Source organism: Periplaneta americana, chromosome 10 (genome assembly GCF_040183065.1).
Source record: "Periplaneta americana isolate PAMFEO1 chromosome 10, P.americana_PAMFEO1_priV1, whole genome shotgun sequence".
Taxonomy (NCBI): domain Eukaryota; kingdom Metazoa; phylum Arthropoda; class Insecta; order Blattodea; family Blattidae; genus Periplaneta; species Periplaneta americana.
The window spans coordinates 181,493,165-181,637,343 of record NC_091126.1 but is presented as its reverse complement, the minus strand read 5'-3'; the positions used below and the strand labels follow the sequence as shown (position 1 = coordinate 181,637,343).

The window sequence follows — 144,179 nt, the reverse complement described above, 5'->3', positions numbered from 1 at the left end:
TTTCGAAGCTAAACAGTATTGTTCATTTAAAAACTGTAATGATATGAAGAGTACAGGGGAGAAAACAAAGTCACAGTTCAGTATATTACTAGTACTGCTAAAGTTATTGCTGTTCCTGGTGAAAAAGTAAGGAAAGATGGCTATATCTGTGGTGATAATTCTTCACCATTTTTTATTTAAAAAAAAAACACTAAAGTTTGCAGTAATATACTGAATTAGATGGTATCACCCTTTGAATGTTTTTCCCCTGTACTCTTCATATGTAACGTTAGTTACTTTGAAACGGACCATATGTGTAAACATAAGGGTGATACACTATCAGAATTCATATTACGAGAGTTCAAGTTCTCACCAGTTAATCTGTAGCTGTAGAGACCTTGATCTATTCTTCTTCTTCTTCTTCTTCTTCTTCTTCGTCCTCCTTCTGTTTTCAATATAGATTGTTCATTAGTTTGTATTTTATGATTGTGTGTAAATTTCAGGCTATCAATGATGTAGGTCCTGGACCTGAATCAGAAGTTGTAAAAATATTTAGTGCTGAAGATATGCCTCAAGTTACTCCAGTACAAGTGGCTGCACGCTCTTATAACTCCACTGCATTGAATGTAACCTGGCTGCCAATACAACAGACTCGAGAGAATATCCGAGGAAAATTGATTGGATATAGGGTAAGTGCGTATTTCTTAACTTCAAACTTATAAATTCTATTGCAAAATAAACCATGAGTTAGATTTAAATATGCACTTAGTTATATTTTTATGTAGTTTCAAATTTAATTCGTTCATTATTGTTTCTGATCTTGGAAGTAATAAATTAATAACTCAGCAGAAAATTGCTGAATTATTCAATAAAGCATCGCAGAAAACTCAGGACATAAAATATTAACCCTCGCAACTTAGCTGCTCTAGATTTACATGTTACTTATCTGGGGTCGTTTTCGACCCCAAAAAATTTCTTGTTAATAATTAGGATAGTTTACGGTTTAATGCATTTTTATATACAGTACAAGCAAACTGAGTGTTTTTATTGCACCTAGATTTACTCACTATGTTTAAATAATTGATGAATTAATTAGTTTAATGGCAGACTATTTATTTCGTAAATGTGTTTTTATTTTTTTTCAATTATCAGACAACACATTCACTTTTCTTGAAATAAAACACAAAAAGGAAATTTTTATTGTATCGAGTGTTAATTATTATGTTTGGGCAATGAATTAATTAATTTATTTATTTATTTATTTAGTGTTGATCTGAATGAAGGGGGAGAGCAAAAGTCCAAACAGCTCAACCATTGAGTATTTATTTAGTCTCATCATATGCCGGAGTAGAGAGAAAAATAAGCTAATTTTACAAATATAAATAATTACTCTTGAACCTACAACATTTTACCCATTGTCTACATGGCAGTTTATACTGTATTTGTTTCATTTGTTCACGTTTCAAAGTGCATGTCGAGGGTTTAGTGTGAAACTAACGTAATAATAAAAATGTATATTTTTTTAGGTTTTTACAGCAATTGATAATTCCTACCTCTACTTGGTCACGAAAAATCGTAACTCAGTTCTGAACAATCTTGTATGTAATACAATTCGTAATTACGAAACATGATGGTATAGTTAATTTGAAATAAGCGTATTGCCTGTTAAGAATTTTGTTGTGAATAAAACATTGATTGTAGTTATGTTAGTTTCACATTAAGCCCTCGATGTTCACTTTATTTACAACAAAATACTATCACTGCAAAATAATTCTAACTAGAAAATAAAAACGTGTTATATAGCTGAGGCCGTCCTTGAACCCAAGCAATAAACAAAAAAAATAATCAATATACAGAGTGGAAGTGAAATAACCCTTCAACTTTGCAGAGCGAATTGTTCATATTGAGTATAACGAGAAAATCTAATACCATATCCGTGGGAAGTTTATAGTTTTCGAAATAAAAAATGTTTTTTCCTAAACTTTGTCATCGTTTTGGATAATTACTGTGCATAGGATCTTTGATTTCTCTCAATGCTAATATAGAATGTAATGAAAAATGTTTTTCTCCTTTATTGTATTTTGATAGAACAGACGGTTTTCCTGTAAATTAAATAAAAATTATTGCAAATTTTGTTTCCTGACTAGCAAAACTAGATGCGGCAACCCTGATCAGCTGTTCTCGCTCCATGTGAGTTGGTAGTCAAGGTCGTCTTGTCCCAGTGCCATTCTGCACTTGGTTTCTGGCAGGATATTAAATATTGTAAATAGTAAATTCAGTGATTTTGAAAGTGTTAGTTGAAAATAGCAAATATTTGAGTCAAAATATTGTAACTTTTATACAACAATGTGACTTTTATTTCCAACTTTAATCACACACCCGTCAACAATGGATATTCCACTCAACACAGCAACACAGTAGTCGTTACTGCACTCCACCAAACGACAATGACAATTCACGTGTATTACTGAGAAGAACAGCAATGTACTCCTAATCTCAACTAATGTTCACAAAGCACTGTGTACAGAACAAAACTGTCAGTTCACAGTTCACAGTTCGTTCGCCTTGGCTAGTCCTTCTGGCTCACTCAAGTTCATTGTATGTCGAACCCCAAGCCTTCCAGATACAGTTCACTACACTTCACAGACTTGCAGATACGCCGCACTTGCCTGGATGCTGCCACAGTGTATTGATCTTGAGACTCAGATCATTTTGAATCCCTGTTTTCATGGAATTTTCAATATGGTAATCATGGCTGTCTGCCAGCTGATCCATGACACAGGCAGCATAATTCCAACATTTCATAAACAGGGTCAATAACAACTGAAAAAATTGTTGACAGGAAAGAGAAGATTTTAAATTTGGTTGAGAAAAACCTGGGCCAAAGCAGTCGCTTGATTTTGCTATACATAGCCTTTTGTTTATATCTCACATCAGATGAGTTCAATGTCTTTGTGCAGAATCTTGGGCATTGCAATGTTGGCAGCGTGCTTAAATGTTCGATGCAATTATTTAATTAACCCTACACTTAATCTCAAAAGTTATAATAGATTTTTTGTTTATTTCATGTAATCTATCCCTCCTTTCAATGAGAGCGTTATATCGCTTCCACCCTGTATAACTATGAAATAATAATTTTAATTGTAAAGAAAACTAAAATAACCAAGGATAGCATATCTAGGTTACTGGAATGTTTCCAAGTATACGGATGTAGATATTAATAATAATATATGATGTGGGGTCAGAAAAGACCCCAGGCAAGTGTCGAAGATTAAGTAAAGAAGAATAGTATTTAACATGCAACTTTATACATCTTTGTAATCTTCTTTATTCTTTCAAAGATAACAAGACAATGGTATTACTTCAATCAACAGAGCTAGAGATGGCTATTAATAACCTGAGAGAATCAACCCAGATGAAGACCAACTCCATATGGACATGTTAAAAATACACCACAAGAATTCACTAAAATTATTTTATCACTTTTCAGTACTGCAATTCCGAGAAATTACCATATCATTATAAAATATGCAGACTAATCCTAATTCTCAAAGCATGAGAAGAAATGAACCTTATATTCAATCAGCTAAAGATATCTTGAATATCTGTGCATATTGCCTCTATTTCACCATCAAAACTTTTACTATTTTCTCCAACATTTTTATAGAAAGAAAATTGCAAGTTCCTCCTGCTCCATCACCTCCCTCACTGTTTGTATAAATATAAGTCCAGTTCTGCTATTTCTGGGCTTGTATCTTAGGTTCAATTAAGTCTAACAGTAGTCTTTGTTGGGTTGTAATTCATTGTAGAACCTCGATTTTAGATGACCTCCATTTAACGTTTTTCCGCATTTAACATTAAATTGGTCCACACCTGTGGAGTAACGGCTGGTGCGTCTGGCCATGAAACCAGGTGGCCCAGGTTCGATTCCCAGTCGGGGCAAGTTACCAGGTTGAGGTTTTTTCCGGGGTTTTCCCTCAATCCAATATGAGCAAATGCTGGGTAACTTTTGGTGCTGGACCCCGGACTCATTTCACCGGCATTATCACCTTCATCTCATTCAGACGCTAATAACCTAGATGTTGATAAAGCGTCATAAAATAACCTACAAAAAAAAACATTGAATTGTCATGATCCCAATAAATTATTACATATGGGCTATTCCATATGAAATCAATCAGTAAAAAACCTCGCATTTTTTATACTCAAATTTTTTTCCCTATTTATACAAGGTGCTGAGGAGAGTGCATTTTCAAAAATACTATCGAAAGTCAAACGGTTTCCGTATTATTGAGTGACAAATTTAGCGTATTTTATAAAAACAAGCCTCTTTCAGCGCTCAGAACTCTGGAACCATTTACTGCAGAACATTGAACAAGAGCTCATTTTGAAGCTGACATTTGGTAGGTTATGTTAAGAAGTAATCCTTATTTTTTATTGTATACAGAGAGACAGATAATCTGATTTTACTTACTTTTAGGCTTTTTGCCAATTTGTAAAAATGTAAAAAAATTTGAGAAAAAACTTTGCATTATTAAGAGGGATTCGGCATTGTTTGGTTAGTGCTACAGCAATAAGTTTCTGGGGTATTAAATAGATTATTTTCACACGCCTAGACTTGAATGGCGCAGTACCACACGCACTGACCAAGAGCTGAAGATAAGCGAGCATTGGGCGTCATTTTACTTCTGTGTTTATGAAAACCTGTGATAAAGCTAGCACAGCCATGACTCTTAGATGACACATCACGTGTTTATGTCTCCTGTCCTTGCTTGCCTCGGCTAGCTCCCGCCTCACAGTCAGCTGGTTAGTTCACGCGCGTACTATTTATTTTCTTTATTTGATATTTTCAATACTTTATCAACGTGCCATCAGTAAAAAATATGTGTTTATTTGTACTTTCAATGCGGAATCTAACTATATATTTTTAAAATATTTTTTTCTTGGCAAAGGCATCTTAATGAGGAAAAATCAAATTTCTCCATTTCCATAAAAAGTAAGAAAATCTGTTTATATATGTCAATATAAACTCTAATTTCTCAGCATAAAAATAAACCATGATTTTGATCATTGGGTGAAAGGGTTTCGGAGCTACAACAGTTTAAAGTTGCAAATTTTATGAAAATACGATAAATTTTAATATTAATTTAAACACTACGAAGTTCTGATGCCTCAAACTTTGCACAAAGCACTGTATTACAGTTCTCTACGTACAAAAAAAGTTTTATTGTATTTAGAAATTGTAAGGCCAATTTTCTCTATATTTCAGTCGATTTGAGATGGAATAGCTCATATGATTAATGTATTTCTGTATTCGATTTAACGTTCTTCTCTTTGCTGTGAAACCCGCATTTTACGTTGAAAATTACTCTTAAATGATTTTTTTTAATCTCAATTAATGCAAAAATAAATGCATATCAATTCAACATGTAAAATACAATAAATTTTTTTTTAATAATGAATGACTTGGCAATGTTGCTGCCATGTGATTCCCATTACCTTCCTGCACCTTCACGAACATGTGTGCCTCGTAAAAAGAAAAAAAGCTTTTTCTCACAGAAAAAGTTCATTTAATTCAAGAAATGGGGAAAAAAAATCCGAACGCAAATATATCCGAGATGGTGAGAAGACGATTTGATTGACACCCAGCTTTCCCATAATGTTTTGTACAATTTTTTTGTACAGTATTACCCATAATTTAATTATTGTAGCTTTTTGCAAAGAAATTTAATTTTGCGAAAGTATTCAAAAATTTTTAAACAAAAACATCAAACACCTATTTAGTTTCAACACCCATTTAAGTTCAATTATTTTGTGTCCTCAGAAACACATTAAACAGGGTTTCTACTCTATTTTCTTTTTCACTGAGTGCATATAGCATTTCCTCGAATTTCTGAGTTTTTTTTAGAAGTCCTGTTTGTGTTTTCAGAGACTGTTTGTTGTTTAAATACTTAGTCAATTAATTAGAATTAGGTAATCTTGTTGGTTTTTCATATATTAATAGAGCCTCTGTTTGTAGTTCTAAATTTAATGCTCTAGTTGTTGGCCTAAGTACTTCGATTTGTGTGTGTTGGAAATAGATGCTGCTGTTAGTATTGTGAATTTATTTAACTCACAACAATGGAATTTTATTCTTCCAACAATAATTCCTTTCTACAATTCGCCTTAAACGCTCTCGTCAACAATTGGATTTTCACTCCACCGACGACAATGACAATTTACTTGGACTATTACGAACAACAATGAACTGTTAATCTTAACTAATATTTACAAAGCACTATCTACAAATCAGAACTATCAGTTCTCACTTCACAGTTCTTCTAGCTCAGTCACTCAAGTTCACAGTATCTCGAACCACAGACCTTCAGAGACAGTTCACTGTACTCGAACTCAGGTCCCTCCAACTGCGGTCCACTGCACTCGAACTCAGGTCCCTCCAACTGCGGTCCACTGCACTCGAACTCAGGCCTTCGGATGCTGATACAGTTGCGGACGCACACTCGAGTCGAACTCCGGTACACAAGACTGGCTAGCTTGCTCTGTTCACTGGCTTACTCACTGAACTAATCATGAATCAACTGAAAACTCTGCTCTAGTTCGCTAGCGTTTCTTCTTTTATAGCAAAATCATAGTTGCGAGAAAATTCTACAGGTGTGTAGAGAATTATCTGGATATCTCCACTTCGACGCACTTCTGGAATAGTCGGGAAGGTCTGTTCCCCATTCACTGCGTTAAGTAGCAGCTGCGCGTGCAGCCTCCCCTCGCGTGTAGGCCCCTTTCCCCACTACTCTCCGCCGCGCGCCATCCCTCCGTGCTCCGCGCGATCTGCTTTCTTGCGGGACGCTGGTCGTGAGTTCGAATCTCACGTCGCTGTCACATTGCCCCCTCCTTAGGGCTGCTCGTCCCGGGCAGTCCCTTGGTAGGATGCTAATCGGTCCAGATGCACCACCATCATCTTCCCTCGAGGTTGTCGCTGGATGCGGTACACCACGTCGTTGATCCGGGTCACCACGCGGTATGGTCCAGCCCAGGCACGCTGCAGCTTTGGTGATTTCCCTTTGGTCCTGGTAGGTGGATACAGCCACACCAGGTCAGCCTCCTGGAATCCTGCAGAGTTGGCTAATCTGTCGTAGTGCACTTTCATCCTGTCGCTGGCCATCTTGAGGTGCTCTCTGGCCAGTTGGTGAACTCCATTCAACTTCTCGGTGAGTTCTGCCACATAGTCAGTCGCTGGCCGGTCGGCGCTGGGTGGCGTGCCAAACGGCAGATCACAGGGCAGGCGCAGCACTCTCCCGAAGACCATGTTTGCCGGTGTCATCCCTGTTGTATCGTGGACCGAAGCTCTGTAGGCCAAGAGGAACAGTGGGACTCTGGCATCCCAGTCTCGCTGATGGTTGGACTCCACCTTCCGCAGGTGCTCCTCCACGGTTTTGATGTATCGTTCCACCATGCCGTCGGACTGTGGGTGGAGGGGAGTGGTCCTGGTTTTATGCACCCCCAGACGCTCGAGCAATTCTCCCATCAGGTTGGATTCGAAGTTGCGCCCCTGATCGCTATGCAATTCCCGGGGCACCCCGAATCGGCAGATGAAGTTGTCAAGCAGCGCGTCGGCCACCGTCGAAGCCTCTTGGTTGGGAATCGCGTACATCTCTGGCCATTTTGTGAAGTAATCCATGGCGACTAGCAGGTAGCGGTTCCCGCGATCCGTGACCGGGAACGGTCCAGCAACGTCGATGGCGATCCTCTCAAAAGGAGCTCCCATGTTGTACTGCTGCATGGCTCCCCTGCTGCGTGTCCTTGGTCCGCGACTGGCTGCACAGGTGTCGCATCTTCGGCACCATTGTTCCGTGTCGGTTCTCTGATGCAACCAATAGAACCTCTGCCTTAACTTGTCCAGCGTCTTGTTGGCTCCCAGGTGGCCTCCAGTCACTCCAGCATGAGTCTCCTCCAGCACTTCCTTCACCTTGCTCCTGGGCAGGACAAGTTGTTCTATGCGGGTCTTTCCATCGGCCGACTCCCAAATCCTCTTCAGGATACCGTCCTTGACAGTGAAGGATTCCCACTGGGCCCAGTAGCTCTTGTAAGTGGTGCTACGGTTGGCGATATCGGCCCATACTGGTCTCTGGCCGGACTCCACATCACGTAGTAGCTGTCCAATGTTTGGGTCCACCAGCTGCTCCCTCCTTATGGCAGCGTTATCCCATCCTGGGCTCGGCTGGGCGGCAATTGCTCGGACTGCGTGGGCGCCATCCTGCTCTTCTACTTTCAGGCAGTGTTTGCAGCCATCTGGGCACGGACGTCGTGATAGGGCATCAGTGTTGGAATGTTTCTTCCCTTGTCGGTGTTCAGAGGTGAAGTTGTACTCCTGCAGACGTTGAACCCAACGGGCGGTCTGCCCTTTCAGATTCTTGAAGCCCAATAGCCAGGTGAGTGCAGAATGGTCTGTCCTCAGATGGAATTCCTGGCCATACAAATATTTGTGGAAGTGCTTCAGGGCTTCCACAATGGCAAGAAGTTCTCTACGCGTCACACAGTAGTTTCTCTCAGCCTTGGATAGTGTTCGGCTGAAGTAGGCAATCACCCTCTCTTGCCCGTCCTGTTCCTGAGAGAGTACTCCACCGATGCCTACGTTGCTAGCGTCTGTGTCGAGCGTGAACTTCCTTCCAGGGATGGGATATCCCAGTACAGGAGCAGTGCAGAGCGCCTCTTTCAGTGACTGGAAGGATGACTCCGCTTCGTCCGTCCATTGGAATTGTCGTTTCTCCTCGGTCAGCTGGGTTAGAGGCTTAGCGATGTTGGCGTACCCAGCTACGAACCTTCTGTAATAAGTGCAGAGGCCGAGAAAGCGGCGCAGCTCCTGCTTGTCCCTCGGTCTCGGCCATCCTCTGACGGCTTGTAGCTTCTCCGGGTCTGTGGCCACTCCGTTGGTCCCTACTACATGTCCCAGGTAGCTGACCTTCTTCTGGAACAGATGACATTTCTTCGGGTTCAACTTCAGTCTGGCTTGTCTCAGTCTCTCGAACACTTTCCTCAGGTTCCACAGCTGTTCGCCGAAAGTCTTGCCGACCACGATGACGTCATCAAGGTACAGCAAACAGGTGTTGTATGTCAGGCCTCTCATTACTGACTCCATTAGTCTCTGGAATGTAGCCGGAGCGTTGCAGAGGCCGAACGGCATAACGGTGAACTGCCATAGCCCCTGGCCTGTAGAGAATGCCTTTTTCTCCTTGTCCTCAGGATGTAGCGCCACCTGCCAGTATCCTGACTTGAGATCCAACGTCGAGAACCACTCTGCTCCGGCCAGAGTGTCCAAGGTGTCGTCAATTCGTGGAAGGGGAAAGCAGTCTTTCCTGGTGACGTCATTCAGTCTTCTATAGTCCACGCAGAAACGCAGGTCCCCATTCTTCTTCTTCACCAGCACCACAGGTGATGACCAAGGGCTGTCGGATTCCTCGATGACCCCTCTTGCTTTCATGCCCTCCAATTGGCTGTCAATCTCCCTCTGTTTAGCTAGAGGGACGCGTCGAGGAGGTTGTCTGATTGGGCGAGCATTTCTGGTGTCGATGCGGTGCTGAACTTTCTCCATTCTCCCGTAGTCGTTTTCAGACAGACTGAACACATCTTGAAATTCTGTCAGTAGATCGTGGACTTGTCTTCTTTCTCCTTTGCTTAAATTCTCCGCCAATTCTCGAGCCAGCTCTTTCAGTGATGGGTCTAGATCTGGACGTGGTCGGTGACACTCCTCGTTATCTGCCAGAGACGTCACAGACACCACCGGCTCGACGCTACCTAGTACAGTTCCACTAGGCACCTCCTTGTCCCGATTGGTGACATTCAGGACCCTCACCGGTACCACCTTCTGATTCGGAAGTAGGGATCTGGCCACATAAACCCCATCTATCGGAGTTGTTTGCGAATCGAGGAGCAGGTTTCTCTTAGGTTGTCCGTCCAGTCTTGCCGTCACCACCATCTCGCAGCCTGCCGGGATTGTCACATGATCCTCCAAGGTGAGTCTGCTGGCCATGGGTTGGTCTTCGACGTCCCTCAGGAACACTTCATCCTGACCAAAACGGAGGATATGGCGCCGGACGTCCACCGTTGCATCGAAGATCCGCATGGCGTCGAGTCCCAGGATGACGTCTTCAGTGATGTTAGCGACGAACACCCACATCTCCAGTCTCCTCTTTCCCAAGGTCAAATCCAGGAAAACCTCTTTCTGGATGGGCAGGCTCTCGCCTGAGGCAGTACGTAGCTCATATCGGCGCAGCGGCGTCCTCCCAGGTAGGCCACGCACGACTTCCGGTCTGGCGATGGTGAGCGACGCCCCGGTGTCTACCAGTACTCTGCATGGGCGGCCTCTTATCCATCCGTCAGCAATCAGCCCATCGTCGCATCTTCTGTTAACCGTCTTCAAGATCAGCCGAGGGGATGGTGACGACGGCGCCGACGTGCCCCTCGTCGCATCGGCCCCTTTTAGTTTTCCTGTTTGTGACCAGATCGGTCACAGTCCCTCCTCAAGTGCCCAGGTTCGCCGCAGGACCAGCAGGTAGGCACTCCTCGTCTTCGTCGCTCTGGTGATTTCGATTGACGCTCCTCGACGTCGGCCGCCGCAACGCTCCTAATCCGGTGCGATGCCGAGACGTTCGCCGTCAATTTGGCTGCCTCCATCCTGAGGGCCGCCGCCAGAGCTGCGTTGATGGTGCGATGCTCTGCCAAGAGTAGCTGTTGTCTTATTTCCGGGTCTCGAACTCCGCTGCCGAAGGTGTAGGCCGCCTCTCCAGCGATGAAGTCAGTAGGCAGGCCCCTGAGGGCCTAATGGGCCAATTGTTCCACCGCCATCGCAAATTCTTGCAGGGACTCGCCTGACTGTTGGACCCTCGTTTTCAGTTGGGTCCTGAATGCTGCCGCAAGTTGATGGTCACCTAACGTCCCTCCAGGGCCGCCATTATCTCAGCAGCTGTCCCATCTTCTGGAACGCTGTGAAGAATCTCCGACGCCTGTCCCTGAAGTGCGGCCAGCAGCTGAGTGGTTTTCTCTGCTGGTGTCCACCCATTGTGCTCTGCGATGGCGTCGAACTGGCGACGGAATATCGCCCAAGACGTCGTACCGTCGAACTTCGGCGTCTTGACGTTGCAATGTCTGGCTGAGGGTGATGGTTCCACATGGCCACTACATGAGGTCCTCAATTCTGTCGTCGATCTTTCCACGGCCCATTGAACTTCCTCGGCAATTATCTGTTTCTGTTCTCTAGCCTGGCGATCCACCAACGCGAGGATGTGCTTGTTTTCTACAGCATGTTGGTCCATCAGCACACTCGTTTCCTCTTGACGTTCGAGAGCGCGAATTTTGCCGTCAAAATGTTCTACATCCTGTCTCAACTCGGCTACTGTCTCGTTTATAGTTGTAAAATTCTGGTTTAGTTTATCCAAATCGGCCTTAAGTTCGTCTTTCACAATGGCGACCATTCCATCTACGTGGGCCGAAACGCTTTCAATTTGCGTAGTGACGTCATCTTTCACTCCGCTTATGTCGCCTTTCACTCCGCTTATGTCACTTTTCATCTCTGTTTTCACTTCACTTATGTCACTTTTCATCTCCGTTTTCACTTCACTTATGTCGTTTTTCAGTTCTGCGATGGCTTGCAGGATCAGCTGTAGGTTCTCCATTGTCGATAATGTCCCGATTCTGACACCAGTGTGAATTTATTTAACTCACAACAATGGAATTTTATTCTTCCAACAATAATTCCTTTCTACAATTCGCCTTAAACGCTCTCGTCAACAATTGGATTTTCACTCCACCGACGACAATGACAATTTACTTGGACTATTACGAACAACAATGAACTGTTAATCTTAACTAATATTTACAAAGCACTATTTACAAATCAGAACTATCAGTTCTCACTTCACAGTTCTTCTAGCTCAGTCACTCGAGTTCACAGTATCTCGAACCACAGACCTTCAGAGACAGTTCACTGTACTCGAACTCAGGTCCCTCCAACTGCGGTCCACTGCACTCGAACTCAGGTCCCTCCAACTGCGGTCCACTGCACTCGAACTCAGGCCTTCGGATGCTGATACAGTTGCGGACGCACACTCGAGTCGAACTCCGGTACACAAGACTGGCTAGCTTGCTCTGTTCACTGGCTTACTCACTGAACTAATCATGAATCAACGGAAAACTCTGCTCTAGTTCGCTGGCGTTTCTTCTTTTATAGCAAAATCATAGTTGCGAGAAATTTCTACAGGTGTGTAGAGAATTATCTGGATATCTCCACTTCGACGCACTTCTGGAATAGTCGGGAAGGTCCGTTCCCCATTCACTGCGTTAAGTAGCAGCTGCGCGCGTAGCCTCCCCTCGCGTGTAGGCCCCTTTCCCCACTACTCTCCGCCGCGTGCCGTCCCTCCGTGCTCCGCGCGATCTGCTTTCTTGCGGGACGCTGGTCGTGAGTTCGAATCTCACGTCGCTGTCACAGTATTTTACCACAGCATTTGATGTACAGTGTACATATTGTATGTTGTGTTTAATGTCTTCCTGGAACTACCCTATTTTGTTACTGGCAATCTTTTTTAATAATTTGAGCTTTTCACTTACATATGTTATATTAGTTTTCCATGCGAGTTTCCTGTCTAAAATGATTTCTAGATATTTTGCATTGTCAGTAGGCCTACTCTGTAGCTTTTCATCCTTATTTTGCTGTAGTAGATACATGTTAGTTTCTTATGTAGTGATAATACCTGATATTTAATTTTTTCTCTGTATTTAATTCCATCAATTTCTGAAGTTGTTCTAGTGGTCTTTGAATATTTCTAAATGATCAATTTTGTTGCTTTTTTTTTTGTGGGGGGAGGGGAATTTCAGATAACTAAATCATCAGCAAAAAGAGCTGTCTTGGCGTTACTTTTCTTTAATGTTTTTGGTAGGTCGTTTTTATAGACATTAAGAATTGTTATACTTAAAAACAGCCCTGTGGTAAACCAAAGTGATATTTGTTTGAATTTGGAGCTAGCAGATCCATATGTGGTAGCACAAAATGTTGAATTATAAACTTAGATATCTATCATAATATGTTACTTGTAACTCATGCCAGCATGTTGAATTTTTTTGATTAGATTGTATTGCCAAACATTGTAATATTCTTACTTAAATCTACCAACACTGCTACTGTATCTACTGTCTTTATGTCTTCACTCAAGATCACTTGTTCATTTGATGAATGATTTTTTCAAAAGCCTGCCTGAAATGGTGACAGAAGACAGTTGGTTTCATCTGGCCGATATCATGCTAGATGACTTGTTAAAGATATCGGTCTGTAACTGTAAAGATTTTCTGCTGGTTTTTCCGGTTTATTACTCGTATTATGATAACTTTCTTTCAATCAGTTGGAACAGAAGTTTTCCATACTCAATTATAAAATCGTAGTAAGGATTTTCCGGCTTTAGTCCTTAGGTGTCATGTCGAGAGAGACTTTCTTGTTTTTTTTTTTTTTTTTTCTTTTTTATTGTTATTTTTTGTGTTGCTACTTCGAGTTCCTTGTAACTAAAGTCTTGGCAAGAGTATCTTCTTTCGAGGATAGCTGAGATTTTCAGTTTGTTTGCATTGCTTATTGTTCGGTTTTTTTTTTTTTTTTTTTTTTTTTTTTCCCGGAATTTTGTTTGAAGTAAAAGTTTTGTTAATGAGGGATGCAATCTTCGATTCCTCTGTGATTCTTTTATCTTTATAATATGTTACTAGTTGTTTGACATCAGTTTCTCTTTTAATTCCATATGCTTCCCCCCCCCCCCCATCCTTTCTCTAATCTAGTTTTTCTTTAAAATTATCATATGCTTTTCTTTTGACATCTATTAGGTTTATTTTGAAGTTTACAGTCTTGTTTTTTCAATTTAATATGAATAATTATGTGACATCAAATGAAGTTATTTTACAATTTTCAGTAATTTGTTGATTCTCCAAAATTTCAATAATTTCTATAGTGCTCCTTATATTGTGATTGTTGCGAAATTTGAAATTTGTCTTCAAATAATTTTAATAATATGTTGAGAACCTCGAGAATCTGTGTTTGGTTGGATACTGACATATTGTTAAGCAATGCACAAAAATTTGGATCCAAAATGAGATTAAAACTTTTCACATTCAGAAAGACGAATTTAACTTGAAACTATACAACTGTCATTTAAATATAATTAACGTTGTACATCCTGTAAAATGGGAACTTATTCAAAAAGAGATTTTTCAATGTACAAGTAAGAAAGTAAGATTTCAATTTCTCAAATTAAAAAAGAAAATCCACAAGTTACCTTCAACTCAAAAAAAAAAAAAAAAAGCTAATAAAAGTTCCCTGACACAACACACTTTCCACGAAAGAATTATTAATTTGTCAAATATTGTCTTTGACCATAATGAAACAAATTTGTTAAATAATGGACAGAAGTACAATTTGGATGACGACAACAAAGTCAAATCAGCTCAACAACTTATCATAGATTCTGAAATTGCATTACAAAAGATTAATGATCCCCAAAGGAATATAATTAGACACAATATAGCAAATAGAATCAAATTACAATCCAATATCAAACAAAGTAAAAGTCCATTCTCTTATAAAACAAATAAACAAACAATGAAGAATCTTTGCAATAAAATTTCAGAAAATAATTTGATTGTAACGAAAGCAGATAAGGTAAACGCAAATGTAATTATAGAAAAATCTGATTATATTAAAAAAACTGAACTTTTTATTTCGGAAAATAAATTTGAAACCTTTAAAAGAGACTCCACAAATCACTATCAAAGGGATTTAAAAGACACTCTAAAATCAATAGAATTTACTATCACGAACAAACAAAAACGTTCTTTAATTTCAATGAATTCACAGGCTCCTAAAATGAAATCTTTACCAAAAATACATAAACCAAACATCCCCATTAGACCAGTTGTAAATTTCCGCACAGCTCCCACCTACAATAATGCAAAATTCTTACAAAATTATTTGAAGACTAATTTCAAATTTCGCAACAATCACAGTATAAGGAACACTATAGAAATGATTGAAATTTTGGAGAATCAACAAATTACTGAAAATTGTAAAATAACTTCATTTGATGTCACAAATATGTATACCAATATTCCTACTAATGATACCATTCGGATAATTGAACAAAATTTAACTGAGCAAAATATCAGTAAAATAGAAATTGAAGAAATAATAAGGTTATTACGTATCTGCACAGATCAAAACTATTTCACTTTCAATAATAAATGTTATAAACAAATTGATGGTCTCCCTATGGGTTCCCCATTATCAGACATTCTATCAGAAATTTTTCTCAATGATTTAGAAAATAAATTCATAGAATCCAATACACAGAACATTGTCAAATGGATACCTTATGTTGATGACACCTTTTTAATTTACCAAAACATTGATTCTCAAAATTTGTTAGATAACATAAATTCTATGCATCCTAGAATTCAGTTTACTAAGGAAAATGAAATTAACAATACTTTACATTTCTTGGATATAACTATAGAAAGAAAGGTTAATAATTTTTTTTACAAAATATGTAGAAAACCCACTCAGACTACACATTTAATTCCCATTCACTCGAATCATCCTGAACAGCAAAAAAGAGCAGGATTGCATAGTTTAATTAATAGATTGCTTAGTATTCCATTTTCTAAGTCTGATTATAATAAAGAATTAGACACTATATATATACAATAGCTATAGATAATGGTTACAACACGACGATGGTAGCCAAGATCATTTCACATGCAAATCGAAAAAAACAATTGAGAACATTCACACATTTGTCCAACAATAAAGAATGAAACGATTTTATCAGCTTTGTTTATTCCAATCAATACGTCTACAATATTACCTCTCTCTTTAAAAAACTCAACTTCAGTAGCCTATTGCTTATAAGACTAATAACTCCATCGGTAAAATTCTGTTTAATACATTTCATAATAGTAATTTTGATAAATTCAGTTCATCAGGTGTATACAAATTAAATTGTCAATTCCCAGAATGTAACACTACTTATGTAGGTCAAACAGGCAGAAATTTTAATATCAGATATAAAGAACATAGAAATATCTCCCATGAATAACTCTTCTCGGGTTCTCAGCCAGGTGAGTTGGAGATTAGCTTCCAAGCTTTCGACGGCTAGCTCTGCCATCTTCTTCAGGGACGAAGATGGCAGAGCTAGCCGTCGAAAGCTTGGAAGCTAATCTCCAACTCACCTGGCTGAGAACCCGAGAAGAGTTATTCTATATCAAACGCCAGGAAAGCCTCAAGTCATACATCTCCCATGAAATTTCTCATTCTGCTTTCAACGAACACATATACAATAATCAACATTATTTTACAGACATTAACTCTGAAATGGAAATTTTGCATATTAATAGGAAAGGTAAATTATTAAATATTTTGGAGTCTATCGAAATATACAAAGACAAATTCATAAATTCTCACAATTTGAATGAAACAGCAATTTACGAAAAAAAACATTCTCTTTGACCTTTATATTACTTCCGATTTGAATATTAAAAGTCTAACGTAGTATTAGTCAACCTAATTCCTGTCCTTTCTTTCATCTCAGTTAGTCTCATTTAAGTCAAGCAAGAACACGGTTCGAACAACTGAACCACATTGGTGAGTCATTCATCCAAGTTGCAGTTTTGTCCATTCTTCTTTTATCTTTATTTTTAAATATGATCTGTGTTAATTTTTATCAGAAAAATTTATATACAGTACATCATAAGATTTTAACTTTTCAATTTTTAAATGTCAATTCAATTTTTATACTTATATCATTTTTAGTTATCACTTGCATATATAGAAGATATAACATATATTGCTTATTCAGAAATCAATCATATTTTATATTCTTAACTTTTGCAGTCAATGAAAGACGCTTACAAAGTATCACAAATTAAGATAATCTTCCTAATTTCCCATTTGTCATTTTTTAATTGTTTTTAGTTTTTGAAATATAACTAATCAAGTTATTAATTACAATTGTTTTCGTTTTGCAGTCGTCGTAATTAGTCACTGAAGATGGAGAAGCATCTCCGAAACATGTCCGACTAACATCTTCAGTAAACTTATTGTACTTATTAGTGTTCATACAACTGTGACATATCACCTTTAATGTATTTCATAAAATCAATTAGCACTGTATTATTGACCTAACATGTGTGTTTTATCATGAAATGTTTATTTAATTATGTTTGGGCCGTCAGTGTTGTCACATTAGGAAGTTAGCACGAACTTTCGTTTTAAGTGAATATTCAAACCTAAAATTAGTGTATTATTTGTGTTGTGTGATCTGTTTTAATAAGGAAAATCCACACAGATTTTACGTTTATTTAGTTATGTTCGGGCAGTCAGTGTTCCCACATCAGGAAGTTCGTACGAACTTTAATTTTCAGTGTCTGTACGAACCTAAAATTAGTGTATTATTTGTATTGTGCGATGTGTTTTAATGAAGAAAATCCACACAGTTTTTATGTTTATTCATTTATGAGCAGGGAAAAAAACTCACATGGCTGCAGTTTCAACTTTTGGCGTCATGAAATACGGACTTCTTTTTGTATATACTGGTATTTATTCAGAAACTAGCCTGGTTCCTTTGGTGCCGGATAAGAGGAACTCTGCTGTACTATATTACTTTCGCTTCAGTGCAGTCTTGTTTGGCAAAAGCTTTCAGATTAGTTTGCAATTCAATGAACTTCATTATCCATCACTGTAGAGCAACGGTTATCACCATCTGACCCTGAAACAAATGGGCCCAGGTTCAAATCCTGGTTAGTGCAAGTTACCTGGTTGAGATTTTTTCCGAAGTTTTCCCTCAACCCATTAAGAGGCAATTGATGGGTAACTTTCGGTGCTGAACCCTAGACTCATCTCACTTACATTATGACCTTCATCTCACTCAGATGCTAGATGACCACAACAGTTGGTAAAGCAGCGTAAACTAACCAATTAAAAAACTCCCATTAGGCAAAATGTCCATAAATTATTTTTCTCTTATCGCACCACCGTTGAATAGGAAGAAAATGAATAAGAGCTTGTTCCTTCATTCTTTACCTCCCCTTGTCAATATATTGGCTGAACCTCACATTTTCGCCAAAGAGGATGAAACTTAAGCTTATTCAAGGAATTTTGTATCGTTATATGTAATGTAATTGGTTTTGGTATTGTTTGTAATGAATATTTACATTTGAAATTTGCACCTTTTTAACTAAATTAAGGCACCTTTTTGCACCTTTTGACTAAAATTTTGCGCCTAAAATTTCTAGCTCTAGTTACGTGTTGGATCCTTGGATAATATCACTGTTCGGTCTTCAAGCGATAAATAACATGTGAGCCATTTTCCATAAGAATTCTGTTCTTGTAGAGTCTGCTTCAAATTTTTCAACTCTATTAAATTACAGAATTTAAAATCCATTGTTGGCAAGAAATACCTGAGCGAGATCACTTCACTATCTAGCCCTGCTTTAATCCTAACCATTATTAACAATATACGCAGGAAGTTGGGGAATATAATATTAAACTATGTTAGCTAAAACAGTCCTTTTAAGTACAATATAATACTTCACATTTCCTACATTAACATTCTGAATTCCTCTGTAGATTAGAGTCAAATAAAAAATGTTTTAATGTAATCAATTTTTCGAGTTTTGATTATATGGACATGTGTCACAAGTACTTCTTTTGATTATTATTGTGACATGGAACATTTCAACGTGTGAAATCTGTGTAGTTTGATCTCTTGGGAATGGGGTAGGGTGCAGTAGTTTCCTATTTCTTTATGGTCCAATTGTAGGTTTGATATTGATGAAAGTACTCAAGGAAACCTACCCAAAACATTTTTTGTTCCACTTAAATTATACGTAGTTTTGCAAGTTTTCGAATCCTGGTCTCTGACATGGAAATTCAGTGTATTATTTACTCAGCCAAGCAAACGATACAAACATCTTACATTAGTACACCTGTAGTAGTAGGACATTATACAGAGAAAGTGAGATAAATAGGTACCATAATCCAGGAAATGTGATGTCAGGATCGATTGTTTGTCATTCGACACATAGTACATTAGCAGTGGGAATTACTCCACAAACACTAGCAGGACATGAAAATCGTGAGATAATTACACCAATACAAAAGTATATCTTCAGAATGACAAGAAAGACAAAGACTATCAAAGTATTTGAGTTTGTACAGTATTACTGTAGTCTGTCTGGGACAAATCTACATAAACTTCAGAATTATGGCGTGTAAATTTTATTTAAATCCTTCTCTTCTTTTACGTGCTGTAAAGTCATGACATAAGCCTTTCATCTTTACTTTCCTTCTGAGAAAAATAATATTGTCCTCAACCAGAAATGAATTTGTGGATCTTGGATCCAGTGCACTAGGATACATGATCTATCTGTCTGTCTGTCTATTTATTTATTTATTTATTTATTTATTTATTTATTTCAGCTGAAATACTGGAAATCATCTGCTGATGAAAGAGATGCTGTATATTATTTGAGTCGATATCAACGTCCATGGGCCATTGTAGTTGGTCTTCAGCCAGATACACAATATTATGTGAAAGTAATGGCCTACAATTCTGCAGGAGAAGGTCCAGAGAGTGAACGTTTTCTGGGTAAGTAACTTCATTATTTAGTTATTAATGTAATACTTGGGTACAAAATGAATACATTTTCATTGTACCAGTTCCTCAATGAATTCGTCCTTTGGCCCATTTCACTCCCACATTAAGAAGAACATGCACAGCACAGAGAGCTTTCTGTTCATGTCATGAGGATAGTGCAAACAGTTCTGAAGAAACATAGCAAAGAAATAAATACTCTATTCCAGCTGAACAGATAGGCTAGATTTATCTCGTATTGATAAGTAGGCACGTGCATTGGTGGCTATGTTGCACATAGTGTACCTAACTCAGTGTAGTGTATAGTGTCATTTTGAATGAACATCAGAGGACATTGTAACAAACTGTAGTGTATAGCAGTGATGTCAAAGCAAGCGCATTTTTTTTACCTTGACATCGTGCGTGGGCATCAAGCGCTAGGTATGCTAGGAGGAATAAACAGCTTGTTGCATTAAGAAAACAGTGGTGCACAAACTTCAAACGGAACGTGAAATTTTATGTCGTTATTATATGGCTTCTTTCTGTTTGTTATTTTCTATATTGTCTGTAAAACAAAAGTACTAACACCTATTTCTTAGCCTAATATTGCAGTTGTGTTTTAAACGTTAATAACCTAATAACGAGTAAACAAGGAATATTCACACAAATTCCATAATAATGACAACTATACTGTACTAAGTGAATTAAACACATCATTCATAAAGAAAGTGTTATCCCAAAGAAAGACACTGAATATGACATGATAAGTTGAAATTGATATTGATGGTATCTATAGCCTTATAAAAGTAATCACAACGATATTATAGTACAAAGCAAAGTTGCCTAGGTATATGTTTTAACTGTAACTAATATTACATAATAAAACTCTTATCGCATTATGCTTTTAGGTGATATTGGTGTGCAACTTTCTGTTATCAGAATATTAAATTATCTCGAAATCTGCTGAAGCTATAGAACTGACATTTTGCAAACATATAGGTACATATCTTTTGTTTGTGATGTAACAGTAATTGCTTTGTTAAATCATTTCCTTACAAACATTTTCCATGTGAATATTTTCAAACATTTTAATACACTATCTTCAGTAATACGTATTTACGATATATTAGATTTACGAAAACATTGTTTTAGTACCTGTAAGGCTACTAAACAAACATATAAGAAAATTTCACGTTTCTGTAAAAAAGTTGAGAAAATATTCCTTTTGATTAAAAAAAGCAAACTTGTGAAAAATGAGCATTAAAATTAAAACTTACATTCTTATAATGCACTTATACTTCTCAGACAAATCTAAAAATAAACATGGATACAGTTTTAATAAGTTCTCTTCCCTTTATCCATTGAATCAGTGCTGGCCATCCCTGTATATAGCTCGACCAAGCGGCATATACTAACTCTTTCGTCTGTCTCTTTCCTTTCTGCTGTAAAGCGCTCAGGGTCTCCTGGGCTCTAAAGTGCGCTCTTGCTCCTATGGGCATCAGTTGACATCACCGGTGTATAGTATTATTTTAAATCAACATCAGTGGACACTATAACAATCTGTAGTGAATAGTCTCATTTTAAATCAACATCAGTTGACACTGTAAAAAACTGTAGTGAATAGTGTCATTTTAAATCAATATCAGTGGACACTGTAACAAACTGTAGTGAATAGTGTCATTTTAAATCAACATCAGTGGACTCTGTAACAAACTGTAGTGAATAGTGCCATTTTAAATCAATAACAGTGGACATTGTAACAAACTGTAGTGAATAGAGTCATTTTAAATTAACATCACTGGACTCTGTAACAAACTGTAGTGAATAGTGGCATTTGAAATCAATATCAGTGGACACTGTAACAAACTGTAGTGAATAGTGTCATTTTAAATCAACATCACTGGACACTGTAACAAACTGGAGAATAGTATCATTTTAAATCAAGATCAGTGGACACTGTAACAAACTGTAGTGAATAGTGTCATTTTAAATCAACATCAGTGGACTCTGTAACAAACTGTAGCGTATAGTGTCATTTCAAATCAATATCAGTGGACACTGTAACAAACTGTAGTGAATAGTGTCACTTTAAATCAACATCAGTGGACTCTGTAACAAACTGTAGTGAATAGTGTCATTTGAAGTCAACATCAGTGGACACTGTAACAAACTAGAGAATAGTATCATTTTAAATCAACATCAGTGGACACCTTAACAAACTGTAAAGTAGATTTGAATAATTTCAAGGGAAAAATTTGAAATTATTCAAATCTGCTTTACAGGAAGCTTTACCTGATAGACTAGATTTGCATAATATATACGTCACTGTGTAGGTTAACAGAAAACCACAATTCCAAGTCACACAGAGTTTGTGTGCACTCGATGTGGGTCTCTGGCGTTTTGTCAGCCCACGCGAGTTGTGTGGATATAAAGGGAGAAGTTGGGACGGTGTCGGGTGGAGTTCCCGGGTAGCTCAGTTGGCAGAGCGCTGGTACGTTCAACCAGAGGTCCCAGGATCGATACCCGGTCCCGGAACAATTTTTCCCTTGAAATTATTCAAATCTGCTTTAGAGGAAGCTTTACCTGACAGACTAGATTTGCATAATATATACGTCACTGTGTACGTTAACAGAAAACCACAATTCCAAATCACACAGAGTTTGTGTGCACTCGATGTGGGTCTCTGGCATAGCCTCAGCCCACGCGAGTTGTGTGGATATAAAGGGAAAAGTTGAGACGGTGTCGGGTGGAGTTTCCGGATAGCTCAGTTGGCAGAGCGCTGGTATGTTCAACCAGAGGTCCCGGGATCGATACCCGGCCCTGGAACAATTTTTCCCTTGAAATTATTCAAATCTCCTTTACAGGAAGCTTTACCTGATAGACTAGATTTGCATAATATTTACGTCACTGTTTACGTTAACAGAAAACCACAATTCCAAGTCACACAGAGTTTGTGTGCACTCGATGTGGGTCTCTGGCATAGCCTCAGCCCACGCGAGTTGTGTGGATATAAAGGGAAAAGTTGAGACGGTGTCGGGTGGAGTTCCCAGGTAGCTCAGTTGGCAGAGCGCTGGTATGTTCAACCAGAGGTCCCGGGATCGATACCCGGCCCTGGAACAATTTTTCCCTTGAAATTATTCAAATCTCCTTTACAGGAAGCTTTACCTGATAGACTAGATTTGCATAATATATACGTCACTGTTTACGTTAACAGAAAACCACAATTCCAAGTCACACAGAGTTTGTGTGCACTCGATGTGGGTCTCTGGCATAGCCTCAGCCCACGCGAGTTGTGTGGATATAAAGGGAAAAGTTGAGACGGTGTCGGGTGGAGTTTCCTGATAGCTCAGTTGGCAGAGCGCTGGTACGTTCAACCAGAGGTCCCGGGATCGATACCTGGCCCTGGAACAATTTTTCCCTTGAAATTATTCAAATCTCCTTTACAGGAAGCTTTACCTGATAGACTAGATTTGCACAACATCAGTGAACACTGCAACAAACTGTAGTGAATAGTGTCATTTGAAATCAACATCAGTGGACACCTTAACAAACTGTAGTGAATAGTGTCATTTTAAATCAACATCAGTGGACACTGTAACAAATTTAGAAAATAATATCATTTTAAATCAACATCAGTGGACACTAATAAACCAGAAAATAGTATCATTTTAAATCAACATCAGTGGACACCTTAACAAACTGTAGTGAATAGTGTCATTTTAAATCAACATCAGTGGACACTGTAACAAATTTAGAAAATAATATCATTTTAAATCAACATCAGTGGACACACTAATACACCAGAGAATAGAATCATTTTAAATCAACACAGTGGACACTGTGACAAACTGTAGTGAATAGTGTCATTTAAATCAACATCAGTGAACACTGCAACAAACTGTAGTGAATAGTGTCATTTAAATCAACATCAGTGGACACTGTAACAAACTGTAGTGAATAGTGTTATTTAAATTAACATCAGTGGACACTATAACAAACTGTAGTGAATAGTGTCATTTAAATTAACATCAGTGGACACTGTAACAAACTGTAATGAATAGTGTCATTTTAAATGAACATCAGTGGACACTGTGACAAACTGTAGTGAATAGTGTCATTTGAAATCAACATCAGTGGACACTGTAACAAACTGTAGTGAATAGTGTCATTTAAATTAACATCAGTGGACACTGTAACAAACTGTAGTGCATAGTGTCATTTAAATTAACATCAGTGGACACTGTAACAAACTGTAGTGAATAGTGTCATTTAAATTAACATCAGTGGACACTGTAACAAACTGTAGCGAATAGTGTCATTTAAATTAACATCAGTGGACACTGTAACAAACTGTAGTGAATAGTGTCATTTAAATTAACATCAGTGGACACTGTGACAAACTGTAGTGAATAGTGTCATTTAAATCAACATCAGTGGACACTGTAACAAACTGTAGTGAATAGTGTCATTTAAATCAACATCAGTGGACACTGTAACAAACTGTAGTGAATAGTGTCATTTGAAATCAACATTAGTGGACACTGTAACAAACTGTAGTGAATAGTGTCATTTGAAATCAACATCAGTGGACACTGTAACAAACTGTAGTGAATAGTTTCAATTTAAATGAACATCAGTGGACACTGTGACAAACTGTAGTAAATAGTGCCATTTGAAATCAACATCAGTGGACACTGTAACAAACTGTAGTGAACAGTGTCATTTTAAATGAACATCAGTGGACACTGTGACAAACTGTAGTGAATAGTGTCATTTGAAATCAACATCAGCGGACACTGTAACAAACTGTAGTGAATAGTGTCATTTGAAATCAACATTAGTGGACACTGTAACAAACTGTAGTGAATAGTGTCATTTGATATCAACATCAGTGAACACTGTAACAAACTGTAGTGAATAGTTTCATTTTAAATGAACATCAGTGGACACTGTGACAAACTATAGTGAATAGTGTCATTTAAATCAACATCAGTGGACACTGTAACAAACTGTAGTGAATAGTGTCATTTTAAATCAACATCAGTGGACACTGTAACAAACTGTAGTGAATAGTGTCATTTAAATCAACATCAGTGGACACTGTAACAAACTGTAGTGAATAGTGTCATTTTAAATGAAAATCAGTGGACACTGTGACAAACTGTAGTGAATAGTGTCATTTGAAATCAACATCAGTGGACACTGTAACAGACTAGTGAATAGTGTCATTTGAAATCAATATCAATGGACACTGTAACAAACTGTAGTGAATACTGTCATTTGAAATCAACATCAGTGGACACTGTAACAAACTAGTGAATAGTGTCATTTGAAATCAACATCAGTGGACACTGTAACGAACTGTAATGAATACTGTCATTTGAAATCAACATCAATGGACACTGTGGTAAACTGTACTTAATGAATAGCTAGTTTTATTTTCAGTCAATCTCAGTGAGCACACTGATAATGATTAGTGACTAGGAAGACAAAACTCCATACATAGATATTTTTTAGTTGCTGATGGAATCTATTTTTATAATTCAGGTATGATTTGCTAAATCTTGAATGTAGCAGTTATTCAATATTGTAGTACTTCTATTTCCTCACAAACTTGGATTTTTACAGGTGATTGAAATGGTCAACTGCCAGTATTCACACACACATACACATATACACATAGGCCTAATATAATATTAACTAGGTCTGGGATTTTTTTGTGCTAAAAACTTAAAATACTTATTTTTATGTGCTAAAAATTGGAAAATATGTGTTAAAACAAAAAAAAAAAAATAATAATAATAATAATAATAATAATAATAATATTTTCTGAAAATGAAAACAAAAACATCAGCATGTTCGTAACTTACTAGAACAAATTATATTGAAACTCACCAATTGCAGCTAAACATCAGATGTGAAATGCTGACTGGAGTTGCAGTGCACAACAAATGTCATCTGCGGATTGTGGATCACAAAGCCTTGCCTTTTATCCGAGAAAAGAAGCATTCTACATCACATGATGTTAACCTTGCATATTTGAAAAGGGGTATATTACTAACACACATATGATGAAGTTCACTTATGTTTTGGCCTTCCAAATCTTGAGCGACTTTGCACAGGGTTTGGTAGCCACTATTTTCCTCAAATATTATTTTTTCTTAGAACTTCTATTTTCGAACCTGAGATAGTGTTAAGTTGCCTTTTAACATACTATATTTGAGGAGCATCGTTTCAAAACGTATTAAGTTCTATTTATTTATCTTTCATGCTGTGAAGTCTGATGGTTCCAAGTCGTCATATTTGTAAACTGTGAAACCAGTACTTAAAAATGGTTTTGTGTAGTGTTTTGAAAACCTCTCCGGTTTACAAGTAATCAAGTTTTTCGTCATTCGTGTAAAAAAATTGTAAGTTGCACATAATACGTTTTGAAATGATGCTCCTTATTTTTGTAACTGAATTACTCAATAAATCTACAGAAATTTCTAGTTTCTTTATTGAGTGGTTCAAGAAACCGAAATTAGCAGATATGAAGACCAGGTCACATTTTAAAGTAGTATCACATATTAAATTCTGAATAATCTCAATTGCAGAGGCATCGTCTTTGTCCAGTTCACTTACTACAGCTGTAAATGCTTCAAAATGATCTTCATAATACAACATGGCACTAAGCCAGATGCCCCAATGCATGACTATAGGTGTAGGAGGCAATGGAAGATCAAGATTTATCTTTTTGAAAAGATAAATCCGTGATGGTGATTTTACAAAGACTTTTTTGCCATTGGACACTAACTTGTCCACATTAGGATAAATGGATCGGATTGTTTCACGCAATCTACGCAGGGCGTGAATGATGCACGTTACATGAATCATGTTAGGGTAACTTACACAAAGATCTCCAGCAGCTTTTTTCATATATGTTGCTTAATCGGTAAGCAGAAGCAACACATTGTCATATTTCACACCATTTGGCCACAAGATCTCCAAAGATTGATTAAATAGTCTAGCTATTGTTACATGATTTGCAGCTGGCATTTCTTTACAGGCTAGCAAGAAAAATTGCTTGGAAATGATTTCGTCATTTTTAAGTACACTTACTCTTAAATTTCCCACTTTTCGACCAGTGGCATCAGTAGTTTCGTCAATACTCAACCAAATTTTTTTATTGTCACATTATCGACCTAATGTTTTGTAATGTTTCATCATAGCACTTTGCGTCAACTCATCAAGAGGACTTATGTTCGTATATTTAGTAAGAAACTTTCTGAGCTCGGGATTGTCCAACTTATAAAGGGGAATGTCAGCTGAAGGAAAGGCTTTACATAAATTTGAATAATAATCTGAATGTTTTGGAATGTTGGAAGATGAGATGGCGTTGATTCTCCTATAAGAAATTGTCTCGACGAAACACGCGATCAGCTGTGATGTGCTTACTTCCTGACATATGTTGTATTGCATGGGATCGTTGGTCTGCACTTACTGATTTCGCACAGGACTGGCAAAATAATATTTTTCCATCGGCAGCAAAAGTGTTTTCAAACATTAGTACAAACTGTTGCAGACGCTCGCGTACACACAATTTCACTTTAGGCATTTTTAATTCACACTGCTACGCTTCGCAAAATAAACCAACTGCTCTAGTGATCTTGATTCTAACTAACAAACAGATAAGAATATCCGACTCAATGCATTGAGTCACTGTTTACAGAAGCAGAAAGAACACGCACATTAACATAGAAGTCAATGTATGACATAATCTCAAGATTGGAGACTGTTCTTCCCCAATTAAGCACGTGCAACCGAATCATTCTCACCTTAAGCGGAAGTGATGCATTTGTATTGCATTCTGACTAGATACAAATTTTTGTTGTAAAATGTTAAAATAGGATGAGGAAAAGTACTAAAATTGTATTTATGAGGATAATATCGAAAATATTTATTCACATTACTTTTTTTTGTAAAATATATGTTGTTCTGTAAAATAAAATTTGGAATTAGCATTTGTCAGACTTCGATATGGCTATTAAACTTTGTTTTAGGAATGTACGCATTAGGAAAAAAAACACATTTTTTTTTTTACATACAAATCTGGGCCTTAATAATAACATATTCAAGCTTTTAATCAGCTTTTTCTTTTATTATTGGTATAGATGTAGACATATTTCTATGTTACTGAATGTAGACTACTATATCCATTTATGTAGATAAAGAATTTATTATTTCATTGAGAATTTTGTTAAAATAATCTCATTGGTACCGTATTTATTTTAGCCCAATGCAGTCTGTGAAAGCAATCTTGGATGCCAGTGTCAGGTTCGGTAGTAACTTGTTTAGAATTTCCTGTATAGAGCCATGTCAAACAAAAGAGAATCGAAATATTGGTAATAAAATTTGTGACTATATTCTCTTTTGAGAAATCAGTTTGGCCCTCAAAGAGCCTTCTCTGACAAACTACCCGCTGAGGAACAAGAGGAGATGAAGGGCATGGCATGCATCCCATTTTATGTCCGCACCTCAGCAAGATTGGGAGGCTGCTAAGGAAACACGGGATTAAGACTGTCCATGAGCCACCCACAAAGATTCAGAACTTGCTGAGAACAATTAAGGACGACCTTGGTCTTAGGATATTTGGTGTTTATAAAACACCTTGTGAGTGTAGAAAATGCTACATTGGCGAGACACTCCATTATGGAATGCTGCAAGGAACATTAATGCAACTTAAGACTATATTACCTCGATAAGTCGGCAGTAGCGCAACACAGCCTGGAAATGGGCCACAAGATAGATCTTGATGCCACCACCAACTTGGACAAGGCATCGGGTTATTGAGACGTGGTCATCAAGGAAGCCATCGAAATCCAGCTAGATGGCAATAATTTCAACAGAGACTGAGGCCTACAGCTGAGTACAGCATGGAAACCTGCCATCAACATGCTTCAACCAACCAGAACATGGCATATGGTCGGGACTAGGAACTAGCTCCTGATTGGCCTGCAGCAGGAAGTCCTACTGATCGCTTATATACCGGCTAGACATGGTCCCACGACACTTCAATCCCTGAAGAAGATGACGTAGTTAGTCATCAAAAGCTTGAAAGTAACTATCCAACTCACCTGGCTGAGAACCCGAGACGAATTATTCCATATCCAATGCCGGAAAAGCCTCAAGTTATACATTATGTTTTTAAATTATGGTTTATTTTATGATGCTTGCAATTGCCAGGTTATATCAGCATCGCCAGTGTGCCGAAATTTTGTCCCACAGGAGTTATTTTACATGCCAGTAAGTCTACTGACATGAGCCTGTCGCATTTAAGCACACTTAAATGCCATCGATCTGAGCCGGGATCGAATCCGCAACCTCGAGCACAGAAGACCAGTGCTATACCGATTGCGTTACCCAGGCCGATTACATTATGTTGGGTGGTTGTCAAGATAAATGGGACATCCTATATACGCACATCACAAAAAGTTTGGAAACACTTATATTTTCTGTGTTATGGTGGTAAACATGTATAATAACATTCCTCTTTGCTTTTATATTCATTGTTATCATCTTTTCGATGTTATTGATTCAACAATAACAATGAAAACAAATGACAGACACTAAAGTGTAATAAGCTTCAAATATTGCAAATAAGTGAAGTTATCCATAAGTGTGAATAGTGTTGTAAAAGTTGAAAATTTTAAATCTATTTTAATTATCACTAAAACGATTAGTAATGGCACATCAACTACCACCACTTACGTGAATGCGCATCATTGCAATGTGCGTAGAAGGCCTACCATATCGGGAAACAGCTCGAGGTCTAAGAGTTTCTTCTAGTGGTATATTGAAGACCTGGAGATGTTACCGAGACATTCAGTCAGTCTCTGACAGACCTCTCAAAGGTCCGCCATGAGTAACTACAGCAGGACAAGATCGCTACTCGAAAGAGGCCTACAATTAATGTCACAGAGTTCAGAGGGTCCTACAACCAATTATTGGAAGAAATATAGCCACACAAACTATCAGAAACCGTCTTCATGAATTCAATCTGCATGCTAGACATCCTTGACGAGCACCTTCGTTGACCAGACAACATAGAATTTCAAGATTGAGATGGGCAAGAGAATATGAAAACCGGTGGAACTGTGTACTGTTCTCAGATGAAACCAGGATTTGCTTCAAACCAGATTCAGGACGAATTCTCATCTGAAGAGAGTTGGGTAATGTTGCAAGACATTACCAACAAAGTGGAGGTCCCATCATGTTTTGGGTCAGCATCGTACACATCTCATGCCAGTCCAGGGTAATACGATGGCAGAATTGTATTGTAACGAGGTTCTGGAAACCATCATTGAACCATTCCAAAGACAGTTTGGCAGTAGATTAATTTGTCAAGATGATAATGCTAGGAGACACCGAGCAAGGCATGTGGATGAGTTCCTCAAGCATGCTCATATCAGGAGAATGGAGTGCCAGCATGCTTGGGCAGACTCAGCACATCCGAGAGGCCTCTGTTGACCTTATTAGCAGCATGCCAAGACGTATTGCTGCATTGATTCAAGTTACCAAGTACTGATACTCTAAACAATGTGGTTTCTCGGCCAATTCATATCAAATTTAAATTGTGATGTTTCTCCATTAAATTATTCAATTTGTTCATTTTGTTGTTTTATGAAATTTTATGAGTTTATCAATAAAAATTATAAAATAAATGCATTTTTTTTCAAACAGTGTCAAATTATTTCATTATTTACATTCAGTAATTTTAAAGAAAACGAAAAAGAGGGTGTAAAACTCGAAAAATAGAATGTTTTCAAACTTTTTGTGATGTATTAATCATTCCTCTTTACAATTCCTGTTAAGTTTGTTCATGAACCTGATTCCACAGTTGCCTAAACAATTAAATTATCCCATATATTCTTGGATTCTTACAATTGGAGTAGTTACTAGTACCACTATCTTGTAAAGTATTGTGTTTTAAAGAAATGCGTAGTGAATTCATGATTTCTGATTAGATTTTATACATGTTATGAGAAAATTACAAAAAATATATTATTTTTGTTTCAAATATTTACTTTATATACTGATACAAATAATACTTTTCATTTACAGAGAGAACATTTAGGAAAGCACCACAGAAACCACCATCTTCAGTAGCTGTGTATGGGGTAGACCCTTCAACAGTTCGTGTGACTTGGCGGTATGTTGCTCCTAGCTTTGAAGAAGAACCTCTTACTGGTTACAAGGTAAAGTTATTTTAATAATCCTTGATAAGAATGTCTAATATACTGAACCAATAAGATTGAAGTTTAATTTCACGACTTCCTAATTATGTTTCATATGCAATAGGCCATTTTTGTCAGGTGGTAGTGTTACTGGTAATGGTAATGGTCGTGATGACTGTGATTGTAGTGGTCGTGGTGGTGGTGGTGGTGGTGGTGGTGGTGGTGGTGGTGGTGGGGGTGGGGGTGTCAGTGGTGATAGTGGTAGCAAACCTATTTATGTACACTTTAGTAATAACATTTTAAAGCAATCATAGTGGAAGTCTCAGAAATGTCCAGAAGTAAGTTTTCTGTTCTCAAGCACTTTATTGCATCTTAAATACCAATGTGTATTTGCAGAAATATAGTAGAACCCCTATTGTCCATAATTAGATTATTCTATTATTTTTGTGAAGTTTTTTTTCTCATTGGCAGATGTATATGGCTGGCTATATCTCGAAGTAAAATTCGGATGGTCACCACAATACAATGTGCAACCAATAGCTGACCCTTCTCTTAAAAGCATTTCATAGCTCCGCTTCAGAAGGTAATCTGTTTCCTGCCAACATAAAAGTGCAAATGAGCATGAAGATGAAAGTATAGAAAGAAAGATATAGAGAAAGTGACTGACTTCTTCATGAAATCATAAGCAGGGGGTTTATCATGTACGAAATGTTTGTGTAAATAGTATGAATAAGGTGACAAACATTTCAGGATTAAAATGTGAAATGCTTCACGGGTTAAGTGTGTGTTAAAAGCTCAACTTGTTTTTGATACACGCTTCATTATATATAGCAGCACTGTCACAAACTCGTTATTTTTTATGGATTGAAAGGATTTTGAAATTGGATGCCTGAAATTATCAATTTTAATTTAGAATAGAAATCAGTCTATTGTAATTATTCGTATCACTCTCATAACTTGACCAGTTGAGTGAAAAATACAGAAATCTTCCATCTCTGTGGTTATCTTCGACTATATACAGTTGAGAAGAATCAATGGTTGTCAAGTCCTCGGCATTAAAAACTGACCACCTATTCTGAAACTCTCTACTGCTTTGTTGATATACACACATGCTATTTTAGGGAGCATAATAATGTTTAATAATAATTATGTGCTTATAATTTAAGAAATTTGAATAACTTAAACTCTGTCTCATAACATTTCTGTTTCACTTCAGGTCCGTGTCTGGGAGTTTGATCAGGACATGAGTACAGCCAATGATACTTTTGTTCCGGTGGGCTCTAATTTGGAAGCATACATCACCAATCTCTCTCCTGGGAAAGTCTATCGTATGCGAGTTCTAGCATATTCCAATGGTGGTGATGGAAGAATGTCGTCACCTGCCCTTACCTTCCAGATGGGTGAGTACTAAGACATCAGTCAAGGTTTGTTTACACCTCATGTGAACATGCATTTCGTGCTTATATAATAAGATTAAGCTCATTTAATGATCTTATCTATTAATGAATTTTTGTCAATGAAATCATATGTGAGCTTTCTTACAATCTAGTTTTATTCATTAGGAAACACAGTATTTTGTGTGCTGTTGTATCGCATGATATCTGAAGACCAGTTCTTTCTCCTCTTTATCATTAAGCAAGTGTAAATTATTCTGATGTCAATTTTTTTTTTCTTAATTCGTGTAACAAGTTCACAGACATTCAAAAAAGAGATAAATCAGATTAGTAATTTTATATATTTTTGTGCGTACTATTTATGCTTTCAAATATTCTTTTTCTTTTCCTTCTCTCTCTCTTTATTCACTCCCGTATGTTACATTCAAGTGAACTTGTAAGATGTAACTATATCATATTAAATGTGGTTAAGGCAATAAATTTTTAAGAAAATGGTTTAAGCCTATTTGGCAAGTAGAGGGAGTTAACTAGTAAACACTCTTGTCTCTACTCACATTGGTTTAGACTACTTTCCTTCTATATAGAGAAATGTATACTTAAAGCTCGTGCTTGTGTATGTCCTCAGTAATTTAATGAAAGTGAGTAGAATCGAAATGCTGTCAGTGAGCACACGGGCACATGTAAGGTGATTGAAACAATCCTATAATTCAACAAATGATTCTGAATTGTTGCATACTGAAAGATAGCCCAATAAGTGACAGCGTATATTGAAAGTATTAATTTATCAAGAAGTAAGTCATATGAAAATGATAATCATATGAAACCCACTAAATATATGTGTTATTTTTGTAACATGGTTGAATCTAGAGAAATTAAATTTCTTGTAGTTTATGATTTTGATTGCATATTTTTTTTTGCAATAATTCCATAAGGCAAAACATAAGTTAGTTTGTGTTTTATGGAAACATGAAACCATATCTATTGCAGTCTAAATTTTATGCAAAAGTTTTATCCCTAAATTCATATAATTATTTCTTAAGATGCGTGCAGCTTATCAGATCTTTTTCCTGGAAAAATAGGACAGCATTTATAGTTACGAGACAGCATTGTCAGAATCAACATGCATGTGAAAACAATTAGAGGAACACTTGTAATAAATTGAATAACTTATTCATTGATTCTGGTTCACATTAACATAAAAAACTTAAAATTGTTTAACGACACGTTAAAATGTTAAAATTTTTTTAAAAGGTTATGTACCTTAGACAGACGGCCTGTTTCGACGCCGGTGCTGCATCATCTTTTGAATAAGTTAGTGTTTTTTTGAAGCTGTGGTGCTGAAAATTGGACAATATGTAAATTGGAACATTAATTTAATCTATGGATACAAATTTTAAAGATCCATGGCCTAAATATAGAGTAATTACCTGAAATAAAAAATATGGAGAAATCTTTGATTACGGAAGGCACTGACAACTTGCTTTCTGATGTTGCTATAGTAACTGGTACTCACTGCTATGCTCAGGCGTGGATTCTGATGTAGCGCTTTTCTCTTCATTCTTCAGTTTTTCCATGTTCAATTTCTTCCTCTTATCATCTTCAGACGAATATCTACTTCGCCTATCAGCAGAACATCTGAATTAATATCCGCTTATGGAAGAGTCTTTGCATCTTTTAAGAAATTCGGAATCTTTCCTGTATCAGTATATAGTCTCTCTGTTATCTGCTTTCGTTCCTTGTGCATGTCCTTGTGTATCTTGTTTGAATAATGTATTTCCAACAATCATTGCATTTCTTTAACAGAAATTTACCAAACATTCTCCACTTGTCATTTCTTTTTCCCAATCCGTATATTCCAACTTTTCTTCCATCTTGTCCTACAAATGCGTTCCAGTTGCTCCCTTCTTCTCCTTCTCAACTATCTCTTCTATCTTGTCATAGCTTTCTTCCACTTCCTATTCTGCTGATCCACTATGTGGCATATAAACTTGCACTAGCACTTAGTCCATTTTCTTTCCTAGTAATGTCGCAATTATCATTTGGTCATTTACATAATGCACTGAGATCACTTTATCTTTCACATGTGGTCCCAGTAATACACCAACACCATGACTTCCTTTGCGCTTACTGTTTGAATAAAACAACCTAAATCACTCATCACTACTTTGCCACCTCACTTTTGATATTTCTATCACATCCACTCTGTTTCTTTTCATTTCTTTCTTCAAGATTTCCAACTTACGTGCTTGCAGAAGAGTCCTTACATTCCACGTTCGAATCCTCAATCTTCTTTTCTTCTCCTGTTGGGTTGCTTCATAATGTGTCCTTTCCCCACCATCCCCCACCGGGCATCTGAGTGGGGGCATACTCATAATTTTGCTTAAAATTGTGGAAAGAATATGAACAGACAATTTTGTGTTTAATTTTAATGTTATGAATTTTAACACATTGACTATTCACATACTTAAATAGGTCAAGCCATCCCTGTCATGACATGACACTGTTGCTACGTGCTCTGGTATAATGAATTCATTGGTAACTACGTAATTGGAATCATGATCAGAGTGAGTTCGAGTCCTACTTTGATTATCTAATTGGATTTTTACCTAGATTTTCCTCAAGGTGAATTTATTTTGCCCACCAATTCCACTAATGCTAGATAATTACGCAGTTGATATAATCGTTAAATAACCTATAAATATTATTAGAATTTTCTCCCCCCCTCACTCCGAGAACAAAAAAGATATATCGATGAGGGTGAAACAAAAATAAGTAGTGAAAGATGTAAACCATCCAGGTGCCGCAGTGCTACACAATGTACCTAATAATGATAGCTGAGAGAACTTGACAAAATTGTCCCTGCGTAGTGGGACAGACTAGAGAATAGCTCTTCTGGGCCTACATTTGTAGGATAACAATTAAATTGTGTCTTTGTGGTTTAAGTTCTTGGTGACGCAACAGTTACTTTAATATGAAGGGATCTTTCATCAGGTTGAATAGAAGTATGGATTTTTAAATTATAAGGGATTTTCAGGTGATGCTGCGACATTCAGGAGCAGAAGTTGCCGTACGCATGGAGACACTGAGGCAATTCTTTTACTTTTACTCGTATGGATTTTGGGTGTAGTTTGATACACCGAGTTACAAGTCATCTGTGCCGCTTACCTCAAGTGCTCTTATGGAGGCAGTAGTTCTGATATGAAGGAGTGCAAATGTAGTTAACCAGTTCAATGGAAATACTTCTAAAAACGCGAACACTCATAATATAGTGCGTATACTAACTGGCTCTGCAGGAAAAATGGCAAGCAGAACGCAGGGACTCGAGGAGCTTGTCGGTATCTTGGACGCATTGAATGGTGAAGGGTGGGAGGAGCGAGTCATTTGTTTTCCCAAACGCAAGTGTTCAAACCAGGTGCTACACACTATCAACTTTACATCACTGCCTCTTGCTTCACTGAGGAGCCAGTTAATATATGCACTGTATTATTTCAATTGTAACTATTAATATGTTTAAACTTCTACTATTAGCAGTTGATATGTCACACATTTTGGTTTGTTCAGTATACGTGTTAAGTCTGGGAAAGAATTGCATTAAGTAGTGTTACTATTTCTTTATGTTATCATTGAGATTAAAATCTGTGTACATGATTTGTTCACCAGACTGGTTCAGTTGTTTTCTATTATATGTTTACTTTTATAATTACTACACCATATTACTACTTCCATTTTATCGTAACAAACATTGTGGACAATTAACATTCAGTTTCATAGCAGGTCATCTTTTCATAATACAGTTTTTGTCGTATTTTGTGGCTGATTAATTTCTGTTCGTTACCTCGCAAGGTGGCATAGTGATAGATTACCAAATAGTGGTCAGTTCTCACAAGAGGCTGTGGTTAGTTACCAGCGCCGATTAACGAATATTCACTGTGGAGATGTCTTAGCAAAAAATTGAAATGTTTGCTACGTTTTGTGGAAGCTTTCTGACCATCTAAGCACTATGTCCTTGATTTGTTTAGGAATTGGAGTGAAGTGGGCTCCATTTTAAATGGTATGCAAACAAGATTGATGCGAAGTCCAAAGTTAAATCTTCAAGAAGGCTAGTGCAGGAATTATGTTGCAACGATCTGTAAAATGAGGACTGAAAAATGTTAAGTTTTATCTGTAAAATGTGACTGGCAGCAAGTGGCAAGCAGCACGTCACTGTTTGTGCACTCTGTACTTCTGCAGCTTAAAATATCAAGAAATGTATTAGATATTAATAGCAAACTTCGATGTATGTCATTTACAGTTGGTGAATAAGACACGTAGTGTTCATGTCGAAGAGTTTAGTGTACTTCCTCCAGTTTGGAGTTAGAGAGAAAGAATTATTTTACCTAGAAACTTTTTTTAATTTTAATGATTCTTCAGACAATATTCTTTGTAAAATAATTTTGGTACTAGTAGTATATTTCCTTATAATATATTTTACTCCTGACAACCATGATTTCTACCCTAAGACATACATACAAATATCCTGGCACTGAAACATTTCGTAATATAGAAACAGTTCGAATTTTTAATAATATGGGGCTTGAAATATTTGAAAAAAAAAATTCATTACTCATTTCTTAATGCAAGTTTCATGACTATAAAAACAATTGAGTTACTCTTATCACTGAAGAATTTATGCTTTACACATGCTTTCTATGTTAATTTAGCTAAAAGTGTGTACTATGCCTTTACTTGTAGAAGTTCCTCGCAATTCTGAGTAGCCATACTGCTAGACAACATTCTGTCTCGTCAGTATTTAATTGCATGAGGGCGTCAAAGATGGGAGCTGTTTCTGCCAGTTAATGTACTCAAAGTTCGAGATTAATTTCACTCATTGCTTTATCATCTCACGTTCCGTAACAGATTATAACTTAAAAGTGAATATTTCAAGAACTGAGTTTCAGTGTACTCATTAGATTAAAATTTAACATTCCGTAATAATTTTGAAATTGTTACGATACCGAGAAGGGCCATTATATAAGCAATAATGTAATTCATAGTATGCAGTAGTATAAAACATATATGCATTATTTTTGTGTTTATAGCCTAATAAAAGTTTGCCTATATAATATGTTTACTTGATAAGAAAGTGACATTGTAATCCATATTATTTCGCTGCCTTCCATACTTTTTATAGCACAGTAGAGCTACCAGACCACATATCTCGTGACCTTAAAAATATGAATATTTTATGTATAGAACACTTTCCTCAGCCAGAAGAAAAGAAATAATTAAATTGTAAATTCTAGCTGTTTTCAGAATACGTTTCTGACAGGTTTACGGGTAATATTAAGAGTTGCAGAATACAGATCATTGCACGACTGATCCCCTCACCTCTTTAAATATGTAATGAAATGCACATAACTGTGATGATACACATTCCACACACATTTATACATTCCAAATATTTTTGCATCTAATTTCAAGATAGGCTATCTATAGACTTCTGTATTTCTTTGTGTTCTGATTGGTCATATTATTCTTTTATCGTTTTATTCAACTATATACTGATTAAGACGCTGAACCATTCTCATTTACATGTACTGAATAAATCATGTTGGATGTAATTTTTATATTTTACAGAAGATGAAAAAATATATGTATATTATATATACAGGGTGAACTGTGAGGAATGTCGTTAATTTCAGAGTGTTATTCCTTGAGATATTTCATGCAAAAAGGTTTAGTGCAATTTTGCTTGTTTTTGCTTTCTTTCCGAAATAAAAACTGTTTTATATTAAACATTTTGTAGCATATTTTGTGAAATTCACTGATTTAATTCCCAATATGCTCAGTCAATTTAAGAGAGCAGTGTATTATGATAATAAATGGTTGAAAGAATTTTAGTTTTGTCCTTTAAATATGCAGAAATTTGATCCGAACAAGTGTAACATTTTAAAATTCCTTTTCAGAACAAAAAGTTACATTTGTTAGGATCAAATTTCTGCACATCTAAAGGGCAAAACTAAAATTGTTTCAATCATTTATTGTCATGATATACTGCTCTCTTAAATTGACTGAGCATGTTGGGAATTAAATTGATGGCTTTTCCAAAACACGCTAGGAAGTGTTTCATAAAAAAAAAAAAAAAAAAAAAAAAAGTATCTCGCAAAGGAAGCAAAAATGAACAAAATTATATTAAACTATTTTGTTAAAATATGTCAAAGAAAAATCCCCTGAAAATAATGACATTACTTACAGTTCAACCTGTGTGTGTGTGTATATATGTGTATATATATATATGTATATATATATATATATATATATATATATATATATATATATATATATATACAGGTTTAACAAAATACTAGGACTAGGATTTTTATGCCCTAAAAGTTACCAAATACCAAAATATGCATTATGAAATATGCTCTTACATGACTTGTATGACTTAAAAATTCCAGAAGTCTGCTCTATATTATAAAAAATATGCCATAACAAAATTAAACATTTTTTTTTACAATTCAATTTGCAGGTGTAAAATATACCTAGAATGACTTACTTTGCAGATATAAACTATACCTAGAATGGCAACAAGAAGAGAAAAAAAGTGATATTCAAGGAATTTCAAGGAAAATAAAGTTTATTCAAAGCAGTAAATGCTTACTTATTTTCATAATCTGTATTATGAGACTTGAGTTGCAAGTTGCAATGTACAATGAATACCTTGTGAAAATCTTCAAATGAAAATGATGGCTTATTGTGAGCCAACAAAGCTTCGTACATAGAAGAGCTTTTTCTACTTCTACTGATAAAATGGGAGCAAGTTGAAAGTGAACAATATCACTCGACTCTAATTCTCTCGCTCTCTCTCCTCTTTTGCAAACAAAGTTTTACTACTTTCACATCCAGTTGCTTCAAGTGAGATGTCTAGCCACCGCTTTCTCTACCTGCGTGAGAACAGTAGACAAATATTTGTCGTGGCTTGTGACCATTTAGGGAAGTCCATCTTGCACATTCCACAGAGTAGGAGAGGAGGGAAATATTAAAATTTTACCAGAGGAAAATGAAAGAACGTAGTTCTAAGAAATTCAAAGAACGAAGAAAACCAAATTGGATATAGACAAGTGTATAAAAGGCTTCAAAATGTAAAATAATAATGAATATGACCAATAGGTCATTAAAATATGCTCTATCAGGATAAAATTGTCAAATATGTAGAAATATGCTGTAACAGAATACCTTAATTTAATTAGTTTTTTTTTTTTTTTTTTTCATAAAATGAATTTCTGTATACTTCAACTCATTGAACTTATAAAAAAAATATGCTAAATCATGAAAATCCTAGTCCTATATATAACATTCATTATACTCGTATTTGTGTTAGTATGGTAGTGAAGTAGTGTAATATATACCGTTACTGTTTTTGGAGAATTATTATATTCTAACACTACTGTAATATGAATCTCAAAAGAACTCTGGAAGAAATTCTTTCTTTATGTCTGGTATATTTGAGTCTTGCAAATTCAATCTATTATATGGTTCAGAATTATATTACAATATTTCTTCAACAAAATTATTGTGATTTCTGACTATTATAATCTGAATATTGGGTGTAAATATTGTCAATAAGAAAAATTAAAAATATATTAGATTATTTTTGTTTTGGTTTTCCAAGCATAAATTCAGTGGAATTAGGTGTGACTGATTATTAGTCTGTTGTAAAATATCTCATTATATTGGCTCTAGTCTTCTGAAATATCTCGTAATTTAAACGTTATTCATTTTTACATTGTTCAGTGAGTATTTATGCAGTTAGCATAATTCTTAAAAGATTGAAATTTTCCAGTGTTGATATCTGAAGTTAGTTTCGTTGCAGTAATATCTCAAGTATTGTTTTCCAAAGTGCTTGCATTGAACTTGTGACAAAGAAATAAAACTGCATCTACCAACCATGGCCTTATCGGATTCCGTCCAAAACCGTGATAATAATTGGGGTCGTGGTGGTGGTGGTGGTGGTGATAGGATAAAGACAAACAGTTTTCGAGCATTGAAGCAGAGCAAGAGTTATTTTATATCAACTTTTTAAATATTTCGTTCATAATGCTATGATTAAGACAGATGTATAAGAGATTGTTAATTTTGGGATTATTCATTGCATTTCATAGCCCATGTGACAAGTTCGATATAGTTGACTTCAGAATCGTTTGTTCTGTAGAACAGTAGTACTTTTGTATATTTATATTTATAAATTAAATTTTATTTTCTGAATTAATTGTAAACGAAATTGGAACAGCATATAATATAATAAATTCTGCTGTATTTTTAAAACAACAACAACAAGTTTACAGTTGTAAATGTAATTGTTCTAATTCAGTATTACCCCCTCCCCGCAGAAATGCATTGTATAGAACATGTCACTGTGGTTAAAATTGTAATAGTGATGTTTACTTTTGTAATATCTTATTATATTCATTATTGAATTGTTAGAGTGGAAAAACTATGTTGTCTTTCAAAATGTACAACAGTTTCCCTTTATAATAAATATAAACATTCATAACTTTCCACAGAGTTGTAATTGTAATGTTCGAATGTGTCAGTGGGGCAAGAGTTATCTGGACTAACAGGCCGTGGTCTACTGGCGATGTTACGACCAAACACCGTAGCATTGAACACTCACCCCATGTAATTATAATATTTTTGATTTACAGATTTCAATTTAAAGCATTCAGAATATTGTGTTCAGTATAAACTTTGATAGGAATTTTGGAAGATAATCAATTCTCTCAGGGTTCACGGTAGTTTTTATTGTAGGGTAGTAATATCAAAACTAGCATGTTAAATTTCACTCTAGATCTATACCATATTTGCTATGATTTGGTTAATAATGAACATCACTATATTATATTCTCGGAATTTAATGTTTATAGAATGTGCATTTTCATTAATTGTTCTGACTTTTTAAATAAAGGAGTTGAAGTTTTGTGCCATTGTTTTCATTATCACGAATTGAAGATTATGATCCCAAAATGCGTTTAGTTCATTTTTATGAAAGAACTGGGCTAGTTTTTCTAAGGGCTGAGTGAGTTTCAAGTGACATGCACAATAACGCAACCTTGTTTTGAAAGAAAACACGCTTAAATTATAATGATAATTATATAGCCTATGTATAAATCATAAAAATGGCCAAATGGACTGTGATCACTCTCCTTAATTTTTTATCTCAAATGATATTTACGTAATTTTTTTTTTCATTGCGGTTCTGCTTCTCTCAGTGAGCATTTCTTCTTGAGATAACTCTCATCACGATTGCTGTTGACGTCATCATGAAATGCGTACTGAAATGCACGTATGTTTTAACATAATTTGGACTTACACCATCATTCAGTAGGTACAAGTATTGCACTAATTTTCATTTCGCACAGTATAGGTCTTTTGTTACCGGTATCTCGCGAAACCAAATGCTTGTGTGCCCCACAGCATGTAGTAAGAGCTTTGTGGCAGGGGTAAGTGAGCTCGCTTGCTGCGAGGGAGGGAAGCTGCCACAAGATACTGAATGGCCTATAGAGTATTTAAGTTTTAATTTCAATATTTATTTAAAGTTTTATTTTTGAAATTTGTTTCCTATTTATCTGCATATTGTGGTTGTGTTCGTCCTGAATTCTATGGTATGTGGAAAAAGGGCGTAAGTCATAAATTGCAAGTTTCCAGTAAAGCAAAAGCAAAATTTGAAATAAGGACCAATATCATTTTGATGGGCAGGAAATCTGATGTATTCGCCCTTTATACTATATATGAAGTACATTTTGTGTGTTCACGTTGAGGTCGTAACTCAAAACCACCAATTTCAAACTTACACCCTTTTTACTGCGCACCATAAAATTTATGTTACTGATATTTTGCTATTGCTTAATAGTCTTTCAAACATGATAGATTAATACTGGTCATTTGTGTGCTGTGCTGATACAGAAGTGTTCATTTTAATTTTTATTTATTTTATTTATTCATTAGTTTTCACTGTGATATTGATGTAGTGAATAATTTACTCACTTCTTCTCTTCAATAGAAAGTGTAAGTTCTGAAGCAAACTCTAACATTAGCTTGTCTGTTAAGGAAGAAGAAAAGTGAATTTTATCTCAGTTATGTGGATTTGCCTTTTTAAACTCATTTTGTTTTCAGTCAAAGCATGGTTCCACCTACCAGGTATATGTTAATACACGTTTCTCAGAGAGAACTGTCAGTGGCGGTTCCTCGGGGGAGGGAAGGGAGGAACCTCCTCCTCACATTTTTCTTCTTTTGAAAGTAAAAACCAAATAAAATATGTGCCTTAAAATTCAAGAAAGATTCGATAATTTTTAAGTTCACAGCTATAAGAAAACCTCGGTTGATCGAGTTTTAAACGATGCGCGCTCATGTGCTGCTAGAAAACTGTGAGAAAGATGCGAGATTGTTTGTGTGGAGGAAAGTCAATCCATTCCTCCTTTACTGCAGAAAGCACACATAGACAACAGCGCACGAGCGGCCAGGGAAAGAAGCAGAGTTTTAAAGCGAGTAAATGAACGGAGAGGGAGGAGATCCTCCTCTGAATCAGCGCATGGGCGGGAAATAGAAACCGACTGGTCGTGCAGCAACCTCGCTACTGCTGCCATCTAACGATCTTGCATTCAACCAGACTTTAACACATCTAGGAGGAGGCACAATAAAAACAGTTTTAACACAACACTATGAAAGACACCATATAAACTTCCTTTTAAATTATAAATAAAAAATATTATTCATTACACTTTATATAAGCTAGTATTCATGGTTTTAAACTTTCAAGGATATTTGAAAGTTAAAGTCGGGTTTATATAAAACAAAGAGGAAGTAGTTCTATGTTAGTATCGCAGATCTTTTTAGCCTCTGAAATTCACTTCCATTCATTGTGTACTAGACAGGGCAACAGCCAAGTTGTCAGTTTTGTACAAATATAGTATTTGAAATTGAAAGTAGTACTCCAAACTACATTATTTTTTAACATAAAAAATTAATTGGCCACCAGCAACTTTGAACAATAATGGTAGTATGATTTTACAAGAACTGATATTCTTCAAAAGTATGTGATACTGAACTTTTAAAGTGTACATGTGGCAACACAGACCACATGGGTGGGTGCAGTGTTCTCGTTTTCCTCAGATTATTTCCCATTCCCATTTCCGCGGTTCCGATTACGTGTTAGTAGCTATAGTCTCTTCCAATACGTGTGATGCTGTAGTGTACTCGAAAAAATGCTGTGAGGTGAATTTCCTTGTAATTGTTAATTTGTGCAATTATTCAACAATGAATGGAAGTGGAAACATTATATATTTTGAAAAATTTAGGAAACTCCGTTTACAAGAACAGATTATTGCTATACAGGAGGGAAGACCAACCCCAACACTACCTGGTCTTACATGTATGCATGTTGGCTAATTTGTAGCATGTTTCATTCAAGAAGGTGTCATTTCGTCCTGTTACCTTCTTTCCTCCTCTTAAGAAATATGCAGGAGCCGCCACTGGGAACTGTGTTGTATAATGAATGATTCATTTCATAAGGAGTTGCCGGAAATATATAGAAAATGGAGGCAGGCAGTTCACAATTTCCTTGCGAAACATGAGTGAGTGAATGAATGACTTTTACTTTTTAAGTGTTTATTAGTAATAACTTACGAGAGAAACCCTACTGTACTGCGAACCTCATTGCTTATTGTTCACCCAGTAATATTAAAGGATTAATATTGATCACTGTTATAGCAATACAATAAACGCAGAATAAATATGGGAAATGCCTGTTATTATTCGGTTGAGAAGCTTTTGTCATCTAGTCAGTGTTCCGCAACCGGTGTGCCTCCACAAGGTGAAAGGTGTGATGCGAACTTTTATCTATTATTGTAAGAAATTAATAAAATTAATTGAAATTAAATTCCTCTCTCTGCTGACACAATTAACCGTCCAGTTAGTGACATGGCCAATGACATTCAAGACATTATGAAGGATAAAATAAAGAGCAGTCAGAAGTTCTCACTTCAGATCGACTCTACGAGTCCACCGATATTAGGGGTCAAGCACAACTTCTTTCCTACATTCGGTACATTGATGGGGATGTAATTGCAATTTTTTTTGTGCAAACTGCCCAAGTGAGCAACCGGTGAAGAAATGTGGTCTGTAATGAATTAACATGGGAGGGTTGCATTAGTGTTTTTGAGATGGAGCCGCTTCTATGACAGGCCGAGTGAAAGAATTCATGGTTAAAGTATGTGAAGTAGGCCTTTATCATAACCATTGTCTCATCCACCGTGAAGCCATTGTTTTGCCAACTCCTCTGAACATTGTGATGGACGAAGTAGTAAAAGTCGTGAACTTCATCAAATCGCGGTCCCTAAATATGCTGCTTTTTTCTGTTTTGTGTCAGGAAATGGGATCAGAGCACACTACACTCCTCCTACATAAGAACATTGAAATTAGAACTACTCGAAGTGCCTTTGGAAACATTTTGGTTGTCAATAAGAAGTGAATACCCGGCTGTCTCTGAGATGACAGTTAATATTTTACTGCCATTTTCAAATACATAATATATGTGTGAACTGGGCTTCTCGACGTTAACTGAAATTAAAACATTAAAGAGGGAGAGACTCAAATTCATCGATGAAGAAATTGGGCTTGCACTGTCAATGATTCTACCGCAGATCAGCCATTTGTGTGCAGCTAAGCAGGTCCAAGTATCACGTTGAGTTATTTACTTTAATATTAGTAATAGAAATGTGTACTTCTACAGTGAATTAAAGTTCATAAATTGTTAACAAATGCAAAAGTAGATTTTTGTTTTATAATAAATTTGATTACATTACGTAATTATATTAGGAGAGTCGCATCATATATTTTTGCGGGGATTAACATTTTGGTGTGCCTGTTGAGTTTAGGCCTGTCTGGAGTGTGCCATGAGTAGAAAAAGGTTGCAGAACACTGATCTAGTCTACTGTCAAAACATCTGAAAGTTAGAATTTATAAAACAGTAAGTTATATTACCGGTTGCTCTGTATGGTTGTGAAACTTGGACCCTCACTTTGAGAGAGGAACATAGATTAAGGGTGTTTGAGAGTAAGATTCTTAGGAAAATATTTGGGGCTAAGAGGGTTGAAGTTACAGGAGAATGGAGAAAGTTAAACAACGCAGAACTGCACGCATTGTATTCAATCATTCATTAAATCCAGACGTTTCAGATGGGCAGGGCATGTAGTACGTATGGGAGAAATCCAGAAATGCATATAGAGTGTGTGCGCAGCATGGAAAAATAGCGGGAAGCAGGTTCAGCAGCCGCTACTTTTCGGGTTGCACCGTTGTTCACACGTCGCAGTACAAGATTTGCGCAGTTTTTTGTACTGCATCGCTGCAAAAGTAACGACATGTGACCGTAACTTTACATTGTGTGAAAACAACGTGGTCTAACTGTAGAAAACTTGTACAGCTGTCAAAAAAAAAAAAGTGGCTGCACTCGTGAACAGCGAATATTTTCAAAGTCCACTTCGGGTCGCGGCGATGTTACACGATGCATGTGCTTGTACAAGCAGTTCCCGAACTATGAAAGTGTTCCATGTCTGCGCCTCGTAGGCCAGCAGTAGAGTGCTTGTTTAGTGATTCAAAGGTTGTGGGTTCGGGCCTTCTTCAAGTTTTCATTTTATTTTTTAATCGTTCTTTAGCGATGTAAATGCTATTCAAATTATCATTTATATTCAGTTATTGTTCTTTATGGATATCACATTATTTATATTTTGTTATCGTTCTTTAGAGATATGAATAAAATTCAAGTCATCATTTGTATTCTGTTATCGTTTTATAACGATATGAATAACAATTTTTATTATTGTATCTCCAATGGTGGTTAGCCCTATTTTACATATGTATGTTAGGGCTATAGTTTCATACACAAAAAAGATAAGCATAAAGAAAAATAGAAAAGAAAATTAAATTAGCTTACGCGGTGTAAACAAAACATAAACAAACCGTAAATTAGGCATTGCGATTGCAAAATAAATATCAGGTATCAATTTGAAACATACAAAAACATTAACAACACACATACGTAACACTTCTATAACACAAATACGCAGCCTTCCATACCATGCATCATAAATTAATACACAATAGTCATACAAACACAATCAAACTATAATTACGACATTGCGACGACATCAAGCATCACATAACTGACTCACATACATAACAAATCAAGCATCCGTTACAACACATACACTTCAACATAGTAACCACACTTTTAAAAGTTACAAATTTGGCTCCAAGAAGAATAAATAGGACACTGTTACTAATTACTATTCTTCTACAATTTCTTAAATATATCTGTAATAAATCTGTGAAATTCCGATATGAATAATATTCACGTTTTTTATATTGTTATCGTTCTTTAGCGATATAGATAATATTCAAGTTATCATTTATATTCTGTTTTCCTTCATTAGCATTATAAAATAATATTCAAGTTATTTATATTGTTATTGTTCTTTCGCAATATAAATAATCTGTATTTTATGTAAGTAATTATTATAACACAAATAACCATCCTTCTTTGTAAAATAGGTTATTTCATTTAGATAATTAAATAAGTATTATATAATATCTTATATTAATTAAACAAACCGATATTTATCATTTATATTCTGTTATCGTTCTTTAGCGATATAAATAACATAAATTTAATATTAAGTTTCGAAAAATCCAGTTGCATAATACTGGTATTAGTTTTTCTTTTTGTATTATTACATTATACTGTCTTGAACCACAATAAAATGAAAAGGAGTAACGAGGAATTGAACCTGAGACATTGACATCTAAATTTCGACGTTCGTCCGCTGAGCTACGAGGGCAAAAGTGTGGAAACATTTTCGGAAAAATTGGCCCAATCACACTCTAAGATTTTCTGATGATTCGTAGAAGCTAGTCCAGGATGCGGGGGGGCAAAGGCTAATTGAGATTTCCCGGTCTCTGATCGGGTCAAACATCCTGATAGAATTAATATTTAACCCTTGCCGTGACTTTCGGTGAAGTCCGGAGGGTCCAATTAGTCAAATCCACTCTCCTCATCTCCATGCTTGGGTCCCCTGGAATTTAATAAGATGCGAAAGAGATAGTGGTGTGCGGAAAGCAACGGGATGTTACCGCATTTAGGCCTATCCTTCCCAAGAAAAACTGCAAACATAAACAAAGGAAGCTTTTAATAGAAGAAGAAGGATCTTCTGCGGACCTCTGGAAAAAGAACTAAGGAAGAGACTAGTGAAGTGCTTTGTGTGGAGTGTGGCATTGTATGGGGAAGGAACATGGACATTACGACGAAATGAAGAGAAACGAATTGAAGCATTTGAAATGTGGATGTGGTGAAGAACGGTGAGTGTGAAGTGGACAGACAGAATAAGAAATAAAATTGTGTTTGAAAAAGTGAGTGAAGAAAGAATAATGCTGAAACTGATTAGAAAGAGAAAAAGGAATTGGTTGGGTCTCTGGTTGAAAAGAATAATAGAAGACATTAGGATATGTGGATCATATGCGGAGACTAAGAGGAAGGCAGAAAATAGGAAAGATTGGAGATTGCTGGGTTTGCAATGAAAGACCTGCCCATGGACAGAACACTTATGTATGTGGGTATGTTCAGAATGCCTGGAATATCGTGTCTAAGAACAGTCGCTATTTGCAAAGACTAGTCGATTCCATGCCCACTCGACTGCAAGATGATCGAGATAAGAGGAAGATAGACTAAATATTGAATTATGGCTTTTTGTTTTGTTTTTTGAACGCTTAATTGTTTGAATGTTTTAAGGCCGACGCCAGTAAATTTGTTTTGTTTATGCCACGAAAGATATTTTTATTGAGAATAAAATCTTATTTCTTTCCATTTGCAGCCACAATATCATAATGATAAAGTCATGGCATAATATATTAATGAACCTGATGTTAATTACTAAAATAATCGTAAAAGAGAAAGGAGCCATTATGTATAGTTTGTCTCTCTCAAAAACATAACAAAAAAGAACATAAAAAGCACGAGGTTGTAGTGGAACGCAGGACCTCATGAATAAGAGGCCTGAACGCTACCATTACCCTATCGAATCACAGAATGAATACTTCAATTATAACTGTAGATATCAGGCAACGTGGTCCAACAACATGTAACATCGCCTGTTTCCGAATTATAGCGAAGATACCCGAAGGGAACTTTGTTCCAGGAGAGCGACCACTTTTTCTTTTGACAGCTGTACAATCTTTCTACACTTATAGGAACATATTTTAGTAAATGGAACCCAGATTCCTCCCGAGAATCATATTTTAAACTTGTTAAACTGACCATAGACGTACATATAGAGCTACTGGTGTAGCTCAGTGGGCTAAGGCCTGCCGATCCGGAGTCGCGCTCAGCTATAGGGTCTTGGCTGGAACAAAAGATGATGAAATAGTATCACCAACTACTCTATAACAATAATATTGGAAAGCTTGCCTGTTTAGCGTTACAAGAGGCAGCGAAAAGTGACAGTGCTGCAATCTAGCGGCTTGGATTGTTTATACACTCCTTGCGGCGTGCTAAGTTACATGAAGAAAAACGGAGAAGTGTTCATTTGATGTCAATTAAAAAAATGCAAATCAATAGTTTTATTTAGAATCACAAGGTTCACAACATTTCAAATTAATAAGAAGTTACAAAGTTATTGGAATAGAAATGAAATGAAACAATTCTCGTATTTTCAAATGTAATTATGATTGAGTTGTGCATGACTTCAGAAACTTTCATAAATCGCGTATTTCATTCCTTGGCTAATGGTTATTTATTTAATTTCTGATGTATCAATTTATTAGCACATTGAAATATTAGTCACTGAAGATACTGGCACAGTCGCTGCTTTAGGGATAAAGTCTGTATCTTATATTTTATCTTTTACATGAAGCAGATGTGATTTTAAAATTTCTGCAGGCATTGTATCTTTTGATAGAAAATAACTTAGAGGGCTACGTAGTTTGCTTTAAAATTTTGCACATTCCTCGAATAATGAAAACCAGTGCTTGGTTTGCAAATGGTACTTCTGAAATTTTTACGTCAGTTGAAGTTCCTTGATTAGGCCTATCTATACCTAATTCAGTGAATCCCCTCGAAGTGTCTGTTTTAGCATTATAAGTTATGTTTTCCTTCTTCAACAATAATAGTTACAACCTTTCCATTCAGTGATACAATATCGGATTTTATTTTTAATAATTAATTGTAGAATGGTGCGATTTATACCGGGCCTATACCAAATTCATGAAGTCACTTTTTGAGAGATCTGTTGGTAAACATAATTTTCTTCTTAGAAATCTTTCGTCTTGAGGTGAACATTAATGGAATGTTGCGGCAAAACTTTTATCGTAACTGGAATATCGTTTCCCCATTTTCTTCTTTTTAAGCACACTTGTGATTAATGAATTCATCATCTTCAACAATTTTAATTAAATCGGCATTTGGACTGCTGTGTTTAGAGCTGTCATCTCCGCTTGAGCCAGCTTTTATCTTTTAGGATTTCTTGCATAGTAAAAAAAAATCTTAATTTAGTGAAATATTAATAATGCCTTTAAAATATAAGACTAGGCAAATCATTTGTCCGAATAACTACCTGAATCACTTTTATTAAAAAGCATGAGTCCACTTTCTTCACAAAACCAACAATTCACAGTTTTATGTTACGCATCCCAAGACAATATGTGAATAAAAAAAGTAAAGACTTTCAATTTTTTATACGGAGAAACTAGGCTATAAAGAAATTGTGTTTTATATGAACAATGTAAATTAGATTTATGCAGTTTCGTAACTGTTTCAGTTAACACAGAGCATATGTCATTGCTACTGTACTATCTCATTACACCATGGAGGAGTATGGTCTGTCGTTTCTGTCTAATATCAGAAAACCCACAGCTTCCTCGATGGAAGATGTAATGTGTTTATTTGGAACCTTCGCTATCCTTTCATTGTGCTTTGATTTTGACTCATATTTTCGGAAGAAGGAGCTTTTAAATTCAGTGAAGGAATAATTATTATCTTCAGTCTGTTATTAAAAACAGGGCATTAAAAATGTACAGTCCTACGACTGATTTCAAACTTCGGTATACTTTTCCAATTTATTACACTCTATTTTTACTTACCCCTAATGTTTCGAATTATGGTTATTGAAGTCCGATAATCAAAAGTGATCTGAGTATATTTTGTGATTTTTGTGCATAATATATTCTATCCCTCTAATTTTAAACGTTCCGTGTAGAACTGTTGACAGCGTTTTTAATTACCGGTAGTGCTCGCATTTTGCTTATGATATTCTTTGTGTTTTGTTTTTTAAAGAAGTTTAGATAAGGACGCAAATAGCGATAGTAGCTGGCGCGCCCTATTAAACCTCACTAAAGTATGCGTATGTTTATTTACCTATATGAGCATGGCACACCTAAAAGACAAAAGCAAATAACTGTATTACCAGTAGTAGAAGCAGTAGTAATATTAAAATATAATAATAATAATAATAATAATAATAATAATAATCATCATCATCATCATCATCATCATCTTGTAACAGAAAAGTAATATCACAGTCTACTATATAGTAGACTGTGGTAATATTCTACTGGTGATTACATGACTACTCCCAATCTCTATCTTCTTGATATATGAAGAAAGATCTAGCATATTTTACTAGGCATAGATTTACAAAACGTAGAACAAACATTTCCACATTTAACTGACATTGTGTAGGCTACAACTATAATGAGAATAATCCTTAGGACTAGGACATCATCTGTTTTTTGAAGAATAAAGCTCATATCACAGTTCAACGCGCCATTCGTCACGTCATCCTCGCTGACTACAATCCCTGCCGCTAGATTGCACTGGCGAGTCATTCGCCACTTTTACAGTGAACTTTCCGGTATTATCATTGTAGAGTATTTGGTATCACCCAACGAGTTAGAAAGAGAGATATATAGAGTGGCCATTGCGCCGCTATGTTTGAAGAAAATTGAACGACCGTCCGCCATTAACTTAAGCGCCCAAAACAAAGTGGAAGTGGCGATAAGTAATATTGGAATCGCCAGCTGTCAAAATTTCGTTTGCATAAATCAGTTAAACTGAAGTGGAAAGACCTAGTATTTCGTCAAATATGTGCTAGTAACTTAATCTAAAATAAAGACCTTATGTGCGCTAAATTCAAAACACTTGAGCTATTCCTACAAGGAAAAGCTTAAAAGAATAACCTAAGCAAAATTGTCATGTACGTATGACAAGAAGTCCTAGCAAATATACTGAAAAAAATATTGATATTCCTAGGTTCTTTAAAATGCGACCCGCAAGATTGCCTATAAAGTGAACGCGTATGATTCGGACGATTTTATTAAATTGTTTTCCCAGTCTCCACGTTGAAAAACTATTTGTCTATGGTCTGAACCAGGCTTTAATCTAAAATAAAGAACTTATGTACGCTAAATTTAAAACACTTGAGCTATTTCTAGAAGGAAAGCTTAAAAGAATAACCTGAGCAAAATTGTCATGTACATATGACAAGAGTTCCAGCAAATATACTGAAGAAAATGTTAATATTCCTAGGTTTTTTTAAATGCGACCTACAATATTGCCTATAAAATGAACGAGTATGATGCGGATTATTTTATTAAATTGTTTTCCCAGTCTCTACACGTTGCAAAACTATTTATTATACCATAAGATATAGAATGAAAGTAGACCTACAAGCATGTAACTTGAGTAAAACATGACCAAACACTAGCCATATTTAATGATAAAATACACATTTGGTCAATAATACAGTGGTCATGAAATCGATAAAATATATTAAAGGAGATATGTCACAGTTATATGAGCACTTTATAAGTTTATTGAAGATGTTATTCGGACATGTTTCGGAGAATGCTTCTCCATCTTCAGTGATAAGTTACATCGACGAAATGGTTCAGATGTTCGAACTGTGTTCTTGCTTGGTTTAAAGTAGACTGACTACTTTAAACCAAGCAAGAACACAGTTCGAATATCTGAACCACATTGTCGATATAACTTATCACTGAAGATGGAGAAGCAATCTCCGAAACATGTCTGAATAACATCTTCAATAAACTTATAAAGTGTTCATATAACCGTGACATATCTCCTTCATTGTATTTCAGGACCAAACACGGTTTCATTTTTTTATTGCAGTAGTGTATTTGTCGTAATGTGAAAGTGAGGCCAACATCCGGCTGGTCTGTCTGGATTTTTAAAGGGCTGTGGCACCACAGATTATTATTATTATTATTATTATTATTATTATTATTATTATTATTATTATTATTATTAAACTATACGGCCTGCCCGAGAGTTTTGCGGAATTTTGGATGCGAGTATCGAAATAGAATTTTAGTACTTTATTGCTATTAGTTTTTAACTGTGTTTGAAACGGAATTGTAGTACTTTTATCTGTCTTTAGTTTAAGTTCATTACTAGTGTACCATTTATTTGGTTTATCATTTGTCTTCGAAATAGGCCTACTTTTTATAAGCTACAGCTCATCTTCTTCTTCTATAAGCAGGAAGGACACAGGGAGCAGAAATAAAAGATATTACACAATTTTGTTCATTAAGAAAGTTCTCAAAGCATACAAGATTTTTTTTCGGGTTATATTAATTACATATTAAATGAAAGGAAAAACACTTTTCAATAATAATAATAATAATAATAATAATAATAATGCACTGCAATTACTTATGCATTAGGTATATAGAATAGAGAAACTTACACTTTTCCTTTAGAAAAGAAAGATTTGTTAAATCAGTGGGTAAAAACATGACAAGGGTTAAGTGACATCGTAAGAAACACAGCTTCCTATACTCTTCACACTCAGAAGAAAAAAAGGAACTGGTGAAACAGTGGGTAATAAATATGAAACGGAAAAAAATGGTGTATTCCTTCAAACCACTTGTTTATAATAATTTATGATGCAGTTTCACACAACCTATTGTTCAAGTCCCTAAATTATTTACTGTAGTTTTGGTGAACTGCATTTTTCTGGAAAAAAAAAAAAAAAAAAAAAAAAAAAAAAAAAAAAAAAAAAACACATTAACTCTGCCTTCAATATATCATAAGCTGCGGTGAGGATCTGGAGTTCATGTTCTTCTGTAAATGTGCAGGAAAATCAGCAATTGTTTGTACTGCCTTGTAAGCAACCGCCTCCTATTGTTTGTCATGTGACTTCTTCCAGAAAGGAATTGAGTGATATTGCACTATCGAAATTACGAAACAATTTTCAGGTTTCGTAATATAATTGCAGTATGCAGATTGATTTATTTTTTTTTATTTTATTGGGTTATTTTACGACGCTGTATCAACATCCAGGTTATTTAGCGTCTGAATGAAATGAAGGTGATAATGCCGGTGAAATGAGTCCGGGGTCCAGCACTGAAAGTTACCCAGCATTTGCTCGCATTAGGTTGAGGGAAAAGCCCGGAAAAAACCTCAATCAGGTAACTTGCCCCGACCGGGATTCGAACCCGGGCCATCTGTTTTCGCGGCCAGACGCGCTGACCGTTACTCGACAGGTGTGGACATGCAGATTGATTGGAAAGATCTAATTGAATAAAAGTTAATCACAATGCATATTACAAATAGTAATTTTCCAATTTGAACTGTGAAAAGAGCCAACTCCGTGAGAACAACAACCATCATCGTAGCCAACACGGGAGCCAGCATCGTACCCACCACGGCGCCCAGCTTGGTAGGCAGCAAGGAAACACGCAAGAAAACAAGCACCGTGGGAACTGGGCTTAATTTACCTTTGCTGTTAAAAAAAATGTTATGTTTTATTTAACGACGCTCGCAACTGCAGAGGTTATATCAGCGTCGCCGGATGTGCCGGAATTTTTTCCCGCAGTTCTTTTACATGCCAGTAAATCTACTGACATGAGCCTGTCGCATTTAAGCACACTCGCCAACCAGGTCGACAATTTACCGTTGCAGGGGTAGTTGCTTGGACTGAAGGAATGAGGATACTTTTCTCGAGTCAGATAATACATGCTGTAAAATTTCACCGTCCTTCAACAGCAGCCCACAGCTTTGGAGATCAGCTTCAACACTTTTCCATTATTATTATTATTATTATTATTATTATTATTATTATTATCATCATCATCATCATCATCATCATTATTACCATTAGATCTGCAAACTGGTTATTTCACATACAACAAACCTGACTGCTCTCCTAATACTAGTGAAAGACTACATTCAGAGCGGGTAGAAGAGAAAGTGACGTTACTTCCTCTAGTTCAGTGGTTCGTCGCCGAGTGGCGCTAGCTCTGTTTTCCGTTCCCAGTTTCAGGATCGCTATTCGAGCGAATGCAAAAGGTTTTTAAAAATAACCCATTAGATAAGAATGGGCTCAACTGCAGTATTTGTCCCCCTATGCTTTAATATCTGAAGGAGTGCCAACATACTTCTTGCGCTTTTTGCGCTACCAAACTTAACTCATCTGCCTCCACTGTAACGAAAATTGTTACTTATGCTAATCTTCCTCTCGATAAAAACCTAGTGACAGACTACAGTTGCTGATCGCTAGTAGGGAAATTTCCCTCGAAATTATTCAAATCAACTTTACAGGGAGTTATACCTGAAATCTTGATTTGCATAATACACGTTACTGTTCGTTAACAGAAAACGACAATTCAAGTCACACGGAGTTAGTGTGCACTCGAAGTTGGTTGCTTGACGGTTGTCAGCCCACTTTGAGGTCTGTGGATTAGAGGGAAAAATTGGATCGATGTCAGGTAGAGTTCCCGGGTAGCTCAGTTGATAGAGCGTTGGAATGTTAAACCAAAGGTCTCGGGTTCGATGCCCGGCCCAGGAACAATTTTTCCCTCGAAATTATTGAGCTCCACTTTAATTTTTTCAGTCTCAAAAAGTATTATTCAGACAATTACAAACACTCACATCCATATTCGTTATTCATGGCTGGAGATTAACATCAAACAACACTTCCATAATCTGGCTCAAAATAATTTAATAAAATTGATCTGGATCCCGGGACACTCCAATATAAGTGAAGGGTGCACTGGAAAAAGAACAGTGTCACAGTGTTGTTAAGGGTGATGTCATCTAATTCACTGTATTACTACAAACTTTAGTGTTATTTTTACCAAAAATGGTAAAGGAGAATTAAAACCACGGATACATTCATCATTTCCTTCATTTCAAGTAGAAACACCAATAAATTTAGCAGTAATATACCGAAATAGATCAATATCTCAACCTTAATGGAAATGTTACATTGTTCGTTTTTCCCGTGTACCCTTCAAGTGGCAGACAAATTGGCTAAAGAGGTAACAACATGGCAACACCATAAATTATTTCAAATTACCCTTCAAGATTTCACTCGCCATCAAATCGAACAGATACCAGAATTATCAGAGGGATCCTCACAGCACGTTAACCGGCCGTTTATTTCCTTCATCTCATGTTTGAAACTGAAGACGACACATACTCCCCAATATTTATATTTAATAGGTCAGAAAGAATCACCACAGTGCAATTGTCAAAAAGCCATAGGGGATACAGATCATATATTTTTCAAATGTGACCAGCATAAACACGCAATTGACGTTTTAATATACAATATAGGCAAAGCTCTGGGCTACGGTGTATGGAAACTACCAGATACAGTTTTCGGAAATGAAATTCTATTGGGGCGTATTCTCTTTCAATATATGAAGATGTGTAAAATGGAACTGTAATCACAGATCGAGACAATGACGTTATAGTTACCCACCTAGACGCACAGCGAGCGCTGCTATGCTGTACAAAATTGAAACCCTTCGCGCATCGTCATCATTGTGGCAAGTGTGGCATTTAACAGGTAGTTGTGATAGTGACTGATAGTATATCCAGTGTGCATTTGATGAATCTATCATAATGATGCATTTTTGTAAAGCTTGTAACTGCATAAATCGCTTCAGGAAAGGCTACGGCATCACTTTTCTAGCGTAAATAACGATATTTAAATGCATCTAATAGTTTAAGGTGCAATTAATGCAGGCAATAAATAGCACGTTTATGTAGATTGCATATTGCTGCTATTTTTTTTAATATGATAGAAACATTATTATAAAATGTGTTGTTTCTAGCTTTCCCCCTAAAAAAAAAAAAAAGCAGAACTACTGTTGCGATTGGTTATCTGCCATTAGAAGAGATAATTTTATTCGAACAAATTATCACAACATAAATTGTATTCTGAACATTTCACAGAAGATTGCTTCCGGAAATTACATAAGAAAAGAAAAGTCACGCAGTTTCATTCTTCTTTAATTTTTCAGAACATTTTATGCTGATAGGTTGAGTTCACATAGACCTAATTTCCATTGGGTTGAACTTCATCATTTGAAAGTATAGGCTATTTAGTAGTATTTTTTTTTCGTGGTATAATATTATTTTTAGGTAGGTAAACATCCTATGAGGATTCTGAAAAGTACTGGAGTCTAAGAATTGTTCACACGTCCCTGATACTATTAGTGCGTAACACAATTATATGCTCAGTCTCAAAAAAAAAAAAAAAAAAGAAAAAAAAAAAGAAAATGTGACAGATTGTTGTTTAGTCAACTGTACGAAGACAGGTCTGAACATCACAAGTGATACCAAGACGGCTCCACTTATAAGGCAGCTAGGTCAGGAGATAATGGGGTAGGGTGGCCAGTTCATTTTCCTCTCCATTGCATATATTGCCGACTAGCTACATATTACATTAGTCAGACTTCAGATGCACACAAACAATTGTTCTTGCTCTGACACATATCGTCAAGTGAGATGTAAGCTTACTGCCTGATATTAGATGTAGGCCTAAATATCAGCCAGAACCTCAATCAGAGGATGTGATAGAAATGCAACTATAATATCAAACTTAAGAAGCTTGACTAAAAAACTGAAGGAAAAACAACCTGATTAACGAAAATTTTCATGACATTGTCAACAGAAAATTTTTTCAGATCTGACGCTTGATTTAATAAAGAGAGCTGCAATATCCCATAATAATAATAATAATAATAATAATAATAATAATAATAATAATAATAATAATAATAATAATATGAAATATAATTAATATTAAATATAATAATAAATTATTATTATTATTCAGATTCTAATTTAATACATTTTGAAGTAAAATTTAGTGGATTGATTAATACCACACAACATAATAAGGTCTCTTTACTTTTTTTTAGGATAAATAGTAGGTCTACAGTTTCTTCATTCCTGTCCGTTTTTATTGTCGCTTTGTTCGTCACAATAACACTTGTATAGTTTTTAATATATGAATATTAAGAGGATTGTTAGCTTTAAAAAATATTATAGAGCATATACTGTAGGTACTTTATTTCTTCAAGTGCAGTAGGCAGACCTTCGTAAGAAACTTTATTGACGGAATGTAATCCAGTTATATTGGTTTTATAAATCGTATTGTGTACTTATTATTTGATTATATTAAGGATAAATAATAATTTCACAGTATATCATATTTTGATGTATTATTAAGTTCCGGATACTTATATTTGTGATATTTGTAGCTAAAAACTTAATAGTCTGCTAGCTTGAGCTGCCACAGTAATGGCGTCGTGCGCAACGTTCTATTTGACCTCTCCCGTATGGTCTATGCGAGCCCCTACCACGCCGTAGCGGAGAAGTGAGAAATATCGGTGTCGGTTAGAGTTCCCGGGTAGCTCAGTGGTAGAGCGTTGGTACGTTAAACCAAAGGTCCCGGGTTCGATACCCGGCTCCGGAACAATTTTTCCCTCGAAATTGTTCAAATCAACTTTACAGGGAGTTATACCTGAAATCTTGATTTGCAAGTGAGAAATATGTTCCCAAATTGAAGTAGCAGAAATCCGCCAATAGTTTGGTAGAAAACGCGCGAGATTTCGAAACCGCTATTTAAATACGTGTATCGCGTATCCTAAAGCTAAATGTTTTTGTGTAAAGGAACAATACTTCCTTTGCGAGATACCTTTAATACCGTGTTTCTGCTGTCAGCAGAGTCGCTAGGTTTTCTGCGAGGGAAATCGGAATATCAGAAGCTAACTTAAGACATTAGTCTTATCAACATTTTACCATAAAATTTATAGCAGTTTTCTGCAAAGTAGTGTTTGCGTGCTTTTTAATGTAATAGGCCTATTCGCCTCCGTGAGAAACACTGAAGTACAAAGGACACACAGTACAATGAACATTATAATTTTTTCTTTTATTAACCACGAATATGTTTTAACCATTTGCTACTAAATTAACTTTGTAACCGTTACTGCAACAGTTTCACTATCTGACGATGAATCCATGTTTAAACATAGTTTACTAAATTTTAAAACACAGCAATTGTTTACGCGATATCAAAACGCTATCTTTTTTGCCACTCAACGCACTCAAAGTACACAATATTTAATAATTGTGAGAGCAGCGACCAGGGACCGAAACGGATTAATCAACAATGCGGTAGAACTAGGAGAAGTAGGTATTATTTTGCGAGTTTAGTTGCCTTACGGCAATCAGCTGGGCTACCTCACAGACTTACTGAATATCCGTGGTAACTTCTATGTTTACAATGTTACCATTTGAATCAATATATAGGCTTAAATAAAAATATCGGATAATAGGAAATACCGGCGTAATTTGTTTAAATAATAATGTGTAAAATCGGGTTTTCTTGTCAATCCCGACTCGCTTTAATCGGGACTCAACCAGGAAATTGGGAGAAGCCCGCCTAAATTGGGATACCCGGAAAGCCTGGCTGTCAGACTTGTATCATTTTCGTAGGAACTCGGAATGTGAATATTCATAACCACGGTTAATAAAAGAATTAATGTCAACTTTGAAATTCAATCTATAGGTTAAACTGCTGCATGAAGTCAAAAAGCACAATTATTATTATTATTATTATTATTATTATTATTATTATTATTATTATTATTAGTAGTAGTAGTAGTAGTAGTAGTAGTAGTAGTAGTAGTAGTAGTAGTAGTAGCAACAGCAGCAGTAGTAGCATAAGAAAATGTTAAATTAATTCGTAACTAAGATAAGAATAACTTTCAATCAGTTATATTAAAAAATGTTATAAATTATGCAGTTTCTGTAGCTTTAAATTCGGTGAATATTATTCATGTATGCACTGAAAAAAGAACTGTTTGAAGAAAATAAATGATATGGAGTAGATGAAGTACAATAGCACTGTATATGGTAATAGCATAGTTTGAAAGGTAAAAACTATCTTCGAAATGAGTTGAACACACTGAATGATTCATTGTAGGGTAGAAAATCTCTCTGCGGATTGCACCTGTCCACTTTCGGTTAAGAGATTCTTTACTCAGATGAAACTTGAAGCATAAAGAGTCACATGACAAGTACAATAATTTGTCTTCTTAACATAATATGGAGAAAAAAATCGTCTTAGAAATGAAGGATTAACTAATCAGTGAAATATAACATTCCTTCCTACTTTATCTTTACATCCGTGTGAATTACTGCAATTAAAAGCAGCGCACGAAACAACTGTGCTTATTCAGCTCTAACAAACAAATGGCCGCCACCCGGCTGTTCAATTTGGGAGCATAACACTAGCGCCAGTGAGCGGTCTAGTGTTCTTTAGTAAATCTATGGGTCTATGCCAAAGAGTTTGTAATATATAACTAGAGACACCAACGGCGCTAGTTTCGCGTACAAAATTGAACCGCTGTTCGGCCGCCATTAAAGGGAGTTGATAATTCGCCGGGGGTGCGAGCAGTGCATGCTTATTGAGGAGTACGAATAAATATAAGTAGACTACACTTGAAGGGAAATAATAAGAAAATGGTGAAATACTGCGCCGCAAATATTTGTTCGAACATAGCTACTATTGTAGGATGCCCAGGAAAGCATGCATATCTTAATATTTGGAAGAATGTTCCAAATGCAGTTCCTCCTTTGAATGTGTTTACAGAATATCGGAATATTTCTTGGATAAAGTTTTTCCAGGAACACATTAATCAGGTTTATAAGGTTGATTTCAACAATGTATGTAAGGGTTAGGTGCCATCACATTGCAGTGGATTATAATAGCAGAGTGCATAAGAAAATCCGCAGACTATATCTGTCTAAAACTGTTTTGTTTCACAATAAATGAATTAATCATGTAATTTCCGTTTTGTACAGCATGTACTTCTAGTTTTTAGTTGTATTGAATGCAAAGAAATTAGTGAAAATATAGCTGATGGCCTAGCTAGGCCTATTATTACCACTGCTACTAGGACTACTATTACCACTACTACTAGGCCTACTATTACCACTACTACTAGGCCTACTATTACCACTAATACTAGGCCTACTAATACTACCAAAACTAGCCCTCCTATTACCAATACTACTAGGCTTATTACCACTACTACAAGGCCTATTATTACCACTACTACTAGGTCTATTATTACCACTACTACTAGGCTTACTAATACTACCAACACTAGCCCTCCTATTACCATTACTACTAGGCCTATTACCACTACTGCAAGGCCTATTATTACCACTGCTACTAGGCCTACTATTACCACTACTACTAGGCCTACTATTACCACTACTGCTAGGCCTACTATTACCACTACTGCTAGGCCTACTATTACCACTACTGCTAGGCCTACTATTACCACTACTCCTAGGCCTACTATTACCGGCTACTAATTCATTAAAAAGTCTGTACTGGCCTCTAACTTGGTGGTCATCAATTACACAATGAATAGATTATTTTATGATAAAATTTATTCTCATTATATTTTAAATCAGTTTCCAGAATTTTTATGATCTCACATTTCACCACTAAATATTTTCTAAGCACCATATACCTCCCCCTTCCTTTGCATGAAAGGATTGAAATATAGATCATTTTAAATATTACAGTAAATATCCATTATTATGTCCTTAAAAAAATAGTAGTAATACTGAAAATTAATGCCGACATTGCCATTATTCAATATTTCACATACTTATCCCGAGTGTATATGGTGATTTAATTAATTTTTAGAATATCGCCAAAGATGAATCATTATAATACTTTATCCTTTGTAAAAGATGTTTAAAACAGTGTCTATCACCAGGCTACATCAATGTATTGTGGTACTGTTTTCGAATTTCGCGCCGCAAACACTCCCTTCAATGGCGGATGCTAGCCGATTCAATTTGTGACATTTTTCTTGCCTGCCACTCACGGGTATGTGTCTCTAGTAAGTATTACAAACTCTTTGGTCTATGCAGCCACTGGTGAGGTAATACCACAGTCTAATACTTACAGTCGCGCAACTTCAACACTTTTTTTGCCAACGTTCGCGACACTAGCGCCCAAGCGGCAGGCAAGGCACTGGTAATAGGGTTGATACAATCTCGTTCAGCCAGCACGTGCTTTAAAGGGATGCGAGATGTTATAAACGTTTTAATCATGCGTCGGAACAAAGGCAATGTGTGCAATGACGAAAATTGCAGTAACAACAAGTTTAAATCTCCGAATTTGTCGTTCTTCAGATTCCCTAAAGACCAAGAGAAAATCATAAATCAGTCATAACTAATAATCCACGTTGTAGTTAACCTACGTATTGTGTTCTATAAAACATTTATTAGTTATCAGTTACGTATTTCTATGTCAAAGTAGATACCTGTTATCGTATATTATTTTTTTTTTGCAGAGATCATATGTGTATATGTGTAACCATTCCGATTTTGGATAATGTATCTAGAGCTTTTAATGCAAGTAATTCCATAATTTTTGTATTCTTGTATATTTCTTTATATTTTTCAGAAGTTGAATGTTATATTGCATTCAAGTAGGGATCATGGTGAATTTTTCAAGAATTCATGGAGTATTGTAATCCTTTTGCGAAATATTCATTTCTTGAATAAATCCGGACTGTGTCGATAAAATATCTGATGTGTTGATGTAGATTCAAGTGGCAGACGTATTAAGTTCTCTAGAAATAAAAGAGCCTCTTTAAATTTAATATAAAAAGCAATCTTTTCTGTAATAATTTGCATGACTGTTAACTGTTATTGGTGTTGATTTTACATTCCCAGTGATTATTTGAGCCGTTCAGAGCAGAAGTGGTGTAAGTCAAAATTAGGTAATGAGGGTTAAAGTAAAAATTCTGTAAAATACAGCGCAATGTAGCAATTAATATATCCTTCGTGCTATTAACTGACTACTAATAGTTTAAATAAATTCAATATTGACTGCTACTTTGCGCTGTATTTTACAGAATGTTTACTTTAACCCTCATTACCCATTTTTGACTTACACCACTTCTGCTCTGAAAATAAAATTAGGCCTACATTTTCTGAGTTAATATTGAAGTTACAATTTTTTCAACAAAATTGTGTGTTCATTTATTTTTTCTCACCTACATCATATTAACAGTAAGTGCATGTGAATTACGTATTATATAGGTAGGATAAGTTAAAATTAAGCTTTTGTGTGAAAACTGGAAATGTAATGTAAAATGCGGTAAACTTGCCATAAAAATTTACACCATAATATCAGCACTATTTGTGACATAAAATAATAAAGGAAATACCGGTTCTTAAGAAATGGAAAAATAATGAACTTCATAAATCAATGTCATATTAAGGTTTACATCCTCCCCTTTTTTATTTTCAAGTTTGCCTCAGCGGCCGAGTTTACCCCAATTTGTGGTATGGAAAATAGTTAATTTCTCAGGAAATAGGGAGAGGAGTTCACCTCGCGATGTACCCTACGAGATATGGCCTACAATTTTGAAGCTACTAATTTTGACTCTTCTCACAGTAAATATAGAGTTCCAATGATTCGTAAATATATTTAGGAATGAATTGAATTAACCGTCCACGTACGAACAATTATATTATTTCAAACCATGATACGTGATCAGGGCCATGATTCACTTGTAAGGAGCAGTAAAATTACGTTTATTCCCAGCTTCTGAAACTGTAGATTAACTGCGTGTGAAATTCTTCTATGATTCTAAAGTAAAATTAATAAGAACATATACAATTACTGCATAGCATAAAAATATAAAGCAAATTACGCAAAACCCATTTTCTGATGTGTTATCATATATCGTGTGCACACTGTTAACTTGCCTGCCGCTAGAGGGCTACTGTGGCGCCAGCTGTCAAATGTTGGCATATTTTATACGTATGAGTTGCGTGACTGTAAGTATTAGACTGTGGTAATACCACAGTTTACTATATACAGTTGCGAAGCTTGAGGTGTTTTTTTGCAAATCTCGTGATAAAGCGCTCCAAGCGGTTAGCAACTAGAAACAATAGACTGTCCATGGTCGACTTTGAACTGTGTCGTATTTCTATCGAGTGCTAGCTCGTTGCGTATTTCACATTGATGCTTGTGAAATGTTCGTTATTGGTTATAATGAAAATGTTAATGGCTAAAATATAATAATTGGAATAATAATATGGGACAAGGAGGAGACTTTGTAGTGCTATAAATTGTAGCAACAATAAGAGAAAGAGGCCAGAGTTATCCTTTTTCCGATTTCCGAAAGATTCAGAAAGGTTCCTGGGTTTCCACAAGAATGCCGTGCAGAAACAAAACTGTTAATTTGAAGTTCTTTGTGACTGTTAGAATACATTATATCCTTAAATTTCACAATGAAATGTTTCAGTCCAACCGAAAGGACATTGGATACCGGTCAAAGTTCTGTCACTTAGGCTGCTATAAATTTCCAGAGAAATAAAGGTTAGGTCTACTTTTTTTTCAGAGGATATATTTTTAATTGTAGCTATTAATTTCGTTAGTATTTTTATGTTATTTTACTAAAGACGTAGAAAAATTAAGTTTGTTTTAATGAACTTTACTGATCACGTTTTATTTTCAATTCTGGTGGGATTATTATTGCTTAGGCCTCATTTTTTCTTCGAAGGATATGTTTTTAATTATAGCTGTTAATTTTGTTGTTATTTTTATTTGTTGCTTTAACTAGAGACGTAGAAAAAGTCGGTTACAATAAAATGTATTGATCACGTTTTATTTCCAATTCTGGTGTGATTATTATTGCTTAACCTCATCCCATTTTGTTAACTACGTAAGCCTACACTACAAGTACCGGTACACGTAAGTTACTCCATTAATTCATATTTCCATTATTATTGTTGTAAAGAGAAGTGCAAATTAATATTTATTGGTTTCAATTCATGGTTAATTATCGCTATAATCTTGAATGAATGTAGCTATTATAGTAAATTTCAGTTCGTTTTGCACAAACAAAAATTATATTAACTTATTTCTTGCAGGTATCTTCGAGTTTGTGGTGGAATTTAATATACTTCATTAAAATAATAAATTAACTTTATGCATTTAATATTTCAATAATGGAAGGAAGGTGTTAATTTTTCCAAAAGAACACGACAAGGAAAGTGTAACATATTTTGTCGGCTGCTAGGAGAGAGATCTGCGATGATGAGGCGATAGTAGCGATCCTAGTGGTGGGCAACTACCCCTGTTTGCATTTTTGCTACATATTGAGCTTCGCGACTGTATATAGTAGACTGTGGTAATACATTTGTGGTTGTAAAAAGCGCCAAATACGTGACTATCTGTAAACAGAAGGACGCCAAAATCTTCTCTTCACAAGGAGGATATGACGTCAGAAAAGAAGGGGATATGATGATATATTAATGTAAATATATTGTTGGCACCTGTTTGATGTAGTGATGTTTGTTAATGATTTGCAGATTCTTTTTATATAGTATATACGTATGTTCTGTTCTTTAACGGGAAGGAAATGGATGCTGCACGCGATTTAGAAGAAGAAGTTCTGCACGAGAATGGCTTATTCTTTTCAGTATTATTTATATTGTGCGTTTTCTTTGGAATTTTCATCGGCTTTTTCGTCAGTTGGTTCAATTTAATTTACATTACCTTGCATAAGGTAATTAAATAAAGGGATTTAGTAACTTTGCCTGAGATTAACAATGATTTTGGATTTTTGTTTTGGCTAAAGTAGCCCTGGGGTAGTTCCTTTTATACTCTGCTTATGCGAATCTGTGACAGGTTAGATTTGGATAGGCCTAGTTTAGGCTTTTGTTATGCATTGCTTATGCGATCAACTGCATCTCCACAAAAAATAAATAAAATAAAATCATTTTCACTTCAAAAATCACCGGAACTACCTCAGCGCTAGTTTCTCGAAGATAGGTTAATAATAATGATAATTATGAGTCTGCTTGGTTGGCGGAGTTGGTATAGCGCTGGCCTTCTATGCCTGAGGTTGCGGGTTCGATCTCCGGCCAGGTCGATGGCATTTAGGTGTGCTTAAATGCGACAGGCTCATGTTATTAGATTTACTGGCATGTAAAAGAACTGCGGTACAAAATTCCGGCACACCGGCGATGCTGATATAATCTCGGCAGTTACTATCGTCGTTAAATAAAACACAAGCCCAATGTACAGTCATGTGAGCTATGTACCATAAACAAAAGAAAACTTGGTTGCCGTCATCGAAATAAGGTGCGTGTTCTAAAATTTTCCCGTGAAAAGTTGCTGTGAGATAGCGGAAGCTGATGGAGAGGTGCGGGCAGGTGGGATCGTTCCATCGAGATGGAAGGGAGGGGCAGCACATCTCATTTCTGTGCCTTTCCATACGAATCACAGAAGAAAGGCGATTTTTTTGTAAGATTTAATCACTGACAGGTTAGGTTAGTTTAGACTTTTGGTATACCTTGCATATACTCAAAATTGTCTAAGGATGTCACTATCCCACCCAAATCCTTCTCTCCCGTGCTAACCGGTAGTATCTTAAGTGGGGGGTCCTTGCTATCTGCGTTTCTTTGGTAACCTTATTGCGAAGATTTACAATGACAAATTGAAGAGCTTATTCAGTGCTATTAATATCAAATAGCATGGAAGATGAGAGTAATGAATGTGATGTGGCACTTGGTGATCGGGGAGAATCACGAATATAGGATTATAATTAGGCCTAGTTTCGTAGATTGATTAACATACTGTATAAATAATAACCATTAGGCCTATGCATAATTTTGAGGAATAAGCCCCTGTATTTCTTAGATAATTAATATTTCCTGTTTTGGCTAAAGTAGCGCACAGGAAGTTCAGGTGATTTTGGAAATGGAAAAATCCTCCAGTTGATAAGGTTTTTTTTAAACACGAAGTTTAATATTTAAGGCGCTATTCCTAAGTGAGTCATGATAGTACTGTATATTTTTAAAAGACGAATGTTTTCCCCAGACCAAAAATGCAGTAGTCTACAATAGCATGAACTTCCCGTGCACTGGTTTCTACCTTTTTTTTTGTTTAATTTACAATTTTCGAGTAAGAGATTTCAACTAATGCTTTTCTTGTTCTTGTTCTTCTTGCAGAAGATGTAACGTTAATATCACACACTACATGCGGGAGAAGAAGTGTTGTAGCACACAATGTGGTCATTGCCACCCAACCTGCTCCAAATATATTCATTTCTTATATACTGTTGACTGATGATTTTTAAAAAAATTTTCACACACACAGTGATAATTCTGTAGTACCACAGTTATCTTGTACTACGAGGATCCAAGATAAATCTTTGATAATCTTTCTTCACTATTGTCCAGGATAAATCTTTCTTTTTTCACTATTGTACAAAGCAAATCCATCTATCTGCCTATGTACCAAAAACATACATATAAGGCATTACTAAAAGTCTGAACATACCAATCCTAATCTGTTACTGATAATTGACGTTACCAAAACTCGCATTTTTCTTTTTCCAGATATTGGCAACACTGTGATATGCATTCTAAGAGACATTGCTAATTACAGTCATATCTGTTTATATGTAACGGACAGTTTTGTGCGAAATGATTTTTTTTTCAGTAGAATTATGGAAATGCATTGTATGAAACGTAATACGTGAGATATATATTGTGATAACCGTGCTGGATGATTCTTGTTGCCTCGGGAGTCTACGCGTGCGTCCGGCAGAGAGGAGGCGCAGGACGTGGGGGACTCAGGCTTCGGCAGATGCTGAAGCACGGCGTGGCAAGGGAAGCTACTATCCCGGCACAGAGTGGAGGGGACGGACGTAAGGGAAACGTCTGGAAACAGATTGCTCCCGAAGATCGAAGGTTCGAGAACGTGTGATTTAGTAAATAAAAGCGTGAGCAGCCTTCGAAGTTTAGTCAGCCAGTCAGCTGCGAGAGAGCTAGTTAGCGGAGACGTATCCAGTGGATCTGAGTTCAAGGTGCAGTGAACTTGAGTAACTGTGGCAGCGTCCAGGCGAAGGCAACGTGTCCGGAAGTCTTGGGTTCGAAATGCAGTGAACTGTCTCTGGAAGTCTTGGGTTCGAAGTGCAGTGAACTGTCTCTGGAAGTCTTGGGTTCGAAGTGCAGTGAACTGTCTCTGAAAGTCTTGGGTTCGAAATGCAGTGAACTTGAGTGAGTGAGCTAGAAGAACTATCCAAGGCGAACGAACTGTGAACTGTGAACTGTGAACTGACAGTTTTGTTTTGTACATAGTGCTTTGTGAACATTAGTTGAGATTAGGAGTACATTGTTGTTCTTCTCAATAATACCTGTGTATTGTCATTGTCGTTCGGTGGAGTGCAATAACGACTACTGTGTTGCTGTGTTGAGTGGAATACCCATTGTTGACGGGTGTGTGATTAAAATCAGAAACAAAACTCACATTATTGTTGAAAATAAAAGTTACAATATATATATATATTTGTGTATTATTCAGATGTATTGTAATGTTTGTGTCGTGGTAACTTTAGACTGACATTTTATATAATTTATTGTTGTGCAGTTATGTATCACAACTCTGCTTGTTTTTATAGGTGGATGTGGGCAGTAAGAAGCATGGCGGTGAACTGGTGGCCCAGGTGCTACAGAGTCATGGAGTGAAGTTTGTGTTTACACTTGTAGGTGGTCACATTTCTCCCATTCTTGTTGCTGCTGAAGCTTTGGGAATAAAAATTGTGGATACAAGACATGAAGTATGTATACTGTTACTTTACTTTTTAGTTCTCTTCAGACTAATTGAGTAACAATAGGACTCAAACTCAAAGCTTGTAAATTAAACCTGATGTTTTACAAGAGCATATATCTATTTGGCTTTCTACTTACAATGTCTAATTTCCCACATTCGTTCCCTCCTCCATCTTTCCACCTCTTTTTTATACTTTTATGTTTAGTTAAGGCAATAAATTAATCCATAGTAGCTCTTTGAAATCCCTTCCTGCTTATCGAGTTCTCATTCGAATGATGTTTCTCCAGTGGCCCCACTTCATGGGACTCAGGTTGTAGGAATCCAGATATTGTTCATGAATTAAACTCTACCAGGATATAAAAACCTTTGATACATATATACAGTAAAATTATTTAATAAATTAATGAGATAAATCAGTAACATTTTAAAAAGTATTAAATTTCAATTTGAAGGTCCTTTGAGATTTGTGCGGATAAGTAGGGCTAATGTAGGTTAGCTTTCTTCAAAACTTTGGATTCCCATGGCAGTTCCTCATATTGTCTCATCAGCATAATTTACATTTTACTTTTCAAGCAGTAAACAAAAAATATAAATATTTCTCAATTAAGTATTTATTTATTTATTTATTTATTTATTTCACATTACCAGTGTCATATTTAAAGGTACTTGAAATTGTTCCTAATCATGTGATACATAAATTTTATTATAAATTCATAGCAGTCATTCCCCACACAGTTTCGTAATAATATACTCCATATTTCATTCACATCATAAACACATAATGTGAATAGTTGATAATCTCAAATATCATAGAATGCTTTGGTCACTATTCCCGATCTTTTTCTTTGAACTTAACTTATTCTTAACTAATTATAATTTCTTTAATTTTAAGTCTTGTGTTCTTTGTAAAGTCGAACTATTAAATTAAGTGTTGGTAACTCTTATATTGAATGCTGTTTGCTTTCGTCAAAGCCTAACCTACGTCTAAATTGTAAGTAAATTATGTCATTATAAGTGTTATTATCGGTTAAGAAATTGTTTGTGTTAAATAACTACTGTACATAAATAATCAAGTTGTAACAAGACTGAAATATAAGTGCAGTGAAGTGATGTGTTGCATAGTTGACAAGGGCGGTATAGTGAAGTGATAAAATGTAGTGTAGAGTTATTGTGGTGAGGCTACAGAGTACAAATAACATAAGTACATTGATTCGAAGCTGAGTGAAATTGAATTTAAATCTCTAAATAAGATATGCAGTGTATACTATAGATGCTGTGTGGAAAGTGTGGTACTTGCAGGGGTTGGTGTAGTAATTGTAATTCTGCTTTCGTTGGAAGATCCTGATAATTTTGTTAGAGATGATAGTTGGGGATGTGCGATCACAATCCTAGAATTGTAGGTATAGAGTGAAATTAGTGAATTGAAAGCTATGAAAGATAACATTAATGCAAAGGGTAAGGGGGACATTAATACATAGATGAAACCGAAAAATTCCAAGTCTACAGGTAGACTTTTCTCTGCAGATTCATCAATCAAACTGACTAAAAAATTCAGTGCTCTTGAAGCAGTGGATGTTGATCAGGATAACTGAAACCCAGTCAAGGTTGATCATAATACTGAAAAGGTTAGTAATAGTAAGAGTAAACTATTGATTTTAGGAAGTAGCCACGCAAGAGGCATTTCCTCACTTTTGAAGTCGAAACTGGATGATGAGTGTATGTAAACCTAATGCTCTTCCTCAGAAGTGTTGTTGAGAATATGAAGAAATTGAGTTCAACATTTTGTAAGGGAGATCATGTAGTTATAGTGGGTGGGTCAGGTAATAGCATGGATAATAATTACACCTATTCTATTGAAAAAGATGAGCAGCCATACCAGTGTGGGGTACTTCAATCTTTTCAGCAGGTAGAACAAGCCATATCTTCCCAGGAGAGAGTGGAGTGTGAATATATGACTTTAGCAGGCTCTGATGAGACCTGGGGCATCGCACATTGATTTGATAAGATGGTATGAATATACACCACTTGGACTGCACCTGAATAGTAGAGCAAGGAGCAACTTTCGGTTCTTATTGCCAATAACACCAGAGGTAGCCATGTTAAAAAACAGAGTTGTAATATTCCTGTGGTGGCTAATGCTAGAGCTTTTCCCATCAGTAAGGTGTTTAAAGCAAGTTCAATTAAATGATGCATATTCTGAGATTTCTAGTAATGAACATTCTGTACAAAGCAGTGGCGTAGCATGAAATTTTGAGCAGGGGACGCTAATTCAAGTTGTCTTTCATGCAATATGAGAAAACGTATTACAAAAATATAGTCTTAAAATAAATAGTAGTCAATGTCAAGTCAGCAGTCGAAGATTGGTTGGAACCTCGTAAGTAACACCAATAAGGCATGACCTCAAATGGTACGTAGTAAAATATGATTTCACGGTTTACACATCAAATAGACACGTATAGTATAACACTAGCTCACTCCCTGTCATACTTAGAGAAATCACAATATTAACGGTCAATAGATACAGTATTAGTATCATTACGTAACTATGCGTCTGTGTTTTGGTTGTGTCCTTCAGTGACAGCAAGGGAGTCGGTCATTTGTTTTTTAGATCACACTTTTGTTCGTAAGTCAGTCTTGATAATAGAATTGTCCTAAAAAAATTCAAGTAAATTGGTGTCAGGAACTGTTATTTCACTCATTATTTATTATATCAGCCACAATGCACACTAACACTTCAACTGAACACAACTGACGAAAAGGGATAACTCGGAAACTACTTATTTTCAATGTCAAAGCTAGCTTCCTGCGAGCCTTGCGACCAGGGTAGTTTAGTTAGAAAGGGATGGAAAATCTGCGGGGTGGGTTACACAGAAGAATGAGTGTAAGAAACCAGTCTGCTTGGAAGCTGGTGTGTGCAGGCTTCTTGTTTACTGCTGCATCACAAATCATCCTGAGCTGCCGCATCACAATATTTAACGCGTAAATATAAATTCTATTAAAATTAATAAATAATTTTGTCCATAGACTGCAGGTTTATTATGAAATTATTATTAACTGGGGAAGCTGAGCTTTTTAGCTTACATTGACGCTACGCCACTGGTACAAAGTAACTTTTCTATTTTTCATCAAAATATTAGGAGATTAAAACAAAAAAATGATGAATTGATCTCTTCTTTGCAATCTCAAAATCATAAACCTCATATAGGATTATGTATAGCTGAACATCATTTGAAACAACAGGAAATATGACAGCTGTCTTTACATTGGTATATATTAGGTTTCAATTTTAGTAGGTATGTTTTCCAAATAGAGGGCGTTTGGTCCACACCTGTGGAGTAACGGTCAGCGCATCTGGCCGCGAAACCAGGTGGCCCGGGTTCGAATCCCGGTCGGGGCAAGTTACCTGGTTGAGGTTTTTTCCGGGGTTTTCCCTCAACCCAATATGAGCAAATGCTGGGTAACTTTCGGTGCTGGACCCCGGATTCATTTCACCGGCATTATCACCTTCATTTCATTCAGACGCCAAATAACCTAGATGTTGATACAGCGTCGTAAAATAACCCAATAAAAAAAATAAAAAAATAGAGGGCGTTTGCATTTTTACTAGAGGGTCAATCTATGTGACTGACATTACACTGAGAACACCTTACAATGGTTTCAAAATTATATGTAAAGAAAACTATCCAATGAAAAAAAAGATCATACCATTGAAATTCCTTAAAGATATTGATAAATTAATTCGAAGTGCGGTAAAAGAAATCATTGGGCTACTTACAGATATACCTGAAGCCATGCTATATACACCAGAAAAGCTAAGAGATCTAGGAATTTTTTAAGCCCAGTGAGAAGCCTTTCTCCATCATATAAACATATGCAAATGTCTTTTATACGTTGATAATCCCCACATTGCAGCCACAAGAAATCTTCAGGAGGAAATAAATCAGCATATTACTAACATACCGCTTACCCGTGAACACTCAGAAAATCTTCACAGTAAGAACTTACGACAAGCACTTCATGAAGATAGCCTTAAAATGACATACATTGCGAACATTCATACAAATTAATACATGAGGAATGGATGATCAAGCTAAATTTAAAGATTTAGCAATATTATTAAAATAATTATATCAGGAAGAAGAGGATCCCAATGAGTAAAATCGTGTGAAGTGTTAAGTGTTAAATAGGAAAAGTGATTGTATATGTGTGTGTAAATATGCTGATTGTTTCAGACCACCCGTATCAGCCTTTTTTCTCGAAAACTATATGACACTGGTTATTCATAAAAAAATTTTGATAACCAAAACCTATGTAAAGAATCGATTGGTGGTAGTAACATTTCCCGTAACAAGCCGAAATAGGGGTACCTGTGGTCAACTTCGAAATTTCAAATGAGAACAAGGGTCATTAAAAGTGCCATTGGAAACTACTTTTAAAAAGAAACAACTTTTACTGAAACTTTTTTTTCTAACTTTTATTGTTTAATCACAAAGCAACAAAAATGGTATTTTCTGAGAAATGTTATATGTTGTTTATGTACGTACACTCTTCGTAGTAAGTGTTCAAAATGTCCGCCACCCTATGCTAAACAATGTTCTGATCTCCTCCTAACATCCGTGATTGCACGGAGAAATTCAGCACAGCTGAGAGACACACATGGTGTGGCTTGTCTAACTCTTTGTTTCATGTCTTCTCTAGTTGTTGGACGCACCTGGTAGATCATGTCTTTAATTCTCCCCCACAAGAAGGATTGCCCGTGACTTAGGATTGCATCATAATACAGTGTTTAGAATTCTCAAAGACAAATTTCATTTATACCATATTCATCTCCATCAGGAACTTGGGGTACATGATTTCCAGACTCGTGTTGATTTCTACAAATTATTTCTAAACATGGACCGTGATTTCGAGCTCAGAATTCTGTGGACTGATGAGGCAACTTTCAAAAGTAATGGTCAGGTGAATCTCTACAATTCCCATTACTGGTCTCCGGTTAATCCACACTGGCTATGTGAAGTGGATTACCAACACGTCTGGAGCCTCAACACATGGTGTGACCTCCTCAGACACAGAGTCATAGGACCATACTTTTTTGAGGAGAACTTGAATGGTAGAACGCAAGCTTCCTCCGAAACATTTTGCACCAGTTGCTTCATGATGTTCCCCTTGCATTTCGGTTAACAATGTGGCTTCAGCAGGGGGCTGTCCAGCTCACTTTTCACGTAGGGCTCGGTGAGTTATTAATCGGTTATTCCCCTACGGTGAATTGGACGAGGAGGACCAGTAGCCTGGCCTGCCTGATCTCCTGACTTCGCTCCAAATGACTTATTCTTGTGGGGGAGAATTAAAGACATGTTCTACTAGGTGCATCCAATAACTAGAGAAGATATGAAACAAAGAATTACAGAAGCCTGCATGTCTCTCAGCTGTGCTGAAGGTCTCCGTGCAATCACGGATGTTAGGAGGGAATCAGAACATTGTTTTGCATAGGGTGGCGGACATTTTGAACACTTACTATGAAGAGTGTATGTACATAACATATAACATTTCTCAGAAAATACCATTTTTGTTGCTTTGTGAGTAAACAATAAAAGTTAGAAAAAAAGTTTCAGTAAAAGTTGTTTTCAATGGAACCTTTAATGACCCATGTTCTCATTTGAAATTTCGAAGTTGACCACAGGTACACCTATTTCCGGTTTGTTACGGGAAATGGTACTGCCACCAATCAATCTTCACATAGGTTTTGGTTATCAAAATTTCTTTATGAACAACCAGTATCATATAGTTTTCGAGAAAAAAGGCTGATACGGGTGGTCTGAAACACCTGGTTATATAATATTTTGTGAGGGGGAGAGTTAGAAAAATGATTTGAAATAAGATAGAGAGTTAAAATTTAATAACGATATTTGGAAATAATAGTAATAATAATAATAATAATAATAATAATAATAATAATAATAATAATAATGATAATGAATAGAACATTCTGTTTGAAAAGTACTAGTAGTAGAATCTTGCACTGAATTGAAAAGAGTAAGATGGGCTGCAGAAGATTGTCATTATATATGTTAGTAATAATGGAATGCAGGAAGGAACATGATCTAGTAGATGGTCTGTAAGGAGAAATAGATTGTTTGGAGTAAGTTATTATCAGGATTAGTGGAGTTATTAGATTGTCGGAATTTCATTTTTTTTATTATTGGGTTATTTTATGACGCTGTATCAACATCTAGGTTATTTAGCATCTGAATGAAATGAAGGTGATAATGCCAGTGGAATGAGTCCGGGGTCCAGCACCGAAAGTTACCCATCATTTGCTCGTATTGGGTTGAGGGAAAACCCCAGAAAAACCTCAACCAGGTAACTTGCCCTGACCAGGATTCGAACCCGGGCCATCTGGTTTCGCGGCCAGATGTGCTGACCGTTACTCCACAGGTGTGGACCCGAATTTCATATTAATTGTAGGCAAATGTGTAGAAAGTTTTGGTGGAACCAGTATACAGAAATGTGGTGGTACACTATAACTGGTATAGATATTGAGGACAATAAATATTATCATTCCCATTCTAGAACAACATGATAATTTTTTTTTCAAATTTTTTAGAAATATTGAACTAATCTGCTTATTATGTATTAGTGTATAATATTTTACTTGTTATAATTCTAAGAGGTTCAGTGATTAAGTAAGAGCTGTGGAATACGATCATTGAAATAAAATGGAAAATGATGATGCAGATCTATTTAAGTAACTTAAGAAATGTCGTGGAAATTTGTAATAAAAAATTTTAAGCTAAGGTTTAATTTTATTCTTTGTTTATTTATGGATAAAAAGTTTACGCTTCTGTGTGTTTGAGATCGGACATGGGTACCGTCACAAAAGTTCTCGACTTCTCTGTTATGCTTAGTGAGTTAAGTCACAGGATACACACTAGAATACATTTTGTGTAACTCCACTCAAAAATGTTAACCATAAGTTTTAGTCACACAAAGTGACATTTCTACTACAGTAAGGTGTGCAGGATCATAGCTACTCCATTCATTCCCACTTGCACAAAGTCCTGTAATAGTCATGTGGTATGCATTCATTACAGGTTAAGAGCTAAGACATGCAACAGAACTTCATTTTATTAATTAAATTAATTAATTAAAAATGGCTTTGAAGGAACCCGCATGTTCATTGCCGCCCTCACATAAGCCCTCCATCGGTCCCTATCCTGTGCAAGATTAATCCAGTCTCTATCATCATATCCCACCTCCCTCAAATCCATTATTAATATTTGAATTTATATATTTATGTATTTTGTTTTGGTTTAGGTATCAGCTGTGTTTGCAGCAGATGCGGTGGCAAGACTGTCTGGCACAATCGGCGTGGCTGCAGTCACTGCTGGCCCAGGCCTTACAAACACGGTTACAGCAGTGAAGAATGCTCAGCTGGCCGAATCGCCCGTGTTATTGATAGGTACTATCGCCATGCACATGTATGCATTAATATGCCTTACTCCGAATGAACATTGCAAAATTGGAAATAGGAGTAAACATTGTTCCCAACCTTGCAACCTCCAAGCAAGTGGCAAATTCTTGCACTATTATCTGTTCTGATAAAATTTAATTCTTGAAATGGAATTTTGATTGGGGGGAGGGGGCACTAAGACCCAGCACTGCGAACTTTTACGATCTATTTTGAAAACTCTTAAGCTAGGCTCCTTCCCACACCGGATGATTACACTAACAATGAGGTTCGCTGTGTATCCGGGTTTCGAGCAGGCAACCTCACTCATCCCTAGGCCATCCTCCTCCATGCATCGCCAGCTGGCATTTGGGGAATGCAATGGATGAATGTTGATGGAATGATGTAGATGTCTCACATGAAGAAATAGGAGAATCCCAGAAACCAATGTCAGAACTGCCAAAGACATAGCTCTCTTCTTTCCTCTCTGTCACTCGGACAAAGTGACAGAGCAAGAACTGCAGCCTAGTAGATGGCCAAAGTAGAGTTTGCAAGATTTTGTAATAGTGGGTGTAATGTGATTTCGGAGTGAATTTTCCATAAAATATATCAGAAATTATTTGAGTGATTTACACACCGGCGAACTTAGGACTTGACTTGTTGTGTGTTTACTTACTGTGAAATCCTACTACTATCATTTGTTTCTATCCATGTTTAAGTTTGTTGAACATTAATTCAAAGACGTATCATCACAATAAAATAGTTTTACTAGACAAAGCCCGCGCTGCTTGACTGAAAAGATAGGATATTGAGCTGCAGATAGGTATCAGTGGTTGTTGATCTTGGCACTTAATCATACAAGTCTTTACCGAAAGACAAAATTATTTTTTTAGCTATCAGTGATGGTTTCTCAGTCTAAGTAATGTGCACAAAAATGTCTATTTTTATGTTTGTTTTCATTCATATATAGCTTGTAACTCAAAAACGGAGCCCGATAGAGACTTTTTGGTGATATATTACAATATAAAAATCATGTAAGATGACATGTTTTCGTTTAGTTACGAAATGGCTGTTGACTAGTGTTATCTTATGCTTTAATAGCCTATCTCAACTACATTTATAAGTTACCTACTTTTGTTAACATAAAAGCTTTGTAATTTGGATGGAATATTATTTCCGTAAAGTGAATGGAACTTCGTCCAACAGAAAAGAAGACAAATTTTCTACCAACAAAAGCAGTTGTTTCTGTTCAGGTTCAGTTCAAGCATTGAACTAAAGTTCCATATGTAGAACAAAGTTTTGTGTGTGCTCTTTCCCTTCCCATGCAGTTGAGCTCTCACAGATCATGCAGATATCTGTATATGCATGATTTGATTGCATGATCTGACCCATAGAAAACCAACGAGTCTTGTTAAGTCTGTCATGGGGCAATCTAATTTGTATATACATTCATACATTCAAAGTCTCGATTTGTTCTTCTTTAGCAAGGGATGTGATTCCATTGGCTTTAATATGAGCAGCTGATAGTTTATAAGAAGACATTTTTCCTAACACACTATTGTGTTTTAACTTTTGTTTCACCATACTCTGTGCTTTCACACTATGCACTACTTAATGTCTTTTTGCAGCCCTTAATGTACCTACAGATTTGCATATTGAACATCCCAATTCGCTTTCATTAACAGTTAAACTTTGATCCTTTGACCAATAGGCTGGAAATACAGTGGTACTTATCACTGTTTTATCTCAACTACTAAATTACAACTAGCAACAGCTGAATCTGCACACGATTTATCAGTTCCGACGTTATCACTCTGTTTGATGAGGCATTTATCCATTGTGAAAATAAATATTTGGGTTGACCTTCACCATTAGATGTATATACAGGCTGACGGATCCAGTATTGTTAACTAATGTCTCAGTCCAAATTGCCATAAACTGAATCTGTCCATTCTTTCAAATTCTTAGCTCTGATTCATGCTCAACTCTTCCAATTGGCTTATGACCTCGGAACATATGATATATGTTTTGAGCTTATTATTTGATACTGGACACTGCAATTTCTTTCCATTCCACGAGTTTAGGGATGTTCTCAAGGTTTCTTGACTTTCGGAACAAAAAGTGTACCTAATCTATTTATGTTCCTGTTTACCTGGAAAAGAAGACGCTTTATAGTGTGCAGTTTGGTTCTCTTAGCAGAAAAGAAAAACTCACAGCTTCCGTTCAACTGCACGTGGGTGTGTCTCGGTGTAAACAAAATATAGTTCCTCAGTATCCATGGAAAAGTGCAGTTTCATCCTTTCGATTACTCACTGTTTGTCAAAATACATTAACAAAATTGGAATTATTTCTTCACCACTTTGTCCATTGTGCAGTCTTCAGGAAGAAATGGACCAGAATAAGTTCGCCCATGTCCATCCCTTTCCTCTAAACCCACTGTTTGTGAGAAATATTGGATAGTGAGATTTTAGTGGCTTTCTTGCCAAGAATTCAGCATGAGTTAAAACATGTGGCAGATAAGTAAGTTTTACAAAAGCAGCAAAATATGACAGTTTTCAAATGATCTGATAAATAATTTTCCGGAAATAACTGGAGGAAATCCAGTAACACGGTGCAGAGCCATATTACAAACTTGTAGGTGGTCACAGGAGTGGGGTTGAACGGTTGGAGAGGGTTCAGAATGACCATCATGTGTCATTCAGTGGGAAACTATCGCTCTGCACTTTTCTGCATATATTGATATAAAAAAAAAGTTTAATATAGGTTAAAAACAAATTACATTAAAAGGTTCCGGAGTAACATTGTCACTACAAAGAACTAGTGGGATGGTTTGAAGGATTCCATTCCACCCCATCCCATCCCATCTCAAGCATTTCTCGTCATCATACACACATCTGCATACAAGGAATCTTAGCTCAGAAGTGTGTTTCTCTCATTGCCAGGTTAGCATAGACAAGAAAAGCCTGTTAGGATTAGAAACCAATAATGCATACACTTTAATTAAGGAATTGAGAAGGAGTAATAGAATGTTTATTGGTGAAATTTCACAAAGACAATACAGGTATTTCGAAATATGACTTCCAAATAATTACTGTGAAGCATTTGAAATTCTGTGTTACAGTGAAAGAAAATGAAATATTAGAACTAAAGTAAGCTGTACTATTTTCTTCATTCAGTGCTATTAAATCTAAAATGTCTATGCACGACGTAATTTGCCATTCTTCTCCCTAATATTTCATTTATAAAGATCAGTAGCATACTGAAAACTCACTTTTCAATTTTAGAGTTCATAAATTGCTTGCATGTTGTTTCCAAGGGTGTTAGGTTAGCTGGCGATGGCATAATTTCAATTTATTCTCAGGAATTGCGCAGTATGTAATTACTTTTCATCAGTTGCTCTTTATAATGGCTTACATTTAATTACGCTTTAATTTCTGTGATGTACGGATTGAAAATCATTGGTATGACGTATCCAAATCTATATTACAAAATAACGAGACGAAGAGTGAATGTTCCACTTACGGTGGAACACTTTTTATTGAGTTGCAGGAAATATGACCATGCAAGGAGGCAATATGGAATTCGGCCGACATTACGTGACGCTCTTGGAAATGATTTTAATTGTACAAATGCAGTTCTGAGATTTTTATCAAATACAGGTTTGGATAAGGTGATTTAGTTTTTTATTGATCCGTTTTACTTATCCTCCGGACCTTTTACATCCGGAGGTTACATTTGTTGTTTTATATTTGATTTTACATTGTTGACATTTCGGACTTTATACATCCGAATATTTTATAAAATTTTATGCTTTTAAAATTTAATTCACAAGTTATCTCTGGTGGCCTTAGTTTTATTGTTTTATTTGTTCGTCTTGAATACCACCTAGTGTGGTAGAATTGCTCACTTTTATGATTCTGTAGAAATCATCTTATGTATACTGCATTTGTGTGCCTCGTTTTATCGTGACAACGCTTTTTAGTTCTTTTAGCACTCTGATTATTATATTATTTATGTATTTGTAATATTAAGAATTTTAGATAAGGGCGCAAATAGCCATAGTAGCTGACGCGCCCTTCTTAAACTCTACTACTACTCTACTACTACGAAGAGTGAAATGTGTAAAAATGTCTGTCTTAATATTAACTCAATTTATAAACAATTGCAGGTGGAGCTGCAGCTGGCATGCTGAAAGGTAGAGGTGCTTTACAGGATATCGATCAGATGTCACTCTTCCGCTCAATTTGTAAATATTGTGTGTCTGTTACTTCTGTTCGAGATATTATACCATCTCTGAAGTATGCAATTCAAGAGGCACAGTCAGGTACACCAGGTATGTTAATGCCGTTCGAGTTGTCTATATTAACTGTGAGGTATAAAATTCAGGAGACACAGTGTTACTTCTGTTTGAGATATACACAGTCAGATACACAGATGATAAATCATTTCTGTTTGAGACGTATCATTAATTGAATAGACGCAGTTAGGTTAACAGATGATGAATAATTTCTGTTTTACATGTAGCATTAATTCATGAGGCACAGATAGGTACAGATATGCTATCAATTCTTGAGACAGTTGTGAGCCTCATTTATAGAAGCAGTTGAGGATGAGATTTGGATAGGAGAGGTTATTGATTATACCTCACTATCCCTTGCAATCCTAATTAAAATTTAAATGCCAGTTTCAGAGAATTAATTTAAAAGTTAGTTATAATTTGGCTAATACCTTGAAATAAGATTGGATTGGGTTAGTTGGTTCAGATTGATCTATTTATTAAGAGAGGCAGACTTTATCTTTCCTAACACTGCAGCCTTTAAGTTTAAGTACACTATTCTCCTGCAACCACTTTTTATGCAAATAGTGTGTATGTATGTGTCTAATGCCGAAGAGTTAAGAGTGAAGTTATTCTCTTTCTTGTTTCCCAATATTTGCAGTGCTGGACAATGCTTCAGATGTTCCATGTCCATTTCTTCAAGTTTAGGGCATAGAGGGCAATGTGTGTTGGAAATATGCCAGTTCTATGGACAATCATGTCCAGTAAAGAGCCGAAACATGGCAACAGCAGTTTCACGAGACAGTTCAGGAATTCAGTTAGGGTTCTCCAAAAGTTCCTTAAGTTTACAATTTTCACTCATCAACTTATGATAATTTTCATTCATTTTCTTCTTTATTGATTCATAAGGGAATGCAATTGTTGTTTATTTGCTTAATTTTGGAGACTTTTTAGCTAGGATATGTATATTATAGTGTGCTGGAATCCGTTGCATAACTAATTTTATTTCAAGTTTTGAATTTGCTCCGTCATAGAATGTATTTCTTTAATTTTTTCATGCTGGTGGATTTATTGCCTGAATTGCAGCTTTAGAATCTGATAACATGACAATATTTTTGCAGTGGTGTTACAAAAAGAATGTGTTTTGGAGGGAAGTACAAATGGCTTCAATCTCTGCATCAAAGTTAGTACACACTTTTATAAAATGAGAAGAACTGGCAAATTCCTCCAGCACCACTTCCATCATTATCATCTAAAAGAGATCATCTGTATAAATGTATGTTCAGTCATTAAGCAGATATTTGGTATGAAGGGTTTCTAATGCTATAGACTTTGCTACATCAGGAGATGTTTCTTCCTTGTTAATGATTTCGTTTAAATGTAGGTTATGATTAATTGTAATGCTGTCAACTGAATTGTTATTATGCAATATATTTTCTTTGTGCTTTAGTATTTCTAAATTTTCATTCAATTTTGTTACTGCTTGTATGAATCCAATTTGAGTTTCCATAGTGTGTTTAGATTTACTGTATTGTGTCCATTTTTCAGAGTTCTAGAGACTTAGGCCTGTTAACTTTTCATAATTTAGCCGCGCTAGTTTTTCAAGTTCGAACAACAGTGGTTTGTTGGATGTAATGATTTGTAGAGCTTCGACTAGAGTGGTTTTAATTGCCCCAGTAATTAACCGCATAGCTTGATTTTGTGTTCATTCAAGGCACTGGAAGCTGTTATTATTTCACCACAATATGTTAGAACAGTTTTTATGTATGTATTGTGTGTTGTGTTTAGTGTTCTAGAGCTTCCCCATTTTTTCCTGCCAATCTCTTCAACAGTGTAAATCTTTTGTTGCTTTCTCATTTATGTGTTCTATATGATTTCTCCAGGATAATCGTTTGTCAAAGACTACACCCAGATATTTTGCAATTCCGTATCTCCATAGCGTAATTTAATCTCAGCTGATTTCTTTCCCAAGGAGAAGAGTTGGAAGGACGATTTTTCCAGTGTTTACCATCATTAAATTACGTTTGCACCATGAATGAAGTTTTTTCAATGCTGCCTGGGCAGTTGCTTCCAAAGCTTTTATTTTGTGTGATGGTTGCGAGTGTCATAAGAGTAGATTGTCAGGAAAGAAAGCAGTTTTGACCCCTAAACTTTCCACTTTATTTGGTACATAGTTAATATATATGTTAAACAGTGTTGTGCTTAACACTGCACCTTGGGGAACTCCTAAATGAGTCTGCTTATATCTAGAAGTTGCTGATCCATATGTTGTAGCGCAACATGATGAACTGGAAGATCCAGTGTAACATGTTGCCAGTTATGCCCAGTTTTTTTTTTTTTTCCAGATATTGTCATAAGCAGATTTAAGGTCTATAAATAATGCTAATGTGTCATCCTTTTTGTGAAGTGCTTCTTTAATATTTTGACTTAGAGAGACCACCTGTTGTTTGGATTAATAATTTCTTTTAAATTCTGTTTTGGATGGTCATATAATGTTGTTTTTAAATACCAGATTAATCTTTCTGATGATACTCTTTCTATAATCGCTGCTATTTAGCTGGTCAGTGATATAGATTATAATTATCAATATTGTTTGCAGTTTTTCCCGGTTTCAGTACAGGAGTAATAATGGTCTTTTTCCAATTTGCTGGGATTGAAGTGCACTAAGTATAATAGTAAAATATTAGAAGAGCATTTATAGCTTTTGGTTCTAATTGTTTTATAAATTCAGGATGAACTTTATTGGGTCCAGGTGCTTTATTCCTACTAGTTTTTTGGATTGCTGGATCAGTTTCTGACTTGGTGAAGTTTTGGTAAAATATTTTGTTTATTGAATTTGGATGAGAATTTTTATTTTTCTTGGGAAGTATTTCATCAGCAGTTTGCTACAGTTTTGTGAGTTGGCGGTTATATCGTCTTTCCTCAACCCCCTGCTGTTGGTCTTCGGGCCCATTAGGCACAGTTGGGAGGATTGTCTTGGCAAGTCCACCAACCATATTCCCTATTTGCCACTGCCATGGCATGTCAGGAGTGAGCATTATTATTACAGCATTTCCTCTGTAGTGTATGAAATGGTTACACTGCCATGACTCGGTCCCCAGAGCTTCGTTAGTAGAAACAGGTTTCACCACGAGAAGGTGAGGGTGGGATACTATCGCTATCCCTTGCAACCCTATGCAAATAATTCACTCTCTTGAATGAGTTTTATCAACTTTTTCATAAAGTTTTCTCTTGGAGTTTCCACTTTGTATTATATTCCAGAATATTCTGTTTGATGTGAAGTATCACATTGGAAGATAATGTGAGAGATTGGTCCTTTTCGTGCAAATGTTAAGAATGCTTGTTGCATGATAGATTGGGATTCTCAGAATCTGAAGGTTGAGCTTCATTCTAGTAACTGAATGAATAATTCAATCTGTGATACAAACCTGCTTATCCAAATCAAAGGGGGCGGGCTGTTTTGGGTAACTTATTTCTCAAATAATCAATGGGTAGAAACACGAAAACGATAAAATTGTGATAAATACGATAAAAATAAATATGCGCTTTGTTCCTTTTTCCAATTTTCTTTCAATTTCATCACAATAGTAACCCTTTGAAGCTGGTTTCATTACTGCAAATTAATGCTATAAGTTGATATTACCACCATAAATTATATTTTCAATGAAATACGAGTAATTTCGAAGAATACATAATCTTTTTTAATTTCAGTTTGAATAAATTTTTCAGATTTTGTTTTGTTCTTCAGGACATGGCCGGAAACTTATTTTTGTCGTCTTGCATACCATGAACCATGCATACAAAATATTATCTTTGTTTTCATCTGCTACAGCGTGTGGACCAGAAAGTGTACCCCTGGCACCAGCTCTGTGTAATATTTTGATTGTTGATTTTTTAATTACTGCTGATTGCAATTGCATTTAGGCACAGTGTTATACTTTTGCAGCAAAATAGGTTGTCCTCAACTGTGCATAAGGGAACATAAATTTATGTGATAGCACCCTTTTAATGTATGGCGTGTGTAATACTTGACTTGAGTGAAGAAAAAAAAATACCTTAAAAAAACATATTAAAACTACATCCCATGTTAAAAACATAGTTTTTGTTTGTTTTTGTCCTTTCTTGTTTACTATCAAATATGGTTTTCAGTCAGATTTATAGATTTAGCAATCTTTACTTTATCTTCTTATTTGGAGTAAGTTTTCCCCTCAATTTGCCCATCACATCTTGACTGTCAACAGATACGAGGGTAGTTCCTCACTGAAGATGTAATGCCAAAAGTTTCGGGTTCTAAGATCTTCTTCTGTTCCTCCCACTTTGCTCTGCAGTCTTTAGTTGTTTGTTGATTTCTGGGTGATATTGCTTCCTTGTCCTTTAGCAGATGCCATGACATTTTCGTTTGTCTCTGTTTGAGGTGTAAAACTACACATTATGCAATGGTAAAGAAATAATGCATTTTCTTAGGTCCTGTATTTGTGGAGCTCCCAATAGATATACTCTACCCATATCAACTTGTAAAGAAGGAGGTCCTTGGTTCAAAACAGGGCAACAGCTTAAGAACACGTCTGATTTCTTGGTAAGTGTTCACACTGAAATTTTAAATATTATGGCAAGTCCCAATCTTCTACTAGCAATTATGCAACAGAGTTGATATAATGAGAGACGAAACATGATTATACGTAGTTGTGACAGGAAAATATAGTAAAACATCGTATGAGGGGATCAGAAGCAAAGAGGTACAAGTGACATTTAAACAAATTAGTAAAGTGCATCCTGGTGAACTGAAGCATGTAACATTTTAGTGGAAAAGAGGTAATTTATATTTTAGCCACATCACACATTAACATCGAAAATTATAATTTCACGGAATTTACGAGAGTTTAATAACTTTCGATCATATTTTCTCTAAAGTAACTAAAGTGCACTTATATCCCTTTGCTTCTGACCTCCTAATATATCTTAGTAAGAAATCGCTTATACATTCTAATATGAAAGTACCGACTTACAAGAACTTTGGTTAACTCTTAACTACTATTGTCCTTTATTCAAAGTACTATTATAGGGGCAAATCTGATTCAAAAACATTTTTCCATGTATTTCGATAATGAGGAAAGATATGAACTTTCTATTAAAGCACACAGTATTCTGAAGGTTTCAAAGACTGCGTTCGTAACATTTATTGAAATTATCCAATTTACCTTCTCTATTACATTATGTTTAAATGTTAGTCAAATTTCCATCATAAATTTTCAATGATTTGTAAATACATATAAAATATTTATAATGAATCATTTAATTATTATGCATATGCATTATTACTGTTATTGAAGTATTAAACAACAATTCTGGAAAGGAAATGGAGAAAATATGATTTCTTTAAACAAAATTACAAGCAACAAAAACTGTGAATGAAAAATAAAGGAAACGAACATTAGTATCTTCATTATTTAGCCATTAAACGTGTATGTGAAATGTTCCTATGATAAAGAATGGTTGAATACGTGAAAGAATAACAGATATTTGAATGATCCATGATCAGTGTCACTAAGTGCCGGTACCAACAATATTCATCTTCATTGACACTTTGACTCATCACTGTCAGTGCTATGTATCTCCTCACTCCAAGGATTGCAAACAGTGCTATTAATTTACTGCAGACTGTGCAGTGCTTGTTGTCGACAGAAGATGAGCAAACATAACAGCATCTCCTTTTCTAAGGTCGCTCCTCTCTTCTCTCAGGTTTATCCTTCTCTCCAACAAGTTTCTTCATGGTTGCTAGTAATGTTCTAGGAAGTCTAGATTCAAACATCCTTCGAGTTTTCCTAAATTTATACCAAAATCCCTGCAGCTTATATTAGCATGTGAAAAACACATGAGTATTGATAGAAGCAATGTCCATTAATGCCATGAAAATTGCAAGTGGCCATCTTCTCTTTCTTCTCTGAACAGAGTAGTTTACACACTTTTGGTCCAATAAATCTCACTCCTTTAGCTCCATCATAATCTTCAATAATTTCTGGCTTTACATTTTCAACAATGCTGTTGTCGTGATGCATTGAAGAAATAACACAAACAAATTTTCCTTTTTTTTTGGGACATAACTTACTAATTTTTTATCGTTGGTAAATACAAATTACTTAGTTCCTTCTAATTCCTTTTTTGTTGGGATAATGTACTTGGGTATCTCTCGCTTGTTCTTCCTTATGGTTCCTATGTAGGCTATGTCAATCCAACTTTCAATAGTTTGCCGACTAACTCAACAGAACTAAACCAGTTGTCACCAGTTACGTTTCTGTTTGAATGTGCGTATGACATAACTAATGAGAGTGCACTAGTCGCCTGGAATCTGAAAGCATAGCGGTCATTAGCTTCGTCTGTAAAACAGAGCAAGCGCATGTGCGAGCTTATACTGTAGTAGTGCTTCTACCCGCGCGTGACGTCACTCATGCAGGCAGGAAGTGTACATTGTGTGTCAGAATATTCAACTTTCTTGGATATGGAAAATTCCATTTGCCACTGTATATGAAAGCATTTAACAGATAGTGCCTTTTGGAATCACACAAACAGATAATTTTAAAACCATATTTCTATAGTTTACTTTTTATGTGCATACGGAACAGGCACCGTCCACGAAATCCAACCAACATTTCATCAACAGTTAAAAATTCAGATGGTGCATAGTTGGCTTTTGCAGTTCGCGATAAATCTTTCAAAGATTTCTGAAATAGCGGCAGTTCTGTCCCCATTTTCTTTCCTTAGTTCTCTCTCTGCAGGATCATCAAAGCATATTGCAATTAAAAGAAACAGAAACCAATCTAAACTCATTGTGGCTCTGAACATATCTCTGCTGGTACTGTCAGCATTCCAAAAACCCTGTGTGTTCTCATTGCCAGACTTGAAAACTCCACTCAAGTACAGTAGCCCCAGAAAAGCATTCGGTTTCACAGTATTGATGTTGCTAGTGAATGAAGGTGTTTTACCATAGTTTGCATAAAGTTCTGTTATTTTAGGATTTGTGTAATTAACAATCAAATTCAGAATTTTGTCATCAAAAATTAACTTCCAAAAGTCATTCATTGGTTCATTAGAATGAATCGTTCTTGCTTCACCTCTTAATTGAGACAACTTTACCCCCACTATATTATGTTGTCTGGTCCTCGAACTGTGGAAAGGTGCAGTAAACAATTTGTATCTATTTTTCCCGGAAACACTTTCTCCATTTACTGTATTTGCTTGAAATACCTCTGGTTCACGATCTTCCACTGTTCGTGCTCTGGTTCTGTAGTTGGGTGTGGTTCTCGTTGTAGCAATGCAGATGAAACTTGTTCACAAGCAGCCACTGTACTTAATTCTGGTTCACGAAGCGCCACTGTTAATGTGTATGATTCACCATCCAGCACAGCAAATATTTCTAGTTGGTGATCTGGGTCACTTGTACTTGAATTTTCTGTTGAGGATTGTATTATTTCCCTGTGATCTTTCTCCTGTGAATCATGATCACTTACTATAGTTTCTGTATCACTTAGATCATTGTCAGAGACTTTGTCTAACCAAGCAGTAATATTTTTCTCACACATGGTGCAATTATTCACAAAAGAAAATACAGTATAAAAACACTTATCACAAAGAAAGTTGCATTAATTACTATTGTCAGGTCACTGATGAACCGACTTACTCCTTGCGAGCAAGATATAACTTGTTCTGACGACAGTCAAGTTTAACTGATACAGCATACAGAAAGACACAACAATGAATTATACTGGTCTGCATGGATTTTGTTGCTTTGAAAAAAAAAAAAAGTGTTTCTGAATCAGAATTTCTTGCTGATTGCAAAAATGAAATCTGTTTTCGTGTACCACATCAGAATTTATCACAATTCAAAATTGTATTTTTCTAATATTTTTCATACTATAGTAAATCATCATTTTTCTGCACTTGACATTTGTTAAAAACAATTATTTGAAAGGTAGTACAGTTTACAATTTTAACTTTATTACTTAAAATGTGAAATAATACTCTTTCTTCTGTATTGAGTAAAGCCCAGTCTTACTATTTCCATCCTTTTAGTAGCTTAAAATGAACTGCAGGTAAGATATCCGTTATTTATTCTTGAGGATTCTTAGCTGTTTCCAGCCAACATCATCTATAAACAGAAAGTTGAAATCCAAGAGTTTTCAAGTCTTAAAAATGTATTGAAGGAAATATTGAATCTTTAAAGGCCTTGCTATTGAAACAAACCATGAGAGAGTTAATTGGCACAGGGTCAGGTGTGCGATCCAGCCTGTCAGATAACTTACCTCCCTTTGAAAGTTGTTTTATACTTGGAGGTTTAGTCTTGTGTGTTCATTGTCATGTAAATGTTATGTTTTATTTAACGACGCTCGCAACTGCAGAGGTTATATTAGCATCACCGGATGTGCCGGAATTTTGTCCCGCAGGAGTTCTTTTACATGCCAGTAAATCTACTGACATGAGCCTGTCGCATTTAAGCACACTTAAATGCCATCGACCTGGCCTGGGAACGAACCCGCAACCTTGGGCATAGAAGGCCAGCGCTATACCAACTTGCCAACCAGGTCAACTCATTGTCATGTAAAAGTGAAGTGTGTCAACAGTTCTCATTTTTCTGTGAGAGTACAGAATGATAGTATTGTTGTATAGAAATGTTGAAACGAGTGAAATTAGGTATAAAAACAATTTTGAAAGCTCTATATAAAGACTGTGAGTCCTTTAAATACCTTTGTTTTAAATTTGCCCCATTAACCTATGAAAAAATTAAAGCTGATCATGAGCTGCTGCCAGGAAGTCAAAAGGAGAGCAGTGGCAAAGGAAGCTTTTAATAGAAAAAGGAGCATCTTCTGTGGAGCTCTGGAAAAAGAACTAGTGAAGTGCTTTGCGTGGAGTGTTGCATTGTATGGAGCAGAAACATATTATGGCGAAGTGAAGAGAAGTGACTAGAAGCATTTGAAATGTGGCTATGGAGAAGAATGGAGTGTGTGAAATGAACAGACAGAATAAGAAATGAAGCTCTTGGAAAGAGTGGGTGAAGAAAGAATGATGCTGAAACTGATCAGGAAGAGAAAAAGGAATAAGTTGGATCACTGGCTGAGAAGTAACTGCCTACTGAAGGAACGTTGAACAGGAGAAGAACTGGGGCAGATAGACGACATATGCGGAGACAAAGCGGAAGGCAGAAAATAGGAAAGATTGGAGGATGCTGGGTTTGCAGTGAAAGGCCTGCCAGTTTGTCAGAACACTGTGTATATATGTATGTATGTATGTATGTATGACCCACAAATTCGAAAATTGATGATGAACAAGCAGTTCGAGAATACTGGGAGTGGAAATGTAAAGGAAGAATTAAATGCGATCAGAAACGTTGTTTTTAATTTCATTGGAAATAAAATAGACCCAAATTATATTAACAAAATGAAAGTGATGTTACAAAGTTTCAAACAGATTGGCTGGAGTGTCAAAGTACATTTCCTTCATTCCCATCTAAATTATTTTCTCTGATAATTTAGGAGATTTTAGTGAGGAACAAGGTCAAAGATTTCACCAAGACATAAATGGAAATGAGGTATCAAGGAAAGTGGAGTGGTAACATGCTGGACTGCTCTGAACAACATTCGAGGAAAGGAAGAAATTTGAAGATAAGGTTATGAATGTGATTGTTAATGGTTAATAGCAAATTGTAGTCCAGATTTTCGTCACAAAATGCTTGTTGAAATAATTTTTCCATTTATTCACATTTTTATGATTTGTATGAAAACCTGATACGTTAGAAGAAATTCGAGATTATTTTCGAATTCAGCACAAAAAATCCGTTAGGAATTGTATATCAGATGCAAAGTAATAGAAAAAAGTTTCAAAATGCAGTCCAGTGTTTTTAAAACTCGTACACATATCAGAGAAATTAAAGTGACCAGGTCATTATTGACCCAACGATAATAATAGTTACAGGTTAATTACTCTTGTTCCCCCCCTCGCTCTCTCTCCCTCCCTCCTTCTCTCTCTCCCCCTCTCTCTCTCTCTCTCCCCCTCTCTCTCTCTCTCTCCCCCTCTCTCTCTCTCTCACACACACAACATACTCCAGAAATTAAAAAAATTAAAATTAAAATTCGGGAACAAGTAGTATATGAATGTTGTTACATTGTTCCTCTGTACAGTAGTGTGGAGAATACCCATAGCTACACTCGCCATCTTTAGGCATGGCTGTTCATGATAATCATTGAAACTGTATTCAGCTTTGTAATTCGTCACTTCGTCTGTTGGCCTATCTCTTTACGGGACATAAAACCCCAAAAGGGAATAAATTTCACAATCCTATTAAATAAATAGGGGATTGGTATGTATTATTTCTGCTATACTGGTGTGTTTACAGGCATGTATACCTGAATCACTGGTGAGATAAGGGCCCATTCACAATGAAAAGTAAATGCAAATGAACACAAAAACTTGCAGTCATATTACTTAATGGATCCATTCATAATGACTTTCATAAATATAAACATGAACAATAATTTAGACACTAACTCTAGAATTTGCGAACTCCAAGCTTTCACGTTCGTGTTGATGTGATTCAAGGAAAAGCACAATTGCACTGCACAGAATGCACCAAAATGGATTCATTTGATGAGAAATTGATAATTTTGTTTCAAAGTCATCATTGTCTTTATGGCAGTACAAATCATATGAAGATAATTTGTCAAAAGAAAATAAATTGCTTGTGAAATAAAATCTGATGGGGGCTTTAATTATATTAATATAATATTTTTCCACGTTATGCGAAAAATAAACTTTGTAGGTTCATATATTATTTGTATAAGATATTTTCTTTTCTTTCATGTATGGAATAAATTAATATTTATAGCATCAAATGTAGTACACCACACATACAAGCTAATACAGTTGCACTGATTCATTGTCGGAGCATCTATTTTTATTTGCCACATTTTCAATTATTGTTTTGATGTTAGAATTCTGTTGCCATTGTGAATGACAAGGCAAATCTTATGTTCATGTTCATGAGGAGCATAGTATCGGAGTTAGACAACTCCATTTTTTGCGATTTCGAGATATTGATTGTTTCTCATGGAATTTTGTGTGCTGAATGCGATTCTGGAACTGTTTAAGTTCAAAAACGGACAGAACAGAGCGAAAATAGCACTTAATTGTGCACTTTGAAATTAAAATGTAGACAACTCCAATGTGGCTTGGTTTCAAATTAGACAATTTCTTCAGTAGCCAATGAGAAGCCTACATTTGTACCACCTTTTCCCATCACGCATCGCGAATCCAACGTGGCTGATTGTTTATATAATCGGTTTGTGGATGAATAAGTACTATTTTACGTAAATTTCCTTTGAAATCGAGTTAGAAGAGACTTAGATTCAAAAGTAGACAATTTCACTTTAATTATGACTTTGTTTGGTTTCAAAAACAGACAACTCCACTTTAAATATGGCTCCATTTGGTTTCGAAAACAGACAACTCCACTTTAAATATGGTTCCATTTGGTTTCAAAAACAGACAACTCCACTTTAAATATGGCTCCATTTGGTTTCAAAAACAGACAATTCCACTTTAAATATGGCTCCATTTGGTTTCGAAAACAGACAACTCCACTTTAAATATGGTTCCATTTGGTTTCAAAAACAGACAACTCCACTTTAAATATGGCTCCATTTGGTTTCAAAAACAGACAATTCCACTTTAAATATGGCTCCATTTGGTTTCAAAAACAGACAACTCCATGACTTAGTTTCAGAGATGGACAACTCCATTTTTTAAACTTAAGTTTCGACCTGAATATTAATTTTAATCACATTTTGAGACTGAAAAAAATATTTCTATGACCCATGCGAATATTTAAAAAAAATGTACATGTGAGGGTGACATTGGTTTCCAAGGATCTAGTTTTTCGCCTCTCCTGTAAAAAAAGCAAAAGTGGAGTTGTCCAACTTTGATACCAAGCTCCTCATATATTTATGTATTCGCGTTAATGTGAGTTTCTTACCTGCATGTATTTGATAGTCGAACTCACAGTGTGGTATTGGCATGTTTTAACTACTACATTAACAGTTATGTATCAGTGGTAACATAAAATATTTTTATGTAGCCCGTGGTAGCATTATGTCATATTCATTGGCTCAGTAAGATAGTCCATGTGTGGGTGGGGATTTGTCTCCATTTCACTGGACTGTTTGTCACGTGTCTTGTGTCTGCATTGTGAGAGTCTAATGTTGGATGTTGTAATGCCTCAAGAAGAAAAGAAAGAAATAATTATTTGTTACACGTTTTTAATTAAAATTTTCCTAAGAAATTGCGTGAAGTAACTTTGTATTTTATACAGCATTAAGGTTCGTGGATTCATTTTCTACAGAAAGTACATTAGGTACAGCATCAAGTGTGCATTGTATTATTGAATAATAGTCTGCCTTAATATTACGCTAATTTTGAAGAATGTGTTCTCTAATTCTCACAGTGAATATTACTTGTCATTTATTTTTAATTCAATTAAAAATCTTGGACATTGTTCTTGTTTTAGATACTTAGCCTACGCATTTGTGTGTTTAGTAGCTCCAAGTGACTGGTCATGGACTTGTATGAATCAAATTCTTCTCTTGTTAGAAACGAGAGGCTTTTCTGATTTCTGAAGTTCACACTCCAAGTACCAACACAGTTCACTGCTACTGGATTCGAAGAGACATTAATCATCCAGTCAAACCTCAGAATGGTTCTGGGATCCACCATAGCTGCTCTGATAGATGATGGTTAAGAATGCAAGAAGATTTCAATCTTCTCATTTGTTCTCGTTTAATTCATGTGGCCTTGATTTCTCCATCTTAAAGATCAATTTCTAAAAGAAGGCACGAAAATAAAATGTGGCTTATACTGCATTGGTGATGGTTGACTGATTAACTTATTACAGGTATTTGAAAAACTATGTGGATAATCTGTTTGCCGGAGCATGGGAACCAAGAGACGTGACCCCATTACCTGCAATAATTCGCCGTGCTACTGACAAACAAAGTATGTGATAACATAACATTATTACTTATTGCTGCTGCTGCACAATTTGACCTAATGTTTGTAATTGAGGATTATTCAGAGTGGATTAAAAATGGGAAAGGGAAAGGACCCAGAGTACCCAAAAGATCTTTCCCCTCAAAAATGTTGCATAATGTGCAGATTTTTTTCTGCCATATTCAAAACAAATATATGGTATGAACAACATTAACAGATGTTAACATGTTAGCTCAGTTAACATTTTAAGTGCGCATATATAGAAAGTTAAAACAGATAGGTTCATATCTGTATAACCATTAATTTAAGTTCTAATTTGGTACATAGAATTGATATCCTAATCTCAACTGTTACTTGGAAGTGTTTTACAGAAAATCATTATTATGTTACACGTAGACGGACTAGGAATCGTCATCCTTGATAGTCTCTGATTCAGGTTGTGGTGTTGCAATGAAAACTGGAGGCCTAGATCATAGATAACTTGTGGATGCAGTGAAGCCAGAGTTATTGGTAGAGTTGATCCAACTCTTTAATTTATTCCTTAAGATTTTGGGTGTATAACTTTTCAGTAGTATATTTTTCAGAGTTTCATTTTCAGCGTAAAATAAGTATTTCCTTTAATGAGAGTTCTCCAGGCAACTGGTCATCTTGTCATGTTAAAATCTGGAGGTTGAATAAATCTTATATGAGTGACTTAAGTGCACTTAGTAATAGCAGTGATGAAGGCAACATTAATTTCAAGGATGACTTTATTTCCAAATCCGATCTTGCATCTTCAATATAGTACATAAACTACACACTATGAACACATATTGCAAATATGGGAGAAAATGCTTAGCACCTTCATTTCATTATATCATTCTGGTTGGTGCAAAGCACCAGGGTAGAGAATATGCCAAATTGTTACTCTTGATCTACCATTTAAATCATTGATTTGATGTAAAGAAATGATGTAGATTTTTTATGCTTTGCCTTCAGTGCAAAAAAAAAAAATATTTGCGGTATTGTTATATATGTAAGTGTGTGTCTCTCTCTCCCTCCCTCCCTCTCTCTCCCCCTCCCTCCCTCCCTCCCTCTCTCTCTCTCTCTCTCTCTGCACCTATTATAAATTTTTTGTTTGGATATGTATTGGAATTTTTGTTTTTGAGAGTTATGTTAGAATGAGTGTAAAGATTTGGTGCCTGTAACTACATTATGGTACAAGATAAACGTGACGTCATTAATTTTTCAAATAGCACTATATACTTTAATCATGTTACATTGATTATACACATTAAGACGAGTTCAAAAATGTACCACAATGTCACCTTTCCAATCAATAACAACAAAATGCAAAATGAATGCAATCAGAATATGCTGTTTGTTGTGGTGCCCCATTCAACTTGTGCATTAACTTACACAAAATGAAAGACGACTGACGTCCGTACATGTCGTGTGTTGTGTGCTTGCTGTCTTAACATGTAAACAAACCACAACAACTGTCGACGCCACAATCCACGTACAGTGGCCTGCACGTTCTCCAGACCTGTCGCCACGCGACTTATTCCTGTGAGGAGCTGTAAAGGACAGTGTGTACCAGAACATTCTGACAACATCAGACGGCTTGCAGCAACGCATTCGACAGGCTTGTGTGTCCATTCAGCCAGCAACATGCTGGGCAGTCATACGGTCTTTCGGGGAATGCCTTCGAATGTACATTAATGTAAATGGTCACCATTTGGAGCATATTTTGTGACTCTCAAAGCATAACATTATCACATTAGAAGTACGTTTTCGTTTCATTTTCTTGTTGTTATTGATTACGAAAGTGACATTGCATTACATTTTTGAACTCGTCTTAATGTGTGTAACCAATGTAACATGCTTAAAGTATGTAGTGCTATTTGAAAAATTGATGACGTCACATGTATTTTGTACCATAATGTAGTTAGTTACATGCACCAAATCCCCACACTCATGTTAGCCCCTCGTTCTAACATAATGCTCGAAAACAAAATTCCAATACCTATCCAAACAAAAAAGTTATAATAGGTGCACAAGATAAATGGGACACTCTGTGTATGTATGTATGTATGTATGTATGTATGTATGTATGTATGTATGTATGTATGTATATGTGTGTGTATATATATATATATATATATATATATATATACTTTTCTAATGTATTCAAATTAAATGTCATATTTCCGTGATAAACGAAAATTTCATGTGCTTATCTTCTTCATAAATGTTAAATGTTCATTGGAAAAAATCTATCCAGTGCTTAAGGAGAAAATGTTGTACCAGACAGATGACATTCTCAGAAAAACATTTTGTTAAAATAATGTTCCTGAATAGTTGCAATTTTTTGTAAATTCTCATGGCTTCTTCTACTGCAGTGAAATACTTTTCATGTGTGGTTTATATCATGAAAAAGTAAAAGGGTCCAACCAATCCCAGGGTACAGCCAGCAAATGAGATTTACTTGGGGGGGGGGGGGGGGGAAACAGATCACGAGAACGTAAATTTGTAATTTGAAATGAAGTTGGTGGTGGTGGTGGTGGTGGTGGTGGTGGTGGTGGTGGTGGTGGTGGTGGTGGTGGTGGTGGTGGTGGTGGTGGTGGTGGTGGTGGTGGTGGTGGTGGTGGTGGGGGCGGCGGCGGCGGCGGCGGCAGCAGCAGCGGCAGCGGAATTTGCAGTATTGGGGTGACATTGGCAGCTGCAGCAGTGATGGGGCCGTTGTTGGTAGCAGCATCAGCAATTGAATTGGTAGTGGCAGTGATTCTGTAGTGTATATAAATTTATTTTTGAACAATAACTGCCCCCGGACTTTATGGGCTGCTACTACAGGACAGAGCATAGCAAACTATTAACAATACAATTTTGGAAACAAATAAATATAAAAAATTAAAAGAAATAGACTGCTGCTACAGACAGCGCATAGCTAACAATATTAATTATTTAACTCATTAATAATACAATTTATAATACATTTATAAACAACAAACAACAAAACGAAACTTCAACGTGCTCATAATTTGTGTGTACGTTTTGTAAGCAATGTTCGTAAATATGATCATATTACCCCATCCCTGGAAGCAATAGGTTGGCTTAAACTAGATAAGAAAAGAAATTTACATTCACTTCTCCTTCTCTTCGAAATCTTGAACTCTTCTATTCCTTCGCACCTATAGTCTCACTTCACTTACCTTTCTTCCCACCACAATCTGAACACACGCTCTCGCCATGAAACAATACTAACAATACCATCCCATCGCACCTCCTTATACTCATCCTCTTTCACAATAGCCATGCCAAGATTCTGGAATTAGTTACCTGCTAGCATCAGGGACTGTCGAAATAAAATTGAATTCAAACGCAAACTTACTAGGCACTTGGTCAGTAATTGAGACTCGTTCAGACATGGTTTCTTGTAAATAGTTCTCTTAATCTATCACAAAATATTTCAATATGCGGTAATTTCATCACTGTAGAATTTTGTTATTGAAGGTTTAATTTGTAATTCAGTAAATACAAAAATATTCTTTGTTCTTAACTTCTATGATAAAATGTCTAGCTTTCATTAATCAGGTAATCTTGTCGTACTTCAATTTTTATTGTAATTGTAAATTTAATATTAATTGCAATTTTATTGTTCATATTATAGTTGTAATCCCCTGGTAGAGGGGCAGAGAAGGCGTGACGGCCTTATCTCTACCAGGTTAAATAAATAAATAAATACTAATACTAATACTATATGAATATATCGATGATGGCAGTGTCATTGGCAAATTTCAGCACAGTAATAGGAGGTAAATCAGCATGAAGAGTCTTACCATAATGTGTACAAATACTTTCTTCAGTAAGATCATCCAATATATGATTGGACGCTAGATTGTAGAGGGAGGTGGAGAGAGGAGACCCTTGCACTACACCTCTAAGAATCGTGAACACTTTAGTTTTACCCTGGGGAATTTCTATTTGAGTTGAATTCCCTGACTGTAAGTTGATAATTTTATCACATAACTTCATAGGAATTCCTTCAGATCGAAGAGCTTTATTCAAATGATCGTGGCCTATATCATCAAAAGCCTTCCTGATGTTACAGTGACATATAATGTAGACTGCACTATGGGCCAGGAATCAAATCTGACGGGGGAAAAAATTAATTTTCGTGTGGAATATATTCTGCTTAAAACAATATTAAAACGCACTCATATCACACATTAATAAATTTCATGCACTAAATTTCACTATTTTCAATTTCTTAGCTTTTAAAAATTACATAGTAAAATAAATTTATAAGATATTTTGAATATGATTTAATACAAATGAAGGTTTTTTTTTTTTTGAAAAAAATTAAAACAACCATAGTCCAAAAACATAAATTTTCAGGAGAAACAAAAACTATCTGGCATGTGGTTGTTGACACTTCAAATATGAAATTCATCATGCCATTTCTTAAGGTATTATAGAAACTTGGGAAAACTGAAGTACATTTATAACTTAAATTGCCTCATAGAAAGACATGTGTGAATGCAGGTAGCTGTGGAGAGTGGTTCTTTTAAGAAGAAATAATACTCAGTTGTGGCTGAAGTGTGCCTCTCCTTTAATAATTTTTTTCTTTATTATTACGTTTCTTCCATGGGGTTACTTCTGCACCTAAAGATGACTCCATAACTAATGCAACAATTCACGTGCTAAAGTACATAACAAGCAGTACTGTGAATCTACTGCAGTTTAAAATTGTATGGATAAATTCATTCATTCATTCATTCATTCATAGTGTTCTGCCCAATGGCAGGTCTTTCACTGCAAACTCAGCATTCTCCAGTCTTTCCTATTTTCTGTCTTCCTCTTAGTCTCCGCATATGATCCATATATTTTAATTTCGTCTATCATTTTATTTCTTCTGCTCTAAACTCTTCTCCCGATCACCATTCCTTCCAGTGCTTCCTTCAGAAGGCAGTTTCTTCTCAACCAATGACCACAAGGTGATATGAATGGGATATTTGTAAATGCTACCATCGTCCTGGCTGGACATGATTGTTTTCGCAAAAAAAAAAAAAAAAAAGTCTTCAGACTATGGTTGTTTTATGAAAACTATTGAAAATTTTCACTCTTATAACATAGGCTTATGGTGTTTTTTCCTGTAACAACTAATTCAGTAGATGGCCACTGCAATACGCTCACCATATGCTTAATATCTCAAATTTGCTTCTTTTGGATTATGGTTCTTTTTTTTTTTTTTTTTAATTATTTCTGTCTTTACTCATTAGGAACTACCGTATCTTGTCGAGGAGGTGGTGGTGATAAAATTAAACAACAAATTGATCAAGCTACATACAATTATTAGGAACAAAAGCATTATGAATAATATTAAAAATAGAATATATAAATCTATTATAGAAAGTATTTGAGGTTCTGGCTGATATGTACAGCTCACTTGATGATATGTGTCAGAGGAAGAACAATTGTTTGCATGCATCTGAAGTCTGACTAGTGTAATATGTAGCTAGTGGGCGATATATGCAATAGAGGGGGAAAGGAGCTGGCCACCCTACCCCATTATCTCCTGGTCTAGTTGCCTCATAAGTAGTGCCTTCTTGGTATCACTTGTGAGATTCAGACCTGTCTTTGGATAGTTGACTAAACAACAACAACATAGAAAGTATAACACTGTATGGTGCAGAGATATTGGAGATTTCGAAAAGAAATTAAATTAAATTAAAAGCATTGGAGATGGATTTTTGGAGGCATAGCTGTGGTGTGATAAGAACTGAAAAAATTAGAAATGAGTTAATAAGACAAAGAATGGGAATATTAATATAATAGACACTATTGAAGACAGACTTTTGAATTGGTATGGATACTTAAGAAAATAGCCAGAAGTGAGATGGCCTTAAAAATATATAATTGGAAACTATGCAAAGGAAGAAACAGAGGAAGACTTGGACTCTCCTGGAGCGACTGTGTCAGAGAAGTAATGCAAGATGATGACTGGCGAGATAGAAGACAGTGGAAGCTTGGATACAAGAGACACTATACTACAACTACTACTACTGCTACTGCTTCTACTAGTATTACGACTATCACCAGAGAAGATTAGCAATCAGCAGTTGGGAACTGTACGGAAGAGGAGAGGAGAAAACAATGGCGAGGCAGTCAAGGAGAGGTGAAACAGAACCAGTGGGCAGTGGTAAAGAAAGAGGGGATAATAACAAGAAGAAACAGAATGATTTAAGGAGTTGGTGTGGTGGAGAATTAGTGCGAGAAAAAGAAAGGTGAAGGATGCCAATAGCAAGTGAAGTGAAGTGAAGTGAACTTTGTCTCTAAGTAAACTGTGCTTGTGCAACAGTATTGTCTTTCTTCTTGACGCAGTAGTGTTGAGGATAGGAAATGTAATGTTTGTTTTTGTTATCAGCATCTTAACTTCGTCTGATTATTATAGGCAGCCTAACTTACTGAGCTATATGCAAATGCTCCTCACTGTAATATAACAAAATATTCTGCTCTTTCCTATATTTGATCATTTCATGTCCTGAGTGTGTATGCGTTGCTTTAAACTGCACAGGATTATTTCATGTGACATGGGCCCTCAGATTCAACAGGTAGCTCGTAGCTTCAGTGTTTTTACTAATTCATTTGTCTTAAAGAGAGTTCTGGAAGTAAGTATGCATCATATCTTCCAAAAATTGCCATTTTTAACAATAATTATTTTACTTGGCACATTTACAAAATTTGAAAATGCTCTGAAACAAACAGCTTAAACTATTTGTACAACACTTTAGAGGTAAATTCTCAAAAAATGAAACAAGAGATTCAAGGTTAGGCTATAAGCCTGTGCCAACTCACAGCATATCCCTCCACCTGGTCATGGAACGTCTGCTACTAGGTCTATATTGTAACGCCTGTTTTGATAGTCGAGATGTCTCCATTTGATCTATATGTTGAAACCATTTTAGTTTATTGTCTGTCAATTTATTTACTAATTCATATATTTGTAATTATTCTCTAATATTGGTATTGCAAATATGATCCCTTAGAGTGTATCCTGCTATCCTTCTTAAGAAGTGCATTTCTGCCATTTCGATCTTCCTTTCTCCAGATCTATTTAATGTTCAGTTTTCACTTCCATATGTTAGAAGTGGGACTGCCAAAACCTTATAGAATCTCATCATTGTCTCTTTCCTGGTTTTGTTATGCAAGGTTCTTTGAATTGTTCCGCACATATGCTGGAACATTGATAATTTATTATCTAGATCTTTCTCTTTTTCATAAGCTAATAAGCATCCTAAATAATTGAAACATCTTACTTGCTCTATTGTTTTGTTTTGTAGGACTATTTTTGATCTAATAGGATATTTACCTCAAATGCCATTACTTTTGATTTGTTTGTTGAGATATGTAGAAATGTACTATTTTTGATCTAATAGGATATTTACCTCAAATGCCATTACTTTTGATTTGTTTGTTGAGATATGTAGATTGTAATGTAGCATAATGTCTTGTAATTGAAATACTTTTCTTTGTAGTTTTTCAGAAGCTGCGAGGATTACTTGGTCGTCAGCAAATAAAATAGAATTTAAAACAATTTGTCCCAATTGAAAATTATAACCTAATTGTCTTTGCCACTGATTTATAGCATTGTCAATATATATATTAAAAAAGGTTGGGGACAGTGGGCAACCTTGACGTACTCCCTGATTAATTAGTTCAGTTCTTCCATTGGTATTAGTTATGCATATTGTTGTGTCATTGTACATTTCTTTTATTAATTCTATTTGATGTCTGGGATACCCTTTGTCATGCATTATTTCCCACAATTTTTGTCTGGGAACTTTGTCAAAACCTTTGTATAATCGACAAATAGAATATGAGTTGACAAATTGAATTCTCTGTGTTTCTCTATTACTTGTTTCAAAATGAAAACACAGTCTGAGCACGATCTTCCTTTTCTAAAGCCATGTTGATCCTCATTTAATAATGTTTCAGAAATTACTCCCAATCTTCTTGCTATTATTTTAGAATATATTTTATAAGGAGTATTAAGAAGACTTATGCCTCGATAGTTGTTACAATCAGTCTTATCACCTTTTTTAAAAAATAGAACATACTTGAGCTTCTTTCCACTGTCTTGGTATCTCACACGTTATCCAACATATATTTAGTAGATTTAGGAATCTAGATTTAAATTCAATGGAAGCATATTTTAATAGTTCTATATTAATTCTATCTGTACCTGGACTCTCTTTATTTTTGAATGAAAGCAACACTTCCTCGAGTTCTTTCATTGTCAAGTAGTCTGATTCGTTTACTTCTGGGGTTCAGATATATTATTATGTGGGACTTTATTAATGCTGGTATTATCGATCCACAGATCTTTATAATGTTGTAACCAGACATTTTCAGGAATATTATTTATGGTCTGTCCAAAACAACTTCCGACCTGACAAATGGCGCCTTTAGTATGTTACCATGGCAACCATTCAAATCAACCAATCACAAGAGACACGTAACCATGGTAACGGGACGGTGTTGCCTTGTCTATGTTTACAAGTTGCACGTGAATACCAGGGGCTAGTGGTGAATACAGTGGCCGGAATGACTGAGTTGGCTGGTTAACGTGTGCTTTGTGCGAATTAAAAATATTATTTAGTTGTATTACACTATTATCTTCGTTGTCATTGGTGGAGTGTGTGTTTTCTAGTTTCTGCTAGAGTTTTTAAATAGATGACTTGTGCAATGTCGGAAGGAAGGAAGGAAAGGCAGGCGGAGAATAAAGAATATTGGACAAGGTGCCCCGTTAAAGAGTCAAGCGCGAGAGATGGTGTGTTATGTAAGAGAGTATTTTGACAGGAGAAAAGATAATGGCGGGCCTCTTTTACCTTTGGCACAAGTCGTAATGAGAACTGTTGCTTGTGTTAAAATTAATAAGAGCACTGTTACCAATATTTGAAAAGAAAAAGGCCGTGCAGATTTTTAATTATAAATATTTTTACAGTTTACAATTTTTTCAACGCCTTTCTAACAATATTACATTGAAGAATACCAACGCTCATAAAAGTAGAGGCTTTGTATTAAATTAAAACTGTTTTTACAGTTTACAGTCCTTTCGACACTTTTCTAATGGTATTTACATTGAAGAATGCTGGTACTACTACTACTACTACTACTACTAATTATTATTATTATTATTATTATTATTATTATTATTATTATTCTATTATTATAGGCTAATAAAAATAATAATGTACTCAAATTTCAATGCGTAGTGTTCAACAAATTGGTTAGAAATGTGTTCATGTCAGCCATTCATTACTGCACTCTATCGGCAGCGCGCTCGCTTACACTAAAGATGGGCAACATGACAACATTGCTCCCCTTCTCTCTAAGGTGTCAAGTCAAGGCATATGTTTGCTGTGTCTTTTTGATCTTTGTTTAAATGCTTCATGGTCTTATATGCTGTGTTAACATTTCCATAGACTTCATGTTCAATGTCACTTATATACTTGTTCCAACTTTCATTTTGTAATTTCCTGGTCGGTCTCCCTTTTTGTAATGGCACATGGTCTTTTGTATTCCAGCTTATCATTTTCTGCTTTTGTATTTAACCATTTTAGATATGCTTCTTTCTTTTGTTTAATTAATCTTGCAATTTCATCATTCCAGTTTTTGAGACCTTTCTTCCTTCTTGTATTATGTTGTCCAAGCGCTTCAACCGCAGATTTATACTTATAGTTCAATAGGAATAAATAAATCTGCTAATTACTTCGGTATTGTGTATGTCATAAGTAGTACTCAGCACTGATGAAAAACCCAATCCATTATTGTTATAAGAATGTTAATTAATTTTTACTTTTCCATTAGGCAGTTTAGGTAAATTATAAAGAGAAAATATTCTGATGCAGAATAAATTTGCGTTTGTTATTTTTTTTTTAACGTTGTTGATATGTGAATACTGAAGAAGTGGTTTTGAGTGTCATTCACCTGTTTTCTGTCATTGACTTTCCCTAAACTTCTGTACTAATTGTGTTCATATTCGGCAACTATGAGTAAATTTATCTGGGAATGATGCATATGAATAATTATAATCATGTAAACAAATTATTAGGTCTTTATTTGAAATCTTGAACACATTAGTGTTCCACAAAAGAATTGTCAGACAATTTTCTTTGCAATTCTTTTTATGTAGTGTGAACTGACAAATGAGATGGTAATATTAATGTAAAATCGTTTTGCTAAGAAAAATTAATTGTTAAGATCTACATGATGATGATGTTCATATGGAATCTCTTTTATTCTTTGTTGGGTATCTAGTAGTATATTCTTAGTCACAGGCTCATTTTCTTGCTTGAGTGAAGCACTAAAGCAAGATCTAATATTGAAACATTCATATAACTTTTAAAAGGTGATGTTTGTAAATGGAATAATAATGCTGTAAAAGATTACAATGAACACACAGTAGCTGTTTACTGTAAATTTATACAAAATTATTTGCAGGTATGTACTTGAACATTACAATGTAGAAATGAATTCAAATGTCTTACTTTGAGTTATAAATATATTTGTTTTATATTAATTTCTACAAATTGAAGAGTTCCTAAGCAGACTGGTTCCACTCCACCTAACAAAATCTTTTGGTGATCATATTTCGGTCCATACACCACTTCCAGTTCCACTGCTTAGCTTCCCGGGACAGGTGCTATGCACTACCGTCATTAAGGTTGACACTGTGGAAAACAAACTCTTTCTGGCTGCTAGAAACAAAATATTTTTTGCTGTTTCAATCATTTTCAATACATACTGCAGCAAACAAGTCATTACCAAACACACATTTCCTGTAATCCTTATAAAATTGTAAATAGCCGGACATTTTTCTGTTCACACAAGGAGCTTCTTAGCATCACACTTCACCTAAAAATTACTTTGTCTTGATTCAGATTACCGATATGTATATGAAAACAATAACTTTTGTTTCTGTACAATTAATATAATAATTGTGTTTTCTTAGTCTGCATATTAAACAATATATCAGTGGCAAAGAAGTGATAATTCTACCTACAAAAATTATCATTTATTTTAACTACATTATTATTTAGATTAACTACAGCGTGGCCATAAGCGACATTACCCCCACTGCAAATTTGTTTATTTCACAACTAACGACTCGTGTGTGTGTGTGTGTGTGTGTGCGTGCGTGCGTGCGTGCGTGCGTGCGTGCGTGCGTGCGTGCGCGCCTCATTTATCCAGAAGATCTGTGTGTGCTCCGCCGTTATCATGACATGTTTGACAGGAGGTTTTGCGAAGAAAATTTTCTGTTATATTCCTGAATGCTTCTGCCACAGCAGCCTGCAGCTGAATACAGGGATAACGTGACTTATGGCCCTACCTGTGCATTATTATTATGTTCACATAATTAGACAGTTAACTGATATTTTGTCCTCGAGTAGAAGAGCTTGCAAGGCAGAAACATATACAAAAAGTTTGTCTATTTTGAGAGGAATTAATTTTTTAATATTTTTTTTTATTCACTTGCAAATTTGTAGATAAGAGGTATCACTTCTCAGCCGTCGATATATATTTAAGTCTGCAATTGTTATTTCATGTTTTGAATTATACTGTACCAAAAATAATAAATCAGTTGTAACATTTTCTTACTACGGAGCTATTTCAAACACCTCCGATAACACTGTAGCAGACAAGTCACACAGTCAGCTGGATTTTGACTGCTGCAAACAAGTAGATATGAAAAAACTTCTGGCTGTCTCTTCCCGCTTGGAACAAACAAAAAATGTTTTGTCTGCATAGTGTATTCGTGTGACAGGCACAAGTTGCAGCAAGCTGTCTGCGTCAGTTTCCAGTCTCAATCAGCAGTGCAGTGTGGTTTAGCCCTTAAACTGTACAATTTATAAACGAAAATCACGTTACAGTACTTACTTTTCGGATTATAAAGATGCCCCTTGCGTGCCAATCTTGTTTTGTTCCTTAGTAAATTGTGTGTCATTTAAATACTAAAATAAACTATAAATGAGCAATTCCAGAAGCATGTTACCCTGAGTCTGAAAGTACACATTTCATTGCAGCACTTAAAATTACATGTAGTCTAAAATAGCATTGTGTATATTTAAAAAAATATGTTACTCAATTTTCTTCAATTCCAAAATTTAATTAAATACTGACAAAGATATTAGATGTGATATTATGCGAAATAGTGACGAAAATTTAATGTATATACTTACGAGTTCATTACAGGGTAAGTGGAAGTAAAATAATTATAGTGCTATTGTGCAAAGTGAACAAGACCCAACAGGCTTCCAGTTATAGTACATAATTTTAAAACTCAGACTGCTTTCTCTATTGCTGTCAATCTGTTATCGGAATAGTAATAAAAGTTTCCTGTAAAGCTAATATATGATGAAATGTAAACAAGCAGGATTCTCTTAAGACAGCCTGACTGCATGATTGATGGCTTGTAGCCAATTTTCTTGGGGGTTCAAATAATTCGGAAGAATTTATATTTTTCAGCATTATCGAACTTACCTTAAATACACAGCACAACTGCAGTTTTGGAATGCAGAGAGTATATGGAGGGCGTGAGGAAGTAGTGGTTCAGTAGGAACTTCCACTCCTGTCTGTATTGCTACAAGTACGCTGTAGTGACTTCATCCCCTCACTCCGTCACTGCTCAGTCCTGCTTTTAGCAATTCATACTTTATAAGTAACTTGTTCATCGATATGAGCACAAAAGAACCAAAGTTTGGTATGCAGATTATGGCTAAATCATATATTCTCCATTTTTACGAGTGAAAGAGAATAATGTTTTTAAAAAGAAAATTATAGGAAATTCAATGAACCATTGAAAACTTAGGACAAACCATGTCTGAGTGATACAGAATTTTTGTATTAGGTGGGAATCTTTTTTAATACTCCAAAATTGCTCCCACTGCTCAAACAATAATTACATTATCTGTATTGAAGATACATAATTAAAACGTAAGTGAAATACATTATGAAAAAGCATGGGAAAGCTGAGTTCAGCAGAAAAGCAAGCAAATTACAGATAAAGACTGTAGGAAAAAGGACTTTAAGGAAGGTAGGAGAAAAGATGCAGGGGCCCACAGAATTAAGAGAAACCAACTGAGTGACAGAGGAAAGAGGTTATCGACGAAGAAGAACAGAGACTATAAAAGAATGGAAAGACCATTAAAGAAATCTAATCAATTTGAAAAGAAACACCAAGTGGGATTAGCACACTAGCATCACAACACGGCAGTCATACAGGAAGGCACTTCAGTGGGGTTACCTGCACACCTCGCAAATGACGTGCAAGAAAGGAAGGGCTTAAAGTATGAGAGCAGAGAGCAGCAGTGCATCAGCTGGTGAAGACTCCTGTACATCCATGATTAAATTTCATGGCAAGCACCTGTCTAACTGTATGGAAAAGTGTCCAGAAATGTTACTTATTAACAACTCTCAAGGAAGCATATGAACTATTTAGTGAAAAATTCCCAGCGTAAAGTGTCAGTTTTTCTACATTTGATACTTCTAGGTCTAAATTTGTTTTTCTATTGAGGCATATACTACAAACTGTATGTGCCACAGCTTTTGTACCACACATTTAGTAAGCGTAAACTGCATTTGGCATTCAACATGCCATTCACAATCTGAATAATGGAGATGTTCTGCACACTGATTTTTCCGAAAATTTTATCTGTAAGTAGCAGGATGAAATTCAATCTGCTCAGATTACAATATTTACTGATGTTGTGAATGAATGTGAGGAAAAGTCGAATTTATCTTTTGAACATGACAAATATGCACTGCATTTATATTTGTCTTCTATTATTGAAACGTCGGTGGGGCTCTCTCACATTTCAAGCAGAAGTACAAATGATGTGGCATTATTCTGTGGAGGAGAAGTCAAGCGAAGATACGCGAATTAGGTCTCACTAGTAAAACTCAGATAAAATGTGCTCACGACTTTCTTCACTTTTCTTACAAGAGAAAAAACAAAAAGCAAAATTGAAGTATGTGAAGTGCCTCTAGCTGACATCAATCCTGTTACACCACTTCTAGATGAACAGTGGTATGGTATTCATGCTGTGCATGATTTAGTGCGTTACTTTGAAGTGTAATGAGTACTTGCACACTGATAGCTTTGTCCAGCAGTTTGAAACTGAAAAATATTATTCGATCCATTATGTTGAGCAGTTCTATATTGGTCGCATTATTTTAGTGGGTGGGAACAGAGTCAAAACTAAATTTCTCCATTTATCTGTCAATGATTTCTTTTGGTCTAGACCAGGTGAAGAAGATACTGTTGAAAAAAAAGTTTGTTTTCATGGACCAATTTATCTTTCAGGATAAATAAGAAGTTTAAATTTCAAGAAAACTTTGCAAGAGCAGTAAGTATGCCATTAGAATGTGATAATTTTGTTGAGTCTTGGCGATTTTAACAATAAGATGTGTCGGTTTATTACTCAGTTTAGTTTTGTGTGAATTAAGAAACATAACTATTGATTTTTAATGAGCAGAATTCAATTGTTATAAATATAATGTTGAAAGAGCTTGTGTTCAAAATAAATTCAGAGAGTTCTGTTTACGTTCTCCTAGCTACGCAGTTTTGGGTGGACATCCCTGTCAGTCTGTTACCAAAGCCTTTTGTTAAAAAAGAACTACTTATTAAGTACTAGCTGAAAGTACCCGGCGTTGCCCGGGTTTTCCTTTCTGCTTCTATTTTTAATTAAACTGGTTATTAAATTTTCGAAAATCTCGGAAACCTAACTATACACAACCAAAACGAATTGTCTTTACTAAGCATTCCTCGCCCATAAAGATGATTCTTTACTTAACGTCACTTACATGAATTAATGAACTCCTTAGCCAAATGCCTGCCAGGATTAACTCAATTTAAAACAGTTGTAAATCAGGTACCGAAAAGAAAACATTTCATCATGTGCCTGACGTTAAACTGTTGTTTTAAATTTATTTATTTATTTATTTTATTTATTTATTCTGGTGTAGTTAAGGCCATTAGGCCTTCTCTTCCGCACCACCAGAAATACAAATAAAGTAATAGAAAAATCAAACTATAAACAAAGTAAAACCCAACGGAAATATAATTCCTTCTCCTCTTTCTGATCAGTTTCAGCATTGAATCAATATATACATATATAATTTAATTTATATTGGAAGATTTTTTTACCTCTTGAACGCTGTACACCCACTTATATCATACCCAGTTTTTTTTAATATAACTTGAAACTATATCTCATAAATTCAGAATATATTATATTAATTCTAATTTTACACACAGAATACAGATACAATATAAACTCGCAATAAGTCATTTTTAACATAAAGACTAATATTCTGAGAAACGTATAGGCCTACCGGTATTTTAGAAATTAAGAGATTTTTATTTCCACAACGCTTAACATACTAAATTTGCAATTTGAACAACAATATTTTGAGAATTAATACAATGTTATTTTCAGTAGGCTTGTGTACATTCACATACCACATTAGCAACATGACAAAAGTATCGTTGAATTGCTTATTGATATGTGTAAAATCTTTTTTTTTTCACTTCTTGTATAAAATATAGTTGAGGATGTGAAAAACACGCAGTTTTTAAGTTAATGTCTGCAACTTTGAGCAACTGTCCTTGAGCTTCATTTTAATATGGCCATTACAAATGCTTGTGGCATTGAAATTACAGTTGAATGAGTATCCTAGCAATACGTGGAATAAAAACATCTCCTTTTATTTTTGCAGTTAATATTGCCAATTCTATTACATTTCGTTTGAGTTTTTCACACAATTCTTATTCGTGCATAATTTTGGTGGGTCAATATTTCACAATAGTACTATTGGTTATTCAATATTAAGTAAATTATGTGGTAGCAATCCTTGTAGTTTCAAAGAATTCTAGAATTCAGTTGTATAAAACAGTTTGCTCACTATCTACAAAACTGCATCGAGGAATTCATAATACTGTCCTGGACTGCGTAAAGATACTTATTGTATGAATTATCTAGTTTTAGCCTTCATGATCTGTAACAACAATGTAATTTAATTTCGTGTTAAAATTTCCATGGCCTCGTGAAAGTCGATGTTGAATATAACAGACGACAATAAAAAACAATTGACTGTAGAAGATTTTGCATTTTAATATTATGCATGAAGTTTTGATCTATTTATTTTTATTTTTTATAATTTTAATGAATTTAACTTCCATTTGCACAATTTTAATGTAGCCTATGTTCTTCTCGTGGTTATGAAGATTAAATGTGCAAACTTTGGCACATATCGGTCGAAGCATGTAGATTTGTATAGAGAACATACACACACACACACATACATACATACATACCCACATTCAATTTTATATATTAAGATTTATATAACAATAAAGGCATGAATATAATTATTTTATTTTGTAAGTTATAACTGCAATCCTTTTGTTTTAGTAACAGCATTATACATGAAATAAGTCTTACTGTCAGTCTGTTACCGCTGGAATTCTGGAATTGCTCAAATGGTAATATTATTGATTCATTGTTATTCTAACTTCTGAGTAATAGAATTTGTAATTTGAGGAATTCTGCATCTCATTTAAGACATGTTTATTTATTAAATTTTTTTTATTGTATGTATCTCATTAGTTCAGGTTTGTGCTGAATTGCTGTCAAGAGCAAAGCGTCCATTGCTTCTGCTTGGAAGTCAGGCAACATTACCACCAACTGACGTCCATACAATCCGCAGAAGTGTGGAGGCACTTGGTGTGCCGTGTTATCTTGGGGGCATGTCAAGAGGTTTGCTGGGTAAGAATAGCCCTCTTCAGATGAGACATCAGCGGAAAGATGCCCTGAAGGAGGCTGACTTGGTTATTATGGCTGGCACCGTTTGTGACTTCAGACTCTCCTATGGGCGCGTTCTTCCTCGTCATGTTCCTATCATAGCAGTGAACAGGGATAAGGATCAGTTATACAAGGTGATAAATACTGAAGTTGTTCAGAGGCATTCGTGACTTATTTATTTAAAGTTCATTTAATTTGTCATATCACAACTTAAGCTATAAATTCGTGGTATTCGGGTAAAGGGTGATAAGTCATTTTCTTTTTCTTTTTTTTTTTTTTTTTTTTTGTGCAGATGTAATTTTGTTCCCCAGATGAACACAGAAGTTAAATTATATAAGTGAGTGTGCAAAATCAAAGAATACTAGCATTTGATGTGTTTTATTTGTGTAGAAAATTATTTGCAATAAGGGTCCGAAGTTTAATTTTCATTTATCTCCAAACTCACATTTACACATTTACAGCACATTTACAGGATTTAATTGTGAACTGGAGCTTCAAGTATGCGGGCATGCACACTGTTCTGTTTCTGGAACTTAGACATTCTTCTTGAACCTTATTGTACATTTGGTAGTTGCCCAAAACTGCAAACAAGTCACCATTCTTATCCTTGGTCATGTTTACCCTTGCCTGATAGCCATTCTTAAATTCCTTTATGCCCTTATATTAATCTGTGATGTTCTTATTCTTACAATTTGTTTCTACACGATTCAGTTTTTTCCTCAGATAATCTCTCTTTTTATCCTACCATTGGAAAATAATAGTTAGTCACATTTATGCACACAATTTGAATTAGGAATATTGTTGTATGTTTCTGTTAGCATTCTAATTCAGTTGTAGTTAGTCAAGTAAAATGAACAAATCGGAGATTGCTCCTCTCTTGTTAGGAGATGATTCAGTTGATTGTAGTGAAGTTCGAACTGTTCAAGATGCTCCTGTAAGTGATAGCAATCTTGAACAAGTTGAAATTCAATATGAGAGTGACGAAGAAGTGGGCGAAGCCAGTAGTTACAATGAAAAGAAAAACGGTGCAACAAATATCGATAACACAATTATATTGAAGGTTAAGGATTTATTTTGAAAGTTAAAGATTGACATCGATGGTCTGTAGTAACTCCTTCTCATCGTGGACGTACTTCAGCTCACAATATTATACTTCATATGCCGGGACTGAAAGATGAAGCAAAGAAAATTATTACAATAGAAGAAAGTTGGAATATTTTCTTTGTGGAACCTGTTATAGATCTCATTGTTCTTCATACCAACGAAAAAATATCTAGGCATGCTCCAATTTACCACCCAACTGCCCATTATATTGGTCCTATGAATACAATGGAAATAAATGCGTTTATTGGTTTGTGTTACCTGGCAGGAAGTGAAGTGTGGACAAACCAATACAGGTTCGATTCCCGGTCGGTGCAAGTTATCTGGTTAAGGTTTTTTCCGGGGTTTTCCCTCAATCCAATATGAGCAAATGCTGGGTAACTTTCAGTGCTGGACCCCGGACTCATTTCACCGGAATTATCACCATCTCATTCAGATGGTAAATAACCTAAGATGTTGATAAAGCATCATAAAATAACCTACTAAAAAAAACATTACAGAAGAACTATGATCCGTCACTTTTGACACTGGAATATTTAGAGCTACCGGTACCATGTCTGTGCCTCGTTTTGTTTTCCTTACGTTATGTCTAGGATTCGATGACAAAGCTTCTAGAATGGAGAGAAGCCACTGATCCTCTAGCACACATCCGTGAACTGTGGGATAAATTCATTGCTAATTGCAAAGAAAGTTTTGTTCTGTCTGATCTGTGTACTATTGATGAGCAACTGGTAGGATTCAGAGAAATATGCCCATTTAGAGTTTATATTGCTAATAAACCAGATAAATATGGTTCGAAGATTATGTTATGCGATGCAAGAAACTATTACATGTTAAATGGTTCTCCATATGTTGGTAGAGTTGAAAAAGGAGCTCAAGAATTTGTTCCGACTTTCTATGTGAGAACTCTGAGACCATTCACAGAACAAATAGGAACATTACAATGGACAATTGGTTTTCGTCTGTACCACTTGCTGATATGATGCTAACTGACCTTAAACTGACCATGGTAGGAACAGTAGGGACTAATAAAAAGGAGATCCCTCCTAGTTTTATTCTTACCAAGAATCAAGAAGTTCATCAAAGTTTGCATATGACAAAGATAAAACCTTAGTCTCTTTAATCCCAAAAATAGGAAAAGCTGTTCTTGCTTTTTCCACAATGCACGCAAGTGGCAAAATAAATTTTAGACAGCAAAAAGCCTGAAATAATTCACTTTTACAATGAAACAAAAGAAGGTATGAACACCTTTGATCAGTTATGTCATCTGTATACTACGGCAAGAAAAAGAAGATGTGGCCACTGAGACTTTTTTATAGAATGCTGGACCAAGGTGCAATCAACTCATCATAGTCTCATATGCCGTTTCCGAATGAAAGAAGCAACGGAAAAATACAAGAGGACTACTTGAAGGATCTAGGATTGGCCATTGTGCTTCCCTTCATGAAGCAGAAACTCCAGAACAAGAATCTTCCGAGAGAGCTGAAAACCCACTACCTCCTCACCAGCTAACAGTGTGACTGTGTGCCAGCAATCCGATCAGCAGCATCTGGTAGGCATGTCATCATGACGAATCTGTTTCCTGTGAATTTTTTAAAAAGTCTGTCTCCCTGATTGTTCCAAATAAGCATGCTTCACTCTGATGTCACTGGCGACTATGAACCTATCGGCAAGGATCCCAGTCAGTAAAGGTGCATCTACACATTTCAACTTTATGTATTTAAGATTGATATTTAATATTAATTAATATATATATACACGCAGTGATAACATTCAAACTGGCGCATCTTAATTGAACGCGAGTTTTAAACTTTTGTGTCATTATTCTTCCCAGATTGCATGTGTACACATATGGAAAATTGGACCGTGCAGATGCAGCTTAAGTGTGTCTGCTACAGCTTCTCATAGTTTATCTGTAAATTCTTAAGTCTGTGTAACTAAAATTTACATAGGTTGCAGATGACAAAAGCTTATATATTATGTTAATAGCTTCCTGAAAATCCATCTAAGGCCTCTGGTGTTTCAAATGCATATCCTAGCTTCTCTGATATGAAGCCCAGTCATCATAGGAACAGAGGTGGTTTGTTGGCGGTTGCTTTTACCCAGAATGGGGGCGATTGACTGCATGCAGTGCTTGAGCTTGTTGTGACTGGTATCATTAAATCCATGACAGCAGATTGTGGGGCCTAAATCGATTATTTAGTCAATGGCCAGCCTTTTGTAGGTATTGCTCCTCCGATGTGGTAACATGTCTCCAGCACACAACACCAATCCTCTGCTGTAAAAGCAGAAAGTCTTTTCAAGTTAATCATGTAATATCTTCCGTCATTTTCTTTATCGTGAATGAAATGTTTTACTTTGCTTTAGGCCGTTGAGGTGATAGTTATAGGGCAGCAGGACACTCGGTTCTCTTTGATTTATGGAGACTTAATAAGTTGAGAAATGTAGCTCTACTCACAATTACATTACAGTCCACTCCACTTTGTAACCATAACAGCATACATGGTAGGTAGTTCTTCTACTTGTAAAGATATGGAGAGTTTTCCATTATAAAATTTATTTTTCATGGAAATTAATCAGAACTTATTTTGTGTCCATTGTTGAAGTTATTACAATTTATAGTCTGCCATGGATATCCCACCTCTGTAAACTAACTTAGGCTCAGACAGATACTCATTTGTATAACAATGAATTCCTTCTATATACTTTCCCATGCTTTTATACCTTCCACATCGCCTCCTGTCATCATTTACAAATCATGATTTTATCATCAATTCATGTTTCGTCAATGTTTACATATCTAAAACTGCTTCATAGCAACAATATATTTTGTGTTTCAGTCCATGATGTCCACTTTCTCAGTAAGTAGGTTCCTCTATCTTTGCATTTCTTTGAAACGGACCTGCATTGCTTTTAACAGATTAAGGATTGACAAATAAATTGCTCCACATTCCAGTTTTCTATGCAAAATCTGAAATTAATTTCCGAACTGTTCATACCACTTTCTTAATAAGATAGAATTCTTGTATGGTATCCTGAACTGATGCGACGAATTCTGAACCTGTTTTATGGAAGTATAACAAAGTTACAACTCATTATGCTTCTCACAGTCTGTATTTTGTTTTTGAGAATAAATTACCGAACATAACAAGAGGCTAGATTTTTTCTCTTCTCAATACATTATTTTTACAATAATTTCCTTTTTTATTGTTATTGTTATTGTTATATTGTTATTGTTTGAGATGGGCAGGGCATGTAGCATGTAATGGCGAATCCAGATATGCATATAGAGTGTTAGTTGAGAGGCCAGAGGGAAAAAGATCTTTGGGGAGGTCGAGACGTAGATGGGAGGATAATATTAAAATGGATTTGAGCAAGGTGGGATATGATTGTAGAGACTGAATTAATCTTGCTCAGGATAGGGACCGATGGCGGGCTTATGTGAGGGCGACAATGAACCTCCGGGTTCCTTAAAAGCCATAAGTAAGTAAAGTATTCATAATGGTGTAATTTCACCATTCCAGTTACAGTGAGGTAATTAGTGTACATGGAGCATACGCATTCCTTTTTCCAAATTCTCATAGCAAAGCTGTGTGACTACAATAGTTGTGATGACATTTTATATTGAGATAAAATAATATGTACTTTTTCAGAACTCCGACATGTTCTGGAAACCTGAATTGGCAGTATGTGCAGATGTAGGATCCTTCCTGCAAGAATTATCCTTGTATCTAATGGACTTCAAGTGTTCACCTGATTGGATTCAACAGCTTCGAGATAGGGATGAAGTCAAAGAAGAACAGAATCTTAAGGTATGATGAAGTGAATTATTAATTCAGATGTAGATTTGGCTGTGAAGTGTTGTATTTTAGGTGAACTGTGGAACACACTTCAGCCAGAAAACAAATAGGACTTAGAGCAGACCATTCCAACACAGCGTTTGAGGGCTAGGGCGCCCTGGGCGGCCCCCCACTCCTCTCTGTCACTGCAGCTGTGGTGATGTACGAATGCATACGATCATCAATTTTACTCATTTGTTCGATGATATTCTGCATGCATTGCTGGATTATGCGTTCAATCATTCATTCATCCATATGGTGTACTATTGTTTGTTGTGTTTAACTAGTTTGAATAAGAATGAAGAGAAGTGCATCGATAGTCAGTTCAGGATTTAACTGCTCTTGGAAGGACTTGTATCTTGTCTAATCTGATGACAACAATGTTCAGTGTTTAATATGTCATATCAATGTACGACAAAACCTTACAGCATTAAGCGTCACTTTGAAGTTAAACATTCTGATACCCACGCTCATATTATCGGCGAAGAGAGGAAGCCATTAATAACGAAACTAAAGGTCGAAATGCAGTCTTCTTATGACGAAATAAATATCATTTCAACTAATTAAGTATTCTAAGGGCAATATCATTAAATTAATGGTTATGTTATAGTAAGTTTATTTTGAACAGTTATCAACAATATATGGGAATTATTATAAAAACGTTTGTTAAACTGTTAAAGGATTTTCTGTCCGTTTAACTATGTATGTATTTTTCGTATAGTGGTGAAGTCATTAAAAATTATTTTTCCCTTTCTTTCGCAGCACATTGAGTCAAGTTCCAAAAGAGCTGTCCATGCAAGCTATATTGTTGTCCTAAATATCGCCAAAAGTAGCCAGCCTTTTACGGAAGGAATGTTTGTAAAGGAGTGCATGATTTCAACTTCAGAGATATTGTGTCCTTTCCTGGTGACGTTAATTGAGTCAATTAGTCTCTCTCCACAAACAATCTGTCGCCGCGTGTAGAAACTTTGTGAACATTTTCATGACGCTCTTTTCTGTAAATGTTGAGCAGGTTCCAGTCAAATTCCAAAGAGAAATGACAAGGCTTCAGTGTCACACAATTTTGAAAGATAAATATTACAGTATTCCAGGCAACCTCGTTGCATTTTATAAGAACTTGGAACAAAAGGAGTTTCCATTTATCCATGTATTGACATGCAAGTTAATTGTTATGTTTGTCTGTATATACCTTCGCGAACACATATTCTCAGTCATGAACCTGAATAAGAGTAAAACTAGGTCATGTTTGTCCGATGTTGTGTTGGAAGCCATGTTATGCATTCATTCTACTCAAACAATTTTCCCTGATATAGCTGAAAGGGAAAGAAATCAAAGAAATGTCATTATTGTCTTCCTAACTACAGAAAAAAAGGACAATTTTATTTTGTTGTATTATTTTGTAATGACCAATTGTTATAATTCTTGAATTCTTTCTATGTGTCATAAAATGTGCCATCCATATATATACCTCACTCTACCTCTTGCAGCGTGCAACCCTCTCAGCGATCGGTATTCCGTCTCTTTCCCACTCATTCACTGTCTCCCTCCGGGGCTTGGCATGGCTCCAGCAAACCCAGGGCAGCCACGGGGCATCACGGGGGCTGCCCACTTGGAATGGTCTGACTTACAGCATCACATCAATCCTTAAAATTTCACTACCTGAGACTTCGTCACAATTTATTCCAGAGTATGTCAAGTCAATTGTATTTAATTAAAAACCATCTTTCGTTTTTTTTTTGGGATTGACAGTAACACTGGAGTTGAATATTATTTTATGTGTTACGGGAGGGAAAAATATCTGAATGTGTTAAAGATTCATCATGTTAAAGATTTGTTGAAAACTGAAGTTTCTAATAAATACTGGAATTATTTCTGTGCTTGACTTGTTAGAAGATTTTAATTACACTATTTCCTTTTCTTTAGAGATATATGAAGAGTCCACTGCAAGAATGATGGATGTCACTATCTTGTCGAAAATGAACCAAGACTGTCAATGCATAGCTTAAGACATATAGAATGTACGTAGAGAGTTATATGGCATTAACACTGATAGTCATTGTCCAGTAATGATCGGAAATCACAGTTAAGCTTTGAGCGCTAAGCATTTCAAACTTTCAATTGCTTCTCCTGCAAAATGTATTCCAATTGACATCCATCATTCTTACAGTGGACTCTTCATATATGTCACTAATGTAGGATCAAATGTAAAAAGCTTTTCATGTGCTCTTTGGTCATTTTTACACTTTGATGCGGTCGTCGTCGTTGTTGGTCGTCGTCGCCCTCGGCTGCCAGCTCCGTCATATATGGAAAGTATCTCGAGGATGGCACGTCGATGTCAATAATTAACTACGTACACTGATTAATTTGGGCGCCAGCCTCCTCGAGATTACTCCGGTAGAGGATGAGGTTCCCAGGTCAGCTGCAAAACGGTCGGGACATGGGGTTTGGGAGACGTGCTCGTAGGTTGAAATGATGTAGGCGCACACCAGAAGTTGTTGGTAAGAACTATGAAAGCGTTTATTATTATTATTAAGTGTTCGTTTCAGATTAGCAGAAATGCGCGTCCAAGTGTATAATATCTCGCTCTCACTTCCCGCAAGTTGGTATACTAATTTCTGAGTTCACGTAATTATATATTTTGTACTATAAAACACCAGTAATAAAACGGACAGTTGATAACGTGATGAGAGGAAAGAATTCAGACTTATAATAATAATGCAACACACGACTTCTTACTACACCCACTAAAAAATTCTAAGTCCGTAAATTGTTATACTTCCGAGTTAGGTTTGCCGAGAATATGTGGAGTGCAACTTCTCCGTACGCGTTCTATATGCCTTCTGTTTATCTGTCAAATCTATCCCCTACTTCCAACCACCAAACATAGAATTTCGCCCTCCTATCTATATATCACGTGTCTCTATTAAGAATCCTGATTGGCCATGATTACACTTACGTCACTTAAGACGCGTTCTTCAAAAATTGTTCGTTAACTAGAACATCTCCTACTTCCGGCGTCCTGACAATTCTCTGACATATACCAGATCATCTCTTTTGGAACCTGGCTTGGCGTCATCTTACTGACCACCCGCAGGCAAAGTCCATACATTCCCTCATCAGTCAACTCCACGCCTGGACACATGTTTCCTGTCAGCCTGGCTTCCTTTCGGCCTTCCTGTCCACCTGTTACTTCCGTCTCAGATTTTGAAACTAACTTACACGTCCGCGCATCCTATCCATATAAGAATATTAACACGAAATACTAATCTAATGAAAATCTCCTTATCCTATACGAGGAACCGTCTCAACTTCTACTTGCTTCAACATGGATGTTCCGTGGACACATTGCTGCTAGTTTCTTTGCAACCTGCAGACCAAACATCCCCTGTGTTTTCTGCTAAGAAATGTAAAGCTTGTTCGCTAATCTACCATCCATGGACACAGCCACATCTATTGTGTAACTCTGTGTGGAGCTATGAACAGACTGTACCACACCAGCTGTTGATTTTTCACCTGTGTGTGATAGTGTTGAAGAGGACGATAGTTCATAAAAAAATTGGCTCTGGTCACTATTCCACTATTCTATGTTTTTGTCTTTAATGAACATGTTTTTGCTCTCTGCCTAATAATATGGTTTCCTTCTATCTCTTTGCGAGCCATGAACGTAGTGATATGCCGGGACGAAATGTTATATTTTTCTTTGAAGCCACTGACGAAGTGCAAAGAAGCTTTAAAATTGTCCAGAGCAATTGCTCTAGCAGTTTCCAGAGTCCACACTTGAATGTGCCAGTAGTGGACTACTGATCATAGTTTCTGGCTCTGTCAAACTGTGCTCTTATAGACTCTTTTACAGCCTTCAATTTTTATGTTTTTTGAAGTGGCCTGGGTCTTGCCTTTTGCACGTCACATAATCTAAAATTATCTTGCTCTTGGATTTTGAACGAATGCAGATTTCATGGTTCATTAGTTTCCTTTAAGAATTGTAACCACGATTAAAATAATCCTCATAAATACTGTCCAATGTTAGGTCATCAATACACTGTAGCACATTTTAGGGGTGACTTGCAGTTCCTTCATTTGCTGTTGGAACTCTCATACCCATGTGCTGTTTCTTCTCCGCCGTCAGACTCACAATCACTATTCCCATCCAATGTGTTGGTATGTATTTCCGTAGTATTTTTGCATTATGTCATGTAACATGCATGCAAATGACTCAGCCTCCACTCCAATTACATCCTCATTAGCTAGTGTGTAAGTTCGAGGTACCTTTTCGCGCAGCAGGTAAACAACGTTCAAAGGATTAATTGGCTTCAGCCTACTCATGTCTGCCATTGGTACATGCACTTCACTACCGAACACCACAGCAGTCTCGCTCGTACTGTCTGTACAGCTATGATGCAGCAAGGTTAGTATGCTAACCTTCAGAAGGCACTAGCGGCTGCACATGTAGTTTTACTGATGAATGGCATTGATAGTTATTCGAACAGGTATGACATTATATTTTAAATGCGTTTCCAGTCGGTTTTAGCCTTACGGACTGGGGTACTTTCCTTGTCAGATGCATCTTAATTGATTCAGGTGACTGATCATTTCCTTTAGGTTTCACTGTTAATTTATAACTTCTCGGGATCAGATTTCAGCATGTTTCAATAAAGTTTCTACTACCCGCCGGTAGGAGGAAGCACTTGTCTCACATTGGTTGTTGGATTATGTTTAAGAGATGGAGTGCCAAATGTTCAGCTCTCTGTTGGTACGTGTGCGTCAGTAGGTTTGACTAAACATTTTTCGCAATATTTGCCATTCTCACCAACAAAGAATATATCAAGTATCATGCATAGTTATTCAGTGTGCTGCATTCAGAGACTTCAGTGAAGAAATTACTAAGTTTGCTATCACTATACAATGCACAGTTTTTAATGAGTTCTTTTTATTTTACTACTCCAATATTTTACTCATAGTTTAAGTTTCGAAGTATTAAGATTCCTTGTTATGTTGATAATCTGAAATATTGAAATTATTGCTTCATTTTGTTCTTTTAGATGTCATTGGAACCAGCAAATAAGTATTTAAATCCATTGAAGCTGCTGTTTCAATTAGAGAAATGTTTGCCTGATAATGCTGTATTGATTGCTGATGGAGGGGATTTTGTTGGCACTGCAGCTTACGTACTAAGGTGATTTTTATTTATCTATATATATTTTTAGTATTTTGAGTGTTCGCTTAATATTTTAACAATTCTGTTTTCTTAATTTTATGATTGTTATAGTTGTAAATCATCACCTATATAATCTTTACATTACGTAGTTCCGGCTTGCTGACTCCCAGCATGTGATAGCATAAGATACAGAAAAAAAGAACAGCTATCATTAACCCCTAAATTGAAGTAACCTATAGGATACAGTATTTAAATTTATGCTATAATTTTAATAAAATGACAGGAAAGGTTTTGGTAGGAAAATATAATTTCAAGCAAAATTATACAATAATAACAAATATAATATGTATATTGTGTTAGTCATTTTCTTTGCAGTCCCTCGCGGTTCGAGAAATAACAGTGTGAGACATAGAGTTCTTCCAGTTTAAGGGTTAATAAATAAATGGAATTAAAAAATAATAATTTGACTTACCTCACTACAGCAGATGCTTTAAATATTCCATATTTCAGTAGTGGTTCAGAAATGTTGTACAGAGAAGCAAAAGATCAGGTGATAACTTGGCCCCCAAATTCACCTGACCTGAACGAAGACTAGAAATCCCGACCTGCTAACAAAGAGTGTGTCTGGTTGATGGTTTTGCACACTTGGGAATGATCTTGTCATTTACAGATCCAGCACAGAGCAGGAAACTAGACTGAGAGGTTTTTATTTTGTTTTCATTGGTTTTTTTTTTCCTTCCATAGAGACCGAAATATAGACTCAAGACTGACCTATATTTTATTTTCTCTTCTTTTTTTCTTAGAGGTGGGGAGAGGCCTGCAACCACACTCAAACATACCAACTGACTTTCCTTTGGGGCAGTGACAAAAAATATAATAATATCAATAAATTAATATAATTTTGTTCCTTTTTTGCGGAGGGGGGGGAATAGGATGCCGAGCATATATGTACAAGTAATCTCCGCCAGCAGACGCTTAGAACATGATGTTTCACATGTAGCATTTGTCATTTGTGCTATGAAGCGTGTGCACAATCTTATTTGTGTTCAGCGTACAATATTTCCAGTATGGAGATTTGATACTGCATTCATAAGGACATTTGCATTTTATATAACATTGATATGATCATATCTTAGTATTATGAAAACACTCAAAGTATTTTTAATTGTATTGGAGAGAATAGATTTTGAAGTGCATGATATCTCCATATTTTAGGCCCCGTGCACCATTAAGCTGGTTGGATCCCGGTGCCTTTGGCACTCTTGGTGTAGGTGGTGGTTTTGCATTGGGTGCAAAACTCTGCCGGCCAGATGCAGAAGTGTGGGTACTCTATGGAGATGGTTCGTGTGGATTCAGCGTAGCTGAAGTCGATACCATGACGCGACACAAAGCTCCTGCTATTGCTTTGGTCGGCAATGATGCAGCTTGGACACAGATTGAACGTGAACAAGTGCCTATGTTTGGGAGCAGCGTGGCTTGCAAACTCTCTGTAAGTGAAATCTGAACTAGCACACTGCTTCATGGTTCAGTGACGTAACAGCTCTGGACCCAGATCAAGAGTAATGAATTTATTTAGTCAAGAAATGTCGTAAGTGCTGTTTCCATTGCTAAAGTAAAGCCATTGATCCCATTTAGTAGATACTTTGTCACAAATAAAGTCAAAATTCTATGTCCATATTGTCATTATTCTGTTCTCAACTATTTAGTGAGAGATGATAATTTATTGGAGAATAGTGGGAACATGTCAATTTATAAATCTTGCTCGTCACGAGCCGTTTGTGAAATAATTGTACTTATGTAATGATACGACGTGCCTATCAATTATGCTGAGACCAGTACAATAAGAGCCAAAGACTTCAATGTCAGTTGTTTGACATTAGAAACCAACCAACAAACATTTGAATATGGATTACGAACTATAAAATTAATGGAACTAGGGTTTATATCTGAAAAAAATAAACACAGAATAAAGATCTAATCTATCCTAACTTACAGTAGGTTACTCAGAAGGGAACCGTCCAAAATTCATAATGGATTTGCCCCGCTAAATGAAATTTCTATTAGTGAGAGAGCTATTTAAAGCTATTAGGAAAAGAAGTATAAAATAATGGATAGTTCCAGAGATGAGGAATGTACTCATTTTATCTAACACATTAAGATAAGGTTGCTTGTTAAACAGCTAACTATATCATTCACTCTTGCACTCCAATATTTGGCAGGAACACTGGAGTGCTGGCCTTCTGTGTCTGAGGTTGCGGGTTCTCTTCCAGTCTAGATCGATGGCATTTAAGTAGGCTTATGTCAGTACATTTACTGCCATATAAAAGAATTCCTGCAAGACAAAATTCCAACACACCGGCCATGCTGATAAAACCTCGGCAGTTGCAAGCATCTTTAAATAAAACATAATTTTGTTTTATTTTTAAGAACACTGGAAAACTGTGTAAAAGTGAACAGTGAAAATTATAATCTTGACCCATATCTTCATTAAGATTATAGGAAAGGCATGTAGGAGATTCTGTGTAAGTGCATATTGAGGCAGTCACGGCCTGTAAGTAATCTCAATGTAGCCAACGCAGATTTTCGTGAATGTTCAGCTATTAAATTATACAGGGTGCAGAAAAATTGTTGCAAAACTCTGTGACATGAAAGAATAGACCTAAACAAACAGTTTGAGATAGGAAGCCATAGAAATTAGTCTTCTAGATACTGCACTGAAAATGAAACTGAAACTCACGCAATAAGCTCACACACAGTGTACATCTTCGGATTAGACAGTGGTGGGTTCGATTGAAGATTCCTCGTGACTTGCAAAGCTGCTGCAATGCAGACAATGAGTTTCTCTTCCAACTCAACAGGGTCAGAGTATACCATTCCCCTCAGGAACAAGTCCACAGGAATGAGGTCTGGAGATTGTGGTGCCAAGCAACGAGTTCTCTGCTAATCCATTGAGGTGATGTCACACATGCATATCACAGTGAGATGGAGCACCATCATGTTGGATTCACGACTGTGCAATGGAACATCTTGCATCAATTCTGTAAATTATACTCCAAGAATAGCATGGGAGTTTCTTTCTGCCTAGGTATGATTGTACTCCTCTCCAATGTCTGATCTAACACAGCACCTGAGCAGCAGCCTGGATGCAGAGATTGCGCTTGGTGTGGATGGAATGGATGCCATCTTTATTCATGTAAAACATTGTACACTAGTCCATGGCGTACTTGTTGACGGTTCTTCTTCAAACTCACGCAAAATTCCTTCACCAAACTCTGGAGTTCGTACCAATCGTTTGTGACCAGCATTATGTCTGATCCTCTCACATGCGATGTGTCATTGATTCCTCTTGCTCCACCACGGGCCATGTGCATGCCTGGTCATACTGTGTACAAACATGTCTGTGGTATGATTCGTCGCCCCCTGTTATTTATGGACGCAGTTTAGTGGTGGTGAATTTAAACTTCACCAAACAACCAGGCTCTACAACTGTAATTACCAATTTCCTATCTCACATCTGTCCACACCTGTGGAGTAATGGTCAACGCGTCTGGCTGCGAAACCAGGTGGCCCGGGTTCGAATCCCGGTCGGGGCAAGTTATCTGGTTGAGGTTTTTTCCGGTGTTTTCCCTCAACCCAATACGAGCAAATGCTGGGTAACTTTCGGTGCTGGACTTCAGACTCATTTCACCGGCATTATCACCATTTCATTCAGATGCTAAATAACCTGAGATGTTGATACAGCGTCGTAAAATAACCCAATAAAATAAAAATAAATATCTTACATCTACTCTTGCACATCACAGACTTTTGCAACGTAAATTTTCTGCACTCTGTATGTACAGCATATATCTCCCATTTTTTCCCCCATTTGCTTTAGATGCATTGTAAATTTTAATTGTTATATTCTGACTTTGTTATTGTTTTCATAAAGTGCCAGTCCTTTATGTAATTTTATTAATAGTTTAGAATCCTGAGGCCTTTTGCTGTAGTAATGATAGCTGCTTTTGAATCTGGTAGTATAGCAAACTTATCAAATTTATCAGTTCAAAACAGGAAATTTTGTAAGCTTAAAAGAATGGAGTCCACATCTGTGGAGTAACGGTTAGCACGTCTGGCTGCGAAACCAAATGGCCCAGGTTCAAATCCCAGTCAGGGCAAGTTACCTGGTTGAGGTTTTTTCTTGGGTAACTTTCAGTGCTGGACCCCGGGCTCATTTCACTGGCATTATCACCATCTCATTCAGACGCTAAATAACCAAAGATGTTGATACAGCGTCGTAAAATAACCCACTAAAAAAACTAGCTGAATAACACCTTTTAAAATTAAATAGTATTCGGTGTCAAATAACCCTAAGGGTGTTTTTTTATTAGTAAAATTTTCTTCAGTTGAGGAAGTTGTCGTTAGAATCCAAGTTACTGTTTGTCACTCTGCCCTGTGCTGACATTGACTTTAACTAAAAAATTTAATGAATTATTTTGAACATGAGAGTAATGCTTCAATTTCACACTAACACACTATTTTCTGTACTCCCCAGTCATCTTTCATCCCTTCAGAGAATATCTTCTTACCATGGGCTGTTCACTTGCAAGAAGCAGTTCCACTTAGTTGTATATTGTGACAACAAGCAGCATGTTAATTATTATAGTAGAGTACCGTATTTCTATTAATAATTATTATTTTAATATAGTGATTTTAATAACGGCTGAACCTGCCACGAAAATACAGTTTTAGCAGTGAATGGGATGATCAGTATTATTGTTTACAGTATCTGTTCCAAAATGACATAGAACAGCAATTTCTTACAAATCATTACTTCATTAGTGAATTTCCTGTGAATTCTGAACCAAGAAAGCACAAAGTGAGGGATTTTTTGAGTCTTTGGTTATTATTGTTGTTTAGTCAACTGTCCAAAGACAGGTCTGAATCTCACAAATGATACCAACAAGACACCACTTATGAGGCAACTAGGCCAGGAGATGATGGGGTAGGGTGGCCAGTTCCTTTCCCTCTCCATTGCATACATCGCCGATTAGCTACATATTACACTAATCAGACTTCAGATAGATACAAACAATTGTCTTCCTCTGACACATATTGTCAAGTGAGATGTATTGTCTGATAATAGATGTACTTATCAGCCAGAACCTCAATCAGTGGTATGGTTATTATTAGCATTGTTCAATTCTTTGATGATAAATTCTTTATTGTAATTGTTATTTCAAGAATGGATTTGAGGGAGGTGGGATATGATGATAGAGACTGGATTAATTTTACTCAGGATAGGGATCGATAGTGGGCTTGTATGAGGGTGGCATTGAACCTCTGGGTTCCTTAAAAGCCATTTGTTAGTAAGGGTTATTAACTTGATATATTCTTTTTTTTTTTTCTTAGTTGTATTTTATTCTTTTTCAGGACTTGTACATAATTTGTAAATATTAGCATAGTGTTGATTGAAATTGTTGCCTGTTTCACTGTCGTTTTTAAGATGTTTAATACTATGTACAAAAGCAGTTTTTGAGTGATCTTCATTTTTTATTATGTATAAATGTGTATGCTTTTTGGCTATCTGTTGTATAAAATTATTGAAATACCTTCTTTTAATAGTATTCATTTCTTTTTTTTTTTTTTTTTTTTAATTGAGCACTTAATTTTCTCCAGTTCTTGGTATTTATTGAATCTTTTTGTTTTTGCTCTAAATGTTTCATGTTTTCAAGTTGTGTACACCATAAGGGTTTGTAATTTTTAATTATTTCTCTTTGTATATAATTTTGACCATGTTCAAAACTTTTTAACAAAATTCTTTAGATCTGTGCAGATTCATTCAGAGGTTCTTCAATTATGGACTCAGTTCGCTGTAGACTCGTAATTTAGTTTCCTTGAAATTTCAACTAGGTTTGAAATACATTGGAGCAAAATTATTATTATTATTTTAAGTTTAATATTAGCGAGTATAGCTGTGTGTCTAGAACTGGGACCTTTTGAGATTTGTTTGGAAGTTCGAGCATAAAAGTAAAAAAATACAAAAAGTAGATGCAGATTTAGTACCAAAAGCAGAGTAATGGATATAAGTTGCAAGACACTTCTTATGATAATGTACAATTTTCCTGGCACAAGTGAGTATCAAAATCCCACAATAGCTATTTGGTAGTATTGGAGGCTATTTTAATATGTTCAATACAGTAGAACCCGTGTTATCCATTTTAATGAAGGCGGTGGACCAAACAGTTAATTGAAAAAATCGGATAATTTGTACCATAAAATATTTTTAAAAATTAAGTGCATAATACTTACACTTTCGTAATTTCATTCATGATGTTGTGTTTAGCATGATAGTGGATCAGAAGTTCACTAATTTAAGTCTGGTTTTTCCTTGTGATGACTGTCTGAGGAAAGATAGGCATAGTAGTCTCATGTAGTGGATATACACTTTGTCCCTGATTTTATTAAATTGCATACAGTTGTAATGCCATTCTCGTATTCTGATGCCGGACGAGTAACAGTTTCACTTTCTCCAAACCACTCAATTATTTGCACTTTTTAGATACTTATCAAATGCGTTTTCCTTTTTTATTAAATCGCACACAGTTGTCATGCCGATCTCGTGACGAATAATGGATTCCCTTTCCCCAAACTGCTCAATTATTTGTACTTTTTACATACTTATCAAATGCGTTTTTTTTTATTTATTAAATCACGCACAGTTGTAATGTCAATCTCGTGACGAGTAACGGTTTCCGTTTCCCTTTCCCCAAACCACTCAATTATTTGTACTTTTTAGATATTTATCAAACGCGTTTTCTTTCTTATTTTATTTATTCGCGCACAGTTGTAATGCCAGTCTTGTGACGAGTAACTGTTTCCGTTTCCCTTTCCCCAAACCACTCAATTATTTGTACTTTTTAGATATTTATCAAACGCGTTTTCTTTCTTATTTTATTTATTCGCGCACAGTTGTAATGCCAGTCTTGTGACGAGTAACTGTTTCCGTTTCCCTTTCCCCAAACCACTCAATTATTTGTACTTTTTAGATATTTATCAAACGCGTTTTCTTTCTTATTTTATTTATTCGCGCACAGTTGTAATGCCAGTCTTGTGACGAGTAACTGTTTCCGTTTCCCTTTCCCCAAACCACTCAATTATTTGTACTTTTTAGATATTTATCAAACGCGTTTTCTTTCTTATTTTATTTATTCGCGCACAGTTGTAATGCCAGTCTTGTGACGAGTAACTGTTTCCGTTTCCCTTTCCCCAAACCACTCAATTATTTGTACTTTTTAGATATTTATCAAACGCGTTTTCTTTCTTATTTTATTTATTCGCGCACAGTTGTAATGCCAGTCTTGTGACGAGTAACTGTTTCCGTTTCCCTTTCCCCAAACCACTCAATTATTTGTACTTTTTAGATATTTATCAAACGCGTTTTCTTTCTTATTTTATTTATTCGCGCACAGTTGTAATGCCAGTCTTGTGACGAGTAACTGTTTCCGTTTCCCTTTCCCCAAACCACTCAATTATTTGTACTTTTTAGATATTTATCAAACGAGTTTTTATTTTTTTTATTTTATTAAATCGCGCACAGTTGTAATGCCAATCTCGTGACGAGTAACGGTTTCCGTTTCCCTTTCCCCAAACCACTCAATTATTTGTACTTTTTAGATATTTATCAAACGAGTTTTTTTTTTTTTTATTTTATTAAATCGCGCACAGTTGTAATGCCAATCTCGTGACGAGTAACGGTTTCCGTTTCCCTTTCCCCAAACCACTCAATTATTTGTACTTTTTAGATATTTATCAAACGAGTTTTTTTTTTTTTATTTTATTAAATCGCGCACAGTTGTAATGCCAATCTCGTGACGAGTAACGGTTTCCGTTTCCCTTTCCCCAAACCACTCAATTATTTGTACTTTTTAGATATTTATCAAACGAGTTTTTTTTTTTTTTATTTTATTAAATCGCGCACAGTTGTAATGCCAATCTCGTGACGAGTAACGGTTTCCGTTTCCCTTTCCCCAAACCACTCAATTATTTGTACTTTTTAGATATTTATCAAACGCGTTTTCTTTCTTATTTTATTTATTCGCGCACAGTTGTAATGCCAGTCTTGTGACGAGTAACGGTTTCCGTTTCCCTTTCCCCAAACCACTCAATTATTTGTACTTTTTAGATACTTATCAAACGCGTTCGTTTTCTTTTGACACCTGTAGAAAACATTTTACCTCTAAGTTACGCAGTAAGATCACTGGAACAGTAGGACAAGTACTGAATGGTGCATGGGTTTTCTATAAATTGTGCGGAAGTTCTTAGGTCATATCTTTGAAAGCAAGTTCGAGAAAGGACCCACACTACTTCATTATCTCCTGGCCTAGTTGCCTCATAAGTGGTGCCTTGTTGGTATCACTTGTGAGGTTCAGACCTGTCTTCAGACAGCTGACTAAACAACACTAACAACAATATAGAGTACAGCACCACATATTTCATTTTGCATCAAAAAAAAAAAAAAGAGCGAGCGAAAGACAGTCGGACAATCTGCCAGTCAGTTAATAGGGTGACATAATTGGGGTTCTACTGTATTAGGGCAGTGTTTGTTAAAAATAATATTGAAGTGTTGTGGATTTGAACATTCCGTTTTATTTGATTGGAACTGATCTACACAACATGCTTTCATTTCTTCTCATTTTGTTTTCTCTTTGTTCCTCTGTAAAATGGATTTGACTTAATCCGGCATTCCCTCTTTAGAGCACAGAGAAATAACTTAAAATTGTAAGAATAAAGAAGTGAAATGTTTATATGGCATGCATGGTGACAGAGGCGTATATGAGCTTCAAAACAACAATTAACACGATCAGTTAAGAAGCCATTGATAGCTCGTCACAGTACCTTGGATGAAGTATTTTCCTTTCAGCAACAACTTTACCTTTGAAAATAAGAAATAATTGCAGGACTTCAAAATCTGGCGGATATGGTGGTTGAGCATAGTTTGTGATATCTCAAGTGACGGTTACAGTACGTGGCACAAGTTGTTTTTGTTACGATCCTTACTAGTAATATAGAAGGTAATCGACAGTGAACAATTTCAAGGGAAAATTGTTCCAGGGCCTGGTATCAAACCCGAGACCTTTGGCTGCATGCACCAATGCTCGATCGACTGAGCTATGCATGAACTCTACCAGACTCCAGCTCAATTATTCCCTTTTATATCCACATACCTCAAGCGGGTTGACAAGGGAATTTCTCTTGAAATTATTAGTCAGCTTTACAGGGAGCTATTCACGTCACTGTTCATTAGGGTGGAGTAAATCTATACATGAAATGGTTTTTTTTATATTTTTTCTAAATATAATAGTTGCAAAAATCTGTCTTTTCACTTAACTTAGGAATGTGAAAAGTATGGAATTTCTATTTTTAATTTTTGAGTTGCCCCAAGGGCTTTGAAGTTCCTTAAAATCATAATTTTTTTTGCCTTTTTCTATATATGTTCTATTTTATTTTCCATTATATAGCTAGTGAATTGCTGTAAGATCACATATTTAAACTTTCTGTGGAAGACTCTAAATTGGGGTTGCAGTATACAGAATTTTTCTGCATTCATCATGATAAGCATGAACCAGTTGTACTATTTTTGTATGACTGACTGTCGGAATAGATCCCTTTACCCAGATTTCCTTACTTTTGATAGCAACTCTTTCTGAAATCTCTCTAACAGTAGGTTCTTTTGATTTTAAGTCAGGTTTTAATTCATTTTTGACCACAGATAATATTTCATTACATCATGATAGCTAGATAATTGTGATGGGTTCAGCCCCTCCCGCATTCAGAATACAGGGCAGAAAGTCAGATTTCTTGCATTAATTAGAGCTATTCTGATTTAAATACCCTGCAACATAAGAAGAATGAATTTTCATTAATTATATTAATTATATCATACCTAAGAGTTTTGTGATTATGCCCAATTTTCTTATAAGTATATTTCAACATGAAATAACAGGGGACCAAAATTATACAGAGTCTTTTAACATGTATTTTTTAAGTATTTTCCTGATATCCTGTTCAGATTAAACCAGTGGAGAATGTTCTCTCGTTAAAAAATCTGAACCTACAAATTTTCTGAAAATTTCAAAATGTGGGTGCTCTTCGAGCACCTCTAAATATTAAGCTCGAGAAAAAATATTTTGCACTGTTCTTTATGATATCAAACCACAACTTTTCCCTGGTATTACATTTTGATTCCACAAACGTCATATTTTCACTCCCACCCTACTGTTCATTAACAGAAAACCACAATTTAAGTAACACAGAAAAAGTGTGCACTCAATGTTGCGTCTTTGATGTCTTGTCAACCCACTTGAGATATGTGGATATAAAAGGGAATAATTGAGCCGGAGTCTGGTAGAATTCCTGGGTAGCTCAGTTGGTAGAGAGTTGGTGTCCTCAGCTAAAGGTCCTGGGTTCGATACCTGGTCTCAGAACAGTTTTTTTCCTTGGAATTATTCAAGTCAGCTTTACAGGGAGTCATATTTGTGAAATCGACATTGTCTTGATTTTCGGGTTTCTGAAAATTCAGCTACTTCATTTTCCATGAGCTTTCCTACTTCCATTCTGCACATTGATATTTTGCTTCCTTACCTGTCGTGATTGATTGAAAATTTGTTTATGAATATGAATTATATCCTTAGCATTCAGATGATGTAGATATAGTTTGGACTTCTGCCATTGATTTCCATGATGTTTCGAAGGTTGTTTTTATCTTCGTCTTCTGTTGGAAAAAAAGAAAGTAATAAAGAGAAGGGAAAGGGTGTTGGCTAAATCTACTTTACAGAACCTTATTTAACGTAAATTGGGATTGAATTAGCCACTGAGCAGGAAACCTCTTCTCTTCTCTCATCTTCTCAATGGTCCACCATTGCTTTCTTCCCATTTAGAACAATTTCTTTCGTATGCCGTATTTATTGATTTTCTCTCAAGCTGCAAGGAACCAATCATGCACAGGCCTCACTTATGACTGAAAGTGATTGCCCAGGTCTTAAACCATCTTCCAGATCTCCGTGGTCTTCTTTGAAACAAGCAAACCATTGACTGAACATTTGTACTGATATACTTGCTGCATCAATATCACTGCTTCTCAGTAGTTGATACATAATAACGTAGTAATGTAGTCTCCTTATTCACCAGACAGTATTGATGGTAGAATGATGAAGGTGAGATTGAATTGTCGATAAATGGTGGAATAATGGCAGGAAAAGCAGAGGTACAATTGAAAAATAATATGTAAGGAAATATTTCGTAATCGATAATAATAACATGAGAGATATTTTGTAATATATTCCTTATGTTCTTGTTTACAGTACACGGACTACCAAGATGTCGCCAAAGGATATGGAGGGAAAGGATTTTTGGTATCAGAGGATTCTGCAGACATAGGTTCCATCTTCAAAGACGCTCAGAAACTTTGTAAAGAAGGAAATACTGTATTAGTAAATGCATTAATTGGGACGAGCAAGTTCCGTGAAGGTAGTATATCAGTGTAATGGCATTATATATATCAGCATGTTTCTCTAGAGAAGTTTCAGTAACTTGTGTGGTGGGAGTATCGCCTTTCTATATTTAGGCAAATATGATTTTACTTACTTTGGGGTTTTCATTTCTTAATTGGTTACTTTTTCCGTAGCATAGCAGCTAGGCACTTCTTTTAGAGGCTGGAACAGATATTAGTGTGTTGATTGTCATAATGCCCATGTAATAAAATATTGGATGCTTGAAATTTATGCAATTGGCAGCTCTAAGACTGGCTACAAATGGATTTTACTATTTTAAAATGCAATGTAAATTTTTTACTCCATCTAATATTCACATATTATGAAGGAAACGTTATTAGTACATTATCTTGTATTACACATTTTCTACCTATCTCTGCATGTCTGACTTCAGAAGTTATAAAAATTGAATAATGATATCCATAAAAAAGTGAAGAATTGCGAAAAGTAATACAGTTCTTATTAAGACTATCAAAATAACGAGAAAGAAGTAATGATGAGTCTACAAACTCTTTGCTACTTCTATCATGCTAGTGCATAGTAAGAAGTAAGAATTTGACATTGAACAAAATATTTGGCATTTAATTTATCTGGCAGGGGATTAAATGGATGGAGTTGCAATAAGAGATCAACCGATAAAAACGTGTTTTCGAGATATTCACCATTGAAGTAAATTTGGTTATGTATTAAATAATTTATGCAAGACATATTGTCATATTCACACTATTACAAAAAGTAGCACAAATAATAATAAAAAAAGACTAACCAATTTTTAGTAAAAGACTAGCAGTTGAGTTAATATTGCAAAGCAAAATAAATAAATTAGTTTCATTCAAACGAATTTTGCTTATAAATGACAGCAGAGTGCAGATATCGCATTCTTGATTTTTTTCTGATTTAAATAATCCAGCCAACAACAGATTTGTGCAAATATATATTTTTTTCAAAATGTAGGTCACTCTATTGTTGCGTATCTTCATCCAAATGTTCTGATTTGTGCCAAAAATGTCCAGTAACAATAAAGTTTGTATTTATTGAAGAAAAACGTGATACTTGGCTTGAGAAGACAAATATATCCATTGTATATCATTTGCCTTTTAAAACATTGCATTTTTTGTGGCATTTTAATAAAGTGTGAGATGTTGTATGTTGCACTTGCATTTATTATGATAGTATACTTCGATTTAAAATGTTTTTCATTTTGTTCTTGTCACAGCTATGTAAAAATTTTGAGAGTATTGAGGCACACAACAGAGGAAATTGTATGTGTGTATATAATGTCATTCGCAAAAGAAATAAGTACCTTACCTAAATCATAAATGAGGAGCATCGTTTCAAAACGTATTATGTGCAGCTTACAATTTTTTTTACACGAACGACGAAAAACTGGATTACTCGTAAACCGGAGAAGTTTTCAAAACACTACAAAATACTATATTTAAGTACTGGTTTCACAGTTTACAAATATGACGACTTGGAACCATCAGACTTCACAGCATGAAAGATAAATAAATAGAAAGTAACAAATTTAATTTCGTCCACTGGGGGACTTAATACGTTTTGAAACGATGCTCCTCAAATGCATTTTGTACACTAAACAATAATTGCAGTTTTGAATCCTAGGAAAGAATGTAGAACTGTTACTGATTCTGAAGATAATTGGCGTGTTCATTATATATTCTTATATAATTTAGCAACCTATATGTTGAATTATAAAATTCGGCTGCTATTCTTGCTACTATGGATTATAACTAAATGAAACACATATTACCAGTTTTTTGTTGATAATTTTGTAATATTATTTCATCATCAAAATTTATTGTAATCTGTTATGAGTGAGATACCGTATGGTGCTTCACTTCTCTGTTCATAGCACAGCTTATATGTTGGTAAAATGTCGGCCTAATTTGTAATATTCACAAAAAATTAACGTTTACAAGTCAATAGTTTCCGGAATTGCTCTCAGTTTTATTACATTCATTCTTTGTAAAGGAAACCAATTCTTGCCACGCAGATGTTCACTTTTTGAAAATTTGTGTGCGTGCATGCACATGATGTGTGGTATCATTATGTCTGTTCATTTAGTATATATCATTTCATAGAAGAAAGGCATCTACAGTGTTACCACCTGGATGCACTCCTACCTTACTAGTTGCCAGCAGCATCATATCTAATAACCGTTTTTCATCCTGGCAGACTATAGAGGCAGGAATTCTTCAGGACTCCATTTTAGGCTCCTTGCTCTTCTCTATCTATATTAAAGGAATTGTAGATATCACATTTATGCGGATGACGTTGGACTGAGTGATAGCAATAATAGACTCTCGACTATCTCTTTCTGGTCTGAACAATTTCGACTTAACCTAAATGCATATAAATCACAGACTATTCTATTTGCGAACCACAGATTAATTCCTGATATCAACGACCCGAATATTGCACATGTGAAACTGAATAAAACAATTGATTCGTTAGTTGCATAAACAACATGAGTTCAATTTTTGTCGACATCAAGTTAAGTCCTATATAGAATTGGTAGGCTATACAGTAGATGCTTGTTTTGATGCATAAATAACATGAGTTCTTGTATTTCAAATGAGTAAGTTTGCACATTCATTTTCATGTTCTTTGCATAAATAATATCAGTCCTGGACTCGTATTGTTTATGCAACAAATGGGAGATGGCAGCAGTTACCTTTGTTTATGGCACTGATTTCACTTTAGACTTTTCTTTGTTTTATATTATCAATCATTAGTGCTACAGCCTTGCTTGATGTGTTCAAGTGATTAACAGAATACATAATGTCAAAGAAAAAAACCTGCTAATCTTCAGAATAAGGTTTTCAATATCAATATACAAATTTCATACAGCCATATCTGGAACAGTTGTGCAAAACATGGACCAAACAGTTGGCTTTCACTAGATCAGGTTTTTTCTCCTTCAGCTTTTCAGTGACACTGCAGTGTTTGTCGTAGCTTATTAACTGCTGAGTATGAACACTCAACTTATTGTCTTTAATATATCATGAGATATTACTTCAGAAAACCTGTCACCGTTTTCATAAAAATCAATGAAGCATGATTCCATTCCATTTTCTAAGCTGAAGTAGGCCTACAAAAGTAAAATAGGGAAACGTTTGATGTTACCTTTGTCACTTGCATCAGTTGCCACTGCGAAATGTTATTAACAATTTCAATTGTTCGGTTCAAAACTGAAGTTGGACTAATACTTCTGATACTGCCTTGCTCCTTCCTGGCTATCTTAAACTCATGAAAACCTTATTTAGTTTGATTGTGCAATCCGAACTTCGGAAAGAATGGTGATGTTTTTACAGAGTGATACACCAATGTCATTTCTGATGCCGGTAAGGGTTAACGTAGTGGGCTTAAATGCATGAGCTAGGAACCTGTTCAGTTTATGTAAGTGATGGGTTTTTCACCTTTACATTTGTTTGAACAATCAACATTACCACATTTGCAAAATGTACGAAACACATACCTTTCACTAATATGACTTTTTTTTTTCTTAAGAAATTTCATCTTGAACCATTCGTCCTGGACTGTACACCTTCTTTTCGGCATGTTTATGCCGAACCAGAAAAATGTTGTAACTTCATTAAAATAACACAAAACACTTACAATGTAAAAGTGATAATAATGCAAAGGGAGCACTCTTCTTTGAATGGCGGAACCGGATTAACGTTAGTTAACATTTACTCTAATAACTAGCATTGCTATCAAGAAGAAATGGTCCACACCTGTGGAGTAACGGTCAGCGCGTCTGGCTGCGAAACCAGGTGGCCCGGGTTCGAATCCCGGTCGGGGCAAGTTACCTGGTTGAGGTTTTTTCCGGGGTTTTCCCTCAACCCAATATGAGAAAATGCTGGGTAACTTTCGGTGCTGGACCCCGGACTCATTTCACCGGCATTATCACCTTCATATCATTCAGACGCTAAATAACCTAGATGTTGATACAGCGTCGTAAAATAACCCAATAAAATAAAAAAAAATAAATAAAGAAGAAATGAAGCTAAGAAGACTATTCAAATTGTGAACATGCGGAGTGTAATTCCTAAACTATTACTGTGTTCACCATGTAGATGCAGAGAGGCCTAATCACTTTAGCAACCATATTCTGAAGCAAGCAATTTTCACAGCATGTTATTTCTTTTAAAAAAACATTTTCGTGTTATAAATATGACATTATCAACCAATAATTGTTAAAATCTGGACAGCAGTGGCAAAGCATCCATAGACACACTGGAAGCAGTGCTTTCTCGTCTCCTTTCTAACACTGACGATTTTATTTTATTTATTTTTCCTTTTATGATTTGCCCAATAACATAATTCTCTCATTATGGAACTGCGTCTATTTCCATTAAAGATGGATTTCGTTCTCGGAATGCAATCTATAGTGAGACCGATAAATTAGTCTAACCCAGCCCATTCCTCCACTGCTCACATCGGCCTGCGTTCCTCCTAGCCACCACTTCTGACCCACCTCACTCCTCCACTGCTCACATCGGCCTGCGTTCCTCCTAGCCACCACTTCTGACCCACCTCACTCCTCCACTGCTCACATCGGCCTGCATTCCTCCTAGCCACCACTTCTGACCCACCTTACTCCTCCACTGCTCACATCGGCCTGCGTTCCTCCTAGCCACCACTTCTGACCCACCTCACTCCTCCACTGCTCACATCGGCCTGCGTTCCTCCTAGCCACCACTTCTGACCCACCTCACTCCTCCACTGCTCACATCGGCCTGCGTTCCTCCTAGCCACCACTTCTGACCCACCTCACTCCTCCACTGCTCACATCGGCCTGCGTTCCTCCTAGCCACCACTTCTGACCCACCTCACTCCTCCACTGCTCACATCGGCCTGCGTTCCTCCTAGCCATCACTTCTGACCCACCTCACTCCTCCACTGCTCACATCGGCCTGCGTTCCTCCTAGCCACCACTTCTGACCCACCTCACTCCTCCACTGCTCACATCGGCCTGCGTTCCTCCCAGCCACCACTTCTGACCCACCTCACTCCTCCACTGCTCACATCGGCCTGCGTTCCTCCTAGCCACCACTTCTGACCCACCTCACTCCTCCACTGCTCACATCGGCCTGCGTTCCTCCTAGCCACCACTTCTGACCCACCTCACTCCTCCACTGCCAGCATACCTCCTATGGAACACTACACAAAGCAAAGAGTTCCCATTCCTTAACCCCAGTGCAGTGGCTAGTTCACGTTCGCATGTTTGTGCTATGTTGAGTGTTATTTTTCTTGGTTACTTAGATGTTTGCGTGTTAAAATTAAGAACTTTGTATTAAGATGATTTCACGAGTTTCAGTGAATGCTGACTGGAATTCTTCTGAATATGTTGTGAGTGATCATAGTGTTGTTTGATATGGAGGCAGGAAGCTCAGTTGTCGGCTGCGGGCTTCCAGCATGTGGCAGTAACTCACTTCCCCCTCTCCCTGTTGTTCAGTTGACCTTCTTATTGAGCAGAAGAGTTTCAATTCATTATGTTACCAAGATAAAGTGAATATTGTTCAAAGTGGTAGGTGCTTGGGTAATCTAAAACTAGAAATTCAACAAAAAGGACGTGAAGTATTTACGCGGCACTTTAATATGAAAATGTATGATTCAACATCATAGTTACGTGGTTGTTTTGCTGGTCCTGTCTATTATTGTCAAATGAGGAAAAAGCAGGTTTTGATGATCTGACTAATTTTCATAAAGCTAAAAAAAGACATACACTTTCTCAAAGTCATACACAAGCTCAAATCCAGTTAAAGCAGTTCGGGAAAGTACGAATAAAATGTAGCTTGAATGAACACTTAACGTTTGTCAATTGAGGCCTACAATAAAACTGTTAGAAAAAACAGGTGATTAGGTACTCATTTTATTAAAGTTGCGTGTTTCTTGGGGAAACAAGAACTAGCTTTTTGCGGCCATGATGAGTCGGTAAACTCTATAAATAGAGACAAATTATGTTGAATTAATACACGAAAGGGTAGAGATGGATCCCGAACTAAAAGTTTATTTAAATAATTCAACAGTTTTTCCAGGATTCTCAAGTGATATTCAGAATGACATCATATCATATTTCAGAATACATGTATCGAGAAATTAAGAAAGATGTAAGCCAAGCCCCCTTTGTCGCTATTATCTTGGAAATCAATACAAAATCATATTCATAACTGTCTACCGTAATTTGGTATGTGAACATTGACAGTAGTATTGAGGAAAGATTCCTAGGTTTTAGGAATGTGAGGACCATTCAGCATGTTTTCAATACGTTGATGGACTTTGATTGCGAGAAAAATTTAGTTGCTCAGACTTACGATGGAGCAGATGTTATGACAAGTCAACACAGCAGGCTTCAAGTTCGGGTGTGCGAAAAATGTCCCCAAGCAATTTTTGTGCATTGCTACCCCATAGACTGAACTTGGTTCTATCACAAGCTGTTAGTTACATCAAACAGTGTAAAATATTTTTCATCACTCTCACAGGCTCTGGGACATTCTTTTCCAAATCTACAAAGAGGACAGAATCACTAGATACTGAAGTAAGAGAATGATTCCCCAAGTTTAGCTCCCACGAGATGGAACTATAACAGCAGGCTCCTAGAAACTGTGTATGAATACAAAATGAATTACACGATTTATTTCAGTCCATAAATGAAAATTCCGACAATTGGGGTTCTGATACGATTATTTCAGCTCCAGGCCTGCTTTCAAAATTGCAAGACTTTAATTTCAACTTTCTTCTTGTAGTATTCTCTTCAATTTTCCCCCACTCTGATGCACTCTTTCAAGTTCTTCAAAAAAAAGTCTTGATATTAGTTTCTGCATAAAGAGTATTGATAACTTCACTGCTCATCTTATATGGCTCAGAGAATATTTCGACTATATATGGTGTAAAACTGAAATCGTCACTTCTCATTTAGAAAGTGACAAGCTGCCCACAAACCACACAAAGAGAGCTAGACTAGAAACTGTTTCAGGCGATGATAGGAAATCTTCATATAGAAGATGTTTTTCGAAATAATTTATATTATGAATGCTAACATTAACCTCAGATTCAGCCGAACTTTTGTAATATCATATTGCCGTTAACATGGTCTACAGATAACTCATCCATTTTACCAGCACATGAAAACTATTTACTTCACCAACCCTTTCACTGTCCAAACATTCTTCTGCATTGAAAATAGGAAGCAGGGCCAGCAGTATAAAGAACATGACTTTCTACAGCCACATAGCCATGTATTATTTTCATACCTTCTTTAAAACATCGTACTTTGATTTTTGTTGGTGTAACAATTGCACATTTTGTTTCCTGACACATTATTCAATATAAAAGGGTTAAAACATTTGAAGAGTACAGGAGAAAAACAATCAAAGTCACAGTTCTCTTAAGGGTGATATTATTATCTAATTCAGTATATTATTGCAAAATTTAGTCTTTTTTTCTTATCAAAACTGGTAAAGGAGAATTATCACCACAGATACTTTTTCATTAGGAACAGCAATAAATTTTGCAGTAATACCACAGTCTACTATATACAGTCATGAAGCTTGAGTTTTGAGGGTGCTAGAAACAATAGACTGTGACGGTTCTATTTTGCAATGCCTGTAATGAGGCAATATTAGCGATCCTAGTGGTGAGCAACTATCTAATATTTGCATATTTACTACGTATTGAGCTTCGCAACTGTATATGTACTAGACTGTGGTAATACACTGAATTAGATGATATCACCCTTAAGAGAATTGTGACTTCGATTGTTTTTCCCCTATACTTTTCATTTGCTTACTGCTCATAACTATTCTTTTCTCAGCTAACATAGTCATGGAGATGGAACAGAGTAAGATATGACCTATGCCTCCATCATGAGCGCGATTCAGAATTTACCCCGATAATGTGGCCCGGCCCTATGTTAGGACCAACCAGCCACAGTATTTAGGTGTAGCTCTATGTAGTGATGAGCACTAAATTCCAGTCTGTTGTACTAACATCTAGAGCAGGCATGCCAGAAATGAGACACTAAATGTGCAGTATATTGCGCGGGATCATCGGTATGTGCAGATTGTTTCATTCACGTGTTGCTCTTCCCAATTGACATTTGAACATTATAAAAACACTTAGGAGAAGGACAAAACACAGTTATTGTCAGTGTCTATATTTGACAATTGTGACACAAGAAACATTATTTATTAACATGATTTGTATACAGTATTTGAAGGAAATATAGGCCCTAAATATTGCAATAATTTCGAAACAAAAAACGAACACAGTATTTCATCAAGCATTATTGGGACCAATGGTACACAAATGTCAAAGAAAATATTTTACTCCCAGTTACATGCAGTAGGGCATTGTGAGATTTTTACACTGAAATCATTTCCTTGCTGTATGTCAATATAAATTAACATTAATATTAATAAATTGTATAAATTAAGCTTGGAATTTAAATTTACATATAGTTTACTTGGAAAACGTTGAGAGCAAGTATCAGCAAGTTGGAAGCATTACTGAAAGAAGTTAAAACCATAGTTCACAAGCTGTGAAGCGACAACTTTCTCTTTATGTCAGGTTTAAAGAATTATTAACGTAAGTGTATTAATATAATATAGTTATGTGAGATGGAAAATTTTATCATATTTTTCCAGAAAATTTTTCCGCCTTGCAAATAGCTGTTTTCTTTGCTCCCTTACAGCCTCAAGAGCCTCACATGTATTCCTCACTCGGTATTCTTATCACTAATCACTTTATCAAATGGAAGTCGTAAGTCTTTTTACTTCTGATGGTTTTGTTAGTACAGACTCCAAAACAACGCCATTGTCAAGTTTGTTTTGCCATGAGAGTACTGATTAAGAAATAAGTGCTGGCGAATATCATAGTTTGAGAACTTTACTAATCTCATCTAAACTGTCGCAACACTTTTAGCTCCACGTGGACTGATGAAAGCCTTTCATTTTTAAATAATTATTGTTGGCTGAGAAAAACATTATAACAATTATGTTATGTGATTCGTGATTTCTCTTCTTCATTATATCTGTGGAATCCTCACTTTATTTTTCATAAAGCATTCACAGTCACAGGTCCACACCTGTGGAATAACGGTTAGCGCGTCTGGCCATGAAACCAGGTGGCCCTGGTTCGATTCCCGGTTGGGACAAATTACCTGGTTGAGGTTTTTTCCGGGGTTATACCTCAACCCAATATGAGCAATGCTGGGTAACTTTCGGTGCTGGACCCCAGACTCATTTCACCGGCATTATCACCTTCATCTCATTCAGACGCTAAATAACCTAAGCTGTTGATAAAGCGTCGTAAAATAACCCACTAAAATAAAATAAAAGAATTCACAGTCACAGCTCAATCAGCAGCTGTACTAAAACTGTGTTACTGAAAAAAAAAAAAAAAAGCTGATCTGATACTACAGGTACTGTTCAGCTCTGTCGCAGTCCCCTCCAAGCCGATTCACTCCCTTCAGGTAGGGGAATAGAAAGTGCACATTGCACAGAGACAACTGCACAATGTTCAGGGCTTTGACATTCCTAATCAAGAGGTTCTGTGCTCTTTACTGTAACACTTCACATTTTGTCGAAATATCATAACGATTTAAGGGTAGTTGTAATTATTGTCTTTGAACCTGTTGAACCTCGTGCTCTGAGGCTGGAGGTCTGGGTTTGGGATGACCTGCAAGTCACAAGTTATACTAAAGATGTTGATTTGCTAATTATCAACTGTTATCGCGTGTTTATCAGCTTTGGTGGTATTTTGAGACCGAAAATTAGCTCTTTAAAACCTGACATTCATATTAAATTTGACTGAAACTTTGGAAGAAATGGAACTACATAATGAGCCGAAACAGGATTCGAGCCCATTATGTATGTCAGGGAAAAGATTCTTAACATACCAGATTATCCTGTTTTAATTCCCTTCCAGATAAAGACATGATGATTTTATCGACTTTTAATGTTGTGATCTGGTAGCTAGAGCGTTGGACTTATAATCCTGTGAACGCGGCTTCAATGCTCCATGCATTCTCGATGTATTACTTGTGTTGGTCTAGGTGACACAGGAGCTCTGGTTTCCCACTGGCTTTGCAACATCAAGGGTGTAGCATAGACCATCTTTCTATATTGCACCCTGGGCAATGATTTTGTCAGTAAATTGGTAAACACAACTGGTTTTAAGTGTGTGGATGACGAACAGTCAAGTACCACCGTTAGTAAAAATAAATCACCTCGACTGGATCTGAACCCGCGAATTTCGGCCAGTATGGTAACCACTAGACTGCTGAGGATGAAGTTGCAATTTTTGCGGCAACATTTTCAGTAAGTGTTCTCTAATATGACTACGGTACCAAGAATAAATGAAAGAGAATTGAATCAATTTAAATGGGGAAGGCTATGACAGCCCTAGCACTGCGACCTGAAAGAACTAGTCATAATATCTTATCAGTCCAATAGTTTGATGTTCTTGATGAACTGAATCAAACTACATATTGGGACAGTTGATAGCTCAAGCTTTGAAAAGTGTTTTCCAAAGATGAGAGCTCTTTCATGAGTGAGTGCACGTAGTGATAGTGATCGATAATTTCTTGGTGTAAGCAGTCTACTATGTACAGTCACGAAGCTTGGGATGATTTTTTGCAAATCTCGCGATAGTTGCTTGGAGCGCTGTGAGTACTAGGAACAATAGACTGTGCCACAGCCATCGTGATCTAATACAAGGCCGTAAAGGTAAGCGTTCACTACATTGTATCGCATTCCTCGTACGAATCGCACGCAATGGATATTTTAAGTGCAGTGCAACGGCTCCACCTCATCGCCTCATCGGATTCCCCTGTCAGCTGTTTGAACCATGACGTCGTACGATATTGACATTGCTGAAAACAGAGGAGTTGAGGTTAGGTTAGGTCTATTAATTACGTCTGTTAGCGAATAAGAATTTATAATTGCTTCATTCGTCTTAATTGAAGAGGAAGAAACGAAAGAAATATTGGTTACATAATATATTTGCAAGAAATGACTTGATTACTGTAATGGGAACACCTCAGATTATATAATTCTTCGCAATTTTCTACACGCGAAATAAGTTTTCCGTCTGCCATTTTGGCGAGACACTGAACATGTCACAACATAATAGTAACAGTGGACCAATTAAAATTGATTTATTAAAGAAGGCTATGATCGCATGCATCGGAAAAGTTGCCCATCCGAGAAATGTGGACAGATTTGCCGAGAGGCGATGCGTCCGATACGATGTAGTGAACGCAGTTACAAAACAATTACAGCAAAGATAGTCTTTTTCCGATGCGTGTGATACAATGTAGTGAACGCTTACCTTTAACTCGCTTAACCCGATCACGAAGGGTGGCGTTTCAACCATATAAATTAGTTGGAATGCATAAACAGTAACATACATTTCTCTAAAATGTAGTGTAATTCCACTCATAAAATTTAAAACAATGATTATGACACACTTCAGACATAATTTTACTTGCGAGTTAAGGTGTAATATTATTTATGGTGTGAAAATTACGTTGTTCGTATGTGTAATATCTGCCTTTATTTCGATTAAATATTGCGAAATTATTGCACATTCATTTATGCACGATTCAATAAAGTTCAATTGCAACGCACGGATATTTAGATATGTTGAAATTATAGAATATGTTTACTGTACCAGTTGCCCCTTTCTGTCTATATTTAGTGATCTCCAATGCCTTGCCATTCATATGAAAATTATAGGTTATGTTTACTATATTTAACTTATATTCCTAAATTCGCAATCATACTGTAAATTTTTATACTGAACAACAATGTAATTTTATTATCTCAACAATAATTATCACTCTCTACAATTTAATTTCACTCCCGTAAACAATGGGATTTGCTCTCCACACAGCAACACAGCGTTCGTTATTGCACTCCACAAACGACAATGACAATTTACTTGGACTATTACGAACAACAATGAACTGTTAATCTTAACTAATATTCACAAAGCACTATTTACAACACAGAACTGTCAGTTCTCAGTTCACAGCTCGTTTGTCTTGGCTAGTTCTTCTAGCTCAGTCACTCGCGTTCACAGAATCTCGAATCCCAGACCTTCAGAGACGACCCGCTAAACTTCGAACTCAGGTTCCCCAACTGCGGTCCACTGCACTCGAACTCCGGGCTTCAGGCTCCACAGTTACGGACACAACTCAAGTCGCGCTCTGGTCTTGAAGCTGGCTTCACTGCTACACAAGACTGGCTGCTTGCTGTCCAAATCTGCCTGTAACAACACTGGCCTACTGACGGGCTGACTGAATTTCACTTGCGTCTTCTCTTTTATACAACCAAACCAGAGTTACGAGAAAGTTCGCGGTCAGAATGAATAATCTGGATATTTCCACTTCGACGGACTTCTGGATGATTCGGGAGGGTCCATCCTCCCCTTCACTCCGCACGTAGCAGTTTGCTTCCTTTCCCACTCGGCAAGTAGCAGATGCGCGCGCAACCTCCCCTCGCCGTGTCGCCGTAATACACCCCCCTCTGCCCTCTCAGCATGCAGATGCTCCCCGTACCAGCGTTTCGTCTGTCGCGCGCCCTGTCGGACACGCGTTCGAACCCCGGTGCAGCTGTCACAATACATTATAATTAAGCATAATGTCATGTATGATACCCCGGACATTCAATTTGTATTTTA

General features: G+C 36.0%; 2 protein-coding genes across 3 annotated transcripts in view; both read left to right on the top strand.

The window, feature by feature from the left end:
- Cont (Contactin) overlaps positions 1 to 36,747 on the top strand; it is a 121,056-nt gene extending 84,309 nt beyond the window's left edge. The window contains exons 18-22 of the mRNA XM_069838555.1: positions 483 to 668; positions 19,475 to 19,643; positions 30,729 to 30,862; positions 32,058 to 32,241; positions 35,270 to 36,747. Coding sequence (XP_069694656.1) covers positions 483 to 668; positions 19,475 to 19,643; positions 30,729 to 30,862; positions 32,058 to 32,241; positions 35,270 to 35,367 — 771 coding nt within the window. The 3' untranslated portion in view covers positions 35,368 to 36,747. The remainder of the gene's footprint in view (positions 1 to 482; positions 669 to 19,474; positions 19,644 to 30,728; positions 30,863 to 32,057; positions 32,242 to 35,269) is intronic.
- Positions 36,748 to 64,932: 28,185 nt separating this feature from the next.
- On the top strand, positions 64,933 to 132,620 carry LOC138708222 (2-hydroxyacyl-CoA lyase 2-like). Of its 2 annotated transcripts, XM_069838553.1 has the most exons (11): positions 64,933 to 65,190; positions 68,092 to 68,250; positions 75,558 to 75,702; positions 79,859 to 80,023; positions 84,431 to 84,542; positions 92,901 to 93,001; positions 109,648 to 109,976; positions 114,597 to 114,755; positions 119,822 to 119,955; positions 121,153 to 121,426; positions 131,280 to 132,620. In XM_069838553.1, exons 1-11 carry the CDS (start codon positions 65,044 to 65,046, stop codon positions 131,460 to 131,462), a joined length of 1,908 nt encoding a protein of 635 aa, XP_069694654.1. In that variant the 5' UTR covers positions 64,933 to 65,043; the 3' UTR covers positions 131,463 to 132,620. The 2 variants fall into 2 exon arrangements, with proteins under 2 accessions (XP_069694654.1, XP_069694655.1); XM_069838554.1 differs by lacking the exons at positions 84,431 to 84,542; positions 92,901 to 93,001.
- Positions 132,621 to 144,179: the final 11,559 nt, after the last annotated feature.

Bases quoted from the DNA above. Each gene is read 5' to 3' on its own strand.
- LOC138708222 (XM_069838553.1), top strand. From the start codon at position 65,044: ATGGATGCTGCACGCGATTTAGAAGAAGAAGTTCTGCACGAGAATGGC. The intron at 75,703-79,858 runs GTACTATCGCCA...AAACAATTGCAG, and splicing joins ATCGCCCGTGTTATTGATAG to GTGGAGCTGCAGCTGGCATG. The intron at 114,756-119,821 runs GTATGATGAAGT...TTGTTCTTTTAG, and splicing joins AAGAAGAACAGAATCTTAAG to ATGTCATTGGAACCAGCAAA.